General features: G+C 40.6%; 9 protein-coding genes across 11 annotated transcripts; 3 read left to right on the forward strand and 6 right to left on the reverse strand.

Annotated features, from left to right (window-relative positions):
• Window positions 1-1,718: 1,718 nt before the first annotated feature.
• Window positions 1,719-43,231, reverse strand: LOC141003822 (RAS guanyl-releasing protein 2). 3 transcript variants are annotated; one of them, XM_073475287.1, is made up of 17 exons: window positions 42,657-43,231; window positions 28,613-28,746; window positions 28,250-28,352; window positions 27,889-27,945; window positions 27,485-27,616; window positions 26,841-26,991; window positions 25,473-25,646; window positions 21,332-21,448; window positions 20,610-20,891; window positions 16,822-16,896; window positions 16,135-16,257; window positions 15,181-15,296; window positions 14,926-15,067; window positions 9,671-9,707; window positions 6,510-6,668; window positions 5,323-5,385; window positions 1,719-3,264 (listed from the first exon to the last, which is right to left on the reverse strand). In XM_073475287.1, exons 2-16 carry the CDS (start codon window positions 28,680-28,682, stop codon window positions 5,327-5,329), a joined length of 1,797 nt encoding a protein of 598 aa, XP_073331388.1. In that variant the 5' UTR covers window positions 28,683-28,746; window positions 42,657-43,231; the 3' UTR covers window positions 1,719-3,264; window positions 5,323-5,326. The 3 variants fall into 3 exon arrangements, with proteins under 3 accessions (XP_073331388.1, XP_073331390.1, XP_073331389.1); XM_073475289.1 differs by lacking the exon at window positions 42,657-43,231 and having other exon boundaries at window positions 3,176-3,264; window positions 16,135-16,254; window positions 28,613-28,742; XM_073475288.1 differs by lacking the exon at window positions 42,657-43,231 and having other exon boundaries at window positions 3,210-3,295; window positions 28,613-28,742.
• A 793-nt stretch (window positions 43,232-44,024) lies between these two features.
• On the forward strand, window positions 44,025-52,434 carry alpk1 (alpha-kinase 1). The gene is made up of 14 exons (XM_073475650.1): window positions 44,025-44,160; window positions 44,592-44,890; window positions 45,546-45,700; window positions 45,777-45,975; window positions 46,218-46,277; window positions 46,758-46,844; window positions 46,926-47,002; window positions 47,109-47,204; window positions 47,286-47,390; window positions 48,405-50,244; window positions 50,462-50,609; window positions 50,690-50,852; window positions 51,472-51,658; window positions 51,792-52,434. Exons 2-14 carry the CDS (start codon window positions 44,776-44,778, stop codon window positions 51,995-51,997), a joined length of 3,438 nt encoding a protein of 1,145 aa, XP_073331751.1. The 5' UTR covers window positions 44,025-44,160; window positions 44,592-44,775; the 3' UTR covers window positions 51,998-52,434.
• A 1,115-nt stretch (window positions 52,435-53,549) lies between these two features.
• Window positions 53,550-57,035, forward strand: LOC141004133 (ependymin-2-like). Its single transcript, XM_073475631.1, has 6 exons — window positions 53,550-53,659; window positions 53,812-53,846; window positions 53,972-54,106; window positions 56,220-56,406; window positions 56,488-56,575; window positions 56,717-57,035. The coding sequence occupies exons 1-6, from the start codon at window positions 53,593-53,595 to the stop codon at window positions 56,844-56,846; spliced, it is 642 nt and encodes a 213-aa protein (XP_073331732.1). The 5' UTR covers window positions 53,550-53,592; the 3' UTR covers window positions 56,847-57,035.
• A 734-nt stretch (window positions 57,036-57,769) lies between these two features.
• Window positions 57,770-60,489, forward strand: LOC141003630 (ependymin-like). Its single transcript, XM_073475025.1, has 6 exons — window positions 57,770-57,880; window positions 58,088-58,122; window positions 58,261-58,395; window positions 58,479-58,671; window positions 58,857-58,944; window positions 59,980-60,489. The coding sequence occupies exons 1-6, from the start codon at window positions 57,814-57,816 to the stop codon at window positions 60,101-60,103; spliced, it is 642 nt and encodes a 213-aa protein (XP_073331126.1). The 5' UTR covers window positions 57,770-57,813; the 3' UTR covers window positions 60,104-60,489.
• Window positions 60,490-61,394: 905 nt separating this feature from the next.
• cskmt (citrate synthase lysine methyltransferase) lies at window positions 61,395-63,675 on the reverse strand. The gene is made up of 2 exons (XM_073475154.1): window positions 63,569-63,675; window positions 61,395-62,734 (listed from the first exon to the last, which is right to left on the reverse strand). Exons 1-2 carry the CDS (start codon window positions 63,648-63,650, stop codon window positions 62,058-62,060), a joined length of 759 nt encoding a protein of 252 aa, XP_073331255.1. The 5' UTR covers window positions 63,651-63,675; the 3' UTR covers window positions 61,395-62,057.
• Window positions 63,676-65,176: 1,501 nt separating this feature from the next.
• otub1b (OTU deubiquitinase, ubiquitin aldehyde binding 1b) lies at window positions 65,177-72,020 on the reverse strand. The gene is made up of 7 exons (XM_073475408.1): window positions 71,963-72,020; window positions 70,487-70,548; window positions 69,792-69,890; window positions 69,487-69,605; window positions 69,041-69,125; window positions 68,438-68,632; window positions 65,177-65,751 (listed from the first exon to the last, which is right to left on the reverse strand). Exons 1-7 carry the CDS (start codon window positions 72,003-72,005, stop codon window positions 65,554-65,556), a joined length of 801 nt encoding a protein of 266 aa, XP_073331509.1. The 5' UTR covers window positions 72,006-72,020; the 3' UTR covers window positions 65,177-65,553.
• Window positions 72,021-75,754: 3,734 nt separating this feature from the next.
• On the reverse strand, window positions 75,755-86,784 carry nectin4a (nectin cell adhesion molecule 4a). The gene is made up of 11 exons (XM_073474668.1): window positions 86,757-86,784; window positions 86,147-86,344; window positions 85,312-85,479; window positions 84,330-84,608; window positions 83,577-83,694; window positions 79,527-79,674; window positions 79,248-79,399; window positions 78,765-78,840; window positions 78,257-78,319; window positions 76,280-76,468; window positions 75,755-76,144 (listed from the first exon to the last, which is right to left on the reverse strand). The coding sequence occupies exons 1-11, from the start codon at window positions 86,782-86,784 to the stop codon at window positions 75,755-75,757; spliced, it is 1,809 nt and encodes a 602-aa protein (XP_073330769.1).
• Window positions 86,785-91,805: 5,021 nt separating this feature from the next.
• Window positions 91,806-99,678, reverse strand: fcer1g (Fc epsilon receptor IgFc epsilon receptor Ig). Its single transcript, XM_073474936.1, has 5 exons — window positions 99,528-99,678; window positions 95,211-95,302; window positions 94,524-94,577; window positions 93,607-93,630; window positions 91,806-93,503 (listed from the first exon to the last, which is right to left on the reverse strand). The coding sequence occupies exons 1-5, from the start codon at window positions 99,589-99,591 to the stop codon at window positions 93,450-93,452; spliced, it is 288 nt and encodes a 95-aa protein (XP_073331037.1). The 5' UTR covers window positions 99,592-99,678; the 3' UTR covers window positions 91,806-93,449.
• Window positions 99,679-99,972: 294 nt separating this feature from the next.
• ndufs2 (NADH:ubiquinone oxidoreductase core subunit S2) lies at window positions 99,973-109,665 on the reverse strand. The gene is made up of 14 exons (XM_073475331.1): window positions 109,544-109,665; window positions 108,465-108,568; window positions 107,719-107,909; window positions 106,464-106,584; window positions 105,915-106,027; window positions 105,273-105,347; window positions 105,044-105,121; window positions 104,841-104,926; window positions 104,568-104,687; window positions 101,635-101,764; window positions 101,157-101,252; window positions 100,805-100,888; window positions 100,324-100,381; window positions 99,973-100,190 (listed from the first exon to the last, which is right to left on the reverse strand). Exons 1-14 carry the CDS (start codon window positions 109,648-109,650, stop codon window positions 100,153-100,155), a joined length of 1,401 nt encoding a protein of 466 aa, XP_073331432.1. The 5' UTR covers window positions 109,651-109,665; the 3' UTR covers window positions 99,973-100,152.
• Window positions 109,666-111,159: the final 1,494 nt, after the last annotated feature.

Genomic DNA, 111,159 nt, shown 5'->3' on the forward strand with positions numbered 1-111,159 from the left:
TGTTGGTCTTTTGTGTTTAATTGTCTATTTTCTGAGGCTATACAGAGGGAGGCCAATGTGTATGCCAAATCTATACAATGGAATTTGTATAGACACTTGACTTGCACTTTATTTTTTATCTATATACATTTTACACAAGTACTTTGACTGCAGTATAATGTCATTTTCGTTTTCTTTTCATCTCTTCTAAATGGGAGGTATCAGTCACTTGGCTAAAAGAGTCGTTCAGTACTAAAGCAGATGATGACCACACACACTTTAAGGTGCAATTGTACAGGCTTTGGAAGAAGAGTGGCTGTGGAGAGATGTGGGGAGTGTGATATTTCAGAGAGGACATTGTGTTAGGGTGTCAGGTTTACGGCATGGCTCCTGCTTTTTTTTTGTCTCCCCTGCATCGACCACCATTGAGTTAAAGACACAAATCTGGACATTTCAAAGTCGTTTTTGCTGCCTTTTCATTTCATCACTTGCAGGGACATTGCCTCGCATGTCACCTTAAAGAAAGAAGGTCCTTGCTGTGTGGAGTCTGCTCTTCCTTTGTGTCTCCTTCCTCTTGTGGATTTCTTTGAGAGCTTTAACATGGAAATGAGCTCAGTTAAAATGTCCACGGATGAGATATTCTTCATCTATTTATCAATGAAGGATGAGGTATTTCCTAACCGGTAAAATAGGCAGCTACACAAAAAAATGAATGAATCCCAGTTGCATAATCATGTGGTTAACGCGAAATACATCTACGTGTGTGACCAAGGTCGATAGGCCGACCTATGAACACATCACCTCTGCAGTTCATCAGCTCATTGTGAGCCAATATAGCCCCACATGAGAGCATTTAGCAGTATCATAGCGCTGGGTGAGATATGAGCCGACTCAAAGCCTGGATCAATGTCCTCCCATTGAATTGAACATACAGAGCTGGAGCCAGGCAATCAAAGGGCCCAGACTGACTTCATCTCTGAGAGTAACTAGATGTGGCATCGACTGCGAGGCTCATTCGGGGCGGGTTATTAATGTCTATAAGAGACGGTCAGAGGACAGCGGATAATGGTCACATGAAGGATGGCATAATTTTGTGGTGGCAGTTGTAGAATCGATTTCAACATCTGGACCGAGATTTTGGAGAAGGAATGTGGTTTTAGATTTTGTTGTGTTGCAACTGCTGTGAAACTGTCTTCTGTTGGAAAGGGTGGAGTACTGTAGTTGCATCAATAACTTTCAATGTGCTGCAGGCTATTCTAGTGGTATTCTAATGTCTGGGGAAACCAAACCATCTCACACCCGCTTCAGTGTTGGACCTCTCTGTCATACGTCTTGTTCAGCTCAGCTATTTTGAATTGTTCTTTCAGCCTCCAGACATGTTCGTTAAGTGAGCCTTATCTGAAAGTGTCAGAAAGTAAAATAGCTTTGATTTTATTTGTAATACAGGTTAAGTTGAATAACCTAAGATTTGCAAACCAGGAGAGTAATTTCTATGTATTAATTCTTCAAGTTAAAACGCAAAAAAGCTTGAAAATGTTCAGCTTTCACCTGAGAGTATTCACAGTAATGGGTATTTTATATGACATGAAACGGACTGTATTTTTAGATCAAAGCAGCTGCTAAAAGCTCGAAATATCTTCTGCTGCACACGCTTTTGATTCATCATGGGGGGAAAATGCAAACATGGCCACTTTTTAACTTCCCATTTCAAAAAGACAAGACAAAATGTTTTTTTTTTCAGTATCATTCTTATTAGTCACAGAAATTCTTAACCAGAACACATATTAGAGTGATGCCTGCTGGATTTAATACTGGGGAATCATGTGGGACCACAAGGATTAGCATGACATCAGTCTGAAAGATTCATTCACAGAATGACAACAAACATCCTTCGTGAGGCAGGGAGTGACACAGAAGGACCGGCAGCCATTTAGCTATTTATACAGAAAAATAAATACCAGCAACGCGAGGAGTCTCATTCAATGACGAACCAGCGGTTAACAATATGGCACTCGAAATCTGAATTCATCTCTCCACAGGCACAAAGCGACAGAAGCGTTTTCATCCATGTGGAATTTCAAGACTTCATGTTTCAATAATGAGTGATAACTTGGCGTGCTACGTTGAAAAAAATATAAAATAAAAAAATCATCAGCATCAGAGGAGAAGCATGCGGGGTAAAAACAGCAAAATACAACTTGCATCAAAACATATTCTCAGGGAAATAATATAATATTTATACGCTGCTGTCAAATGAAAAGCCTCATTACTCCAGCTTTTGGTATTTTGGTATATATTTGATTATTTTATTTTTACTGACAGTCTCAGAATCCTAAAGCTCAATCAAAAACCAACGGAGCAATCAGCGGGAAGTTAAACATTTTCCTGCTCTCTGCCGTCGACGTATTTATTGGAAATGATGAGCTCTTCATTTGACAGCAGCAATTCACTGTTTCTGCTACATTCACAGTACTGAAAGAGGATAGATCATCTTGGGTGCACTGGTACAAGACAGTACTGTATACTGAAACAACACCACAGCAATAACTAGAGGACAGTTACTGATATTCAGGTAAACATGACAAAAATATAACATTGCTCAAAGTCCATACTAATTATAACTGTCGACACAGTCGTTTCAACTGTTTCTTTTGTTGGCAAAATGGCTGCTTTTGTCATCAGGCTTCAGACGAGCACCACAAATCAACAATATTTTATCTGACATCAAAATTGGTCCTATAATTGGTCCGTTGAAATGTTTTTCAAAACAAGATGATAAACAATAACAAGCAGAGCTTCTCAGATGAAGAAGACAGTAGCTTAGTCTGGGTGGCAGGTTTACATTCTTGGCAATAACAGCACCTCTTTTATGTTTGAACGATAAACGGTGACAGGCATTTCCATTCGCAGCAGGGTGCGCTCAAATTATAAACTTCACTGACTTTAACATTCCACCGAGAAAATACAATTTTTGGATTTTTTTTGAATATATACTAAGTTTTACAGTAACACTCTTGGTCGACATGGAATCAAAATGCAGGAATTTTACGTAGAAATCATACAAATACATTCCACTGACGTTGGTGGTCACATTCATGTGAGGTGGCTGGAGTGGCGTTGCTGTTGCAGTATGTGCCCACTGTGAGGCAGCATGTAGGTATCCTGGCTTGTATTCAGTGCAATTTCTCCTCAGTGTTGTAAAACTGACATACTGTAGCACATTCTGTGTCTGGCTCCCGACTGTTCGCTGATTTGGCCTCTCGCGCAGCAACCGCAGGAGGGACTCTAAAATGGAGAGCTGGATACTGTCATTGGCCTGTTCATCAAAAACACACTTCAGTTCAAGGCGCCTGCATGGATTGCGATACAATGACCAATAAATCCAGCAGTACATGTTTAAATGCCGAAGGGCATGAAAACGCATCAGCACTGTGATAAAAGTGTTTGATGGCAGTGTCTGTAGCTCCAGGGGCCCCCGAAAGCCCCACATTCACCACGTGCCAGTTGGTTTGTGGGGATGTGACTAAGGACAAATAGTTTAGAAATATGCATCAATTAATGAGAACATCAACTGAAATAACAAAAGGCCTTAATCTAACAATTATAATCCTCTATATAAAGTTTTAAGACCTTTATTATTTCAGTTGATACAAGGGCTGGGTACTATATCAATAGTATATCACTATTGTGATATGGGACTAGTTACTGATATTGTCTTCTTTTCCTGGTTTTAAAGGCAGCATTAGAGTAAAGTCTCATTCCAACAGTCATCTCTACAATATTATTTGATCATCAATATTGAGGTATTTGGTCAAAAAAAAGAGAGAAATTGCCGCGTATAGCATTTATGAAGTGCTTTAGGGGAAATTTCAAAATATCGAGATATATATAGTGTATCACAATATAGCCTAAAAATATCATGATATTATTTTAAGGTAATATCTCTCAGCCCCAGTTGGTACTGCCCAGTCCTTGTTCATAAAAGATTTCTGTTTAATCAATTTAACACAAACTGACTGCTATTTTTTGCTCCATGGCCCAAAATGAGGTTAATCTGACTATGGGTTCTTGCATTCTAATGTTGTTCAGTTGATCATTTGCCAAGTTATGCATTGGCCTTAATAATAGATCTAATATTAAGGCAAATGCATAATTTCAGTAGTTCCAACCCCGGAGGGTGGGACCCCCCAGAGGGCGAGACCCCCTGGAGGGCGAGACCTCCCGGAGTGTGGGGGCACAAGATGACAGAGAAGATTTCTCCCTCACAAAATTATGCTATTTCTTGTTTCCTGTTTACTCCAATCACTGCTTTTTTTCTCTTGTGAAATACTGATTAGTTTAACCTCTGCAGCCTTGTAAAAATGTACTTCAATCAAACAATCCTAGAGGAGTCAATTGCTCTTTGACTAAACTGTTCACAGCTTATACTCAAAAGTTTGTAAAAAAGTACTGTAGATGATCTGACATCAAGGTGTTTCCCATGCAGCTACACTTTTTTTGGACGGTCTAATTTTATAAAATGAAATGTTCTTATTTGCTTTCTATCCAAGAGTTAGATTAGAAGACTGATACCACTCACAATTTTTGTGAGAAAATAAGAAGCAGTAAGTTATCTAAGTTTAACATAAAGACAGGAAACATGGGGATACAGCTCGCCTAGTTTTGTGCAAAGCTAACAAAATCTGCCTACTACTGTAGCAACTCTTTATGCAGGGTTAGCACTTCTTGGCTAAGCTGGTTGCATGGTATTTTCACACTGATAACGAGAAGTTACTTTGCCCAGCCAGGAAAAAGTCCAGCACATAACCCCCTGTAAAACCATAACGTGTCTTTTAATGTTTTTGTGTCTTAATGTAATTAGAGCATGTTAGAGGTTTCGTTACCAGGCAGGCTGTTTCCCACTGTTTCCTGTCTTCATGCTTAGCTAAGCTAACACACTGCATACAGACATGACAGTGTTTTCAATTTTTCTCACCACTATTGTGCGACTAGACAAAACTGCACTTCCTGGTGCTGTAATGTTTCTACTAATACCGTGTACAGTATCTAACGACAGTGGCTTTAATAGAGCATATTGCATCACAGCCACAGTCACGCAGCATTATGATGATGATATGGGAGCTAGCCATGATAAAAATTAATTGTTGCACACTTTCAACACTGTCAACATCTACAATATATAATGAACTTTGCTTAAGAGTTAAGAGGCAATTCTTCGTAGGACACCAGGAGTTGATTCAAGAGACAAGTAGGCACCGAAAATGTCAACAAAAATCATAATTGGAATGAAATGAATAGTGTTGGAATAAGTGACAGGAGGACTTTGATTTTGATCTTTCTTACCTGGTTATAGGTGCACATCAAACACTCCTTCCTCCACCGTCTCTATATCCTCTTCGGCAATTACTGGAAACAGAGAATGTCGGGGTAAAGAAATGAGGAACAGATCGGTCAATGAAATGAAAACGCTGCCTGAAGTCAGTGAAATGTGTGCCCTTTGTCTGTTCGCCATGCCACTTCATTTGCCTTACAGCACTGTGAAGCCTATTGATCAAACACATTCACACTGATATAACACACAGCCTGGCAGGGCACTGTTTCTGATAATGTCTAATGAAAACATTGCGTCTATGAGTCACTGGCCTCGCTGCGGAGGGCCAATCATATTTCCATTGCAAATTGCACCTCCATTGTTTGAGAATATCTGGCAAATGTCAGTGCTCCATATGCTCGGAGGAAAACAAAAGCACCCTTCAAAAAGTGGAGGTGTTGCAGTGGTGACATTAAGTGCTGAAAATGTGTTATAAACACTGCTCAAAGCTATACTTTACTGAGAGGATGAGTGCATTAGACTGTTTTGGAAGGAAAAAAGAAAATTGTTACTATTTTGTCTGGCAGTAAATTTTTGCACATTGTAGGACTGTGAGGGTGATTTTCCGTGAGCATGTGTGGTGTGCTACATTACGCCTTTCTTAAAATCAAGAAAGCTGATGAAACTATGTAATGCTGCGTGTACATCATATGTAAAAAACAGAAACGTCATCACTGAAAATAGTCTTAAATGTGAGATGTAAGTTCTAATTCAAAATACACCATCAAACAAAAAACACCCACATGTGGCAGGTATTACTCATTTGTGTTTTAGGAATATAAAGAATTGTATATATAAAGCAAACCTAAAACAAAGAAATTGATGATTTTTGTTCCTTTCTTCAAATCACTTTGTGATCAGAACGCTACAATGCCATGAGAGGGTCCTGCAAGTCATTGTAATGTTGTTGAACATGATGGACAAAGCTTAGAGTCACTTCAGTCACGGCAATTTCAAAAGTTCAAATACTTTAAAATTACAATTGCTTTGTGGGCAGGAGGTTACAAATTTCCATATCACAGGTGTCTAAGTTTCATTTTGCAGAAGATTCCTCTTTGCAATCAATTTATCATGGCTTCAAAGAAGACACAACCAATTTTGAAAGCATTTTGGCCAAAGACTTCCTCATGATTGATTTAACAATCAAAGCACCACTCACCTGTGTTCTGCAGGCTAGGTGGGGTGTTGGCAGGTGGAGGGAAGCTGTAGGATCTGGCCTGGAGGGCAGGCGGTGACTCGTGGCTGATGCTCTTGGTCCTCTTCCGGCACTCGACAGCCAGGCGGCTTCGGCAGGACTTGTGGCAGTTCACCCCGCAGGCTGCCGCCGGAACGTTCGTTTGGAGGGAGGAGGACGGCGGCAAGGAGAGGTTACGGGAGAGGAGGCGAGGACGGTGGGGTCGGAAGAGAGGTAGGGAGAGTCGCCGAGAGAGCAGGCGAGGGAAGGAGCGAGGGGGAGATGGTGGAGAGAGAGGGAGAGGGTCAGACAGAGGGACGGATGCAAACAGAAACATCGGGGCAAACGGCAGAGCTAGTGGTGACAGCAGAGAGCTTCTACATGCCATGCATACACATGAACACTTGCACGCACACACGGTTAGGCCAACTGTGCCTGACAACAGCTCTGTCAGCCAGCGGGAGTCTAAGAGGAGGGGAGCGATGGGTCACCGAGCAAGGCAAAACATATGAGAGTCAAAGAACCTGAGTACACACTCACACGCCTTAGAAGCTTTGTCACAGCAAACAAAGTCTCTTTTCTCCTTGACTTCACTGCACATCATTTTCCTCAACAATGAAATTTTAGAAAAGTCTGACACTCTCAACAAAGGTCTTTTGCAATCAAAGTTCCATGCCATTATCACATCTTCACAGTATAATAAGCTAGTTTATAATAAAATCATTTTTTCTCCCCCAGATAGGAAGTGTATTACCCTCGTACCCCTTAGTGGTCAAGTACCTAACTCAATTCATGATGAGACGTCTCAACTGCAGAGGGAGACGCAATTAATAACCTTTCTCTTCTTCCTACTTTTTAATTTCACTGCACTTTCTTCTCTTGGTTGGTTGCTCTGACTTTACTGTGTTATCATTATTACATTGGCAGCCAACTACTCAGCAGCCATGTAACACACGCAAAAACTGGAATAAACCCCGAAATATCCACAACAAGGGAGGAATTAAGGAATGGTTGGACAATTTGGGAAATACACTTACTTGTTTTCTTGCTGAGAGTTAGGCCATAAAATTGATAGCACTCTCATAATTGTCCATTATAAATGGAGCTTCAACAATTATACAACAACAACTTTATAATGGCAATTTTAACAGTGAAATAATTATTAACTAAAGTTTAATTAACTATTAATTTACCATTTATTAATGACGGTTATTATAAAGTGTTCCTTGGGTGATAATGCAGCTAAAGAATGTAGAGGTTGAGACTTGTTGCTGTGACTGTAGCTGTATTGTATTCATATGAAAGTGAGAATATTAGCAATACAACAACACACTTCATTCAAAGACACTGAGTTGTCTCTCAAATTTATGTCAAAATATTTCAACATCTACTGCCGTAGAACACACATCAAACCACACACTCACATTCAGAGCCCTCACCGTACTCCGCTCCGGCACTGCGGAGGGTGATTCATTTCAATTATGTCCCTGCCGCTCTCTCTACCTCCCTGAGTACGGCCTAACAATGGTAATGGGGATGAATGGCTGTGAGGCTTTCTCATTGACTTCCTGTGGTCTCATTAATGCACTGGAACAAGCCAGAACACTCACAGTCTCCCAGTCTGACTCGGAAGACATACACTCCTCCACAGAGGAGATGAGGGGGGAGAGCGGAGTGTTCGGGGATGTAAGTGGGGTGTGTGTATGTACAAAGTGCTTGTGTTTGCTCTCTTATCGCCTCCCTGCCATTTTTCACTCCTTTTGTCTCAGCAGCAGCAATCATGTGGGCTTGTTTGTCTTTTAATTATTGAGTTACCTTCCAAGCGCTGGAAAAGCTAAAATTAAAGAGATTTTTTTTTTTAAAGCAATTACTAAAAAACAAGTTAAATGATTAAAGTAGGACATGTCTTTGTGATTAAGAAATTAGACGGTGATTGAATAAGAATATTCGTTATCCCCCTGAACACAGGTGCAGGGTGCTGAGAACACTGCGAGTGAAGGACCACAGGACCTGAAAAGCCCCTAGGGGCATTCATTACTCCAGTTGCTATGCAACTCATATGTTTGACGATAACTTGCAAGCCATTCAGTGAGCCTTACTTAGGCAGACTGAGATTAACCTGAATGAATGAGGAAGCGGTAAATGCTGAGAATAAGAATGGAAGAGACAGTCTGTAATTGAAATGCTTGTTTTTCAAGGAAAGAACAATCTGAACGGGAACACATCACATCCTCTGACACACGAGGACTCTGTATACATACTGTTTCTGTAAGTCCCATTTCTCAGGCTATTCTCTACATTGACATAATACTTAACTTTTTCAAAAAAATCAGGAAACAATGTCTGTGCAAGCAAATAAATGAACAATATGGTGCAGGGGCTAGCACAGGCAATGAATGCCGTAGACGGTATTGGAAACTAATTTGTCGAACAACTCTCAAAACAATGAAATCCTTCCTGTTAAATCTGCCTACTCTCACTCCTCCCATTCATGAGGCCGAGCTGTAATCAATCACACCTTGAAAGACTCCAGCAGATGGAAACTTGCATGATTTGCATTTTGGCATCATTTCCAAAGTTTTTTCCTTGACATCTGGATGGCAACATATGTAGTGTAAGTTATTTAGTGCACTGAACGTCTGCAGATTATCACTACTTACTTTTTTAGCATCAGCACAGACCACCGGCAGGGAAAGAAGCAAGCTGAGTGTGTGTTTTTGGAGCTAATGACCACCGGGATGTGAGGAGGATGGGATGTGTTTGAGGCTGCCTGTGTGTATGTACATTTGTGAAATGAACCAGCTTCCTCAAACACCGCTCTACTGGGAGGCTTGAAAGGGCAAATAATTGTGGATTGTGTGTAGTGTGGTCTCAGCTGATGGAGCTTATCCAGCTGTTAGTGAGCCGAGCTTTGTGTGTGAACATCCATTAAAAGAGTGCGATATATTTGCTAGGGTTTCTGTGTTGATGACATTTGCTCAGCACTTCAACTCTCTGGATCTTAACTACAGAGAGCGCGTGTGTGTGTGATGCCTGGAAATCAATGGCGTCAAAAAGACTAGCTAATTCTTCTGGGCAGAACACACACACAAACACACACACACATCTGTGTAGCAGAGTTAGCTCTAAATGAATTGCTCTCTTACCTTTACACTTGTAGCCTTGCTTGTAGAAGCCCCATATCTACAGTACAAAAAAGACAAGGAGAAATAAAAGTGCGTTAATTAGGATGTGTTTTGATTTGCACCTAGGCAGGAGGAAAGTTAAAATTGTCAGGGTGATGCACAATTAGTGAGTTCTGAGCTGACAGAAGGTATAAATTATAGGTCCAGTGTTGCAGGGATCAAAATGCTCCTCTGTACTTTATGGCCAAAGTTTTTAGTGAACAAAGACTTATATTATTACATTTTTAACTGCATTTTCAGGGATCCAAATACTGCATACTTTGTTACTTGGTCATAACATATGGGAACCCACATAGAGAAGCTACAAAGAATAATAAATATTGCTTGTAACATTATCAGGAAGATAAGAATCTAGCAGATAGATATGAACTAACAAAGCTTCAGATCATATCTCTCAGTTTGGTTTCCTATTTTATGTTCTTGATATAAATGCTACCAATCAACATGCCACAACTTCCTCATCTGAAATATACTCTACATACAAAGGCTGGGCTTTCAATCCCAATATCATTTATTATCAGTAGATCAAGCAGATAAGATGCTTGTCCAGTGTTAAGGTGAGCAATCTATAGCATCTATATCTCAGCATATCCTGCAATCTACACTGCATGATATGACTATCTATGATAAAATGTTATGTTGTTATCACAAGAACATTGTTGCATGTTAGTGAGTCAGTGAAAATGTTAAATGGAAAAATTTGGTATATACTAATAATCACTAGTTATGACATTATAATATTTTTTTTTTTTCTCAAAATGACGTCATTTTTGTCACAGTGGAAGCAATACGTTGCCTTACCATAAGTTTTTTACATTGAAGATAACTGAGAGTCACTGAAAACATGTACAGCAGGTCGTTTGTGCCAGACGATTTCTAGTAGAATACTGAATGCATCTCTCTTTTTGACGTTTTTACTTCCAGCCCCTCTCTGTAATTGTAATAATTCCATCGATGTCTTTAAAATCACACTGTAATACTCTGCCAAATTAATTGTATTGTAATGGTTTTAATTTACGCTGTGTGGTAAAAACCAAAGACAATTTTCCATATCACAGCCGACAGAATCAAGTTATGACACCAGCTGAAAGGACTACAGCTGTTTCACATGGCTTAGTCTGTTAGCTACAAACGTCATAAACTTTACCTCATTGCCTGCTATTAAGCATGCCATAAAATGTCTGATTAATTTCCTACTTCTCTGACAGCCATTAGCTTATGTTCAGTTCACTACAGTGTGAAAATCAGCCTGCAAAGGCTGCATGTTTGACATCATGCTGCCTTTCTGTTGGTCAGTGTTATTTTTGTCAATGTGCATGTTCTGCATGTGCCTTTTCTCGTCAGCCACCTTCGAATGTACCGTCGAGGAGAATATTCAACATTTTAAAATAGTATCTGCTCATGTCTTTAGTATCAAACAACGTTGACACTGTTATGTGTTAGCTACCTCAGTGTCAAGCATCAAAACTGTGGTGAGCAGTGAAATGAAAGGAAAGGAAACTAAATGATGCCTAAAAGTTTGGAAATAAACTACAAACTTGTGGTTTGTAAAAGAGAAAGTCTACATAATTAGCAGTTAATGGGCTAAAACACATTAAAAAACTCAGTTTCACATCTTGGTATCCCGCATTGATGCTGAAAAACCAAGTGAAGGCTGAAAATAAAACAAATGAAGACAGAATGAAAGTGACAGAGACAGAGGGAAAGAAAGAGGAAGAGAGAGGAGGTTGGCGGGACAGAGGGGGTGGAGGGCCGAGATCAAGCGGGATGCAGGGAGCGCACAGACAGTGGGGGAACAATGACATGAAAGAGCCGAGCTGGAGATCACACGCTGCACTGGCACATCTGAGGAAGCACAAAATATCCTGACCTCTTCACACACACACACACACGCACACACAAACCTACATGTATGCATGCAAACACACACACTTGTAGATGCACACAAACAAAGACACACACACAGTTGGAAACCGAGAACGCAGCCGGAGGCTGTACAACAAAGAGAAGTCAGTTACGAGCTGAACATCTAAACACAACGATCATCACAGCTCTGCCTACACTGACCGACCTTTACTGCCTCCGTAGACTGAAAACACAATGCTCTACAAACAAGAGGTGGAAACACACTGACTTGTTACACTTCTTTGACGGTTTACTATAAGCTTTTAGAAAGCTGTACTATTAATCTAGAAATGATGGCACTTGAACTGGAATGTCTGAGTTTTATTGTGATGGAAATGTGCTACTTTTACTGGCAGCGGCTCCACATTTCATATTAAGGAAGCACTCTGTGGGAGATTGAAGTTTATATTTTTGGAATCCTTTACTGATGTCTCTTTATATGCTTACTAGCTTTTGATCAGCATATTGTGTGTGACTGAGCATGAAGCTTGAGCTGACATGTTCGATGTTAATGCATCTAAAATTAAATCTTCTGAGCATTATGTGTGTGATTACTGTTTAATTACTGGATGTAGATTCATGTGGTATTGAATGTTTGTTACTTATATTTTTTCAGTGTTTTTCTCCAGTAAAAACCTTATGTTTTGCCGTCTGCTTTTTCCTACCACACTTGTCAAAGTGACAATAATTGCATGTCAGCTCTTGCTTTCCTGGATTGTTTGATACAGCAACAGCAGAGATTACCAGACAGCGCTTTTAATGCACACTGAGGAGAGATTACACTTCCCATTCGAATTACAACATTATCATTTTTCATTCAATTACCACCCTTTTGTAAAGTGAATTAAAATGTGTGAACATGTTAGGCTTGGTAGTTTTCTCAGAACACTCTGACATATCAACCATTAGCAGTATTAACAGAAGGGAAACACAAATTGCAACCGCCTTGAAATAACACTGAACATCTGTTCAATATGAAACTACAGTTTTTGAGGACTAGGGGTCGAGGGGCAGCTAGCCGGGGTCTGTCCAAAGGTCAATTAAAGTTCCCTACCAACACCTGTACGCCTCACTAATTAACACATTGTACCTTGTTGAGTCCTGTCATCACCATTAAGTTGCTATGCAACCAGCAGAGACTCCTGCTCTTCTTTTTCATCTTTGGTTTTTGTACAATATATAATGTGGGAATTATTGGTGAGCTTTATAGGTGCAGGTCTTTCTTTGGACGGAGCTGGGTTTTGCTGTTTCCTCCTACCATCTACTATCTTAATGCTAAGCTAACTGTCTCCTGGCTTAGAATCTAATGGATAGATATGACAGTGGAATTTCCAGACACTATTCCTTTAACTTCTGTAATGTTCAAACACAGAGAAAAAAGTCGTTGCAGCCTGGAACATTTGAGGACTTCTTTACACTTGAAATCATCCTACCACACCACATGCACTGCACAAACAGAACTGATCAAGACACATCCAGAAACTAAGGACTCAGTGTGCATATTACTGAAATGCTGCTGACAGTGTCATCATCCACTGGATTTACAGCTGTTAATTTAGTCTTTTCAATGTGTCTTCAGCTGGTTTGAACATCAGAGGAAGATAATTAGTGCAAACAGAACAGAAATATTCCACTGTGCCCTGTAACTGCTGTCACAGTTACAGGGACTGGAAACAGATTTGTTTTGGCACACCCCTCTCCACTGCCAAAGTCTGCAAGCCAGCAGGATAAGGTCAGTGAAACACGTCCATGGGAGGGTTGTTTACTAGTGCTGGTTTGCAGTATGACCCTAGATGCCCCAAATACATTAAAAGAAAGTGCTTTGCAGCTTGGACCCAGTAAAACAATCAGTGGGCACGATGACCCGAAAAACGGTAAACATCCTTGATTCTGTTGCTTTATTAAAGGACAGTCTGCCTAAACAGACAGCCTGAAAAGAATTTTGCTCAGTAAGAACATTTTTAGATGCTCTGCTTTTCAGTCAAGTTGAGTCTTTTTCAGACTGTATGAACACTCCTGCAAAAGAAAACCAAACAAGCCTCTGGTTTTTTAGTCTTTTTATTCTGATTCTACGAAGGTAAACTGTGAAAGCCCAGTGAGACTCTCTGAGATCTCTCATATAAAAGTGCTCTGAGCCTCTAGCTATAAAACTCGCTGTACTCTCCTGAGATGTAAAAAAAAAAAACCATGAGATGTGTTGTCTCGCTTTGCGCACTTAGTAAAACTCATCTGTGAGCCATTAATTAGGATGTAAGGCCAAAGGTGGCTGCAGGCAAAACAGCACACGATTATGAAGATCCATGTGAGACACTGGAGGTGAGTGAACTCTGCGGTGTTTACAGGAGGCCCGGCTTGGCTTGTGCGTCGTGTTTGAGACAAGTGTTGAAAAATGGGCTGCGGGAAAATATTGTTTTAGCACAGGAGCCAAGAGGGAAAACACAAAGCAGGCAGAAGAGGAAGTGGCTAATGTATCTACCGCTGCCACACACACACACACACAAATATTGAAAGGAAGAAGTATACTGCCAGAGTCCTTATCTTTCCCTGCTCTCTACTCTGAGTTTCCCCTCATGACAGTTTGAAATGCCAGAGTTTCCCCTGGAGAATGTGTGTCCATGTGTGTGAGTGTAAATGAAATGTCATAGATTATATGAATACACGTTATCTATTGCATACTCTTTTTAGCATTCTCTCTCTGGCTTAGAATGAATGGGATGTCATCTCCGTGTCTGCAGTTCAATAAGAGGGCCCTATTCCTGTTCTCATTACAGCGGAGTGCTGACTCACTGTCGGTGTCTAAATAACAGAAGGCTTCACGGGGGACTTCGGGGAATGTTAAGGGCCACAGGACACACACACACACACACAGATGTAACACTGGCATAGAGGAGGGTTATCATCTCGCCCAATTACCTTCCTCCCATATTTCCCAGAGTGCACCTTCAGCAGTGTGGCCGTAGCTCAAAGTAATTGGCATTGCCCTGACCTGACAGGAGGAACCTCTGAGAGATGAGCCTATCATGCGCTGACGGCGACTGCCGAGACAAGTAATGAAGTGCAGATAGACTATAAGGCTACATGGGTGAGCACGACTGACCTCCGACCTTTCAAAACAAACACGTGCCATCGATTGGGTCATTGAAGAAATCAATGCATTTGAAAACGCCAAAGCCAAATGAGAGAATGATCAATATTTGTTTAAGGCTTCCATGGAGGCCTGAGGGGGTTATAAATCAAGCAGATGATTCTGTATTCACAATAATCTATAACATACACAAGCTTAAAACATGAAGTAATAGGTGTTTACTCACAAAGCCGGCGCAGTGCTCGCAGAACGTGGGTTTGACGTAAGTGGCCTCAGTGAAAGTGTGGATGAAACCCATCTTGCAGTTCAGCAGAGAGCTGGCTTTCATAAAGTAGTCTATCATCTCGTCTCTGCTGATCTTCCCGTCTCTGTGTGAAGAAGCAAAGAGAGGTAAGCTCCAGACAAGACAGGTTGGGTCAGTGTGAAAGCAGGTTCAAACTGCATCGATTATACAGCCGTGAATAAATCTGCGAGTGCTCACTGGTTCTTGTCCAGCTCTCCAAACTTGCTGAGGTAAGGGAAGTTGTTCCTGATTGCTTCAAACTCATCCCTGGAGATGTTGCCGTCACCGTCTGTGTCGAAGTTCTTGAAAACCGACTGTGAACGCGAAGGTTGTGAAGGTTAGTCTACATACATATCTGCATATTTATATTGAAATATTTCAACATGTGTTTATATTTTCTGTGTTTGTCTGTCTGGACCTTTTACATGCACAAAAACCTATATAACACACTGAAGGAAAGGAAAAAACTGAAAAAAGCATGATAGGTCTCCTTTTAGCATACGTATGAGCAATCCATGAGCAACCTAATAATTTCCAAAGATTGTTTTGAGTCAGTTACTTCACAGTTCTCATCATTGCATAACCTGACTAAGAGCAGGATGCACTAAACCACCACCAGGAAACAACGAATACTCCTTTTCCCCTTTAAACAATCATTGAAATGTTTATCCATGGCATGCTAAAACATAATATAACAAACAATGTTTGGAGAGGAATAGCACAAGTAGAGAAAATACAGTCTACTCAATAATGTCAGTTACATGGCAAGTTTAGCAATTTAGCGGTTAAAAAGAAAGAAAGAAAAGATCCTGAAAATAAATAAAACAATCCTAATCGGCAGACATGCATGATAGAAAATGATTCTCAACCCAGAAGGAACCATATACTTTTCTTTTTCCATTTCAGGGGCGACGAATCACCAACAATTACAAGGCCCCCAAGTGATCTCGCCAGCCATGGTAATTATGGTGAAAGATTAGCAGCCATTGTGCCAAGAGCCAAAAGCACTTGAGTTGCAGTTTTCATGTCAAGATGGTGGTGGAGAGGATAACAACAGATAATTCACCCTCAGCCTTCTAGTGCCATCACAATGGACCTCACAGGTTACAATTAGCACTGGAGAGAAGAATGTGTAAACACGGAGAGACTCACCTCCACCATCTTCTCTATGTGCTTCTTGATGATCGTGGGGTCGGCGTTTGGCTTCACCGACACCGCCCAGTCATCGATCATGGTGGGCTTGGGGTCAGGTGCAGGGGTGGGGCTGGAGTTCTGCTACAGTGGATGAGAAAGCAAAAAGACCTTGAGATCGATATCAACCCAGGGAGGTAGAAGCTATAATCTTACAAAGGAAAGAAAAGAAAAGAAAAGGAAGGAAAAGAAAAGGTGGCTGCAGCAGTCAAGGTTGCTGCAGTGGATCAAAATGTCATGAGAAAAGGAAAACAAAGATTTCCAATATGGATTCTGACACTTTTCTACATGGCACTCAATATGGAGCTGTAAGAACTTGTGTTATAGGATACAGCATGGGATCTGAAGGGCTGATTTGTTACTAAATATCTTTGAACTTCAAATTATGTTGAGGGTTGATTGTTTCCCACAGAGTGCAACACATTAAGTACGAAACAGTGTCTACAGCATCATGGGAAAACTTAAACTCTCTGTAATCCTGACAGTTTAGGGCTAGCATCTTCATGAAGCAGAGTGAAAGGTGCAGTAAAAATTGGGACCATCCATCAAATAAAGACAGGAGTAGAGTGGGGTACACCACTGCTAAGTATGGGCTATTTGAGAGCAGGCCAGTGCGTGACCCAAAGTGTACATCAGTATGCTGCTCACCGCTGGCTTGCGAGGTTCCCTCTGTAGAGACATCTGATATATCTCCTCCTCTGTGTGGTACTGGTCCAGGGATACCTGCACACAACAGGGAAAGGAAATTTGTCTTCAAATGAGCCAGGCATTTTTGTTGAGAGCTGGGTTTCGCCTTCACTGCTCTCCAGGATGGGTCACCAGAGTTCAACCAGTGGATTTCCAATCATCAGTATTTTACACATCTTATCAGTGATTTCACTAAAATACATTTGTCTAATGGTTATGAAGCAATATGTGTACACTGTGTGAACGTTTGCTTATGACTTATGTGGAGTGAAAAAGTGTTAGGCACACATCTGTCCTGATACACACCATGGATGTTACATTCAGAGAAGGGGCTACTGTTCTTTCCATTTAACTTTTCCTCCTTATTAATAATAAAAACTAAAGAGCTGCACTCAGTTGTATGCTGTCTTTTATGATCAGCACTAACTGATCAGTGCTATTCTGGCGCACCGTTTGATTGAAACTTTGAAACTTGCAACACTACTGGGTGTGGTGGGTGTGTGCTTTGATGAAACTGTAACAGTATGTGCATACTGAAAGTACAGCCCGTCATAACTTATTAAAAGCAGTATTTGCAGGGGGTGTTAAGTTCCTCCTAAACCCTTGAACAAGATAAAAGTTGTGGTCTTCCCCTCCATATATGACGACCATCATTTGACCAGAGTTCCACACTTCCAGTAAGCTAGCCTACTCACTGTAGGCAATACTGCAATAGTGTTGTTTATATAGTATCTACAAAGAGAGTCTTAGTCTGGAACTGTTAGACAGCCTCTCTTCAGTCCCAGCAGCATTCATCTTCACCACCAAATAAATACATTCCTGCACAGATTACAGGCCAAAGCAACATTTAGAGGCATGTGTAGTCCAACTGCAAATATCAGTGAATTAGGCACAAAGTGACCAAATAAGGCCGTTGTTGTGAACCTTCACTCAAACAGCTGGCAACTATTTATTTGTTTGCTCACTCAGCACTCAACACTGGATATCAGATGGTGTCTGAGTCAACAAGGGAGACATTTGTAAATTACAGCTTGTCCAAAATGCAGCAGCCGAACTCCTCACTAAAACCTAAAAAGGAGCACCTTAATTCGATTTTAGTGTTAAAATCACAAATTAAATTCCTATTCATGTAGATTGTATTGGCGTGGCAGCAGAACGTTCAGAGACAGACATCTCTGATACCAACAGATATTGAAAATATTCAACAGTAGTTTTTTAGAACTCTGCATCATCGCAAAGCATTGACTATGTGACTGCTATGTGATATTGGTATACATTTCAATATTGTGTCATATTAATATTTAACCCTAAAGGCTTATGGATATCATTCTAATGACACCACACATCGAAAGGAATATTTGAATCAGAATATTAAGACATGTTTGATCTTAATAGTTATTTATGGTATTCACATCTACTTTTTTGAAGGAATCTGTGTCTTTCGGCCTCCATACCTCTATATTTTCATGGTATTTAATACAAAGGCCTTATCACACACAGCCCTGTTCATTATAGATAGTAAGTAGAGCCATCTTTTACATTAACACAGCCGCTATGGCAACATGTTTTTTGCTCCAGCTAACAGAGCTAACTGCCACATGTAATCACCAGCTGCATCCATTGTTGGCCTCACATTATTTCATCAGAGCTATTTTCTTAGTATAATTGTATTTCCTGGCTTTTATTGAGTTCAAGTGGTAGGTGCGGAGGGAAAAAAAGGATTTTTCTCTCATTTGGCCTTCTAATTCAGTCGAGCTTGCAGTATTTCAGGAAAAAGGTTAACTGCAAAGGTTTCACCATAGATGAGATGATAATATAATTTCATTCATTTGAAACGCTGATGAATGGGGCCCAACATGGAGGAAGTATTTTAGTGTGGTGTGCCTATTTTAACTGGCAGGCATTCTTGTGCAGAGAGCTTCATTATTTTTGAAGGATTTATTGACTTTCTTTCCATCTGCTCACTGTGAGCCAAGCAGTGCTCAAGCTAGATCAACTGCAATAAGCACTGGCATAAAGATAATTGGGTATTGACTTTGTCCAACAAACTTCCCTGGTGCCCCTCAGCTCCAAAACCTGTCAAGTTGTTTTCTGTCATTTTCAAAGAAAAAAAGGCGAGCAAGCTGCAATCTCACACGAACACCTGCCGCCAGATTGAATGATTGATCTCTTGGGATTGTTTAAATTCAAGCTCCCCTTCTTAAATCTGGGAAAATCTTATCTGCATCTGCCAAAAAATACCAACACACACACTCAGGGGTTTAGTCTTAAGTGCTAAAACACCACCTCAGCCTTCATGCTGAAGTGCAGGCAGCAACGAAGCTTGGATTAGTCTCACTCAGTTTAAGAGCTCTCACTAAATAAATTATGAGATTCATAACATGATTCTACCACAGAATATCCTGTTTATGATTTGTTGGTGATTGAAAGGAGTGTGATGTATCAGGACACAACTCAAGATGGAAAATAGTCTTGGGAAGAAGTTGCAAAATGTATGACGATTATTTTTTTCTGTAGCATTTTTCATAACTTATTTCACAACTACAAGAGATAAGAAAACACAGAACAAGTTGGTATATCAGGTTTCCTTGCGAAAGTATTGAGATTTAAAAGATTATACTAAGATCCTCTTTCAGGTCTTTCGAGGCCAAAGCACTCTGAGAGCAAAATCCCTTCAGTCTTTAATCAGGATACAGGAGCAGACATGAGGTCTCAGTACAGGTTAACAATTTGAAGTTCAGTAAAGTTCAACGAAGAGATGCTGCACAAGGGGCCGTGACTCTTTGTCCTGGTTAAAAGCATTATTCTGAACGATGGAATGTGGATCCTAGATAACAATATTACAGTGGGCGGCCAAAGACCTAGAAGTAAATGCCCTGTTTAGTCTTCTCTGTATCACTGAATGTCCATAATTTTTTATTTATTAACTATTTTGACTTAAAGGAGAAGTCACTTGTTATTAGGAGTGCAGCATTCAGCCTGTGGAAGAAGTTGTATAATCTTTTCTGTTGCTCTAGAGGATCTTTCTTAAAAATCATCTTGATGATGTCATCAGTGATATCTTGGCTTTGGCTGGTAGATTACATTTTTTACACAAGGCTGCATTACAGACCGGAGGTGTAGGGTTTAATAGAAGCAGACTTTTGGGTGGCAAAAAGAATAAAAGATCCCAAATAGCACAGCTTTAAAATGTGTTTATAGGAGGAAATACTTCAAATTTTCTGCATAAATTAGACAATCCAGTTCATGATATTCTGTTTTTTCTTGTTGAAAAAACAATACAGTAACAAGGATGTTAATTATTTCCTCTGCTATCAATTTTCAATATAATCAATGTTTCCACATCTGCTGAACACAGTTGAAAGGCCACGAGCTTGAATGTTGATGCTTTGAATGCTTTAGTTCCATATAATCTCTGTCCTACACAGATTTGGTCCCAGCTGGCTGCTGTACAGTTTGTCTGATCGTGAGCCAATCAAATCACAGCAGAACAAATTCTGTGTATCAAACATTCTGTCTATGACACTGGCTGGACACAAAGTGTTTGTGCTTCCCAAAGTTTACCCTCCCACATCTCTGCTGTCTGGGTGGTTAATGAGCGCTTTCAAATTCTGTTGCACTTCATGATGAATAAACTCACAGCACCTGGTTCTGGACCTGATTTTACCCGGTGCAAGCTGTTTGTTGCAAGTGCATCTTTAACTCGAGCCAATCATTCATCACACATACCGTCCAGTCTTTGCACTCACCGTAAGCAGGTTGACCAGGTCTGTGTTGGCATCGATGTTAGGCGATGTGTTCTGGATCTGCGCCAGCTCTCGAAGGATGGCATACAGCTGTTGGGTCTTTGTCAGGTTGACCCGTGTTTTCTCTTTGTCAGCCCAGTCTGGCAGCGCCACATGCACGGCTATCAGGTCTTTCAGATGCACACCCAGGATAGGAAATCGAAAGCCGGAGCATTCAGAGAAGCGCTTGCGGTATTGACTGTAGTTCCCACACGATGTCACCAGTTCGATGAGGTTGTTAAAAACCTGCAGGTTGAGTGAATGAAGGGGGATTCAATTAATTAAAGGAGAAACGACGGGGATGAGATGAGAGCTGGCAAGGAAACAGAAAGCCTGTCTCAAGAGAGAGAGATTTGTTTAGAAGAGTCAAAAACATGCTGGAAAACTTTTGCTCCAGATGGACTTACATAACTGACGAGACACTGTAACTCCCCCAACTGTTGCATTAAACTTTCCAGTTATATGGCTCAAATTCATAGTTCTAAAAAGCCACTGTGTGGGAGTAATGGGCACAGATAAGGAGTTTGGCAGCTCACACTGAGGAGATGTGGATTGCTAAATTAAAATTCAATATCACTTATAAGTTAAGCGTATCCGCATGCAGTGATCAACAGAAAAGATTTTCCTTGTGTTTGGCTTTGGAGGCAGGAAATAGAAGGTTGAGAGCACGGTCGCAGCTACTGCACCTTGTTGGTCTCTGCGCTGATGTGGCTCTGCGTGTCTTTGAGACGAGAGATGGAGCTGTTGCTGAGGCCGCCCACCACCGCCATCAGCGTGTTGAAGTTCTGCAACTGCAGCAGCTTCTGTCAACGAGAGGGAGGAAATATTAAGAATGAGGGTGAGAGAGGAGACAGTGAAGGAATGTGTAGGCCAGTGCCAGAAAGGAATCATTAGGGAGACGGCAGAGAGAAGGTGGTACAGGTTAAAAGTGATTTACAGTAGAGTAGGAGTCAGAGACAAAAAGAATGTGTTAGTGTTCAGCAGCCCACATGAGCATCCACACATGAACCTAATCTGAGTATACCAAGATAGTACTGAATGTTCTGAACTGTCTGTGTCAAACTTAAGCTACCACTTTGTGAATGGCACTCTGCAGGGCTCCATGCTGCCCTTCAGCCTGTGTGGCATCTCGCTGAAAATCAATGGGTCGCAGCTGTGTGGGAGGGCTGCCAGAGGGGATCATTTGATTCAGCTCAGACACCCTTTGGAATCAATTGGCAAAGCAGTGCGGAGGGCAGCCCAGCATTCGAAGAGTACGTTTGGCTAAACTGCACGTGCATGTGGCCGTCAGCGAGGCCTGGGAAAGGTTTCATTGTCAACATGCCAGGGCTTTCCACTGGGTGTAGAATTAAGTCAGTGTGTATGATAGGCATGGGAGATGGAGCTCATCCTCCTCTCAACCAATTGTTGTCACACAGCCGATCAGTGATACGGTGTATTTATCAAAGCCAGAAGGCAAACATACAAGCACAAGGAACATATCGTGAAATGAATTGAGAATCGAGCTTGTCGATGAGCATAAAAGGGACATTTTTGCATTTTAAACTATAACGAAAGTCTGTGCAGTCAAGAAAAAAGACTAATGAGCATGAGTCATTTGCAACGCGCTCCAAACAGGAAGCTGAAATGGGACACAACCAGCGCACCCCCCTGAGGGAAGCTTTGGGAAATGTCAAGAAAATCGAGACTACCCTCTGTGCTGCCTCTGAATACATTTGAAATCAGCTTGAACATAATTTCTGTCCCTGCATGAGCTCGCACTGGGCGACACTTCTGAATAGAGAGTTTGAGGCATGTCAAATTGGCAAAGAATTAACAACAGGATTTCCAGCAGGGGTGGTCTGTCTCTGATGCATCTGTACAAATGTTCACCCAGTTTGCGTTAATGACACAGTCCACTCCAAATTGACTTTAGGACACTCCAGTGATACTGGGAAACACTGCCTATCATTACGTGGACACACTTCCCTTCAAGCAAGAGCAACAAACCCTAAAATGAACTGAAGGCAGTTAAAAAAAACAGACACAATGTTTCACTTCCCACTGTTTAAACTGCCAGTAAATGAAAAAATTTATAAAAACGAGCATGCAGGGACAGATTCTCCTCTTGCCTTTTCTTGTGGTCATTTTCAAACAATGCCTCCTTGTAACAAGATTCAGACTCTGCAGTCGAGCTAGCAGCTCTGTGAGACTGTTGTCTGGCACCAGGGTCATTCTAATACAGATACCACTATCAGAAATCTGTCCAGTACTACCTAAAGTACAGTCAGTACATGAGACTGTGCACCAATCTGATACCACATCATTTAGTTATTAGAAATGGGATGAACTGCTGTGACCTGTTAGCAGCATACACAAGTTGACAAGACTTGTAACTACACAAGTATACAGCAATAAACAGCAAGTGACATGTAATCTTAAGCACTGGATTGTTTGATCTACGCGTTCACGAGCAGACAGGACCGCCTCTTTATGGAGTTCTCTGTCCTGATTGGATAAAGTGGGCAGGGATACCAGAAAATGTTTTCCTCTTTTACTGCATGAGCGGGGGGAGGAGAGACCTGGGTTACTGATCAGACATATATAGAGAGCACTTTTTATTATTAACACTTATTTGAACAAAAATATAACACTTACAGCAGCTTTAAATGTGCCATGTCCATTTTCATTGCAGTGGCCATGTTATTTTTATAAACCCTTTTAATCTCACTTCCTCTGTCCTACCCTTGAGTTTTGAGTTTTACATTCAAGAGGAAGGACCAACTCTACTTTTTTTTTTTTTAGCATTTGCCCTGCAGCTGTGAATGTACAGTATCTATAAAAGGATTCTGGGCACCAGCAGCGGTGATATTTGGAAAGAAGGATTAAAGAAAGGAGATCAGGAGGGAAGGAAGCCAGAAGGAGGTAATTCTCAGGTGTTCTCCAGCTGAGTCACAGTCAATCATCCCTAACATCAAGGCCGGTCAGAATCAGCATCTGTCCGCGCCACTACACTGTTAAAGCTTCACAAAACATGCAAAAAGTCCAAGTAGTCAATATCAAGGAGGGTGGAACTGTTGGAAGAACTGCTGCTCGGGGCTCCTCTGACAAGAGCCCTGCTGAGGTGTTGGAGCGCTAGTGTATAAAGACAGAGGGTGGTGGTGACACCTGCTGAGACCCTGATGAATAAATGATGAGCGACGGAAGATTGTTCTGCAGATAAAGAGATAGATAGATTGAACGTAGGTATGGCACTGAAAACAATCCAGGAGTAGACTTGCAGTAAGTAATGAGGATGCATTCAGTAGCACTGCAGGCTATCAAGATGAGAATTATTTTTCTGAGCTTTCTACGGTCGATTGAAGCTCCCTTTGCACACGCAGAGACAGAAAGCAGCCCATCTGGCAGACCAAAGCAAATGATGACATCAAACTTAAATGACATCACTTATAGTGAAGCCCAGGATGCAATTAAAACGGATGTCTCTGTAGTGAAATAAAGACAGTCTCCAGAAATATGGGCTGAGAACCATATAAGGCTTACTCTGAGCTGTATTTGGCAAGGGTTTTTATTTAAATACACACGGGGGAAATCTTTGCAACAGCCAAAGATTGCCAGGCCAGTGTTCAAAAGACAACTGTCTCCTGAAGAGGAATAAGGAGGCACTCAGTCAAGAGAAGACTGGACTTGACAGTGCGGGCTGAGTTTGCAGGGAAAAGATTATTAGCCACACAAGCTGCATGGCTCCAGGGATGGGGGGGGATTGGTAGACCACTTTGGACCAGACTGAAATATCTCAACAATCATAGTATGGAATCCAATGAAATCTGGTGCAGATATCCAGGCTCCCAAGAATCCTAATGACTTTGGTGATCCCTTTTTTGACCAGCATGTTAAAACCCAAACCCAGTTTAAACTACCAGTTTGTAGTTTGTTTGTTTGCCCCCAACCTTTCATTCCTCTCTCTGCCTCATATTTTACATGCAGCTGTGAGTCATGCCTCCTGCAGACACTCCCCACTGATTCCTCTATTGTAGAACGCATCACTGAATTCTGTTCTCGCCAACAGGAAGTGCACACACTGTGTAATTAATTGATGACATACTTTTCCTTAATTTCATATTCTATCCTTGCGGCAAATAGCTGGGATTCTTTTTGGGAATTTGCCTGTGTGTTTATTCTGTTTGAAGAAGCACTCCCAACATTAAGAATAGGGGCATAGCTTCAGTGATTCTTTGACATTTAAATAACGCTGGAAGTCGAATGAACTGCTAAATGCTATTGTCTATTTGTGAAATCTGGTATCTCAAACTTAGGTTATTACCATTCCTTCAAATGAATTGAAGTTTTAATTGAAGTTTTATGCTTTTATGTTTCAGACAATGTAACAACCCCAAAGGCCCTTAAAAGCCTTTGTATAATGCAGAAAATGCGTCATCGGCCAGGTAAAACGAGACAGTCTTAATTCCTGGAGATGCAGGGTTTTCCCCTGACAGCAGTATTATCTTAAAGAGCTCTCGGTAGGCATCTTAAAATGCTAATACCTCTAAGCCTTTTTAAATTAAATTTATTTTTATTCACAATTTGTGCCACCTAATGGGAAATGACTGCGTTTTATGTGTGTGTGTGCAAGTCATCAAAGCACTGACTTTTCTCCTTCTCTCCACATCTCTTGGTTTAATCTCTAATTCCCCTTTTTACAGCTTTACCCCCTATTTCTTTGTGGCTCCAGGCTATCATCTCCTTTCAGGCTGTGCTATGTGCACAATGAACCCTACAACTCCCATTAAACCCTCCCCGTCTTAAAATCTTTGCAGGATACGGCCTGAATGTGTCCAGCAGACAGACCTGTGCCACTCTGATGAAGTGGGAGACGACGGCCGCTCTCTGCGGGGCAGTGGGCTTGCTGAGTACCATGAGCTGGATCCACTGGGAGACGCTGTTGAAAAGGGTGATAAAACGCTCCAGGATGGGGTTGTCCACGGTGCAGCCGTGCATCACAAAGCTGTGGTAGTCCTGAAACTAAAAGGAGGAAGGAGCCGTTGGCAAAGTTAGTTTCACTCATTTTAATTAAATAACAGCATACTTACATCACAGTATTTCCATGAAACTTCCGAAAATGTTAAATGTCATATCAGCAGCAAAGGTCATGAGTTTGACATTTTTTTGTGAGGAACAAAAAAATGCTGCATTCAGCTTGCAGACAGATCAGCACAGCTAGACAAGTACTTATATTCAACCTTGAATTTATTATTAAAGGGGCACTCATATGCATTGTATATGTGACATGCTGTAAATGAGGATCCTTCTTCTTCTTCTACTTGAGAATATATTTGGCTCTGCTGCTTCATTTATGAGACGGCTTTTTAAAAACATGTCTCTTGTATGGCACAGTTCGATATTTTGGGAAATAGGCTTGTTTGCTTTCCTGCCACGACATAGATGAGAAGATTAAAACCACTCTCATGTCTGCACAGTATATATGCAGCTGGAGCCAGCAGCTGGTTATCTTAGCTTAGCATAAAGATTTGAAAAAGGAGTGAACAGCCTGGCTCTGTCTAAAGGTAACAAAATCTGCCATCCAGCTCACTAATTACCATATTATATTTTGCCTGTTTTACAGGACGTTATTTACTTTATTATATCTTGGCTCAGTCTAAAGTATTTTTACCTTTGAAATAAGCGCATTTCACGAACTGCCAAACTATTCCTTTAAGGCAGAAATGTAGACATTAAAGCATCTAGCTTTTGTTTTCAAATCATCTCAATGCAGAAAAGTACCAATACTGCACATTTGGACCAGTAGATGCTCCATAATTTATTTTATTGGGGCTTACATTATAGCCATGGCTACTTCTTCTACTTTGTTTTATTTTGAGCAAGAATCTCTTTTAGAAGAGAGACAAAGACAAAGCCAAAACAAATCACTACCACTGCCCCCAGATTGCCACCAACGCCATCACACTTGAATAAATTATCTAAAATCTATCATTAAAATCAGCATAAACCCAGTGATTGCCTTCGCCTCCCAAAATAAAACTCAAAGAGCAAAATGTTTCCAGACAACAAATATAATTACTGCCAGTAAAAAATCTGAATTTAACCACGATTGCTTAGCAACTACAATGAGCCTGCAGCGTGCAAAATTAAATTCAAAGAATTCAAGAGCTGTATACATCACACTAGTTACACAGATTTGAATGCGGTCAAACTAACCAGGATCTTGCAGAAGGATTTGTACTCCAGGTAGGTCAGGTGTTCAGCCAGTTCACAGGAATCAAGGTGATCAAACAGCAGGGACATCTTCCTCTTTTTGGACACCGATGGGACACGCTGAGTCACCTGCCGCTTCCATTTATATGATGGCCTGAGATGGATAAGAAAGCACATTAAAACTGCAGAACATGTTGTGAAAAGTTTTCTTTTCTTTCTTTTGGAAAACACCACAACAGGTTCAGAAGATTAACTTTATAGCCACTTCTCAGTATAGAGCTGAACCTGTGGTGGCGTTAGATATCAAAACATGATGAAGAGGGATGAAATAAACTACAACCATCCAACTTTTTCTATAAATGCAGAATTTATTCCTGGAAGGACATTTCCTTGTTTGCAAACCAGCTGCATTAAGTCACAAATGTGCTCCACAAAGCCTCCTCCTTATGGAACCCTAAAGGGAAGTTAAGGTCACACAGAAATGGCTTTTATGGGAAATGGAGAAGTCAGTGACCCTGCATAACACAGCTCAGCGATGTCTGAGAACAGGCAATAAAAGGGCACGCTGACATAAACACCCACAGACAGAGGCATTCATTCACAGTGTCAACAACATGCACGGCTTTCAGCTCCACACTGTCACTCACACACTGTCGAGGTCAATGAGCTGACTCTGTCTCTCGTTGCCCTCCGTGGTCAAGAGGTCTTTAAAGCCTTTGATCTGGTCTTCCAGCTCCGGGTTCAGATTGAACTCTGCTGGAAACTCAGAGAGCCAATACCTGGAGGGCAGAACAAAGGGATGAAGAGAGGGAGAGCGACGATGAAAACTAGGGGAGGAAGGGCGACGCAATAATGTTGACTGTTGCGAACACTAAGCGCAAGGCCTCGGTTTATATGATGATAAAAGTGTCTTTTCAAGTCATACAATTTCTGCATGACATGTAGACACTGTCAATATTCAACTGGAACACTCATAAATCAAGTACATCAGATCAAAGTTCAGAGAGAAGTAGCACAGGATGGGGTAAAAGAACGAGCGACAGTTTCTTACTTGACAAGGTGACATATTCTTGTTCGGCGCTCGGCAGTGCAGCTCTCCTCTTGAGATCTAATCCATAAGTTGAGGTGCAACTTTGATGAAATTGTCTGCAAGATTGCAATTGTTCTCACCCCTTTTTCAGACTATGACAAGTCGCACTTGAATAATTAAGATTTAACAGATCTGAAGAAAAAGGCAAACAACAGGCTGTAAACTGTTCTTCTTCAAGGTCCCTTAATTCCTTTGATTCTCAAAGCCCTATGCAAGTTGATTCCATTGCTCTGTCAGCAGCATGTGAAGAGATATTTGTATTCAAACAGCAAGTAATACATAAAACATCTCTGAGGTAGCAGAAAAGAAAGGTGAAGGATACTTGAGTACAAGATTCTTAGTCATGTCGGTCGATGGGATGTACCAAGGCTGCATCATGAGAAACATGCGGACCAAGGAGGCATCCTTCAAAGCACCCTTCTCATCTAGAAGAAGAATATAGCATGTCACTCATCATCAGGAAGGTCACAGCACAGCCATCGCCTGCTATTACTGCTTGTCTATTCTGGTAGTCAGCGTGAGTCATTGCCTGATCACATACTACACATTGCTGCTGGTATTTTTTCGAAATTCCAAATAACTGACATGAAATACAGAAAATTAAACATATAAATTGCTTTTATGGGCTCGCTTTAGAATAAAACGTATTATCCATATAAAAATAAATCAGGTTTAAATGACCAACCGAAGGCTTGGATGCACGCTTCCAGCAGCTCGTCCACTGTGGCCGACTGCTCCGACAATATGGACTCCATCGTTCCTTTCCTCTTTGTTTTTTCCCTCGTTTCTCTTTCTCCGGTTTGACTCTCGTGGCTCTCCCTGAACACAAATGAAGATGAAAGAGAAAAGGATCAAAGGCGAGAAAGGAAGAGAGTAATTGTTTAACAAAGACAGAGAAAATTATATTCAAAGCGGACGCATGTTCAGAATAGTTGTGTGGTCAGTTGTTTTGCATCTTGCTCCACGCTGCACCGTGTGAGTGAGGTAATCAGTGACTGTTTACACTACATTTACTGGCTGGTAAAATTTAATTGGGATATGAGCCTGTCAGTGTCATTCCCTGCTGAAATGATGGTTTGATTTGACCCAATAAACCAAGCTGTCAATCTGCAAAACCTGAACCGAAACTCGTTCTACTTGAAAGAGCCCAATTTACAGTAATTGGTGCAGCTTTCAGCGGAGACACAGGCGTTGCATTTTTATTACACTTGAAATTTTTAGACAAAGGTGTCGATACAATAACGAGTAGCGACAGCAACAACACCTTTTTGTCTCCCTTACTTTCACACAAGCAGCCATATAGAATAAAGTTCTTGATTTTAATGAGGAAAAGTCATTACTTATCTGAAAATGTCTGATACAACTACAGACACATTTTTGTCAGAAAGTATTTAGGTGAAACACATGATAAGTTTATAAGATATGATCCTTTGACATGGCTTAAACTACATAATAGTATTTAAAAGTAGTTAAATTAGCTCCACCTAAAATATGTAAAGACTGCATGTACATTAAAGGTGCAATATGTAAGAATTTTAACGTAAAACACTCAAAAATGAATCAAAATTACGAACTGAATGTGAGCAAAAAACTGTTTTTAAGCTATGTTAAGTTAGCATGCTAAACAGCTAGCCGCTAGCCAGTTTGTACCCTAAGAGATGATAGCCCTATAGTAAACAACACAAACACATCCCAGTCCAGGCGAAGTCCGTTAATATGACCGCTAGCTGCATGTTAACTGAGCTTACTAGCTACAGTTAGCAGCAGTTAGCAGTTACCCTGGTGATATGCTGCCCCCTATTTGTTTGGAGTACGAATTGTTATTCTAATTCTAATTCTTCAATCTTGCACCTTTAATGCACAGTTAAAATACAAGAACATAATATGTAAGAATATTTCATTAGTAGGGTCATGCAGCTGCACAACTACTTTGACTGTTTGCAAGTACAATTTGCTAATCATGCTTACATCCTTTTACTCAACTAAGATTCTAAATGCAGGTAGTTTTGGTTTTTCACACTGTGGTTTTGCTACCTCAAAAGTAAATGCTCTAAAGACATTTTAAAAATACCATATAAAAATGCTGTCCTGGCAGTGTCGGTTCAAGTGATTTTATTATTCTATATTTGTCTTCAAACTTTCATAGTATCTGATGTCTTATTTACATTCATACATCTATATTATAATATATTCAAACAGTATATTACAGAGTGCAAGGAGAGCTGCTCAGTTGTGAAAAATGGTGTCTCCTCTGGTGCTCATCAGTTTAGGGATCTTGTCCTTTCACACGTCCCATCTTCACTGATGCATATTTGGCACACGAATGAAGTCATTTTGATGGCCGAATTTGACAGCATGTAGACTGCTCAGCTTGCTTTGACCTCGGTGTGACTTGCTAGAAAAACTGATAGAGAGCCACAAGCACAATGAAGAGGAAACCACAATTTAGTATCTGTTGTCGAAACGCTCCCAAGCAGCTTGTGGCACGCAACACAACACACTGTAGGCATGCAAGTACTGAATGCAAATATTTTGACAATCATGATGACTTTTCATTTCATCACACTTTTATCGCAGAAATTAGTTAAGAAAGAAATGTAAACCGGTATTTTTCTTGGTGATTGGGTAAGACCTCACAGCAGGAAACCATGGCAACCACAGATTACTGTCCAGTCACACACGACATATACACACACACCTCAACACACACAAATATGTTTTTTTACCTTGAGAAGTGCAGTTTAAGAGTAAGAGTAGCCTAAGGGAACCTTTTTATTTGCTGTAATCCTAGATGCGTTCAGTGTGTCTGAAGAGGTAGAACACTAATCCTATCTTCTATATAGGTTACAGCTAGATCTGGTGGTAAAACAGGGGATAAAGGAAGCCACTGCATATTTTGGTTCATTGCTGATACGTGTGAAGGTAACACTGAGGTTATGCTTGAGTGACAAAGTTAGGGCCACAGAATCCACAACAACACACCCCGCTGCTGCTGCATCCACTAATGGCTCTTCAATGTTGTGGTTCTGTCGAAGGGTGTGATGAGTATGTGTACGTATCTATTGTGCCTGACACAATGAAGCCATCCACTGCGCTGTCTCTGCTGCAACGCGGTGGGCGGACACACTCAATTACAGGCTTCACGAGCTGTCTCAGCCACACATACACATACGCACACACGTTTCTGCAGGAATGGAGTGAAAACAAGAGATAGAGGGAGAGAGGGAAGTGTAAGACTAAAGCTTCAATCATCAGTCATACCGTGAGAGTGAGCGAGATTCGGTATGATAATGAGTAGGGGAAATAGTGAAATGAGATGAGATTCAAATCTGTGGCTTTATAAAAAGATGTGGTCGGATCATGGAGAGATAAAGTGTGAAGAAGTCGCAGACTGCCGGACCGGGCTGTGCCACAGGACAACGTATATCATGTGACCACAGAAAAAACATCTGTCATTAATATTCAGCTTTATTGTTGATTGACAAATCACACTCTTTAGTGAAATATTTGTCATCATTTGGACGCTGTTTTGTATTCTTCCATAGGCATAAACTAATTGTGCATGCAGACAACACAAACAAACATAGGGAAGATGGAAGAGTGGGCTAATTTCAAACAAGAGAAGCACTCTGACCAGCCAAGACGATTGACCTATATAGGCCTGTCACGATAATCAATAAATCAATTAATCATACGATAAATTAAAATGAGCTCGATAATTTTGCCGGCCTCGATAATTTCCATTTGCATGCTTGTTTGTTTTCCTCGTGTCTCTCACTAGAACCCTCTTGTCAGTCACTAGCCCCATTCACGCAGCCGTTTGCATGCGGGGATACTGCGCCAATTCTCCGCATCCGCCTTTGTGTGAACGTTTCAGATGCGGTGAGGGGTGAAATTTCGCTGCGCCTCCGGAGGTAGTATCAGAGGCGAACCGAGCCGGCGGCGCGGAGCGAGGGCGTGTCGATCTGATGGTGTTGGTGTCTGATAACTCTACAGATCCTTCACTCAACAAAATAAAAATAAATGTCCCACAAAGCAACGTTACAGGACCAAACAACAGGAACGTAGTAACTGGTCGTGTCTTTGGCAACTTATGTGAGGAAAAAAATACCGCAGTTATTCGTGAAGAAGTGTCTGTCAGCCTGTCGGTCTGACCGACTCTTCGTCACATTTCTGCCCGAAAAACAGCGTCTGTCCCCGGCAAAAAACTTTAACTCACCAAGTGTCTGTCAGCCTGTCGGTCTGACCGACTCTTCGTCACATTTCTGCCCGAAAAACAGCGTCTGTCCCCGGCAAAAAACTTTAACTCACCAAGTGTTAGTCGCGCGACGGTCAGTTACTGTTGTCATGGTGACGGTCAGCCCTCCCGAGAGTGAAATAGTCAGACAGCGTCCAGTTTACTGATGGCGATTATGTAATTATGTAAATGATAGAAAAACGTAACTTTGTCACTTTCCAGGATGTATGGTGTGTCAGGATCTCAATCACAACACATTATAACAGCATCCATATGATTATAAACAGACAGCTGGTACATGTTTAGATTAACAGGTAAACACCGGGGAAACACCTTGAAAAAAAACACATACGTCATCATCATCACGTGTACCGTCACGCCTCCGCATCGCTACAGACAATGGTGCTAACATTGTTGCTGCAGTAAGGAACCGTTGCTGGCCATGGCTCAATTGCTTTGGCCACAGCCTCCATCTTTATTTATTTTGGATATTTAAAATGTCTTTTTCACATTCCAATGTTAAATATTCTTTAGAAATAAAGGTTTATTGATCTTTGAAAGGATGTACTTGCGTTATTATGCCATTATCATTATATTAGTTGAAAAATGGTCTCAAAGCGACAATATTATCGTTTATCGCAATAATTTCTAGGTCAATTTATCGTCCAGCAAAATTTGTTATCGTGACAGGCCTAGACCTATACAAGCCCGTGGACGATTTGTTGAAGTTTGTTTGATGCTGATGTTTTTCCTAAAAGACTCCGGTCGGATTTTCAGGGGAAATCCAAAGGATGTGATTTTATGCACGTTCTCAAGTGCCTTATCTCAGTGTCTCCATCCTCATGCTAACAGAGAGCAACAGTAGCTAACGTTAGTTTAGAAATGGAGTCCGGTAACATAAACTAATAACCAGCTTCCAGCCCAACACAAGCAGTTCCACAGAGTCCCTTTAACTCCTGGGTGGAAAACCCTGCATCACACCCTTGCCTACATACAATGTCATTAATTGTATATAACTCATTCATCTCATCTCACATTGATGTTTTAATATCTCATTTATAACAACACTTACTTACTTACTAATGTTAGTATGGAGACCTAATTCAAAAAGTGTTCCATGTTTACATTTGATATTTTATATACCAATATTTATGTTTAGCCTTTGTCTGCTGCTACAATTCAAACAGTTCTACTGTTAAAGTGTATTATATGTAGTTCATATTTTGACCATGTGCACATTTTTCTATTTTCCTTTTTATATTTCATGCATTAATATGTAGTATTTTGTGACATGCTATATTGAACATTTCCAAAGAGGTTCTTAATAAAAAGAAAAAAAATCAAATATGAGAAAGTTATTTTAATATGTTGAGTTCAGAATGTAATAATAAATAGATCATGTGCTCATTTCTATATGCATCATTACCTGGAAATGAAATGACCTATATCAGCAAGATTTTGATCATATCACACAACCCTCGTCTGGCCACAATCGAAATGACGAACTGTTGCTATAGATAGACATGAAAGTTCCTGGGAGGGATGCGAAGGTCACCACAGGACTGTAGCTGTAGAGCAGTGCTATAACTCTGAAACCTCAAAGAAAACACACCAAGGCCTGTGACATCTGGCTTACAAAAAAACAGCAGTATTTCTATTTTCACTTCTGGGTCTAGTTTCTCCGAGAACAGATACCACCGCTCACATCTCATGAATTTAACTGAAAAGGAAGTAGAGTGGCCTTGGAGTCTCTTATAGCCACACAGCAAGAGCCATTATTAATGATAAGAGTCATCTACATCTGAGCTGAATGCATTTCTCTGTGACAAAATGGGCATCTGTTTCACTTTCATGTATAGCTGAGAACAGTCTGTTCTTAAGAGGCGAAATGTTGCGGCTGCTTTTAACTGCGTCTAATCTGGCACTGTGGCACAGGCTGTGCTGGTCTTGATGATCATACCATCTTGCCATAGTTGAATACACATTCATCATCTCACCGACAGGATCTCTCTGCTGTAACCCAGAGAACAATCCTCTCTCTCAGGAGACTTCAGATTCTGATTTATCCTTAATAAGCGTCCCCTTCTGCTTTTCTTTAAGTATTTTCCCCACAGTGTGATTTCTAATAGTGTTTCATATAGCTGTGAAGCCGCAGATTGAATGTTAGGTAGCACACAGTGTGAGGGCTTTGGTGTTATCCCTGGTTGCCTGGTGACGACCATCCAGGGCCATCGATCAGGCAGATTAGGGGAGGGTCGGGGGCGCAGCTGGGATAAAGGGGAAGTTGACAGATGCCTGGTCAATCCTGGCCATGCAGAATCTGCAGAGTGCTGCTGGTTTAGTGGGCAGTGAAAATGTCACATCCTCTGGCCACACAGACACATTCTCAGTACAGTTTTTCTCATGCTCACTAACTTGCAAAGAGTAAAACTGGTTCAGTACCACTGTGCACGCCTTCTTTAACCTGAAAAGAACTCTATTTACGGCACAAAACTGCACACACACTGTATAAGCAAGAAAATGCATTGCACTGACCACAGCTTGTCTGCACTGGAAAGTTAAATATAGGGCTGCAAATAACAATTGCTTCCATAAAAATAGATCTGTTGATTATTTTTCAGATTAAAGGGGGATTTCACCATTTTTAAACAATAATGTGTTATGGGTCTTGGGGAGTACTACTGCATATGTGAAAACGTAGTTTAAAGCCTTTTGGGATTTGATAAATCTAACTCAGTTGTGTAAGTCAGTTGCCAAACTGCAATGTGGGTAATGTAGGCACAATGTTTCAAAAAGCAGTCCACTGGTTAAGTATTGCACTTCTATAACGCAGTTAAACTCATTATGGGCAGTTAACCAGAGATATTGCTTTTTCTTATTCCATGCATTATTCTTCCTTTTCAAAAGCTGGTGCCTACATTACCAACAATGCAACTTTGCCACTGAGTGACATCACTGAAGGGAATTTATCAGATAACATGCAGCATCTTCTTGAGCCACAAAGGGCTTTGTACTACTTTTGTCATATATGTAGTAGTGCTCCCTTAAACCTGTCAACACACTTAAATATTAAAAATTGGTGGAGTTACCCTTTAAATGATTGAGTGCTGCTGCTAATGATTATTTTTTTATGGTTGATTAATCTGTGGCGTAACTTATTGTGTAATTGTTTGGCGTATATATACAGTATATATCAGAAAAAAGAGAAAAAAACATTTCTAGAGCTTAAACAGCATTTTCTTTGCTTTGTCCAAATAATAGCCAGTAACAACACATAGCAAATGGTTGACATTTTAAATTCAATCAAACAATTAAACAATACTTTGATTATGAAAATTGTCAATTAATTTTGTTCCAGCAAATGAATGATGTTGATAAGCAAAAGTCACGGTGGCGAGCACATTCAACACATTCATTAGCATTTATTCACACACAGCAACACATCCAAATACAATTCATAAATATTTATATAAAGTGAGTACATCATTTTGGGTGTGCATGCCTGTTTCTTGTCTAAATCACATCAGGGTGCTATGTACGCCCCACAAAGCACACACACACTGAAGGAAACTGGCTGTATAAATCAGAACCTTTTCATGAATTAAAATTGACGCTAGTGCTGATTGATGACAAGACACTGACAAACACGCAGTTAATGATATCCATCCTGCTATTGATATTGCCATAATAGGCTCATTTCCATGCTAGTTAATACCCTGAGCTAATGCACAGTCACCATACAGCTATTGATTTAGTTTCATTCTCTCCCCACTGGCATTTAGGGAAAACAAGTTTGATTGATGTTTTCAGATGTGGATGCATTTATTCACTGTGATTAGCAGTGAGGCAGGCATTGAAATCACACACAGTCTGGTCACTGTGCCTCAGACAAACATGTTTAAAGGGTTTTATCTGCAGCACTTTTAGCTGGGGATAGTGCTCTGCAGACAGCAGTGTGACTGACACTGGTCATTAGGAAGGAAAAGTCGGGGATTAATGCAGTTCAGAGTGAAATGCCATCTATAGCTACCATCAGCTCAAAACAATTTGTACAAAACTTTGGTTTATGACTATAAACCTATTAAATTACAAAAAATCTACAAATACAAAATTATCTGTCAAACGTCAGCATGTTAGCATTTTTAACATTGGGGCTGTCGGTGGCAGCTAGTTGCTGTAATCTTTCAAATGTGTTCAAGTGCAGCTTTTTGTCCAAGACACAGGCAACATAAGACGATGCTACAGTTGCCCACTAGTTATTTGATGTCTGTTTGGTGTGTCTGGGCCCTCAGGTAACGAAAACACAGCGATTCTTAGTTTCAGGTGATTATACGCTAATGACAACGTGATTATGAATATTTGGCCCCATTTCAGCCCCTAAATCCACTTATTTCCTCCACACTGGGCTTTTACTCACTGTAAAAACATGTTGTCTTGCATACTCTACATTTAGCATGTAATGGTGTGCTGTACGTCAATGTCTGAAAAATCCATTTTACATTTCTCCACCCAATCCAACCTGGTGGCACACATTTTAAAATGTAGTTTAAAGGCTGGTAAAGGCAGGCAACTATTTAAAAAAAAATACTAATGTCTCAAATGAATATGGTAGTTTATTTTCTAAAACTCTGACCCTTATTTCTAAAGTGAGGGCCAGTTATCTGCAGCTTTATCTCCTCTTTCTGTCCTTGAGCGGCCGTGTGGATAGAATTACAAGACTGCAAAAACACATACAAACACCACTTCTTCATATTATGCGCACACCACCCTTATCTCCAGCCCAACACCCCTTAGTTTGTTTCAGGAAGTTGTAGCAAGGGTGTCGCATGATGGGACAGATATAGTTCTCCAGAGGGGCCTACCGAGCGGCTGGTGGCAGGCTCTATTTACAGACTGCAGGGTACTGAGAGCAGGAAGGGGAACATTTCCTTTTCCCTGGACACGCAGAATGCCACATCGGTGGGGGGGCACCGGCTGCAAACTGAGATTAGCAGCTATAGTTGCTCCTTGGGGAGGGAGGGGGGAGGCAGAGGGAAGAGAGGGAGAATGGGAGATAAAGAGGGGGACTGGGAGGCAGGAAGAGACCGTATGTGCTACCTCGTTTCAGCCCAGTCAAAAGTGGAAAGAGACAGTTGGCTAAAGAGGGAAAATATCAAATAGGGTGGGATAGTCATGACCAAAGGAAAACAAAAAGATCCAGCTTGAATCTCTCTATAAAGCAAATGGAAGCAGTCCTACTGATACTGTATGTGAAGGAGGCAAGCAGAACTTTTACATTTACAAGTTGGGGTGAAAACCATGCACATTTCACAATGTCTTGCTGGGAGACATAGCAGCTGGCAGAGTGTAATGTTTCATTACGTCCTACAAAATGAAAAAAGTCACGCATCCTGTTTCACATCTGGCACACTCTCCAATCTCAACCTTCTGACTTCAAATGAAAAGTGTAACATGTGAGACAGAAAGGGCACGGCTGCAGATCCCATGTGCTGTTACAAAATCTGCCCCCGAAAAATCTGCCCCCGAACGCGACAATGTATCATTGTGTCAGGCTGTTTTTACTGCTTTGTTTTCAGGCTTCCTGCTCAAACTTCTGTCCTTTTTCGCAGATGTGAAAGTTCGCTTCATAACAAATACCGGAAGGGTGTGTTGGTATGTGTGTGTGTGAAATGTGGCGAGTGTATGTGTGGGTCTGCATTTTTTTTAACCTTGTTACAATCACATGTGGCGTAGGATTCAGTTCTCTTAACAATTCAAAGTTTTTTAAGCGCAATAAATTCTCATGACATATTATTTGGTTTTCTCACATTTTCCTCTCTCCTTTTTGTCACTCTGACAGTTATCTCCCTGACACACACATAACTTCCTTCTCAAACTGTGTGATGAGTGAAAGATGAGAACACATGCTGTATTGTGCAAAAGAGCCAACGTGGCAAATCATCTTTTGCAATAGAGCGTTAGAGCTTGTCTCTCGTCGAGAACACCCGGGCCATTTCTGCCAACCGTCTGTCAATTCCAAAGCTAACGCCATCAGGATGCTTTTTCTGCTTTTTCTGCTTTTCTGTCATGCTGAAGTCAGGAGCCTCACTTCCTGTTGTTACAGTTTTTCATCTCGGGTGAACAAATGTCATCTACTTGCATCACAGTAACCTGAAACATTCATCTTTGCCAGAAGGAAAGATGTGATTTAAGGAAACATTTATGAAAAGCTGGACACGTTCCTTTCTCCAAAATTATAACAGAGCCTTATAACATTTTTTTGTATGCATTTTTGTCAAGTTAGATGAGAAGCATCACTCTCATATCTATACAGCATAGAGCCAGCAGCTGGTCACTTTAGCTTTGTATAAAGACTGGAAATAAAGGAGATCAGCCAGCCAGGCTCTGTCCAAAGATAAGGCAATCCTCCTACCAGCACCTCTAAAGCTCATCAGTGTGTGTAATCAGTATAAAGATCAAGTGTTGAAACCAATTCTTGGCTTGGGTTCAGTACCTTCCTGGATTCTACCTAGCAAACCTGTTTCCAGTGTTTATGATTAGGTAAGTTGGCCGCAGCTTCAGAGTAGTATCGATCTTCTCATCTGATGCTTTGCAAGAACTTGAATGAGCATATTTTACCAAATCTTGAATTATTCCCTTAAACTCAAGCTTCTTTTTCTGCACAGTAAGTTAAAAAAAAAAAAGAAAGAAAGAAAATCAAAGAAAGCCCAATATACACTCAGGGTCTTCATTATGGCGCTTTCCAAAGCTAGCAACCCCCAATGCAGATGTGAGTCAGTTCCAGTGCCTGGAGGCAGAAACACGGAGGTAAGGCTGCTTAGCTGCAGCAAAACATCCACCCAAAAACAGCCACTGCATCGGCTCACACACCAAGTGATGCCAAGTCCTTCATTTCACACAGATTCAGGTTTTCTAAGATATGTCTGTGGTTTGCAGAACGGGGCCCATACTGTTCATCAGGGGACCAATTTGTTTTCTACAGCGTTTATCTGCTTCATTTCCTCCTGCCTGTCAGGGTTGTGCTCACTGAGCTGTACAGTGGTTTTACACAACAGTCATTCTAGTTTTGTGTTGTGTGTGAACACTAGGAGTTTCACATGCGTCTCTTCAGTACCCCTGCAGGCTGTTTGAACAGTGTTAGTTCTTCTGGCTAGTTCCTGTTGATGTATTCCTCCCAAAAACAGCCTGCATCCCTGAGCAGACCACAAACCCCACAATTTCCTGTCATCATAATACACCATTCATTGTGCAAATGTGCACACCGAAAAAGTGGAGAAATGAATGCACTTTTCTGATTGCAGGTGCATGACACCACAGACATTTTTCGATTCCCTTACTTGAGATTGAGGCACGCCTAACATCTGCAGCCCAGAAGGATTCCCCGCCAACTGAAATCTTAAGTAATCACACCAATGTAATCACCATCACTGCTAATTCACTGCCTTTAGTAATTACTATACGAGCCAAGATGCAGCAGCCAGTGAGCTTTCGATCCGCCCTCACTGGAGGTTCATCCACTACTGTGTTTCACCCTGACTGATTTAATTCCAGCCACAGCTTGATTTATACCTCCTCAGGTCCGACACTTTCCCTCGCCAGCAACCTTCCCCTCCTGTGTCTCCTACTCCTCTGCTGCTGCCTCTCCGTTCTGCATTTCAGCCATGCCTTTAAAGGTGAGGAGAGCAGAGTGCAGTGACAGACTGAGATTTTACATGGTCTGTGCCCTTTCATGGGAGCTGAAGAGGTGACGGAGGGGCAGGAAGATACAAGGAGGGACAGAGAAGGAGCAGAGATGATATTTACGTTTAAATAAGTTTACCAAGGTTCAAGCAAAATCCTGATATACACCCTTTACCCATTACGAGATGTCACATCCAGGCACAATTAGATCTTTTATTACCTCTGCCAACGAGGTTATGCTTTTACCATTTGTCTATCTGTTTGTTTGTCGGTTGCTTAGTTGTTTGGTTGGTTGGTTTGTCAGCAAGATTACACAAAAACTACTGAACAGATTTCCATGAAACTTTGATGGAGGCTGGGTCTCAGCCCAGAATAGACCCCATTAACTTTTAGTGCGGATCTGGATAAAGGGACACATCTAGGAATTTCTTCTCACTTTATTTGTCATTGTGAGATAGAGTGTTTTTCGACCTGTTTGTTAATTTCCCAGATTAATGAACCTGATGTAAAAAATCAGGCTTATTTAGGCGACTGCTATCTGTGAGTGAATACAATTTAATGTGGCTCATAGATCTGTTGAGTGCCAGTCTAGTTGTCAGTTTAGGATCACTGTGTCAGTGTACACTGGGAGTAAAACCAAATCTGATGTTGCACGCCTTTAAATTCCCTTTTCTGCTGTTTAAATAAGCTGAAAAAACACTCCCAACACAGGTCAGAGAAAACTTCTCCAGCACTCTCCAGTTTTAATGAATGACTCCAAATATGCTTGGTGTGATTTCGATCCAGGAGATGAAGTGCGAAAGGTTGACGCAGGTAATTAGGAGTGTAGTACAGGGACTGTGGGGGAATAGATTGGAGCAGCTAATGAAAAGTGCGATAGAGGCAGAAAGTGCATCGGACCGTGCACCCCGGTGATGGCGAACATCCAGCACACATGTCTGGCTGAGCTGTCGCTCTCGTCCGCTCCCTGTAATTATAGAGTTTTGTTTCCCTCTTCCTCACTATGTCCCTCTGTGTTGCCTTCGTTTTATTCCTTCCTCTCCTCCTCCTCCTCCTCGTCCACTCAGATTTTCTTGGTCCTTTGACGTAAAGCAGCGGCAGCCCCACACAATAGATCCAATTATGGCTGGCTTTTCTGATAAGTGCAACAACACTGCTGCAGGTTGAGGTGGACGAGGTGGCTGGAAATGATGCTAAATACCAAGGGTGGCTGCTCCAGAGGGCCTGAAGTAATTGCACTGCGGCAGCGAAGGAGAGAAAGGAGAAATAGAGATGCAGAGGCTTTTTTCTTTTTATCTCTTCTACATGATTTTACCCCAATACTGGAGGCTCTTTGAATCCTTGAAAACCATGCTATATCTTTCAAGTCGAGCACCACTTCAATTGTTGTGCATGTGAGATGAGGAGGCCATGGGTTGCTTTGAGTTGACTGATGATAAAAAAAAAAATAAAGCTCTGGTCTGATAAAATGGACTTTTGTTGACAGATTTGTCTGTGTGGGCACTGCACATATCAGGGCTGATGTTGGTGGTTGCCTCATTTGCATTCTCTCAAGCAGATGCCGATCTGTATGAACAAGCGCACACAAAGCAAGCCTGTCCGACATTCAAAATAGGAACAGTTAATCAGCAACGCAGCTCCGGCCAAAGCAGCCACACTGAAAAACACTGAAGTGACTTTTCTGCCTCCCACAAGGATGTGCTGGGCTGCCACACTACAGCTGCTAAGACTTTCAGATTTCCAGAGAGGCAGCCAGTCACAGCTTACAAGTCAAATCCCACTGCTCTGACACCAAAAACATGGGTGGATAAGGCAGGGGTGAAGTCGGCTAGGATGCTGCAGCACAAGTAATCAGCAGCCCCGACACTCAAAGATGCCTCCTAATCCCTGCTGCTCTGGGGGCGGTGAGAGAAAATCACCTTGAATCACTGCAGTCAGACAGCTGCAGCCTGTCTGAGAGAGCAGGTAATGAGGGGGCTGACTGAACAGAAATAAAGCGGGGACGGTAAGTGTGACCTCTCACTTGTTTAACCCAGCAGCTAGGGCTGAGCTGGGATGTGGCCTCGACTGTTACTCTCCAGTCACTGAGGAGTCTCATCATCACAAACGCATTGATTGGTTATTAGAGGAGCTGCTTAGGGGGCCTTGACAGTCAGTGTCAGTGGTGTTTGATGAATCCCTCAGCAAGCTATCGGGCATGAAACGATGAATGAGGGTTGAAAGGAGATGTTCAGATTGAGCTTTAGCATCCCTCCTCCCCTCCTCTTGCCAGAGGGGTCAAGCCATAACTTTGCATGTCACTGGACTTTTGTTTACCATCATTCTCAAGGAAGCAGGTTAAAGACCCTGCCACTCCCTCAATCTAATTTTAGGAACAGGCGTTCCTCCATCCGCCTCTGCTATGCTCTGTGATGCTCCTCTTCCTGAAAATGACCGTGCACAGGCCCGTTGATTCTATTAGTTCAACTAGTAGATATCTGACAGCTGTAGCTGCAGCCCCTGTCTTCTACAAGTCTGAGCAGCACAGCTGGGAGCACTTTTTTTTCCCCAACACAAAGTAAAAAACGCATTCATGACACACTAATGAGTCAACATGAGATTTTGACATTGCTGTGGTTGATGGTGCAACCAGGCAAGTCCTCACCTGATTGTATCTGCTGTTGCAACACAATAGCACATTTTGACACTGATGTAACTGATCCTGGAGTGATCCAGGCACAAAACATCACTGGGTTTCCATGCGTAAAAAATATATATGAGCTCAAGTGGCCTCAGTTCTGTACTAACATTCAAGTTATGACACATGACTTACCTTTAGAGTCTGAAGGGTCCCATGCTCTGAGAGAAGAGGCTACAGTGATTTGTGGAGGGATCACTGAGATGAAAAGCGTTACATCACCAGCACCACCGAACTCAGAACGCCTGCTTGGCTTCGGAGTGGGATCACCAGGTCATGCGGAGAGAGGCGCAGATGATCGAAACCCAGAAGAAGTCATCACACTTCGGATCCTTCTTCGGAGTTGATGCTGACGGTCCTCTGGATGAGCTATGCGGGTAATTTCTCTTACGGCACATTAACCCCACAATGCGCACAAGTCCTGTCGCGGCGCACTCGGCAGCAAGTTAAGGATGTGTGTTGGTGTAGCGGGAGCAGCTGAGCTCAGTCATCTGGTCGCAGCTGGACCGCGTGCCTGCCTTCTGCTCATGTTCCAGCTGTGCAGCTCACAATCACACACTGCAGAGCCACAGTCCCGCCTATTGGTAGTATCACAGCAACACCACATGTTCACATGCTTATTGTGTACGTGCTGCTACGTACCATTACACACACATAACAATCTCTGCGTCATTAAAGCGTGTGGGCAATCATAAATCATCCCCCGACAGCCTCAGACATCAGACATGTCTACACTTCTACTATTGTGCTGCCTTCAAGTACACTTAATAAACTTCAAAAAAATGAGATTTTAAGTGAAGATTGCATTTTCAGTGAATTTTTAAGAGAGAGCTCACGTGCTGTCAAACAAGAGGTGCTGCAGTGGAAGAATGGAGACTGGATGCATTTTATTCAGGCTCATCAAAAGGCTGCCATAATTAATATATCTTATATTTTAATGTTCACTGTCATAGATTGCACATTCAGTACACATACCTGTTGCTACAACATAGGGTTCTGCCCCCTTCATAACGTCACATGCTGCGTTCGGGTGCTGCAGGATAAAGTGGGTGATAACCCCAAACATAAAATCCAGGATGGATTGCCAAGGTAATTTAAGCATGGCAGCAACCTAAATGGTAGGTTGTACGAATATTGAATGGGACAACACTTGATTATAAAAGGAAAAAAAATATGACAGGATAAACATAGTTTTTTCTCTTGGTTTGCATGAATAACGAAAGCTTGTATAATTCTAGAAAAACAATTCACCGTGTTAGATAAATATATCGCTCACAGTATCACAATAGAATATTAGATTGACTTCCCAGATTAAATTGATATTGATAAGATATAGTGATCGACTAGTAGCATAACCTGGTCAACACACTGTTCTGTAGTCTTTTTAATGCTGGCAGGTCAAGCGCACTTGAGTAGAATTTGCGATATTTCCGACAGCAATTGAAGGCAGCAACATATAGTCCTGCCCTACCAGGAAGACTAAATGGATCCTGAAGTCGCTGTAGGTGCTGTTTATTTACTGTAGGCTTCATAAAAATGAAGTTGTAAGTCGAACATGACTGTAAAAGAGAGAAAAGTTTACGAAAGCGAAAAGAACCAGTTAAATATATCGAGTTAAACGACTTCTAGTCCCGCTGAGGTATGTCTGTGGAGTAGTTCTAGTTGTCAATATTGTGAAAATAGTCATTATACTTTCATTTTGTGTCTGTCTCTATGATAACACCTTTAAACATTTTGTAGCCTATATAATAGCTATGAAAAATGAAAATCTGCTGTAAGATGTCACAATATAATGACTGAAGTAATTAAAAGTAGATATGTAACCATATAGTAACTGTCAAACCTTATAGACACAGTGGATTTTTTATAAACAGATGTTTTACCCACATGTTTAATGGGAATACAAGCACATCAGTAAAGGTGTACACTTCACAAGACTCCAAATGGATTTTTATTTTATTTTTTTTATTTGTCATCTCATTTATTAATTTATGTGAGAATTCATGTATTTTTTGACTCATATTTTGAAATGTATAAATACCTGATAGTGCAATCCTTTCTCCACACCAGTCTGGACCACCCGTGGGTTTCCCCTTGTTGACTCACTCCCCTTCCTCCTGTCCCTGTATTGGGAGTGAGTCACCCGTGGGTTTCCCCTTGTTGACTCACTCCCAATACAGGGACAGGAGGAAGGGGCCAAGAAAGGAGGAAATCCGTTCATCCCAGGCAACAGCTACAGCATCTGTTTACTAGAATGGACAGCCAAGAGGTGGGGGATTTACTGGAAGAGTGTCTCAGAGCAGTGGCAGCAGCTCCACAGTCCACCCAGCCTACAGAGCCAGAGAAGCTGAGCTACCTCAGCTGCAGAGGTCAGACACAAGATGGTGCTGTTTGTTCAGTTTTAATTTGGGGATTGGAGGAAATCAGATTGGGATTTGTTTGAAGAGATTTGGTGGTGGAATTTTACTCACAGAAGATCCACACATATGGTTTGTGTTGAGAATGAGGGACAGAGCCTTTTTTTTTTTTTTACAAACAGTCCCTGAATACAATATGATGTTGTCATGAATTTGAGGAGATTTTCTTTTGTTTAACCCAGTCCTTCTGCCTTCCCAGTGTCCACATACAAAATGTCTCAACCAAAAGAAGAAAGGACAGAAAAGTTGAACACCAAAAAGAAAAAAACAGCGCACTTTTGTTTTGATTTTGACATGAATTGTATCCTGCTATTAATCCCAAAATAAAACTGAAGCCTAAAACTAAGTCATGATGTGATTCTGCATGTGGGAAGTTAGTCTTATCCTCACTATTTGAAACCCTGTACTCAGCATTTTGTAAATTATGTTGATAAGACGAATTTGCTGGCCATTGAAAGCAACAGGTGGTTAGATAAGAGCAAAATAACAATCTGTGCAACTTTTCCTGAATGAAGGTGATATTGTAGAAAGTCTCCTTGTGAAGCCTTGACTAAAATTATTCCCTCCTGCAACAAAAGGTTTAATACGTATCTCTTGTTTTATTCAGACTCACTATGTGCAGAGCTGGCCTCCCTCCTGCAGGAGGCAATGGAAATGAAGTGGCCCTTTGTGCCGGAGAAGTGGCAGTACAAGCAGTCAGTCAGTGCCAGTGACAAGACCAACCTCAGTGTTCTCATCAGCAAGCACCTATCTCAGCTGCTGGTAATACCACACAGCTAATTCAAGGTTTCCTTGTGGCCTTACACATATTTCCTAAATATTTTTACTGTGTTGCCAGGCTGTTCTAAAAGTTTCCATCGTGGCTCAGGAGGCACGCACGTCACTGGCGGTGGTCTTCTTAGTCGATCGCTTCCTCTACTGGAAGGACGAGTCCAGCCGGCTGCTGAAGATCACCAAGCTGCTCCACAGACGCCACCCTGACACCCCTGTAGCCCCCCAGCTGGTCATACGTCAGGCCAGAGTCTACCTTAACTCTGGTACAGTGGTGGAGAAGTGGGGTTGAGTGTATGGGGCTGGTGATGATACTTCATTACTGTTATTGTCTTTGTGGGAAGCCACTGACGCTAAATAAATGTGAATGGATGAATGGATTACACTTCCTAATCATTGTTTAGGGTAATAATAATGAGTGATAGAAATGTTTTCATACAGTTATGTGATGTTTTGTTTTGTCTACAGAGTGAATTAAATGTGAACATTATAATCATCTTCTCTACAGGCAAACTACAGAAGGCAGAATACATACTGAGCAGTCTCATTAACAGTAGTGGGGCCACAGGTAGGACTCATTAATTGCCTTTAATCATGTACATTGGACAAAAATATGAATGCAACAATTTCGAGTTAAAGTAAAAGATATGAGGATTTTTTCTGTGCACACAAAGGCTTATTTCTCTCAAATTTTGAGCACAAATTAGGTGTTCTTGAGCACTTCTCCGTTGTCAGGATAATCCATCCACCTGACAGGTGTGGCAAATCAAGATGCTGATTAAACAGCATGATTAATGCATACAGATGTCACATGATTTGAGGGAGTATGCAATTGGTATGCCAACTGCACCAAAGTTCACCAAAGCATTCGCCCATGACTTTAATGTTCAAGTCACTACCAAACTGTCTACAATGTTGTTTCTGGGAAATATCAAAAGTCAAAAGTTCATGATCTTTTACTTCAAAAAGACAAGAAAACATGTCATGTTTACATTTTTGTTCAGTGTAATTCATTTTAATCTGATTAAAGCTTTGTCTCATAATACAGGTTGTTGGGTGTACCACTCTGAAAGTGACCGGGTTCTTGTACAGGCTGTTAGTGTTCAAGTGCGTGGAATGATTTTGCAAAAGCTGGGTAAGACCTTTTCCTGAATGAAATAAAATAATCTACTCCGCTGATACACAGAGATTATGGTTGATGTGTGTTCTGTTTCAGGCCTGTGGCTACAGGCTGCAGAGTTAATCTGGGCCTCTCTGGTCGGCTACTATGCACTTCCTCAGCCTGATAAAAAGGTAGCCCAGACAACCACAATACAGCCATCACAGCTGACACATCATGAGCTTGTAAACATGCAAATCCCAGTTTACACACTGCTCTACATGGCTGTATATTTTACAGGGCATTGGAACCTCTCTAGGCATACTGGCCAACATATTGGTGTCCATGAATGATGAGGACTTCCACGCTTTTAGGTCCAATCCAGATATTGATTTGGTAAGTCCAAATGATATAATGTTGTTTTGTATCTCATTGGCTATGAATGATTTTCTTTTCCTTGTCTGATTGTTGGAGCAGTCTTTACTTGGGGACAGGAGTCACCGTCTTCTTTCAGCAGCCCAGGCAGCAAAGATTGCGGTTGTATACAGCCAGTACACTTCCCTCTATGTGCTGACCAATGTGGTGAGTTGCTCATTGACAGGTATCTGCCACGGCTCACAAATTCCTGCAGTTGACATGAATCAACTCCCCATTGGATGTCGAACAGTAATTTAATGTTCCTGTGAAGTCAGTTAGTTTGCTGCGAGTTACAATCCGAGTTCTGTTCTTTTAGCCTTTACATTGAAGTAAATCGACACCATTAAAGTTCACCCAGAAATGAAAATTCAGTCATTATCTACTCACCTCCATGCTGATAGAAAGTCAGGTGAAGTTTCTGGAGTGTTGCAGCATTCTCCTAAACAACTGAAGTAGATTTGGATTTTAAAGAACAACCAAAAAAAAAAACACAAAATGACTCCATACAGCTCGTCCAGCATAACCCAAGCCCAGAGATCCCACATTAATTTCAAAAGACATTATTTACGCCCTCAACTCGTGTCCAAGCTCGTGCACCCATTTCAGACGGGCTGCACGCTAACACTATTAGCATAGCAGCTACTGTTAGGATTTCAGCTTAAGAAAGGTTGTAAATAACAATTTGGGTTCTTGGGGTTGCTGCAGACTTGGTGTATGCCGCAGGAGCTGTATGGAGCCATTTTATCTATTTTTTGGTTGTTTTTTTACATTTTAAAACAAGTCTCTATCTACTCCACTTGTTTAGGAGACTGCTGCAATGCTGTTATGCTGTGAAGCTCCAAAAAATGTTGTGGGCTACATCATTTCACCTGACTTTTCTTCCATACAAGTGTAATAATGACAGAATGGTAAATTAGCTATTAGCAGTGTGTAGAGACTGTCACTGGATTTCCTGGATTCTAACGAAAAATTGAAAATGCAATGATTTTTAAGTTCTGGAGTTACAAGGATCTTTTTTTTTATTATTTCTAATCAGATTTATAGACATTTATTCACAATGTAAATTGATAATGATCATCAAAGTGTAGGTCACAATGAATCTTGAGTATCACGTCTCCATGTGAGACGCAGAGGTCCCAGAGGCATGCATAAATAAACTCTGGCTGCTTTCTTCTCCAGGCAACTCAGGGGACCTGCTTGTTATCGTACAGTTTCTCAGCAGAGTGCCCTGCCTCTCAAAGGCAGTATTTCCTCCTGCAGGCTAGAGAGGCATTTACAATTGGCCTGCTCACCAAAGCAGAGGGCGAATCAGTCACCAGCAAGCAGGAGCTTCACACCTTCCTCAAGGCTGCCTACTCCCTCACTGTCGCTCACAAATGGCTCGGCGCTCCTCAAGAGGTCGTGGCGCAGGCAACTCAAGCTTGCCAAAAAGCGTTAGCAAATTTCTATGATTATGATGCGGACACCCATGACAAAGACAGCCTCTGCGCTGAAATCATGCGCCTGGTCACCAAAGTCAAACTTCTGTTGCAAGTGGAGCCTTTCCTTAATTCTGACAAGGGGTCTTTTATCCCTGACAGCTACAGAAACATCAAAGACACGTCGGTAAACTTCACTCTGGAAGGTTTCGCTAAGGTGATGCAGAGATTCCAAAAGTATCACGCATCACTCTGTGAGGCAACCAACACAAATTGTAAGGGCACTAAAGACGAGATAGATGGGGCAAGGCTTTGTATAACTGCATTTGGGACAACCATCGGTACACTCAACACGGAATGTAGCACTGAGGCTCGCAAAGTGTCCAAAGGTGCATCCAAAGGAGAGGAACCACAACAGAAAGGCTCTAAGTCATCTGCTGTGCACCCAGCTCAAAGGTCTGACCTGTGTACCACTCTAGAAAGCACAGACAACCTTGGCTCATCTTGGCAGAACTTCTCCTTGAGTGGTTCAGGTTCTCCTAGGCCCAGCAGTAGTGGCTACACAGGAAGTATCGCCATTGAACACGGAGCAAACAACCAGAACTGTCTGACCACTGAGGTAGATGATGATAGGTCAGACAGCATGACACAATCTGCTCATAAAAACAAGAAGTGGAACTTGCAAGGTTCTAACTCTGCTGTCAGTTCCCATACCGTCCCAAGATCTGCAATACCTGCCACTTCCTCCTCCAGTGGGAGAAGTGATTTAGAGAAGTTTGAAGTGATGCAAGCTGGAATAGAGACACTGGGAACTGAGGAGAATTGGATGACTGATGTTGTTAGTGGGCCGCTGAAACCATCAGCAGCTGAAGCAGCAGCACAATCCTTGTCCCAGCTAGCTCTCAAAACATCCTCAAGCTCCCTCAGCGACAGTTTCGGTTCCCAGTCCTCATGGGAGAAAATCTCAGCTGACCTTAACTCCCCCACAAACAGAAAACCACAGAGAAATAGCCTGTTTAAAGCAGGATCCGGCCAAAGCAGCAAGTCCACAGAGTCTGATGAAAGCTTCTTCCTCTTGGAAACACTTGATACTGAAAGCAGTGAATCAGCTCATGATCCCACGTACAAAATCCAAACACCTGGGTCTGAATTCAGAGACTTGTCAAAGCCACGACCTCTGGTGAGCCTTCGTGTTGATCCAAATATGGACACAGAACTCGACTCAGTATCTGTAAAACCTGCTACCAAGAACTCCTCAGCAGGCCGCCACACAAACACTTCCCAAATTGTCCCAGATCAGTGTGCTTCCACTGAAACCTCCACAGAGAGTTCATTTGAGATGCTGGAGGAGAATCAGAGTGGACACCAACTCAGTGAAGTCACGTCTACAGAAAAAGCGAATGTCCCTCAGAGAAAGAACCCGTTGTGCTACAGCTGCCTACAGCACAGCTTTTTAGCTGGTGTTGTCCCTGAGAAACAGTATTTGTTGTCACAGCAGGACTACCAAGCCTTACTAGCTGGAGTTTGCCATGAGTGTCTGCTGAAGAGACTGCAAAGTGATAAGACACGATTCAAACTCAAGAAGGACAACACTGCCTACAGTAAGTTTGAACTAACATTGTTGTTTAATTCAAAGTCGACGTTACCCAACGATGCAACTAAGCCACTGAGTGACATCACTTGAGGCAATATATATCATATTACATGCAAGACAAGTAAACACACTTCAGTGTGTAGAATTGGTGGAGTTACCCTTTAAGTGGTGAACAAAACATTGTTTGCAACTATCTGCTAATTTCTGAATGTCATCTCTATCAGGTGCTCTTCACTTGAAGTTCTCAAAGGTCACAGGGCTGTGGACAGCCAGGGAGACCTGCGTTTACATTGGCGAGCCAATGGGGATGCAGGGCAATCAGAGAAAGGCAATATGGGTGCAATTTTTACATCAGGAGGAAAGGTTGAGCAGGTAATGAGCTACACAGTTCAAGGCACATCCTGAACTTAATGTCCTTTAATCTCACTTTAACTGTGAATGTATGTCTTTAGCTATGTGGGGAAAGATTACCTGGAGCCAAAGGAGATCCAGTTTCACCTGAAAGATGTGGAGAGACAGATGACAGCCCAGTACTATGTGACTGAATTCAACAAGAGTCTTTACGACAAGGAAGTCATGGCTCAGATCTTCTTCATTCCATCGGAAGCACTACTGGTGAGGCCAAGTCGTAAAAACAAGAAAAGGAAACCTAAAATAATAATGGTTATAATAATTTAATTTAATACTTTGACGCAGATGCGACATTAAGATGAACATGACTTCATTCATGAATACATCTTTAATAAGACCCCATACACATACATACATAACTTCAGGAGCAGCAGAGTGGAGGATAGCCAGCAGCAGTCTGAAATAATACCACAGTACACCCTCCAGTTGTTAGTTTACGGCTAGAAATGTAATCTCATAACAGTTGCAGAGCCAATATTTTGTTGGTTATAAGTCTAGAATGTACTTTGAGCTTTAAAAAGGGGAATTGAGAAATTATGATACAGATTTTATCTTAGTGGTGATTATTCTCGATTGTCTCTGCTCTTCTCTGAATGAATTGAACCAAAATGTTGGCATTGATACCTCTGCTGAGTATTTTACTTACTATCATGTTCTAACACCACATTTAATTACACGTAGAAACATAGTCAGGTCAGGTCAGAAGAAATTTATACTACACAAATGCACATAACTGTATTTTTCAGCCATATTAATGAGTTGTGTCGAAGTGAGGCCATGTATATTTTCTTATTTCCCTCTTGTTTTCTGTACTTGCCAATAGATTTTGAATGGAAATGAGATTGTGGGCTGTGTAACAGTGGAGCCCTACATGCTTGGAGACTTTGTCAAACTGACCAACAACAAAGAAAAGAAGAACAAGAGTTTCCAGGCTACAGACTATGGCCTTGCCTTTGGACACTTCACCTACTTGTTGTCTGACCACCAAGAAGTTGTTGTTGACCTACAAGGTGTGTCTGTGTGACTGATCACTGAAATCCCTGATAGTAGTGACATGACTTTCCACAGGTTGTCTTGTCGTATTAGAAAAAGGCTCTCTGAAATAGTTACATTTTATCTTTAAAATTAAATATTTTTTCACAGGGTGGGTGACAGCCAATGGCAAAGGACTGACCTACCTCACTGACCCCCAGATTCACTCCACCAAGACTCCCAAAGGCCCCGCCAACTTTGCTGCCAAAGGCCTCACATACTTCCTTGAAGAGCAACATGGACCGGAGTGCAACGACATTTGCCAGCTGCTCAAACTACCACCAGTGGGTAGACAGACACATGCTCTGCCTACTTGAAACCTTGAGGAGATGTTTAGTTTTTGTGTTAAAAACTAAGTGAAAAATGTATAAATATTTTTTCTGCTTATGCAAGTTTCTAAAATAAACAGCTTTTAGCCTAACACTAAGTCTTTTAAGTACTTCTTATTTTAAACTCAGCAGTACAGAGTTTACAAATGGTAGCTGATGGGTTATATGAAAACTATAAAAAAAATTAAAAAATTAAATCAACAAAATTATGTATATAGTTTATAACTACATTATATCTGTGGTGCTGAATATTTAAACCATGAACTTAGATGAAATTATATTTTTTCCACAGGCCAGTCTTACAGGTGTTTATGATAAATGTCATTCACAAAGACCTGAAAAATGAACTTTGTGTGATTAACAGAATTGCAAGCTAAAACATATCAAAGTTTATTTGCCTGCTGCAATAAAAAATAAAATACTTATGTTTTGCCTCGGGAGTAAAGTCATTGTTATCTTTCACTGTCTCTTCACTATGTGGCTGGATTGCTGTCTAACTGGACAGGCAGTGCAGGAATCACCTGATACTGTGACAATTAAATGTCACGCGTAAAGCTGATCATTTTTGACAAATCTCCATCATCAGCACAGAAGTGACTTTCAAAATGTTTTGCAAATGAAGACAAACTTGTCGTCATCTTTATTCAAACATCATGTGGTTGTGACGGATTTGGTGGAAGCGAATGCAATAAAGTAGACGCTGTAAAATCTATGAATAGAAGGTCGAACGATACAATATTAACCAACCACAGCTCAGTCAGTCAGGTGACTGTTGCTTACCTTTGGGTCAGTTAACCTTTTAATGTGTAAGTGGGTTTGCCATTGACAAACATTTATTCAAAAATGTCTTATTATATCACAGTTAGATTTTGATAACAAAGTTTTGTTCTGTTCTTTTTATCATCAGACCTATCAAAGTGGTGCATGGTTCATCGAGAATAGAAAAAACGAAAGATTAATATAGCTGTAGTGTTTTACTGCCTGACGTAACAAACCTGGATACTGCTGTATACACACCTCCACCTCACATGACAGTGACCTCATCCATGGAGCTGTTGCACACCTCCTCTCCAGTCAGCCAAAATCCAGTTCTGGGTTTATACACCACCTCCTTGTGTGATCACAAACAACATTCTTCACCCCTGACCCACTGTACACAGACCTCACAGCCAACACTTACACTTTATGAAAAAAAGGGAATTTTTCTGAACATATTTCACTGACTACACTGTGTCATGTAATTTAGGTTATGTTCTTTGTTTGGTTGGAAAAGTTATAGTAGTCTTTAACAGTTGCACATCTCCTGTACAAGAAAAACATTAACCAGCCAACATTGTAAAGAAAGTAGAACAGGCATGATGTGTCACTGTTGCTGCCTCTAATGGCCCTTTATCTTGATGCTGGGCCTGATAATAAAAGGTTTTCGCTCTTGACTTTCATGTGATTGATGGGGTTAAAGATAAAACCTGGAAGCAGGAGTTTCTCCCGGAGCGTCAGGGTCTGTGTTTATAAGGAAGTGCCTCCCCTCTCGAGCACCAGAGTGTTTGTTGCTGCCTGAGAAGAGGAGCGTGGAAGCCTACAACATGAAAGTCTTAGTGGTATTAGCTTGCATTCTGGCAGGCTGCCTGGCTCAGGCACCTCACCCATGCAGTAAGTAAAATAACAGAGAGACAAAGTTGATTTTGATTGTGGTTGTATGAATAGATCTCTCAATTCTTCTTTCTTGGTTCATTTATGCTTGAGAGTAGTTGTTTTGTCAGTGTTTTGTTGAATGATAACAGTTTGATCATTTCATAATGCAGGAACTCCTCCTTTTCTGAGCGGGGCCCTCAGTGTGGTGAGTATTTACTGTGTGTTACTAGTGTGTGTTACCTGGTACCTGTGATTTGAGCACAATGACAAAATGCAATTACAATACCTGAAAGAGGGAGATGTTAACTGACTCAAATCATCTTTCTCCAGTCCACACAGAATGAGAAGCTGTGGGCTGTGGCCAAATATGAGTATGATGCATTCGGAAGGCGGGTACGACTCACCGAGATGGGCAACTACGAGAACAAGACATTCACTGTCGATTTTCTTCTGCTCTACAGAGAGGTGACCAAAGCAATGACATGAACATCCCACATATTCATTTTAGATCGCAGTTGTTCCTGATCAGATGCGAGAAGAACATGACAGTGAAGTAGAAGCAGGGATCTACCTTGAAAGAACTCCATCAGGATTATTAGGCCTGTCACGATAATCAATAAATCAATTAATCATACGATAAATTAAAATGAGCTCGATAATTTTGCCGGCCTCGATAATTTCCATTTGCATGCTTGTTTGTTTTCCTCGTGTCTCTCACTAGAACCCTCTTGTCAGTCACTAGCCCCATTCACGCAGCCGTTTGCATGCGGGGATACTGCGCCAATTCTCCGCATCCGCCTTTGTGTGAACGTTTCAGATGCGGTGAGGGGTGAAATTTCGCTGCGCCTCCGGAGGTAGTATCAGAGGCGAACCGAGCCGGCGGCGCGGAGCGAGGGCGTGTCGATCTGATGGTGTTGGTGTCTGATAACTCTACAGATCCTTCACTCAACAAAATAAAAATAAATGTCCCACAAAGCAACGTTACAGGACCAAACAACAGGAACGTAGTAACTGGTCGTGTCTTTGGCAACTTATGTGAGGAAAAAAATACCGCAGTTATTCGTGAAGAAGTGTCTGTCAGCCTGTCGGTCTGACCGACTCTTCGTCACATTTCTGCCCGAAAAACAGCGTCTGTCCCCGGCAAAAAACTTTAACTCACCAAGTGTCTGTCAGCCTGTCGGTCTGACCGACTCTTCGTCACATTTCTGCCCGAAAAACAGCGTCTGTCCCCGGCAAAAAACTTTAACTCACCAAGTGTTAGTCGCGCGACGGTCAGTTACTGTTGTCATGGTGACGGTCAGCCCTCCCGAGAGTGAAATAGTCAGACAGCGTCCAGTTTACTGATGGCGATTATGTAATTATGTAAATGATAGAAAAACGTAACTTTGTCACTTTCCAGGATGTATGGTGTGTCAGGATCTCAATCACAACACATTATAACAGCATCCATATGATTATAAACAGACAGCTGGTACATGTTTAGATTAACAGGTAAACACCGGGGAAACACCTTGAAAAAAAACACATACGTCATCATCATCACGTGTACCGTCACGCCTCCGCATCGCTACAGACAATGGTGCTAACATTGTTGCTGCAGTAAGGAACCGTTGCTGGCCATGGCTCAATTGCTTTGGCCACAGCCTCCATCTTTATTTATTTTGGATATTTAAAATGTCTTTTTCACATTCCAATGTTAAATATTCTTTAGAAATAAAGGTTTATTGATCTTTGAAAGGATGTACTTGCGTTATTATGCCATTATCATTATATTAGTTGAAAAATGGTCTCAAAGCGACAATATTATCGTTTATCGCAATAATTTCTAGGTCAATTTATCGTCCAGCAAAATTTGTTATCGTGACAGGCCTAAGGATTATCCTCAAAGTTTATACTCAATTTCTAATATTTAAACAAAAACGGAGGAGCATTATTTCAAATTCTGATTTGGAGATTTTTATTGTCCCCACTCAACAAAAAAGGGCTCTATAAAAATACAAACATCAATACAGCACATACAAAACACATACAATGGAGCAATAACTATAGCTACCATTTGTCAAGTTCCTGTGCAAAGGTGCAGCGAGTCTCGTTGCTTGTTTATTGCTGAGGAGATTTTTATTATTTGTCTCAAAATTTATTTGTAACTTGCGAATAATTTACACGAGGATTGGTCCTTTGATTATCACATCATCAAAACCATAATCCGTAATGGGAGACATTGTTTACAACACAGCATTTATCTGTCTACATTTCACAAAATATATAACATTAATCCAGGTGTAAGTGGTTAGATGAATGTACAGATCTGAATGTTAACGAGTCATGTTTCATGGCAGATTTAACCCAATCATTTTAATATTTAAAGCAGCTACAAGTACTTAAATTCTTTGTTGATTCTGGCGGCCCCTGTGGACAAAAGAAGCAGGTGCATCACCACTGAAAGACAACTCGAATAGATTAAATTGGCATTTTTTTTGTACACAGCAATTTTTATATTATGTAGAAGTGTATAAGTCAGGCATTACAGAGAAAACAAGCAATTGATCCTCCTCATTCCATAACTTTCATCCATCAGGCTACCATGTATGAGATTGACACCAAAACTCGTTCATGCAAGAAAAGTCCTCTGAAAGATGACTTCCATCCTTGGGAAATCCCCAAAAGTGCATCTCTGGTGGGCCAGGCTATTCTGGGCAGCTCCTCTGGACCTGGACAGGGACTTCTGGTCAACACTTGGATCGGAGATCTGCCACAAGGAGCAGGTCAGAGATCATGCAATGATTAGAACTCTGTTCATCCTTCTCATCTTATTAACACATTCATTTTCATTTCTGATCCTACAGGGAAGTTCATAAGCACAGTCACTGAATTCGGATGCATTCCTGTCAGCACAGTGTACCATACTGACCAGTTCGGATGGATGGTGACAAGGTGAGTTAGCATTAACATCAACACTGTAAAAAATGACTCCAAAGGGCAGAAAGGAAAGATTGATAGCGACTGAGTTTGGAAAATCAGAAATATTTGCATCCAGAAAAGTAATCATTATGTCACTGTCTTTATGTTCACTAGCCTCTTCAACAACGTCGTTGGGATCACAGACCCCAGTCAGCTCAACCCTCCAGACTTTTGCCTGGGCGTAGAGACAGGCAGTGAAGAGGAGCCAGCAAGCTTCTTCAACTTGTTCCATAAGAAACAGTGAGGGCCTCCTTTAGCTAATGCATAATTTCAAGCATCTTGGGCTGTGCATCTCAGACAAAATGTAAAGTTGCACTTATGAATGTTTTTGTATCGGCAATAGATTAAAAACATACACCCATCTTCTGTTTTCTATGGATGAAATGACCCGTTACCATGTCATTTTTATCAATAAAAATCTAAGAATACTAAACATGTTTCATCTTGTCTTGTGTTTATAATGACAACAGCAAACATCTTCACAATATTAATATGTAATATGAGGGCTAAAGGGATGCATGACAGGAATTTAAGAGTTGAATGGGAACTCCTTCAAAGTGTCAGGTGACGACAGAATAACGAATCAACATGAATATATCATTTACAAACTCAGATTAATTTATTAAAAACGTTAAAGTAGATTTTAAAAAAATAGTAAATAAGTGTGAAAAATAGATTTGGAGCAGCAAGAGCAACATCATATTTTATGGATATACTGTTCATCGCTGGTCATGTAAATGAATGCAAACGAAGAGCAAGGAGAAGAAACGGTGTAAAGGTGTTGCATGCATCATTTCCTGGAGCTCCACAATCAAAACTGTTGTGTCCAACTCTTCTTTGTCCTTTATGCACTACAAGAACATGCAACAAATCCAGAATCTGCCCTTAACTCTCTCCTTTCACATGAAGAAGAATGATTTAATGAGCAATAAGGCCTCGGGGGACTGATAATGATATTTATCACATCTTTAAAGTAACTTGGTAGAAAATTGATTAAGAGATAGTTAAAATTAAGAGAGTAGAGTAACAAGAGCTGGGGGAGAAACAGGAGATGACATGATATAAACATCTGAGAGAGAAAACACAAGGAAATCCTGGCAGTGGATGCAGAATGGGAGCGTCACCAGCTTGTTTATAAGGAAGTGAGCACTCTGAAGCGGCAGCATATTTGCATCTTTGTGCAGACGAAAGTGTATCTACCGTCAGACAGCATGAGAGCCCTCGTCCTGTTTGTGTGCCTGTCAGTGGGCTGCCTGGCTCAGAAACCACAGCGATGCAGTAAGTAAAACAACTCAGATGCTGAGTTCATTTCTATATTTATGTTTCTGCGGACTGACCCCTCTGGTCTCAGCAATTCACCTTCTATAAACACTGATCGTGCTGTTCTGTTTTTGCTTTAGAACTTATGAGGAAATGTTATGTTGCAAGCTTAACAAATGTACAAATGTACCATTTCTAATAAAAACACTCATTTCATTCTAACAGCATCCCCAACACTGCTGACTGGAAGCTTTTCTGTGGTAAGTTTGGATCTCTTCATTACAGTGTAAATCAAATGTCCTGACAATACATTAAAAGATTTATTCGGCCTACTGTTATTCAAAGTAAGTCTAATTCAGAGTAATGAAAAAAGAACATTTTTATCTTGTTTTTCAAAGTCCACTGCAAATGAGAAGCTGATGGCCTTTGCCAAGTACAGCTATGATGCACTGGGAAAGCGCATCCGCCTCAGAGAAGTTGGATCCTTTAACAATAAGACCTTTCACATTGATGTCCTTCTGCTCTACAACATGGTAATGGCAATAAAGCAATAATATCTACATTAGGAGATGTCATGTAAACACAAATGACTTTATAATACCATCCTGTCCTCCAGGGTGTCATGTATAAGATTAACTACAGGAACCGCACATGCTGCAAGAAGCCACTGTGTTCAGAGTTCCACCCGCTGGAGATCCCACAGAATGCTTCTCTGCTGGCGCAGGTTGTGTTGGGAAGCTCCTCTGGTCCACGACAGGGACTCCTGGTCAACACCTGGGCAGGAGAGGTGCAGATGAAAAAGGGAACAGGTACAGTGAGATGAAAGTAGATTAGAGAAAAACTGGACAGAAAAATTGCAAAGTCATGTGGTGGAATGTAGCACATGACTTTCTGTGATTCTTCCTCCTAATCGCTGCTTTTGTTTTTTTTTTACATACAAACCTGTTTGTCTGGTTGTGCTGCTTCAACTTGTGTTTCACTTCTGTTTTTGTAGCGAAGTACATGAGCACCGTCACTGAGTTTGGATGCATTCCTGTCAGCACTCTGTTTCATACCGACAAGAGTGGATGGGTGGTGACCAGGTCAGTGCAAGTACATGACAACTCACAAATGGGAAGTGAGAAGATTTGGGAAGATTTACTCATCTAGGGCGACTTTTAAAGAAGCTTGATTGTAAAATAAATATGAAGATAGAACTCAATAGACCTTTCTCAAAGATATTTTTACTTGTCAAAAACAAAATTGGTGATGAAGCATTTCATTTAGGTGTCCGTAGTGTGCCTTAACGCAACAGAGCCATGATCAGAGTTATTAGTCAAATCTGTGTATATCTTGTTCTGCAGTGTCAAAATATTTTGCTATGAGAAATTGCTATTGTCAAACCAATGTTAAACTAGTACCCAAAAGTCATATTTAAATAAAATATTACTTTGGTTAAAGGAAAGGTCACCCATATAAAAGATCCTAAAAGTCCCAAAGTATCTGTTATTTAGTGTCAAAAGTCATTTCCTGGCAAGAAATGCATCAAAAGTACAAGTAAAAGTAAGTTACAGATATATTTACATGTATGTATTCACTATGGGTTAACCATTAACCAGCCTGGCCCATTATTGGATCTGATATTCAGCATTTTTCTGATTTTCTGAATCCATGTTTGTTAATCTGATTGCTGATGGAAAAAAAATGTATACATAATAAAATTATATAAACTACATTAAAAAAATCATGTGAGAGAAAAAAAAACAACAAATCTGTACATTAAAATGAAATTCAATAAAAGCAAAGTGAAAACAAGGAACACATAACAACGCTAATAAGTTCAACATTTTGGGAAATTGCTTCTTTGATACGGCTCTCAAACCTGCATGTTAGATATGAAGCTAGAGCCATGTGATGATTAAGCATAATGGGGAAAAGAGCTCGCCTTGCTCTGTCCAAAGGTTAAGGAAATTTGCCCACCAGCATTTCTAAAGGTTACTTAATAATATGTGTATCTTATTTGTTTGATTTGTATGAAAAAATGGTTGTTAAAACAATAATTTGCGGTTTTAGGAAGTGTTGTCTGCTGGATTGAGCTAAGGTTTCTGAAATGTTTGCTTTCTGTTTTTCACCTTCAGCTTCTTCAACAACGTCATCGGAATAGTGGACCCTCACCACTTCATCCCTCCACCTTTCTGTAAGGATGCCAAGCTGGAGGTTGAGGATGGAGAGGATCCAGTGACCTTCTTCAGCTTGTTTTAAAACAAGCTAGTTTCAGGAATTCAGTGCACTGTGATGATGACCACTGTATACGACTCTTTGCACTATTTTGTTACTTTGTTTATAGTGGCCGTCTTGCTGTGGTAGCGTTTGTGAGTAAACTGTTTGTGTAAAATTAATGTCAATCAATTTTAATGAAAACATGTTGAGGGTTAATATTCTGATATTTGTGTCGACAAAAAATGTATGTTGTTCTCACGTCAAAAATCATTTATACATTTATACAAAGCTGGGCGAAGTAAGAAATGATATGTAGCTTAACAGAATGTCACTAGTGCTCTAACATCAGGAAAAATACATGTAAATTTCAGTTTTTGATTATTTTTTTTCTTCTTCTTTTTGCCAAATAATAAAGTCTATTGATGAGATCTTTCTGGCTTTTTTCTTTTAGATATAAAACACAAATGAATACTTCTGATGATGAATTGAGTTTGCAGCAATAGCAGATCTGAGGCACAGTGGAACTTATGACAACATTCTAACAATGCCGACAATGACAATGCATGATCTGCTGTATGAACTCGGGTTTTGATAAACTCATAAAACAGAGGAGAGTTAGTCTAAGCCAGGGCAGCCCAAAGTGGGGCCCCGTGGGCCAAAGGTGGCCAGCCACATGGTATGATTTGGGTCGCCAGATGTTTCTAGAGGGAAAGAAATTATTACAAAATAACATAAACTGCCCTTTGTGCGGTTATGTGAAGTAAAATTCACTTTCAATATGTAGAATCCCTCATTATTAATTATTTTTCATAATCTGACATGTCTACTGACATGCAGGAAGTCCGTCAATTAAGAGAGCTTGGGACCCCAGTACCATTTTGGATCTTGACAATACAATACAGTAGGTTTTTGCTTTTGGCCCATGGCCCACCTCCAAGGGGAAAAGGTTGCACCTCTGGTTTACAGTTAGCTGCCAGATATGATTTTGCTGATTTTACAACATGTGTTAACCATCAACCAACCAACCCACCCAGACACTCACTATAACAAAGACATCAAACCTTGCTGTGGTTTTAATTGGTGCTGTCATCAGTGTTTATACATTAAATATTATATTACAGTTTTTCTCAATCGTTTAAACATGTAACTGAAACTGTAGCTCAACTTCTCAAAACTCCAAACACAAAACTTCAAAAATCTCTTGCAAAATTAAAATGCTGCACTCAAAACCATCTTCTCTCTTGTCAAAACTGATTCTTTCCACAACAACAATAATAATACACACAGCTGTAAAACAAGCATCGATTCAAACACTGAAATTTGATATATTTAAAACACTACCATGAAAATACTGTGTACTTTATATGTGTTTTGGCTATTTGAGGCCATGCCATGTTACATACTCAAATCTATAAGACTGTGTAGAAATTGTCTCTCCTTCTTTATTGCAACATTTAGGATTTTTGTGTCCCAGAATAGGGACAGTAATACAGTAATACAACAGTGAATTTATCATGTAAATATGACATTGACGCGATCATTGTATCGGAGTAGGATACAATGCATATTTGTCCATCCAGTGAGTTCAAATTGGGCTTTGAGTTTTCAAAATTGTGTGCGTAGTTTCAGTTTTGTGTGTATACAATACTGAGAAAAACTGTAACAACCAATTGAATAGAATTGAACTACCTCACAAAGAAAAAGTGTGTGGCACGCTGGGTCAGGCAGTGTGCTGGCCACTAGATGGCAGTGGATAACAAGTAATGAGAGAAGAGCATCATAACTGAACTGTGTGTCTGTATATGTGTGCCCTGTGAATGGGACTCTTATACACATGTAATTGACTTAAATGTATCATACATTTAGCACACTGTATACAGATCAAAGAAAAATAATGACAACAATTAATGGAAAATAAAACATCAATTTTTATTACAATCATGTTCAATAATTTACTCATTTGATATTGTGACTGTCCAGATGTAGAAAGTTAAAGCTATACAACAGGGCGAGGAGTCACTTGGTAGCAGTAGTAACACACCCCCCTTAGCTCCCCAACCTCCTGCACCCCAACATCTGCAGCCATCAGCCCCTGCTCCTGTGCCTCAGTCTCCAGCCACAGCAGCCTGGCATCAGGGTCCTCATCGGAGAACTGGAGCAGAGATCCTGAGCTCCGCAACACCTTCAAACACTGCTTCAGCACCAGGCCGGCCTTCATTTTCCCTTCCTTAGACCTCAGCAAGGCGTCTGTGGTGCCCTTGTCAACTATAAGGTCTATACTGTTAGAACAATAGTGCTTCTGAAGCTGTGTGCAGTCAAGCTCAACAAACTCAAGCTTAGAGGAAAGATTGTGTGGTTGAATGGCTTGAGTTTGAACATGTTCCTGCATTAGTCGCACAGCTATGGGGGAAATGTCAGCACAAGTGACCTGGACCGGTACAGGAGAGTGTCTGTAAATACCAGGTCCTAAGGCAGAAGTGCCACAGCCCATATCCAGGACCTGGAACAGGGCATCAGGGTGGGACTTGGTTTGTAAAAAAGGCATAATGAAGTCTCGGACAGCATCGAAGCCAAAGAACCACTCAAAGTTTTTAAAGGTGGTTGTTCTGCCGGTGGTCTCGGTGTAGAAGCGGTCCCAGGTTGCTTTCTTATCCATGTTTTCAATCAGTTCAGCTAGGCAGAAACAGAAAGACGGGATAATAGAATAAGAGTCATAAATAAGTGAATATTAGCAGTAAATCTACTGAATTGGCATTTTGAATCTCTCGCAAGGGCCTGCTCTCTCTACAGGCCCCAGTGCAACAAGACTGCCTGGCGTGTCTATATTTACACCCCTGAAACATAGATACATCTAAACTAAGTGCCTTCATGGTTCTGTCATACTGTATATTGAGGGACTTTATGGTAAGCTTACATAATTATCTCACAACACATGATTTAAGACCTTCTCCTTTGAAGCCACTACAAAACTCCACATGAAGAAAATCTACCGTGCTGACAAATGTGATTTCAACTTTGCCAAATAATCCAAACAAATGCAATAAATCCTCCATTCACTGAACCCGTTTTAGTTGTGTTGATTCAGCTGTATGGTCTGCAGTTTAATTGTATTGCGTTACACTGACAAGCATTTCTATTATTGTGTTGTAATCCCATTTATGTCAATGACGATAAGCTAAATCACACTTCCCTGTGCACTACCTACATCCTCTAAAATACAGTTGAATTAACAGCCTCCATTAACTGAACACTTTAACCTTCATGAGGGGGATGGTTTATGGCAGGACTGCTGTATTACACTGTATTATTTTTAGCTAGGCTACGCTACGTCTTCTCAACTTGTCACACAACGTTAAAGCTAACCCGATGTAGCTGGCTAGCAAGCTAGCGTTAGTCAACACACTGACAGTGCCATGTGTCACTAGCAGTTACTTGTACCATCCATAAAGGAACATTCAGTCAACATGGCTATCTAAAAGTAGATACTACGTTTTGTTTTAAACGTACTTGTAAGAGAGGAATGATGCCGCACACATGCTGCAACTACCCTCCTGCCTGACATTGTCAGCGACTTTGAAAACAGAAACATTTTCCCTCTGCGGCTCAGCTTGTCTTCACTCACTTCCAGCCTAAGAGGAGCTCTCACTCTGACCAGTTTTCGTGGTACCAAAAGAGACTACAGGCGTCCAGTTACGATAACATCTGCTGTTGTAGACTACGATCTTTGATCACGCAGTGATGACGCGACTGCGCATGTGTGACTGCAGGTGTAAACAGTGCAGTACACACACATATAACTATGTTGGTAAACAAAAACAGCTGTTCTCTTGTACATATTTAAGTGCTAGATTGAGAATGTCTGCAGTGTGATGACTAATAAAGCTTTTTAGGAGGATGCTGTTCCCGGTAGTGTCACTCAGACTGCTACAACACTTATCACCATTAAAGTGTAACCATGTTTACAGGTTTCATGTCATTTCAACCCTTGCACCAACCATTACACAAGGAGAGCTGAACAGGGCTGTAGAAGGGCATCAACCCAGCAGCAGGACCAGTATCTGCTCCTTTGTGCGAGGAGGAACAGGAGGAGCGCTGCCAGAGGCCTACAAAATGACCTCCAGCAGGCTACTGGTGTGCATGTTTCTGACTAAACTGTCAGACACAGACTCCATGAGGGTGGCATGAGGGCCTCTAGTGGGACCTGTGCTCACAACCTGCAGGTCAATTGGCATTCCCTAGATAACACCAGAATTGGCAGGTCCAACATTCAATGCCCAGCCTCATGTGGCCAGAGTGTGTAGGCAGTTCCTCGATGATGAAGGCATTGATGCCATTGACTGGCCTTCTCATTCCCCTGACCTAAATCCAACTGAGCACCTTTGGGACGTTATGTATCGGTGCAGTCTGTCCAGGAACTCATTGACGACCCTGATCCAGGTCTGGGAGGAGATCCCCCAGGACACCATAAGCCAACTCATCAGGAGCATGCCCAGATGCTAACGTAACCTTGAACCAACCAATTATATAATGCCATCTAACCACCAATCTTCAATCACTGATTACTACAAAACTCACATTTAACTTTGTTCACTGATTTGGGTGAAACTGGATCATATTTCATGGAGATGTTTTCTGGTTTTCCCTCGAATGTCCTCTGGCTGCTCTTCCTGAACACTTATCACCATTAAAGTGTAACCATGTTTATAGGTTTCATGTTATTTCAACCCTTGCACTCAACTCTCAGGTACACTGTAGATGATTTAGGATGGTAATCCTACTGTGTTGCTGACTGTAGACTGATATTTTTTTATAGCTGGGAGTGTTCTCAAAAATGATTAATCCACTGGCAGAATTTCAAAACTGAATTATTGCTGGAGTCATTTAAACATGATAAAACAGTCACTGGTTTCAAATTGTCTGATTTCTTTTACAGCAGTGCAAATTTAGTATTTTGGGGTTTTGGACTATGGGTTGAATAAAATGAACTAATTGAAAACATCACCTTTGGCTCAGAAATTGCAATTTTCCACTCTTTCTTGATGAATCAAAGGAAAGTGATTACGTAAATGATAGTGGATGTTAATTTAACCTCTTTGAAGAAAAAATGACAAGAAATAAGATGTAAATCCCTTTAATAAAACTCAATGAAACGCAGTGTAACAAAGGAAAAGAATCCAACATAGAGCAAGTAGATAACATTTACAACCACAAAAGAAAAAAAACCTGTACAACTCTAAATGCCTGGAGTCACTTCTATTCTTCCAAAGATTTTTTAATTAACCATTTTGTGATGGCTGAGGGTAAACTTGGGGAGGGGGGGTAAGGGAGGCATGTAATGTGATTTTATCTTATTTTTATTTTTTTTCAAATACATGAGTGTAATCTCATACACAGATGTATGCTTCATTAACGTGGCTGCTGAAGTTATTTTTTTTTACCCACTGCTGTAGCATACAGCAGGAGGAGGATGAGGTGGGCTGTGGCCAGGAGTGTTATTTGTACAAGATGTCGTAATGGCCAGGTCTATAGAGGAGGAAGATGCGTGGGTCTCCGCCTTCAGGAAAGACGTGGTGATTGACTGTTCCTCCTTCTCCTCTATCCATGTACTCCACCAGGATGGATACGTCTAGGGCCTGGGCTAAGGCGATGATGTGAATGTGGTCACTTTCTTTAGACATGGGCTCTACCTCCTTGAAAGAGAAAAAGAACAAGCACATTAAGTGTGGGTTTGTTTTCAAAGTAGAATTTACATTGTTATCATACCTGACTGACAGTGTACTGTTTATAGGTAACAAAACGCTCCATATACATTCAAAAACAAGCCCCTTCTCTTTTTGTTGAGCTGTCCTCTGCAACTACTAAAGCACTTAGTAGCCATCAACTTAAAAGGAGCAGCTGCTCCAATGCATTCTGAACTAGAATGGCACTCAGTAGAGCGGATACCTCCGCCAAGGCCCAACAGGCCACTTTAATTCAATCAAGCCTAATCCAATATCAAAGCCCATAACCCTGTATCACTCTAAATTTTAATCCACCCTTAACTGCTTAACCATGATTTAAGCTCACCAGATCTGTAACAGCCAACCCCTGGGACAACAGAACAATGCAGATCATAATATCATAATCATAATCTCCATTGTGTTGTGGAAAAATAACAGGTTAATAAAAAGAGAAACGATGTTAAAGTCAAGCTGATATGGAAAATGCCTCTTTTTTTTATCATTTAAGATCACATCCATAGTCACGCATAGACACTTAATCGTCAGAGTACAACACCAAGTCAGTTATCAATCTGTCCATTTAGGAAGCACAAGTGATTGTGACTCAATTTCACTTGCTTTGGTGCAAATAAAAGAGACAACAGGTAAAATGGAGAGGCAAAAGCAAGACAGCCCCCAAAAAGGGAATGGTTTTGCATCTGGTGGCCACAGACAATTGCTCTCTCCTGATCCTTCCTGACTGATTCTTCTCTATTTTTGTGTTCTGCTAGTGTCCTGGTCACCACTGGTAGCATGCGGCCCTACCTGCAGCCCAATCAGGTTGCACAGGTAGTCCAGCTCCTCCAGGATCGCACAGCCATACGTGCGGTCGCAAGAAGGCTTGCTGTGTCAAGCACAGTTTCAACAGCATGGAGGAGATACCAGGGGACCAACCACTACACAAGGAGAGCTGAACAGGGCCGTAGAAGGGCATCAACCCAGCAGCAGGACCAGTATCTGCTCCTTTGTGCGAGGAGGAACAGGAGGAGCGCTGCCAGAGGCCTACAAAATGACCTCCAGCAGGCTACTGGTGTGCATGTTTCTGACTAAACTGTCAGACACAGACTCCATGAGGGTGGCATGAGGGCCTCTAGTGGGACCTGTGCTCACAACCTGCAGGTCAATTGGCATTCCCTAGATAACACCAGAATTGGCAGGTCCAACATTCAATGCCCAGCCTCATGTGGCCAGAGTGTGTAGGCAGTTCCTCGATGATGAAGGCATTGATGCCATTGACTGGCCTTCTCATTCCCCTGACCTAAATCCAACTGAGCACCTTTGGGACGTTATGTATCGGTGCAGTCTGTCCAGGAACTCACTGACGCCCTGATCCAGGTCTGGGAGGAGATCCCCCAGGACACCATAAGCCAACTCATCAGGAGCATGCCCAGATGCTAATGTAACCTTGAACCAACCAATTATATAATGCCATCTAACCACCAATCTTCAATCACTGATTACTACAAAACTCACATTTAACTTTGTTCACTGATTTGGGTGAAACTGGATCATATTTCATGGAGATGTTTTCTGGTTTTCCCTCGAATGTCCTCTGGCTGCTCTTCCTGAACCCTCTGTGAAACGTTGGCTTTACATGCTGCTAAAGTAACCGCTAACAGTGGCTAAATCTACCAGGCTCCAAGTGAACACACCAGTGTATCAGAATCAGAATCAGCTTTATTGGCCAAGTATGTGTATACAAACAAGGAATTTGACTCAGGTTAAAGCAGAGACCAATTAAAAACCCTGAGACCAACTGTGGCCAGTTTGACAAAAAGGAAACCAGTACTGAGGTAGTTTACGAAGTTAAGCTGCTGTGAAACAGTTAACATATCCACTTGCTCATTTAGTCATGAAGCTAATGTTAGCAGCACTATTTAGCTGACAAAGCCCTCTCGTCACCAAATCAGCTGTGTTCTCTGGAAGCTCCTGGTCACCCGGTCGGACAGAGTCGGCTACTTTGATATGTAGTTGCATACTGAGTGGGGTGTCTCTCACTTTCTGCACTAAAGCTATTGGCTACAATAAACACCAATCAATATCTTCCACATGTCCCTCCCTAACTAACTGTTTTGACAGGAAACACGTAAATATATGGAAGCAAATACATCGGTTTCCTAGAGACTTGGGAAAGTGAGAAAAAAATCCTGGATCAATCCCTTTATCCACACTAAAAGTTAATAGGGTCTGTTCGGAGCCATGACACATCCTCTACCCAGGCTTGTGTTCATCTTTCTCAGCTGAGATATAACTTTAGCCACAGTCAGCAAGGTGTAGTTCAGTAGACAGAGAATAAATCCTACATGAAACTGTTCTGAACAAGGTGCTAGGATTATCTTGAGCAACAGGTCATAATTACTGGAAAGATACATTATAATGTCTAGTACAATATAGTTCCATTACATCTGAGAGAAGGTGGCCAATATCTACAAAAGTTGGCAACTCACACCAAAACAATCTAGATGGATAAACAGCACTAAAGGTAAGAGGAATAATATGTATTTTTGTCCCTCTAAAAATGTTTTACCACCCACTGTCTTAAGCGGGAGGTGGCTATGAGACCCAGGTAAATGTTAATCAATGTGATTAAAAAAAAAAAATAGATAAAAAAACCCACCTGCTGACAGAACTCTTTGACAGAGCGTCCTCCCTCTATGAAGTGCTGAAAGAAGCCGTGCTCTCGCTGCAGGTAGCCTGAGGTGAGCAGTCGCAGGTACACGACCACATAGTCGGACACGTTCTGATCGTTGAAGGAGCCCAGCACCTCCTGCAGGCTCGGCTGTTTCTCACACAGTTCGATCAGGTCCATGAACTTGCAGAAAAAGACATTATTAACATTGTTAGATTGATATGTTTGTGTGTTGCTTGCCAACTTACTATCCAACTGGCCAAATCTAGTGAGTCCGTCTGCTCCAGCTGACCAAATACATCACGTGCTTTGGCAGATGACCATTTTTGAGTTGGCAGGGCAACGAGCAAATTACAGTTAACTTTAATAACATAATTCAAATAGACACTTAATCCAACAGGATACAAGATATACTGTGTGGGACTGAAGGAATTTTACAACTTATATTTAAGATCAAAATAAGCCATCAATGAAAGCAGCAATGGAAAACACCTTTTCATGTATACAGTTCTCATCAATAAGAAAAATAAATATTTTGTCCTCTTATAGGTTTGTCAAACCATGTAGATTTCTCTTGTGCAGGAAACTCACAGTATTATGAAAGTCTTCAATGGTAAACTCGGTGAAGCCCTCGTTAACCAGATCCAGTTTACTTTTCGAGGCAACTGCTTTGAACCTGAAGAGACAAAAAACATGTATTCAATAACTCTGTAGCAATATAAAATAATAACATATGTAATATAAAAGCTGCCACTTTAACTATAATGAAAAACAGTGCAGAGACAGGACAGACTGACAAAGAGGCTCTGTGCACACACACGGTTACTGCATGCATGATTGTGTAGCTAGGTACTGTTATTACAAGTGTCAAACTGGTATATAACTAGAAAAATATTTATATATGTATTAAATTGGCCTATAGTACAGCCACAAGACATAACTGGGCAAAACAGTCCAAGATGACAGAAGTGTGAACCTGACTCTAGATACAGACAGCTACTACAGCACAGACAGTCACCACATCACACATCACTCACTTCTGAAGCTCTTTGCTGTCATCTAGCAGGGACTCAAGATGTGCGAAGCCGAAGGCTCTGTAGAAACAGTTCCCATCTGGTCGCGTCTTACGAATATACGAGTATTTTTTGTATAGGTCCTGCAACAAAATAAAAAAAGAATTATACCAAACAGTAAATTCAAATGCAAAAACTGTTTTCTAGTATGTAAGCAACAGAAAATTTTGTTTTTGTGGCTGTGGATAAAATGATACCCTGGACTGTGGAGGAAATGCACCACGATGTGGGTGCAGTAACCTGAGAGTAGGTGGTGTGGTTTGACCGACCTTGATCTTGAGCTGATAAACTGTGTCATCATCAGCGTACTCCCTCTGCAGCACCGACAGGTCCTGTCTGTCCGACACTAAAGGGTTACTGTTGGCTATCTAGACACCCACACAGAGAAAGTTTAAATTAGTACATGCACGGCAAGGGACTGAACTGTGGGCTGCGCTTATAGTCTTGACAAGGGTTGTGATTTTGCCTGACCGAATTAGCTATGGAGTTAATATTTTGTTATACACTCCCTCCACTGCAATTTTGGAGGTGTTACCTTTGTGTCATAAAAAAGATAATTAGGTAAAAGCTGTGCAGACATGAGTCATCAGAGTTATCTTAACAGGTCGAGGTAACTGCTGCTGATTCCTAGGAAGATTTGCTTGAAGGCTGTACTTCAAATTTCTATTTTCCTTTTTTAGAAAACAAAGAGTCCCTAGGTCACGGCTAAAACACAATTGTTAACTAAATAAAGGCAAATCATTGGGGCATCACATCTGAGGTTGACAGCAGCATATGAAGGGTTCAGCTGTGTCCCCCACATCAAGTTTTCTGGATCTTTAAATTCATAAGAATTTACTCTAATCTAGGAACTTGATGATCCTGTTGCTCAGAGGCAGAATAATGGCGAGTCACATTAGTGATTTATATTAATTGAAAAAAATTGGTAATTCCCCCTTGATTCCCAATAAAAGGGATTTCTCACCTCCTGCTGAATTCGGTCCTGTTGGGCAATTATAGCTTCATCATATGCGAGGCAGTTCACTCCTGTAAGAGAAAGGAGAAAGATAAATTAGGCTTCAAGAATAAATAGTGCAAATGGAGACCATGATGACAGAGCCTGCTGAAGTGCAGTGATTGCCGACTCCATATGAATCCTTTAATTAAGTGGGGCCTGGATTTAAAGATCTGTATTAGAACAGATCAAGTGATAATGAGGCATATCGGATTGGAAAATTTGTCATGTTAAATTTTACATTCCTTTGTGGAAAAATGTACTGTTACAACTTGACAATATAGCTAATAAATATAAACATTGCTATAGTGTTGCCTTGTTAGGATGTTGGAAGGTCAAAGGTGCAGTTTTACAATACAGAAAATGCAGATATACAGACTTTTCACACTGCATAAGCTCAGCCCAGGGGTGTACTTAGGCTAGCAAGCTTTGAGTTAAACTCTCGTTTGGTCCACTTTGGAAAGTGCTAGTGTAAAAGCTCTAGCCTTGGGCTAAGAAGTTTCTCAGAATGCTTTAGCTATGGGCTACCACTGTTAAAGAGAAGAGAGCAGAATTAAGTTAGGGATTTCAGTGTATACACAAACTGCTGTGCTACTAAGGAATTGTTGCTGGAGCTACCTGCACACAAACACTGCACAGTGTGTGTATGCAGGTATTATATTCACCCCTGCAATGTAAACAATACAGCTGGATTATTTTGCGACACTGTCAAATGTTCAAAACAATCTACTATTTAACACAGATTGAAAATAATTTACTGACGTTGAATATTATCCATCAAATCCTGAATAAATCGATCTGTTTGTTTATTTATTTATTTGTCTTCTTCACATTAAAACGCTACAGTTGAGTTGTTCAGGTCGGTATAACCGACGCACCCACGTAATAAATAAAAATAAAATCAGAGCTAAATGTATTAAACATCTAATTAAATGAAAACAAGAGCGAAGCATTCAAAAACGCAGCCACATTTTCACTTCACGTCACTTCAGCCCAATGTCAGCAGTTAAAATGAACACAAGTTAATCCACAACACGAGCTAACGTCAGTCTTGGCTAGCCCGACCTGTGCGAAAACAAAACAAATTCTAGTCACGACGAATAACACCGTTTTGGCAACAAAAATAGGCTGTCCTGTCTTTAATATTAAGCATATACACTCAATGTTCCCTTAAGTGGAAAGCTCTAGGACTGTCACTTAATTCCTGCTGCCCTGTCAGTAACTAAACAAGCGTTTTTTTCTTTGTGTAGCAATGGTAGCTAGCTAACGTTAGCCAACAAGCTGTGGCCTCTGTCTCCCCCTCATCGCTGCATGTCAACCACGTTTATCACGGAGGGGGCAACGACTGAAACGCCGAGCGGACACTCGTGTGGATGCGGGCTTCGCTTGTAAGATAAATGACCGTGTTGTTTGTTGGATATTTAGCGGTGTAACTGTTTCTCTCACCCTCCATCTCTCCCTGTGATGATTCCTGCTGCTCCTCCGCCATCTTAGCTATCGAGATCTGTTCTTCTTCTTCTTCTTTGGATTAGGCAGACAACACGCTACAACGGCGTATTGCTGCCCTCTACTGGTTGTTGTCAATCTTCCTTTTGTCAGTTATGTACATTTTTATAAAGTCAAATACTGTACAGATGTTCAATTAGCTACTGCATTTTAGTCCAGTTGTCCAGGTTGAGTACAGAGCACAGTTAATAAAAAAATAAAAAAATAAAAAAATAAATAAATACATGAATAAATAAAACAGCTTTTCCAGCTGCTGTTGGCCTTTCTCGCTCTTCCCTGGAATTCCCAATGTTGATCAAGTCAGGCCATCTGTAAAGTTTTACCATGCCCTTTTATTTTCATTAAAGGTGCGACATGTGAGAATTGGCCACCTGTCAAAGGTATTATTAAATCCAAAAAAGTATATCACCACAGTACCAATGGTAGCTAGCCTACTGTTAGCTAGTTAGCTAAGTTAGCCATGCAGCTAGCAATGCAGAATGGGAGCTCGGAGTGGTATCATGCGATAGGACTGGCCGGGGCTAGCTGGTTAGCATGCTAACTCCAGTGAATGTCTCTGCAACACTATATGCCTACATAGACGTATTTGACATAGTCAACGTCAATTTTTTTGAATGTTTCAAACGAGAATATACACATGATACCTTTAAGTATGCCACTTCAAGTTCATATAGTCTAATTTCCAAGGGAGTCTCTCCGTTTTCAACAGGACAGGTAGTCAATTGGAATAATGTGAAAAGCCCCATTACTCATTCTCAGGGCTTTAGCTCTCACTTTATCCAGTTTTAATCACTTTCGCAGCTGCTAATCCATAAACCGAACATCCATAATTAATAACTGATCTTATCATTGCTCTATACTGTATGTTATCACCACTGACTCTCTGTTAGCCTCTCAGTCAGATCCTGCCACACACCAAAGAACTTTTTTTTTTTTTTTCACTAATTAAACATTCACTATGTATATTTTCCCATGTCAGGCTGTCAAATAACTTTAAATTCCAAATATGATTTATTTAATTGTCTATGGATATTATGTAGACCCTGTCGTTGGCCCACTCAATCACCTTATCCAGAGCTCTTTGAAGTAGCGTGTAAACATAGAAGAGGTTCCCTACTCACTTCCAGCTGGCCCTATTGTCCGCAAATAATGAGTGAACAACCCTAATTACTCTATTGACAAAAGTGTTTTAAAAAGGACAGGGCTAATAACACACCCATTCTTCTTCAGTATGTCATGCCCTTTTTCAGTGTCTAGAAAGACTGCCACCACTGCCTCTTTATTTGCCACAGCTTTCTTGATAGAGACATCTAGATTTTGAACAGTGGAGATATGTTTCCCCCTCATGCATGACCTCATTCATTACACACTTACGGGCAGAGTCAAATTTGTTTATGTATGTTTTTATTTATTAATGTATCTGACTTTTTTAAAAACAACAGTGGCAGACCTGTTCATGTCAAGGACCCTACAGACAAAATGTGATTGTCTTGTTTAGGCTATACTGTACATTCTCCCATTGTGATAAGTAGGTTCATGCAGCTAAAGTGGACCAACCTGGGCCCATGGCAAAACACTAATAGTGGAATTGTTGCTAGAGATATTCAACAGACTGTAATGCACCTACAGTTGAAGGAACAGGTGGGTTAATAGGACCCACAGCTCATTTTTGCCCTCAGCAGTTTAATCTGAATCTCCAGATCTTCCCTGCAAAAATTTCCACAAAAATCTCAACAGACAGTTCCCTAGCAAACCAGAATAAGTATCAGTGAAAGCACCCCATATTTAGATGGTCCGGACAATATTTTTCTGCCATAAGCTTGTCTTTTTGTGTACATTAAGTAAAACCATGCACATTTGTTTTTCACCCATCAATACAAGCTTATACCCATACAAAGCCCCCAAAATAAATGAAAATCTGGGAAGAACCTTTTTTCCAAAATCACAGAGGAATGCAGAATCTTCCATAGTATTGCAGTTTGTAGGCTCAATGAGATCTCTGCACTTTCCAGCAGTACACATCAGGGGGCGCTGTCTACAACAAATACAACCAACATTCAAACATAATACCATTCATCTGCTGCTCTTCCTTGTCAGGGTGGTGGCAGGTATGGCACGTAACATCACCTTTGCCAAAGAAGTGGCAGCAATCTTTTAAATCAACATTTGTAACTCGGATGTCTTTTGGCTTTTGAGTTGGATAACGCAATATGTACAGAAGGTAACATAAATCAAAGAACAAAATAATACTTCATATTTGCCAAAACAAGCAAAAGAGTTTTTTTTTTAATATTCCCCCGATGGCACATTGTTCCCCATATCTGGACTGTAACACAACCCAACAACAATACTCAAAACACTTATAAACAAAGAAATAAAAAACAGGTGTACACAGATAAACAATACACTCTCGGTTTTGCCTCAATATTAAGAGTCTGTAACAGCACATGTCCAATTCCTCTTGGAAAAGCAGCCTCCAGTGTAGGATGTCGGAAAAGAACAGCAGGCTCCATAGTCTCTAGTGTAAGAGTCCAGATGTGTTCACAACATTCGGCATATCAAGCAATCCAGTAACACGTGAATCCATAAAAAAAAACTGTAAAATTAAAATGTATGTAACAAACTTTTGGCAGTGTTTACCAGTTTTCATTCACTGTGTATGTGTGTGCGTACATGACAGTACACAACATATCTGCATCCCACTTTATTTAGTGTCTTTGTGCACGTCTGACATCAGCGTTTCAGCTTTCATCCTCGCAGCATAGGAGCAATGTATAGAGATCTACTATATGTGTGAAGGTGTGGAACGGATGTGAGGTTGGTGAGGAAAGGGGAATAAAATGGAGCTAGAAAATGGATATATTGCATGTGTTGCTATGCTAATTTACTGTACAATTAACAAAAATATTTTTTTAAAAGGAAATCATTTGCACGTTTGTACAAAGTTACAGACTGCCAAACCACTACATGTTAAGGATACTAGTCATGTTTTGGCAGTAAGAAGTCTTTATCTAATCCAAACTGTCTCAGCACTTAAGTCAAAGGAACGAGGGCAGTCAGACAATATGGAGGTATGCATGTTGCAGGTGTGGCTAGAGAGGAACAAGCCCATGGTTTGGATCAGATCCCAAACTGTGTTGTGTAAGGGAACAGACGCAGTTACTGATACACTGAACACCACTAAAGTAAAAATCCACCCTCTAAGAGATGTGTTGCAATCGACTTTTCTGATGAACCAGCATTCTCACAGATCTGTCTACTTCTCCTGTATTTCTTGATTTCCTACTGTACATGTTCCTGAGTGCTTTCGACAACCCCACAAAAGGGATGTCAACTGCATTCACCTGTTAGAGCAACAGATACTGTATTGCGAAAGATGAGCGAGAAGTGTTGTCTGTGATTAAACGCTGTAATAGCTGCACTGGAAATATTGCGACAATGTCTTTGCTTGTGCCAGTAATGCGGGGGAATGCACCACCGACGTCACCAAACATCTGGCAGAGATCCGGGAGTTGTCCAGCTTTGGAGCAGATTTTTCCTTTAAGACTTTGTTCTATTGCACCATGTTCCCCAACAATAAAGAAGATGCAGCACTGTAGTCAAGGTGCAGATTTTTGATAACAACCACAAACTGGTTTTCCGGGTTGTGACCCAACCTCGCCAGTGTATCTGCATTCGAACCCCTTCCAAGACCAAAGCTGGCAGTTCCACATGTTGTTTTCCAGCTGCCTGTTAAACTATATGGGCCTTGTGGATTATGGTGGCATGGGGACTGACCACATTGGTGAGGGGTTTGGGCCTGAGTGTGCCATTAGTCTGCTGATAGCGCCGTGCACTGTGAGCCTCGGACCGCTGCGAGCTGTTGGTCTCGCTGTCTTGGTCATCAGGATGCTCCTGACTGGCTGGACCGCCCAAACCTTCATCCACTTCATCCTCATCATCTGTTACTGGTGGATAGTTGCAGCTCATAGGAGGGGGCTGGTGATTCTTGGCGACACTTCCGGGCCGTGAACCCCCGTCTGTTGGGATGAGGGCACTGCCATTTCGCTGTCTTACGATCTCAGTTGCCTGTATCAGTGGGAAGGGTGACGGCGTGAGAGGAGGGTGGAAACGAGTTTCCTGCTGCAAAGACACAGTGCAGACACACTTCTTAATTGCGTCACCATGAGTTAAGTATGCAAAGCTGGGTGAGATGCATTCCACTATTTGGTGAATTCAGGCTTTGACTTGCCCAGAAGAACACTAAGACACACTTACCAAAGACATAGTGCTGTTTCTCACATATGTCTCCACTCTGAGTCGGTTCTCCTCGTCTCTATCCAGAAGCCGGTCTCTCCCCCTCCGCGAGTTATTGTGCAGGACTGGTCTTCCCAGAGAGTCAAACGCTACTCCTCCCCCCCGCCCACCTGAGATAGTAGATCGGCTGTCACGGTAGTGCGCCTGCTCCTGTCAGCGCAGGAAGAGACTCAGGTCAGTATTCACACAAACAACGATCAGGTAAATGGATTGTAATGCCTTTCACACCCCTTAATTTAAATCGAAGTGACTTCAGTGATAGGGCAGTGTTAAAGCAGGACATGTCATACTGAGATTACTTCATTTTGGTCTAATGCAAATTAAAGAATTAAAGCAATAGTTGAACATTTTGAGAGATATTCCCTAATCACTTTCCTACTAAAAGTTGGAATCAGGGGGAAACAGCTAGTCTGTCCAAAGGTTACACATCTGCCTAACAGCAGTTATATCACTTACATCTGGTTTGTTTAATCAATAAATAAAATTGAATTGTCAAAACAACATGTTGCAGTATTTGGGGCCTGCCTATTTCTTGACTGAGCACAATAACTCTCAACGAGTGTATTTCCCAAAATCCTGAACTATTGCTAATAACATTTTCTGAAACTGACAATTAACATCTTGCTACTGATGGTGAAATCTTACATTTTTTCAGTAATAAAAGATTTTAAAAAGTAGTATGACAGCTGTTGCTGGCAGGCTGAATAGTGGTAGCAACTCTGTGTGGCCCTTTATAAAACATTACAGTCTTGACTTTACCATAAATAAAACAGAGTTATATAACACTTTTATGGCTCTGACATTTCAGAACAAGTTCCTAATAATTTCCAACAGGCTTTTTTAGAAATAACGATGTGGTTTGGAAATTATCATCGCTGTGAGCAATAAAAACAGTTCCAATTAATTTATTCTAGTTCATTGGTAGCATTCCCTAAGAAATGTTTGAGTCAGTGTTGGGGGCAGGAAATATGCAAAAATGTGAACTTTGTCTACAAAGAAAGATAATAAATGAAAAAGGATTCTTTACTTGGGTTAAAATGGAAGTTATCATTTCCTATAATTAATACCAAATTACATAGTTCTCTCCAGGAAATTATTAAGAAACCATGGAGCATTGTTTAAGATTTTTTAAAATCTCCTTTCTGAGTCTTATATTTGTAGCTTCGCTCCAGGAAGAGTAATGCTAAAATACAAAAGCCACTGAAAATTGTAAGTTTTTAGCAGAGCAGCTAAATGTATGAAATGTCCAGTAATTGTGAACTGGAATGCATGATTCAGGATGAGTATTACAGGACACTGTAGAGTAAATTGCAGAGAAGGTTTGACATTTAGAGAAATACGCTTCTTCATTTTACTCTTGAAGATTATACCACATTCACCACTGTACGCTGAATATGAAACTACAACCAGCAGTCGGTTACAGGTAAGAATAAAGATGTGAAAGAGGAAACAGCTAGGTAGTTAAAGAAAGCGACTAAACATTTCTTGGTTGGACGCAGTGACATCTTGGTGTCTCGTCATTTCTATGAGACCTCATGTAAACCACAATTTTGCTTAGCTTAGCTAACTGGCAGCTGGCGTATTTAACCGACAGACCACCAGAGTGCAATAAATCACCTCATATAGTTCTCAACAAGAAAGAAAATAAAGTGCCTTTCCAAAAATGTCAAACTATTCCTTTAAGAACCATTGAGGATCGAGCAGAATAGAGATGCTTTAAGAAATTAAAACGCCATAGAAACAAAAGTCCCAGGTGAAAAAAAGCATAGAAGTAGCTCAAGGGTCTTATATGTGATTATTATTATCAATATCTGAGATGCACTACATTCAGATTTGAAATGTCGAAGCTCAGAACTTAGCCATCTGGCATCTGGACAGTAAAGCCTCAGTCCCCGGCCCCGGCCCTGCATGCAGAGATAGATAGATACGTAGACTGACCCCGAGGGAAGACAGGCTGGTCCTTATGGTTCCCTCCACCCTCAGAGGGATGCTCTCCTCCGTCTGCAATGAGAAGAAACAGAGGGCTGGATTAGATGTGGGACTGAGAATTAGCACAAACTCAAACTTTGCCAAAACCTTAAAGTAAGTCTGTATGTCTAACATCATTTTAGAACTTCCAAACCCCCTCACTTGTTTCCGTGGGAAGACAAATAAAGTAGGTCAAGCAATGACTGATGACAGACAACTTTGGCATTTGACTGCCACTGCTACACTCGTGGTTATAGAGCACAGTATTAGGTATTCATTATAGTAACATTTCTGAATAACAGGCCTTGAAAAAAGGGGAAACATAGGGGACCAGCAGTCTACTGATTTTGATCAACGGTGTCAGAAAGTCTGACAGCCCGAATCAGGTCATGCAGACGTAGCAGAAAACATTAAAAGATGATGCTGCAGTAGGACAGTATATGCATTCAGTGTGAAAGGAATAGCTGAGCAATAGTACCGCTCCTCTGGGATCTGTACTGATAGAGTTCATCCTCCTGAAAGAAGCTTGCCTGGAGAGAGTGCTTATTTCCTCCCTGAGAAACAAGAGGCAGAGAGAAAAAAGATATTTAAATGATGAAAACATTGACAGACTTCCACTGGGAATTATGTGTATTTTTTGAGCATTTTAAGTTTGAATGTAGTTCACACTGCACATTTCTCATTTTTCATCTAGTTTTCATAAATATCTATCTTAGTGTCCTCGTCTCAGCTGCTATTTTGCACACTCCGCAGTCATTTATTAACTGAATTTCACACTTTGCGCTACTCCAATTCAACTGAACACGCTCTACTGTTGTAACTGTCGGTTTTAACATGCTTAATAGCCTGAATTTGTTCCGTTCTTAGTTATTCTTATTGGCGCGGTCTTCCCTGAGGAGATCATTACACTTTCATCTCATCTTATCTCATCTTAATTAAACATGATGCTATCTCGACATACTTCCTCTCAGTCAGCTCCCTCTGCAGTTTCTTGTTCTTCCGTTTGTGGTGGCAGGTGACGGTGATGATGACGATGAGCATCAAGATCAGCAGCCCGCCGGCCACAGCACCCACGATGATCATCAACATGTTTTCCATTATTGGGCTTCTTTCCTCAGGTTCTGTGAAGGAGGGAGTTCGTAGGGAAGCAGGATTAGATGTGTCTATACATTTAGCATCACAGTATATGTTATTATGACAAGTCTTAGTGATGTTGACAGTGCTGTCGTCTACCTGTCACTTTAATCTCCACCTCCGCCTTTCCTTCTCCCACGTCATTCTTCGCCACGCACTGGTAGATGCCTTCGTCTGACAAGCTTAGGGGTCGTCCAAAAACTAGTGTTCCATTAGGGTGGGGGATCACACCTTCTGGCAACTCTCCACCCATTCTGTAAACAGTACATACAGTGCATTAGATTAACACTTGGATTTCTTATTTTGTGATCAGGTTACATGGTAATCTTCTCATTTCTCGTTTGTGTAAATGTTGTCAACATCATCCAATTTTTGGACTATATTTCAAAGAGTATCTCAAACTGCTTGGGACTGTACGAATGTATGTTGGTTTGTGATGGGTTAGGGTGAACATTATAGTTCAGTTTAATTCAAAAGGCTTTACTGGCATGATATTTTATGTGTCGGCAAAGAAAATCTCAATCATGAAAAAATAAGGAAGGAAATGAGAAAAAAAGGGTGAATAATAGTTACTGGAATAAAATCAACAGTCATAATGAAATAGATACATTTAAAAAAATAACACACACATATATACTTAAACAAAGTGTATATACACACATACAATAAGTAAGAAGACCAGTATTTTGTTTCTACTGTTTTATTTCTCTTATTTCTTGTTGTGGCAGGAAGTGACATGCAAAATAAAAGTGACATACGCAATATCAATATAATATCATTCCAATAAGTAATAAGTCGTAATGTTCTTTCTCTCTGGTTATAATCTGGTCAGGTGTAATCTTCTGAGCGATAGTGTGTCTGATCTGACGCTGACCGAGGTTTGTGATGTCAGAAGGTTTAATCCAATCCATTGCATGTTAATGGGATAATAATCACTCAGCTTTGATCACACAATAGAGCAAAATGATGCTCGCTGTCTCCCTCCGGCTTCTGTTACTGCTTTTCAAAAGCATACTTTAATCGATAATACTGCTCAACCTGTTTCCTCAGCGTGCCGCCTGTTACAAGAACAAGTCGTAGCAGATCTCACGGCTCACATCATATAGCGTTCTACTCACAGGAACACACTATGTTTTCAGTACAGATGTGTTAATGCTGTTGTGTGTAAATCTATAGTTGTTCTGGAGGCACACATTATTCACACTTCTTACTGTGGTAACAAGGTTCGCCTTTGGGGGGAAATAAAATCAATCTACAGTATATATCTATAATCTGTCTTTCCTGTTTACTGAATATTATTGACTTTACTTTGCTGAACACAGAGAATTCACTTTAGATGACACATTTCACTTGAATGCACTTCTGATTTCTGGTGAGATGCAGAATAAAGTGCAGAAGGTCGTGACAAATGACGTGCTATCTGGAGAGACTCAATCTCTAAATGCCCTCCCCCGCACTCTCGCATCAAGAGAAAATATATAACCCACTTCTCGTTTAAACTCCTCTCCCACGTTTAAAACTCGCGCACAGTCCCTGGAGAAGTTGACATTGCTGTAGGTGGTGTATTTCTTCACTCATTTTCCGCTTAATTTATCAAGCTTACTAGGAAACATCAAGCATCACCGTCTGCGTGTTAACAAAACATTTTGAAACCTTCCCTTAACGTTTGGTGGTTTTGTTTGTTACACAACATTTATCAGTGTGAGAGACTGGCAAAAGCTGCCTTTATTTCTGTTACAATGTCTGTTTTTAATATATTCTTTTTTTTTACAGTTTATCCATTAATTGTTTGGAGCCACCTCACAGTTCCTGGCAGTATGACTCAGGGAAAATGTTTTCGATGAGCAACACTGTCCAGGGTGTTGCCTCAGTGTTGTTGTTTTGAGCGTATACGATTTAATCCGACTTGACAGACTTGACCTTAATGTCTGCCTGTTGTTGTGAACATTATCAACCCATATTGACCCTGACATACAGGGTGTATTTATTATTATAGGCGCATAGTACACACTGAAACAAACCCGAGTTTCTGTTCACAGAGGCCACGCTAGCCCTCATACATTGCAGTGTGCACAGTTGTGCTTATTTCAGCACTAACAGGAAAGAGGAACCGTCTGTTTTGCATACGCAATAGCAACACCTTCATGATAACATCTCACATAATCCACACATTCTGCTTCCTTTTCCTCCTCTCGCTACCCCTCGCCTCACCCCAACACCTATGCCAACCTGCTCCCACTACTTCACCTCTCTCTTGAGAGGAGCTGCTCATCCCTTTCCCTTTCTTTCTCATCCCCCTCTTCCTCCCTCCTTCGTGTGAAACTGTCTCATCTGTCTGCTCGCTGCACAAGCCGCAACATGACACTGTGACACCAGCTATTACTTCACCTGCCGCCTTTTATTGACAAAGCCAACAGGTTCGCCCGCTGCTGCAGCTGCCACGCATTTGTGTGTGTGTGTGTTCATGTGAAACGCGTGCATGAGTGAGAAGAGGCTGATTGTAACTAGAGATTTTTAATGGTTGCTTGGCTTTGCGTGTGTGTGTGTGTGTGTGTGTGTGTGTGTGCTCATGAGGGTGTATGCTACATGCATGGCGTGTGTCTGATAAGCCTTACTCACAAAAACTCATTTCCCAAGGTGTGTTCCTGTGACTAACACCAACTAATATGTAGATCATCATCTGGCAAAAACAACTGAAACCTGAAGAAACCTCACCAAACATTTTACTCACATTTCCTTATATTTTAAAAGTACCTTCACTCTATCTGTGTGTAAGGAATTTCTCCCTTGGGGCCTAACTGTCACTTCTCATAATTTCATGGGAGCCATTCCTCTTTCAGTCACTTTTCACGGCTGACATTTTTTTTACTTTTCTTCTAGCCAAACATGTCGCCGCACCCCGACTCAAGCAGAAGAAGTCAGGCATTAAAGTCAAACCCCCACCTGGGATTAAAGCCGGGCAGCAATGTGCCGCATTTTAAAATGACACACGCAATTTTTTAATACGTTTCCATTCAGCAGCAGCATCAGAGGGTGACAATGTCAGGGCTTGTTTGGTTAGGACGTGTTAAAAAGGGTGGAGAGCCACCCCCACAATGCACTGTAAAAAGTTGTTTCAATTTCAACTGAGCATGTACTGTAAGTGACCAGGCTTTATACATTAAAGGTGCCCTTTGGTGTTTTCTTGTAAACAAACAAGTTATTTTTACTTTCACATTTCCTCACTGAAAAACAATGTGTGTATCCTTGAGATCCAACAAGTTCATTTAGTACATTTTCTTCTTCAGTAAACTTTTTCACTGCCTGTTTTTTGAGTATGTTTACTTGCTAGCAGTCTTCCTCACCGCCATTTGTGGGCGCATTGCTATGTTTCTTGTGCACTACCGCCGCAAAACTGTTAATCAGTGGAATACCATTGACAGATTGTGAGGAAACCATGGGCAGGACTGTGACTAAACAACTCTCACACTCATTAAGATATTGCTCCGTAGCCCTACTAGTTGCCAAACACTGTACTGTACTGTACTAGTAACTTTAACCTGACCTGGACTCAAAAATACAGTACTTTAGCAGCTGCTACTCAAATTTGCATGCTAGTCTTCTTCATGGTTTGCATGATTTAAATTTGAAACAGACCTGTGACTGATCTGAGATACAATGCAGTATTCAGTATTCATTGTGAAACTTTCTTGACAATTTCCTAGAGCCCAAAGTGACACATTCAAATAGCTTAATTTCTAAAGTCTAAAGACTCCTGAAGAAGCTTGAATGAGTGAAATGATTAATCGAGTATCAAAATAGTTCGCAATTACTTTCCTCTCTATCAGCTAATCAATAAATCCACTTTCCAGTTTTGTTCTGTTGAAAAAGCCACTTAAGTCACTGCACACAGAAGGTCAGCAGAGGAGAAAATCGTCAAAACAAACATGAGAGCTGATATGACTGCCGTAACCTAAATGTAAGTTGTAACTTAGGCCCCTGAGGATGACCTGAATGCATCTCCCCTGAACACCCCATTTGCACTCTTGACTGGTGAAATCACAGCAAAATAATTGGTATGATTATTCCCAAAGTTACGAGAAAAGTGACCAGACACATCAGACAGTTAGTCACATGAGACCAGACAGCCTGAGACAGGAGGCGGGTCTTACTCTACCTGATCCAGGTGAAACTTTGTGGTTTGGGGTTTCCTCCACTCACACACCTCAGGGCAGCATTCTCCTTACCCACGGACCAGTCTTTGTCAAAGACAGACACCTCTGCATGTGGAGGGACTGAGAGGAGGAAGAATACCAGCTTGAATAAAGAGGCAACAAATCAAATGTAGCTAATGCTGAATGTTTGGGCTTGTGTCCATGCTTTGGTTGCACGAGTGTTTTTTGGCTCCCATGCAAATGTCACATGTGAAATTTGCCTTTTTATATGTGAAAATGCAAATTTCACTTGTGGACTGAACATTTTATAAAAATAAAACTTGAAAATAAAACAATGCCACAAGTCAACTAGATATTTTCACAAGTGATTTACTTTGATCGCATAAGAATGAAATTTCTACTACATTTTCAGCTGTGAATTACATTTGTTAATATGTTACTGACATGTGGATTCAAATTCCCACATGTGGAAACAAAACATGGCACATGCAGACCCATAAAATTTGCTTCTTCACATGTGAATTCCACATTTTCACACATTTCCATATGCAATTGGCTATTTCTAAATGTGAACAAAACATTTTTCATGTGAAAATAAAAAAGCGTCACGTGTATTGGGCACTTTTACATATGAATGGGAAATTCCATGCAAGTAATCTACATTTTCACATTTGAATTACATATGGTCAAATCTGATTTTTCCAACATTTTTTATAATGTTACCCTGCCTCTGTATAATTCTGATAAATACTCACAGTGCACCACCAGCTTGTATCTGATCCTGCGGGGGCTTGAAAAAGTCGGATGCCACACCAGACAGTCCAGCTTCTTGCCATTCATGCTCCTCAGGGGGTGCAGGGAGTAGTACGAGGAGACCGCCCCATTGTCAGAGGTGCGATTGGTGGCATGGCCATTCAGGTCGGTGTCCCAGGTGAGGTGGGGAGGCGGGCGGGCAACAGAGCGACAGGAAGCAGCCTGTCTGTAAGACTGACCCTCCACCAGAGTCACGGGGTCCAGGGAGGAGATGGGATTGGCTGGAGGGGGGATCAAAGTGTGATAATGATGATAAGTAAATACACATAGCAGGTAGTGGTGTATGCACTTATAGACTTAAAGTGATCTTTAGGCCCCCGTTAACACATTTTCTCAATCAGTTCCTTACTTAAAGTGACTGATCCTACATGAGCACACAGTTTTCAGATTTCAAAGAGAATTATTTGTATTTTTGCTGTTTTCACTAGTTTAGACATTTGGAGAAAGGTGATGTTGTGTATTTCAATGCACCAATCACTGTTTGGCAACATTTGAACAAGAATGTGATGATAGTTATTGGGTTGTTTGCATTTGTTGCCTGGCTACTATTAATTAAATTGCATCAAACACCATTCACTGAATGTAGTCTAGATGAAGCAGATTCATGAGCGGTCAATTGAGTGTATCAAATGCTTAACTTAGCCTGTGAAAAACTACCGACAGATAAGGTGTTAGGTAACTATTTAGTTAACATTATGTGTCACTACATCATTAGTCACATGGGAAAAATCCTTTTTTGCCTCTAAGTAAATGTGAATCAAGCACACTATGAAACATCCTGTGACTGTCATATCACTTCCTTTTGTGACCTGATACACTTTTGCTATTACTATCAGTTTACTATCAGTTTTCATTCATCTACTATTAGCACTCTTGTTGCTGCTTTAACAAATAACTAGCAGAGCCATGAGATAGGAAACTCACTCCACACGATGAGTGACATTTTTCTGTCAAAGTTGCCCGAAGGGAAGGTGCTGATGCGGCAGATGTATTTCCCCTCATCAGTAACATCTGTGCTCATGATGACCAGAGATGAGTCCAAGGTGGGGTCGTTGCTCTTAAAGCGCACACGTCGAGCCCACGACCCGAACGCTGCAGACGGGAAGAGAGGGAGGAAAAGCAGGGAGAGAGGCAAAGGAAGGGAGAGAGATGCAGAGGGAGAGAGTTGAAGGACCGTGTTGGGGAGAATGTGACACAAAAAATTAAGTCCAGCGAGTTCATAACAGACCCCAGGGTTTCTTTTGTCACTCTCAGTTCCATACCAACGCCTGCACCCTTGAAGTTCCATTTACATTTTGAGTGTTTAGCTCACAGTCTTATGCAGCATGCCTCACACTCACAAGTGGTATAAGCTTCCTACATCACCACAAATTAAGCTAAAGAGAACCAAAAATAAACAGTACAAAGACCAGAGTCTTGGCGCCCTTGAAATATTCCTGTGATATCGCAGTTAGAAATGTCAGCATCTCTCATAGTCCATGGTTCATTTAACACTTTCAGATGATTGTTGAACACTGTAAGCCTTAAAGCTCTGTTAGGTCTATGAGCAGAGATAAGAAGCCTCCAACCAACACTTGTCAAATCAAAATGTCAGATCAACTTGTAATATGAATAAAGTTTGCTCAGTGTGAGTGACTGAAATTTCTCACAGTGAGGAAAGAGGAAGTTATTCAGTGTGGCGATATTCTTTATAAACCATTTGTAAGTGTGTGTCAGAGGATGTAAAGTGATCGTGACTTGACCCACACTGACAACTGACCTGTCTGTCCATTAGCATGGTGTGCAGTGATGATCTGATCCTTGGTGGCATCAGCTTTTTCTTTATACCAGGTGACCTGCACCACCACATTGTCTGCAGTTGGCTGGTAGCGGCAGGGCAGGACGGTCTCCTCTTCTGCCAGGGAGCGTATGGGAACGTTTGTAGGGAGGTCCAGAAAGTCTCCCTGTATCTCTGAAACTAAAAGAGGATAAGGGAAGCTAGGTAAATACAGTGTTCAAGAAATAAAAGAGATGTAGAGAGGAAGAGATACTGCGCCTGACACCAGTCCTTCCAGAGGTCACGCAAATGGCTAGCTGCTATGAATGTGCAATCCAGTGACGCTGAGCTCAACACTGCTACAATGATCTTTGACCTCTAACATGAACCTGTAGGCCGGTGACTTACAATTACCATAGCTCTAGGAGAAAGAAAAGAAAAGAGCTCTTCTTGCTAGCTTAAGAGTGGCGATACAAGGAAGAAGCTTCAAATTACAAAGCACTGTGCACTCGCCACCATCTAACCTAATTTGTCTTTGTTGACCTTTCAAGTTCAAATTGTAGCTATAGGCTACTTGTCTGTGGCTATTTTCCTATTAATGAAAACAAGTCACATCTTGATTTGAGCTTCTGCTTTGTCATTGACGCTAGCCTGTCAGCTGGCTTTGGCTTTGAAGAATCTGTGATCTGGCTACACATTTCCCAACAGATATCAACAGTGTTACAATTAACACAAACTGTCATGGTTTCTTCCTGCAAACCCTGTGGTTGATAGTTTCCAATTCATTAATAATGAAGAGTGTTATATTTGAATGACGTAGGCTAGTTGCAGACAACATGTGACCATGAAAAGCAGCTAACCTTTGGGAAGAAGCCTAATGCTTATTTTCTTTCTTTTCAGTTAGCTTAACACAAAGGGGAACAAGCCAGCCCGGCTCAGACAGAAGGTAAACACCTACCATATAATCTCCCTAATTGATATGGTAGATTAAATCTTTTATTCAACCCATAAAAAACAAACGTTGATGACGGTTCTCAGTCAGTGACGGTAAAAATACCAACTAGGCGAGTGGTTTTATGGGGGACTGTGTGCCGGACTATTAGCTTGCTGTTGCCATTTGTTTCCAGTCTTGATGCTAAGCTAACAGATTGCTGTCTGTAGCGTTAAATTAAACAGACAAATATGAGGTGAGTGGTTTTCATTGTTTCCTTAAGTGTAGTTTTTCTTAATGTTTGTGACTAGAAGTGCCAGCATGTCCTGTGGAAATATCACAACGTGTACCAATAGCCTATACAAATCCAGCCTCAGGTTTTAATTCAAGGAAGAAAAGCACAGATGGGGTTGACACAGAATGAAGACAGGAAAGAGGGAGGAGGGAGAGAACAGGTTGTCTATCACAAGAGCTAAGCACAAGTGAAGATATGTCGCTTAACTAGTTGCTCAAGATAAGCTCCCAAAGCAAACCTACAGAGCGTTACCACAGCGTCTGGACAGAACGAGACGTTCAACAAGGCCTCCGGAAACACATGGGACATAAACACAGTCAACACACACTATTCATTGTGTGTCTATCACTGTCAACCACAAACACTGACATGAACCAATCTCATATTTCCATTTTTCTCCACTTCTGTCTGTCCACAGATCAAATTTTACTGTTTGTTGTGGACAGACTACAAGGTGTCGGCTTATCTTGTGCTGTCCTCAAGCAATCACGCATACGCTTACTGAATACACAGTCACGAGATGTTGATCCCTGCAACTTGGGTTTTGTGGGTAATAAGAAATAGCAAGAGTTAAGTTTGTTTGAATCTCTCAGGGGGATATTTCTCTGCACATAGAATTGCTAAAACAAAATTTAATGAAGTTTTGTGAAATAATGCATACAAGCGTAATGTTTTCATATGCCATCTGAAAGCCTGAACAGGTGATTCATCATCACAGTGTACGATTTTATTGCCGCTCTTGGCATCGGGCTCATGTTGCTGGTGATTGATTTACTGTCAGAAGGAGTGGTTTCCTGATGCCGATGACCCTGTTGAAAGTGGAAACAGCTTGCATGGGAAATGAATTGCAGCAAATGGATTACTCCCAAACACTAATGATTTATCAATTCACAACATGGCAGACCATGTGTATCGTAGCTGAAATACAATATGGCTGGCCTTTTCACCAGTTGCCTCTAAGATGACCTAATCAGTAAAACATTACACCTTTATGGGCATAAATGACTGATTCTCATTGTTTTCTACTACAAACCATGTATTGTGCTGTAGCTCTAACTAGTTTTACTGATAACTTAAAATACACGTCTACACTTTTAGTTTCACTGTTATATGTGAAAGTTTTGACTTTTTAATATGTAGAATTTGCTGAAAGTATCTAAATAGTCCAAAATGACCATTCAGTTGCAATAGTGGGAGAATTGTAACAAGAAAACTACAGTAGCTAACGCTAGCATTCTTTTTAGTTTGAGTTTAGTTTGTTGACATTCACTTTCAGCATTACCACTTTCTAATTAGCTCTAACCACGACGCACAGCTGAGTTTGTTGGGAAAGTGATTTTACTGGTCAAACCAAAGCATTTGAGGAATTGAAACATTGATCCGATAATGGCACGAGGTAAAAAGATTAATAAAATTGAATTGAAAAAAGAAACAATCGCCAAAGTTACTACAATCTATCCTGAGGAGGACGTGAATGTATCAACTTCATGGCTCATGAGCTGTTGAGACACTTCACACAAAACCACAGTTAGGAATCTGTGATGGTATTTAGGAAAACATCAAGGGATCCCTAAAGTCATTATGATTCATCCTCTGGGGACCGTGAATGTACAAAATAAATGCCGGTTCAAAAAGTCTTGGCAAACATCTAAAAGTTGTAGTGAAATTTCAGTCCAGACTGTCCAGTATTGCCATCCATAGAGATATGCTGCTAACATGACCAGTGATTTGACAGTCAAAATAGTAAGTAAAGTAAAATAAGGCCTATTATGCTCTGTCTCCCCCCCCCCCCCCCCCTTCAGTGTGTTTCATGTGTATGTAAAAAAAAAAAAAAGGTGACAGTTGAAACAGTCGAAGGTCTGCGCCAACAGAAGCTCCTCTCTCCCACAGAAAACAATGCTCCTGAAACGCCTCGTCAGTAGTTCGCCTTGAATTCTGTGATTTTGTGTCATCCCACCAAGTCACCATGTCCCACATTTGCATAATTTATGCCTAGTTTGGCAAGTAAGAATTAAGTTTAGCAAAGCTGGCCTGTTGTTGTTAGCGGTGCTTGAAGAGACAGGAGCGAAAACAGAGCGTTTCAGACTGACGGGGAATACAGTATGAGAAAACTGATGTGTTTTTGTGTACTAAAACATGTACACCTATTCTAGTAGTAACCCAAAATAAAACTAGGAACCTGAAAGTGAGCATAAAATGTGTCTTTTAAATAGCCAGAACATGGTAAAGCAATAAAAAAGCTTCTGGCACACTCTGTTTCTGTTTCCTTTGTAGCACTGGCATAGTATTAATACAGTTTTGGCAACACTGTTATCAATAAGATCTCTTTTTCATGTTTCAACAGAACATGATGGATGTTTCTTTTGATCCACACTGATTTCTGTGGAAACGTAATATTGCAAAACATCCAACATACCAAGCAGTCACCCAAGAACATAGCTTTTTATGGGAGCACAAGTTCACAGTCTCGGGACACATGAGTATCAGTCTCACACAGGTGCTGATTCAATACCTGTTGTGGGAATCAGTTCAGATATGTCGGCGGGTAGGACGTGATTCATAAATTTACCATCAGAGGTGATGAGTGTGCTCAACAGACAGGTGTGTTTTTCCATGAATGTGTGTGCGTGTGTTGTCAGCCTGAGGTTTAAGCCTACTGTGGAATCTGCCTGCGCTGCATTACTGGCATAACACTCCACTGCCTATTCTGCCTTTCTTTTAATGCTTCACTCTTATCATTGTCTGGCCCTGTTTGATGATGCGTATTTTGCCAGATACAATCCTGAATTTACCTATCTGATCAGCACCAGACTGATACTGGTTAATAACATTGTGTTATAAGGTACAACAGCACAGTAGAAATATTTTTTTGAGGCTAGGAGGCAAAGGCGTCCTGCATTTATCACATGTGCAAACATTTACGCTTTGGCAACACACACACACACACACATACACACACACACACACACAGTAGGAGGGTCCAGTGCAGTCCCTCTGAATCAGACAGGAGGGGAACTGATCAACAGCAACCTGTTCTTCCTGAAATATCAGACAGCGCCACAAGTGTTTTCTTGAACCGCACTGCTCCAGCTTAAGTCTGTCCCAGTGAAAAGCTGGCAACATGCCCAGGGTGTACAGACCTCGACGTATGAATATGCATGAGATACTGTGGGCCAGCTATTGGCCAGCTTTGATAATCAAGAAAACTAAAGGTCACTGATGCAGAAGTCTTTTTTCTTTTGAGACCACATTTTACATACCTACACATCATGGTCTTCCAAACATTACCACATATAAAACCAGTCTGTTGAAATGGCATCAGGGAGTAGGCCTACTAGGCAGGAGCATTGTAAGAATACATATCTGAGATGAAATGGCACACAACTACAAACTCACTGTTGAATAAAAACAGTACAGCCCTGTAAGAATATCATATCTAACACCAGATAAAAATAGAGACATACTGTAAAAGAATAGCAGAGTTTTTTACACGATATCCCTTTGGACAGACACACATAAAGCCATCTTACCAAAGATCCAGAGGACACAGAGACACAGAGAGAGTGTGTTCAGCAGGGATGTCATTCTCCTCTTCAGTTACTGTTAACTGCGCACAAGTTAGGACAATTTCAGCGCTGAAATAGAGCTCATCAGTCCAGGTAATAGTATCCTAAATCATGACAGACAGTCATGCATGAAATGCTGAGACAGCTTCATGCCTCGTGCTGCCAGATCATCCTTGGTGGTGGTGGTGGTTGAGGGTTTCTTTCAGTACCAGTTCCCTTTTCAAAGTTATAGTTGTATAAACTCAGTCCTTGTGAAGAATAAAAGTCCTTTTTAGTTCGGTGAGCTGTTGCTTTGTCATGCACACGCCATCATAATTGTCCTTTCGAAAAAAGAAGGCGCAGCTTTACCTGTTTGGGATACACCTGTTTGTGCTACACCTCTCTCTCTCTCTCTCTCTCTCCCTCTCCCCCTCTCCCTCTCTCCCACACACACACGCAGATACACACACGTTTGCACCAAAAGTCACCATTCCGGTTTGGTTGAGGCAACATGACAGTTATTTTCTCGTCTTTACTTGCTCTGCTCAGAGGAGAGGCAGGTGAAAAGCAGGCACGGAGAGCCAGTTTTAACTGCCTCCAAATGACACAGGCTGTGTGTTATAATAGGCTACTACAGGCTGACGCCAAAACAAAAGATACCTCCTCCCTTATGATAAAAACAAATTGATCCTTTAATTTCAAAAAGGGATCTACACAAATACCAGCAAAGAGGACAAACACAGAGACACTATGCAGGTTTTCGTCATCTAACTCTGATAACTAAGAATGAACCAATGTCCATTTTTAATCAAGACATTTGATGGTTTATGTATAATAGAATGTCATCATGTACAGCCAGCTCATACATCAATAATAGTACATTAGACTATATGTTTTTCCCCATTATCAGATTACAATCTTTTTCTCCTTTATTGGTTACATGTCAAACAGGTTTTTAATCAGGCACAGATTTAATCTCAACAGGCTTGCATAAGCCTTTACAAGACAGGAGTCAAACCACCGTCAGAAAATGATTGTTTTCATGTCTTTTTGTGTTTATTTACCTTACGACTGGAGGCTTACCACTCCCTATATAAACGTTATATCTAGCAGACAGGTTTGTACACCAGTTTCAAAAGAGACAACATTATTTAATACGCAAGTTAAACATTTAATAGGTTTGTGTACGGCTCTATTTGTACTACAAGCAGAAGTTTACATACAAACCTTAACAGCAGTCTGTGTGTAATGTGTGTTATATGTTTGAGTATAAACAGGTAAGGTCCTCACCAAAGACACCTTCACTGCCATCCTGTGGTGTGTAGGACACACTGCTCACTGTAGAGCATGATCCTGGCCATATGGCTTTACCATAACTATATTCACCATCTACCATCTTGCACAAAACTGGAACACATTTGGAGCTATTTGCAATTTAAAAAAAGTGATAGTGTCGGGGCTGTCTTCACATTTTAAGTCGCCTGAATTTACGAAGACAGGTTGAGGAAATTCTGTAATGATTCAAAACAAAGCTTGATATTAATTCAGCCGTACTTAAATTATTAAGTTTACGTACCTTATAACAATTTAGTTCCTATACAATTATTCAATTATTCCAGCATTTGTACAAAGATGAAATCACCAGCAATACTGTTAATGTGAAAGTGTGACTTCACTACTAGCCTTTATAATGGTTTGCAATGTTTTCATTATTGTAAAAGCAAACAATATTGACTTATCTCAATATGTATTAAAGACACACAACAAGTTTCTATCCTATGTTTTATTCAAACTATGAAAAAGAATGGTCTCAGAAGAGTTTTAACTCTTGAACAATGTATGCTTGGAAGTCTGCTGATATAGTGATCATGTTTCTTTCGAAACAGATTTTAATGAATTGATTAAAATTTGTACAGTACACTCATCCAACTGATCATTTCAATTCAAAACATGTCAAGTTAGAAGAACTTGTAGCTTATATATATTCTGAAGTGGTACTACAAAAAACTGGAAATTTTAGGTTTAATCAACTTGAAATAAATGAGTAAATGAGAAAAGATAAGTTGATTCCATATGACTTTTTACAGTCTTCCTATATAAAAAGATTAACATCATTCAAAGGGCCTGAAAGCGGAAGAGAGTGGACAGACTGTTGCAGGGGGTCAGTGCCTGTTAGCAGCCAGGCACAGAATTCAGCTATACACAAGAAATGTAATACCTATTTCATCTTTTATTTAAAGCCTATGTATAACAATATAAAATGTCTGTGAAGCAACACAGGTATCAAAATATGTCTGCATAACAATTAAATATGTGCAACAGAGCAACTAGAATACCTTATACCAACAAGGGTGAGCATTTTTGAGACTTCCCTGTTTCTGTCTTGTCCTTCTTAACTTCCCATAAATTATACAAAGGGGAAATGAACACTGGCGCACACAGTCTCGAAATCTCGAAATAAAAGCAGTGAAAGACATGCAATATTTAAATACAAAAAAAAAGGAAAACATCTGTCTTGTACTTTCGCTCGTCACGTTACTTCTTCATGCCAATAGTTTCGTATGTGTCCTGGGCGTGAGGAGTCAGACCCTGAGAGGAAAACAGAGACGCAAAAAGAAAAAAAATCAGACTACACTACTGTAATTTATCATTTAAGCAATATTCTGACATCATTCACAGCATCAATACTCACAGTATAGATGCCCTCTTCCGCACTCTGTCGGAGGTAGAAAAGAACATTAGAAATGGTACAACTGAATGAAAACACACATTGTGACTTAAATCTAACAAAAGTGTCTATTCTTCCTTGGTAAATGGCTGCAACAGGGTTCATATATGAAAGAGGAAGGAAAGGAGAAGCTGTGTGAGAAGTGCTGCAAGCCAGCAAGCCACCAGGTCTGTACAGTTGAGAGTGTGAGATTATGTGTTCCACAGTGGGTTGAGCTGTGCGCAGTTTGCGGCCGCTAATAGGAAATAATAGACTAAAAAAGGCAAAGCAGTAAATCAGCAGGCTGAGGGCTCTTGTAACGAAAGGTAAAACTCTATCTCTGCATGCTTAGCAAGTTGGTTTCAAATCTTGGAACATGCATACCATGCTCATGACTGGACAAACAAGAAAGATGTTGTCAAAGCTGCTATGTTCATTCAATCAAGTCATTTAAAATGAGCAATTAAAGGGGCTTGTGAGCAATTTGGTGGCAGGCAGCTACCAATGAAAGCATCAGGGGCTTTTCATTGGTCTGTGATGTGACAGCTGGTTGGTGTGATGGCATCGTGGTGGTTTCAAGAAATCGAAACTTTTCAGAGCAGAGCCGTCAAAATAGTTTAACCCGCCACAGACAGCTGCCACTACTGGGCAGCTGATAAAAAAAACATTGGGTCTGTGCTTTTACTATCGTGTTTGTCCATTGAGGTCTGAGCTGACTTATGAGAATATTTTAGCCACAAGATGAGCTCTATCTTGATTGGTTTGTTCACTGAAACTCCGGTTTGTGCTGTGGTCAAGTGTTTGCAATTGTTTGTGTCTCTGCTAACCCCTTCACATGCATTTTAGACTACATGTCACGTAACTATTTCAGTCATAGGCGTGCTGTGTATGTTTAATCTTACCTGCTTGGCCTTTACCTTCCCAGCCTCAACCTGAGCCTCCTTAGCATTGTAGACCTGTAAAAGACACAAGACTTACTGTAGTTTTAATCTGACCTTGTATTTTAGTTAACTTTCCAGCTCAGGTTACTGGCCATAAGAATATGCTGGTACATCAGTGAAGATTGAACTTCATGCTCTTGGAACATCAATTGTCACATGTAAAAAGCAAACAAGCTGATTGTCATTTAAGTTTGATTTTTGGGGCAAATGTTAAATATTCCATTATGGTGAATGCCTTCCACTACACACACTTTTTTCAAATATGCAGTACATGGAGCAGAGGAACATCACCAAGTCGAATCTAAAGTACATCAGTAGATTATATAAATGGAGTCTAGTAAAATTTTAGATGTCTAACTCTTTTCTCTGTTCCTGAATGTGCAGCATGCTTTATTTTGCAGACGACACCATAGTATTCACCCGGAGATCAATAATGTACCAGATTACATTTTATGATACTACATCTTGTCTTTCATCAGACAATGCAAAATAAAAGGTTCAGTTCCAATTAAAAAGTATTTATTTTCTGCATATAGTGCAATATACTGTATACATAATGTGTGATACATCTTTGATATACATTTATTTATTTATGTTCAGTTCTTGACCATGTATGTTTCTGGTAAAGCAAATATGTAGCATGCAAACCTTAATTCTACAGTAGAGAGCTGTCAGTATGATGCCGTACAGGAACAGGATACCATCCAGCACATAACAGATCTCTGGCTCTGCAAAAGCAGCTGAGGAAACACAAGAGAACACTTTGTTAGGAGCAAAAACATAATAACAGCACACAAAGTTACAACTCATTTTAAGGGCTCACAATAAAAAGACTCATCAATTGTTTGTCTCCCTTAAGTTGCTTCATTATTTCATAAATTTAACCTGCAATTTATCTGGTGCTTCTCATTGCTGTTAGGGCAAAACAGAAAGGGACAACCATTTTGTTGCCCATTTCACAAGTCTAATGTGACGATCATTGCTCTTAGTGATGATGGGGCTGTTTCAGTGTAATTTGAGAAACTAACAGTGTCAACACTTTAGATTGAGAAATGATCAGCAACAACAGCCATTACATCAGGAAGCAAAAGTGCAGAGCAAACTATGTATTATCTTAAATAGTGATTATTCAGTTTATGGAGAAATATTTCTGGGGTGTTACCCTTTATGCCATTTCAAACATTACTTTGATATAAAGATACATGGGAAAATTAAAAATGAATCGGTAAAATTACATAGAATTATTACGGTGGGGGACACGACGAACACTCTCATATCACATATCTCACTTCCGGACTCTCACTGAGACATTACTCATTGACTAATCTTACACATGCACATAGAGGAGCCTGACTTGCGGGGGATAAAGAGACAGCTGGGGGTGAAGCTGGGGCTTTAAATAAGTACATGCAGGGCTCTCATATGTGGTGCATGAGAGAATAAGATATTATTTCATTAAAATAACTATTTGGGGCATATAATTGTCGTAGTATGATCACATGGAGATTGACAAGCTTTTACAGATGATTGCTATTCCTATTTCTATTCCTGTTGTTTAATTTTTTTTATCAACTTAATTGTTCATGCAACCATATTCTTTCAACAGTTATAAGAGTTTAGTTTTGTTGAAGAACCAGAAAAGGCAGTCATTGTAAGGACAAATATCATGTAGATATCACAATGATATGACTGTCTCTCCAAGTCTACCGTATCCAGTCTAGGTTAATCAGATCTTTATAACATGATACAGAACATTAAAGGTAAAAAATTGTAACCTCTCTCCAGTAAAGCTAAAACTGACTTCACCTGTGAACCCCCTCCACCAGGCCTAACCAGTGGATCTACTGGATCGCAGCAAGAGGAATTGGTGGTACGCAACATGCGCGTCATACACCATACATGTTGTAATATTTAAAACCTTAATAAAGATAAATCAACAACAAAAAATATTTCAGGTTTACACATCGGAGGAATTACAATTCAGCATTTTTGGAATATATTGGCTGTAGGTCAGCCGCTATAGTGAATGGTTGTTTGAGAATGTTACTTTGGGATTTGTACGGTATAATGTAAAAATATTTTATTTTTGCTGCTGTAAAGATAACTACTTTGGACTTTAGATTTATATACGTCGTTGATTTCCTTTTCCACCCTTCCTTTTAATTGACTCATTATAATTTGCGAAGCAGTTGATGCATAAAATGATCGCAATTACAAGTAATTAATGTAATGTGAATGTAAATCTGAATAAAATGTTTCAATCCTCAGACCATCAGGTAAAAATGGTCTGAGGACCACTAATCAAAGCTGTAAAATGATCATCCAATTATTCTTTTTTTTTCCCCCAGTGGGCTTCTACATGTTACTTTGTTATTCATTTTGCTAATGTGTCTTCCATCTAACAATTTCTTTTTCTTCTGCTTTATTAACGACTTCTTTAAAGTTACTTCTCTTTAATTTGGAAATAAACAGCCACTGTGCCATGCAGAAAATATTTGAGGGCAATCCAACACAGAGAGAAGTATGACGCTCTGATACGATGGAAAGAGAAGCACTACCTCACACTACCCGACAGTAATGCTGGCCAATTAGAGTTCTTAAGTGTCGGACTTCCTTAACTGACCTTCAATTTGAATTACATTTTTTTTTTTAAAAATTAAAATTTAATTTAATAAAAAGAAGAACAATTAAGTAGATATACTAACTTAACGTCTTTCAAAAGCACAACTTGACTTAATTCCGCAATACATTTATGGAGAGTAATTTTTCTCCAAATGTTTTCTCCAATAAAATGTATCAATAAAGTACATGTACATTTACTTGACACATTTTTAATGCATCATTTATTGACTCATTGTAAATAACCATTAAAAATCATTTAGACTAAGATTTGGTGTGTTAATGTCTGTGTAATTGTTTGTTTAATTTTCAGCCTACAAAATTTGACAGTGTTCAGTACTGTAAATCAAATTAGATTTGTATAGAAGATAAATGTGATTTGGTCAGCTGAGCCATTCAACTTGACCCAGAGATTTTTGAGCACCACCTATTAATTGGGAAGAAAAAGCAGTTCATACAGGAACTATACATGAACTAATGTATAAAACTCTAAAGTTTTTCTTCTTACATTGGATACAAGAACTTCTCTATGATGAAATCCACAGACAGCAGATGTAACACCACAAATTCAAGGAAATTTCTGAAATCTGTGACCACATGATTGCTTCCCTTATAAAGAATCACTTCCAAATAATGTCTCCTTTACAGAGTAACAGTCATTTACAATGACTACAATTTGGAAAACCCCTAGCCTATGTGCTTTATGTTACACTTGATATAGAAATTATATTGTTGAACATGTTTGTCTTATGGGTTATGGATGGATAATTATCCTGTAGAGTCAAGTGAAGCCATGTTAAATACAGTTTTGAAATCCTCTTCTCAGCTGTACATGTTACTACTGCCTGAGCGCCAGAGAGATGTGGTCTGTTATCTGCATTTATATCTCCTCTGGTTTCCGCAACTCACATGTAGCTTGGTTTTTAAAGGAAACTGCAAAGACTCCTACCCCATCTAAAATAACTGATAGCGTGATCTTTAAGTGTGACTAATAGGCCAGAATTTGTCCCAACCCATTAATTAGTTTGAGCTGCAGTCATATGTATAACTAATGGAGGCTCACAAGTGGATGTCCATGCACTTTCAAATAAGTGCATGTTTGTTTTTAATGATATCTGCAATAGACTATGATTTGGTGATTAAAATACCGATTTTAGAAAGTCGGATGTGTCTGTGTGCAGTTCTATGTATTGCATTAAAAGGTATATTATATTAAATTTCAAGGCTAAAATATAATATGCCTCTGAGACGAGGGCCAGCAGACAAGATGTGGAGTGCGTCACCAACACCATCTTGTCAAGGTGTTTTCGCTTTTAAAATTGTACACACTATTTGGCTGTAACTTTGCCTTGTGCTGGAGACAACAGATTCTAAAAGTAGGCTGTATTGGATGTGGTTTGCATTTAAAACAGAAAATTCTAAGGTGTAACATCTCTTACACACAGAGTGATCCAGTTTGAGTTTCATAGTGGCGCTCTTTATGGCTGCAACATTTCCGTTATAATACGATTGTTTCTTAATAGATTAAGAATTTTGTTTAGAAAACTTCAGAAAAAAGTGGAAAATGCCAATGACATTTTCCTGGACCGCAACAAGATGTCGTTGAAATGTCAGGAGTCATTAGTCCAAAACCTAAATTATTTAGTTAGTATATTATTATATACATTTGAGATGCAGAAACCTTTAAACCTTTTGATAACTGAATTTGAAGGCTGAATATATGTCTATAGTTTACATTAAAATGAATTGAAATTTGTAAATTTGTTTACTTTATCCTGTATATATACTAATAAATACAGTAAAAACAAACTCTGGTGGCAGCTGATATTATCAGGAACCTGACACTAATCGAATAAACTGAACTTTTTGTTTGAAGCAGGGTGTGAGAGAACTGGTTTAACAAGAGCGGTAGTTAAAGAAGTGGCAATGCACGGCAGCCACAGCGTCTTTTGCCACAAGCAACAAGAGCTGACGGGGTCAGCTTCTCTTTTCACAGGAACTCCTATGTGGTGACTACATTTCGGCTGCCTACACTGACAGCAATGAGGCCAAGAGTCAGAAAACGACAACACGCTGAATAAACCTGTAACCCTCTGCCAAGATCAAGAAGTAGTATTTTCAACAATTAATTTGGTCTGGGTGAGTTCTACAGAGAAGAAGTGTTTAATCTAATCAAAAAAACTTCACTCTGATGAACTTTTTTAACTCAACAGCACAGTTTCCGTTCAGTCCTACTGTATCTCATTTAGGTTGTTTATTTTTCTTATCCTAAATTTAAAAGCACCAGAACAAAACCTAGAGAAAATAAACAAATTTAAGTTTGCCCAATTTAATGTTACAACTCACCAGCACTCCCAAAATTCACCCACAGATTCGCCATCAGTAACAGGCTCCTGCCACACAAGACCATGGTAAAACAGGCTCAACACTTAACTGGGCTCCTTAAGCGACCAGCAAACAGCAAACACGACGAATTGTGGGTGTTTTTTTTCCCTCTGTGCTCTGATAAAACACTCGATGCTGCTTACCTCACAGCCAAGAGGGGAAGTTGTGGTCTGAGCTCTAAGTCCATTTTTCTCAGATCTCATCAGACCACTCCCCTTCTAACACCAAACCAGAGGAAGGACATACAATCGAAGCTCTGGTCTCTGCTGCCAGCATTAAAACTTGATTTGCGCTCATGTTTTCAGACAAGTCAAGGAAATGATGCATTTGAAAAAGAAAAGAGTTTCTGGTCTTATAAATCACCCTACACCAATGTGACAGTGAAAAACAACATGCTACTGCTCTGTTCAGTCTTAAAATATTTAATAGGTTTATTTGGACATTGTACATCATTGATTATAAGCACAGTCATCTGTCAAAGCCTCACTACAGCGAATGGTGAACAGGAAGAGAACCTGACTAACAGATGTGGGGAGGAAAGAATGAATTCTCCTCTTTGGGGAACGTTCGCATAAGTAGCATCACGTTAGCGGTCAACCTCGCCAAACACTATGTCCTGTGTACCTGAAGAAGAAGAAAAAGAAGAGGTTCAGTAAACTTCATACAAAAGCTTATATTTGCATTTTTACAAGATTCACTGAGGAGATATTTTTCTTTTTTCTGAAGCTTGATTCTTGAAAAATAATCGCTTTCTTACCAATAATGGCCACAACATCAGCGAGCATGTGTCCTTTGGCCATTTTATCCAGACCAGCCTAGAAAGAGGAAAACATTTATCAACACAACACATAAATGAAGACCAGCAACTACTATTCAGGGCAGATGAGCTCTTATAAAAGTGAATATTCATAATTCATGAGATTATAGCCTGAAGTTAATGTACTAACTACTCTAATAGTTTGTTTATGCAACTTTAAAAGACATTTTTAGCCTAGAAGACCGAATTCAACTGACTACGTTAAACAGCACTTCATGTACCCATGAGCTAAGAGATGAGCAGGAAGTAGAGAGAGAGGGGGGAGGGTTCTGTACGCTTTTAAAAATGGTTCTATAGTACTTTATAAAACGTCCTTAATAAAGTAAAAGCAGCCTTGAGGACAAGCCGTTAACTGTGCTGAATAATTGATACCGGCTGTGTTTAATATTTCACAGTGTCTTGTGAAGTTTTAAGTGCGCACCAAGTGAGCGAATCCAGGAGCTTTGATCTTGCAGCGATAGGGTCTGCTGGAGCCATCTGATACCAAATAAACACCAAACTCTCCCTGCAAGCGACACACAGACACACAAATACACCCAAGTAAGCATATTACATCACAAGTCCCTAGAGGCCTACAAAAGCTTACCAGTTAATTAGGAATAAACAAAAACCTACTGTATACTAAAGAACTACAGAGTCGTACAAAGTGAGACTTTTGTTTGTTAGGTTAACATGATAAACTATGAGGGCATCTACAGATTATTTACTTTATGGGGCTAGTCAGAATTATACAGAATTTTCCCAAAAATTATGCACATTATGAGTGGTCTCACCTTGGGTGCCTCCACAGCTGTGTATGTGGCCCCTGGGGGGACCTGGTAGCCCTCTGTGTACAGTTTAAAGTGGTGGATCAGAGACTCCATGGACGTCTAGGATGAGAAGCACAAAAACATGATATGTCTCGGGCACCGTTTTGATAACGATGCACACAAGAGTTAGAGGGAGTTGAATGTGCGTAGCTTGACTGAAATGTGAAACTGTGACAGAAAGGTGAACCAGAGGTGATCTCAAGCCCTGAGGGGGCCAAATTAAAGTGCATTTTACAGCGGAACTGGCCTCATTATATAAAGAATGTAGTGCGAAGACAAATTAGTGACACCACTAAAATTTAATTAAAACACAGAAGTGATAAAGTGCAGGGGAAAACCCAGACAGGAAATATGAAATTTTTAAAGATTTAATATCCTGCAGGCTTTCGAACGCCATCTGACAGACTGAGAGGAAAAGACGAAGGCTCTCCACTCGGCTCACCTTCATCTCAGACCTTTTGGGTGGGGCAACCTTGGCATCATCCACCTTAATCTCTCCTTCTGGCATCTTGTTGAGCGCCTGGTGCATGATCCTCAGGGACTGCCTCATCTCCTCCACTCTGCACAGATATCTGGACCACACGTATAGATAATAGCAGTAAGCTACAGATACTGCTAACACTGTATCAGAAAACCACAGGGTTACCACATCTTCTTAAACATCATATTCAAGGACTTTTTCAAAGGACTTTCGAGGCCCAATTCCTTCAAATTCAAGGACCCAATATGGCACAGCATGAGACTCGGATCAAGGTTAATTATTGTTAGAACACTGAGATATTTATAATGAGAACAAGCAGGCTTGTGAAAAGCTCATAGAATTAAAAAGAGAGAGAGGCTTGAATGTGTGGACACTTTTCAGTTGTGCTGTGGTGGGGGAGATAACGGGATAAGTTTCTCGAGATCTCGAGATAACGAGATAACGAAACTTTGTTTTCCTGAGATAACGAGTTAATTTCATTTGTTTTCTCGAGATCTCGAGTTATTATCTCGAAATAACAAGTGCCGTTTTCCCGAGATAATGGGATAAGTTTCTCAAGATCTCGAGATCTCGAGATAACGAAACTTTGTTTTCCCAAGATAACGAGTTAATTTCATTTGTTTTCTCGAGATCTCGAGTTATTATCTCGAAATAACGAAACTTTGTTTTCCCGAGATAACGAGTTAATTTCATTTGTTTTCTCGAGATCTCGAGTTATTATCTCGAAATAACAACTGCCGTTTTCCCGAGATAACGGGATAAGTTTCTCGAGATCTCGAGATAACGAAACTTTGTTTTCCTGAGATAACGAGTTAATTTCATGTTTTCTCGAGATATCGAGTTATTATCTTGAAATAACAACTGCCGTTTTCCCGAGATAATGGGATAATTTTCCCGAGATAACGATATAATTAATTCGAGATCTTGAGAAAAAAAAACGATAGTGTAGTATATTAAATCATTGCAGGAAACATCATTCAGTGTAGCAATGTCAGAGGAGCAGGAGCATATCGATCACCGCGTCACAAATCTTTTCAATCAAGGCCTGACACAGGCTGAAATAGCATTATGCCTTGCTATTACAGATAATATACACATTAGTGTGTGTAATCTAAAAAGACGGTTAGCAAGGCTTCAGCTATATTGGCGGCGCAATCTAAGTGAGCCTGATGTCGTAACCCATTAACTCACACCAAGTAAAAAAAAAAAAAATCAAAGGAACCTTAACTTGTATTCTTGCAGAAATTAAACACATCAGCACTTTCATTGACCCCTATCTATTCATGTCTAGTTTCAAGGCCTTGATAGTTTCCTCAATCCACAAACTTTCAAAATGCCTGTCCAAACCCTGAAATCAGCCATGAGCCAAGACATTCTGTAAAGATCGTTGGCGACATATATCACACATGCAGAATACAAGCTATGTGTCCGTCCTTTGAAACGGAGACAGACATTTTTCCACTCTGACCAAAGATCTTTTGATTATTGGACTGAATTCAGCACTGACAGCTCAATCTGATTTATTTCTCAGACTGTATGATGAAGACAAAGTGAACTGTGCTGGACAGAAGACACTGCCAATTCTGCTTCAATAAAAATCTCAAACCAGCAGCATAAACTCACACTACCAGCTGAGTCTCCATATAAACTATGATTTATTTACATATGGTTGTCATGTAATGCCATAAAAGCCTTTCTAGACATAGTGCCACATTCAATGTTCAGTGTTTAAATGATTTGGGATACTCGCTGTGGAATTGTATGTTAGTTCGATGCAGCTTTTATAAAACAGCAGTGGCTAACCACTGCAAATCAAATATTGTATTTTTCACAAGAGTGTTCAATGTCTAAATAATGTGTTTAATATGTAATAAATTAGCAGTGGTAAGATGATGACTTGAAGTGCCACATTAATTTATAATTGTATTTTGCTTCAATCAGCCAAGCACCACAACGATCCATTTTCTAATATAATGATAAACTCTTGTTGTTGTATTTGATTTTAGAAAACCAATTACCTCAGTATGATGCACATTAAGGGTACCCAACCTCACACTTGCAATCAACAATCAAAATATCTTTGTCAGTCGCTGAAAACTACGTAGGGTTGCAACCAATGATTATTTGTAGATATATATAATTAGTTAGATATAGATGAGTTGTTTGGTCTCTAAAATGTCAGAAAACGGTGAAAAGGGTAGATCAGTGTTTCCTCAAGCCCAAGCCCACCTTACACATCTATGTCCACAATGCAAAGATATTTGGTTTATTGTAAAGCAGGAGTAAAGAAAGCAGAACATATTCACATACAAGAAACTGGAATCAGAGAATTTTGACTTCTTTTCCTTAAAAAAGAACTCGAGCAGATTACCAGATAATCAAAATAGTTGCCGATTAATTATCAAGTACTAGTTAACGACTAATAAAAGGAGTTGTTGCAGCTCTCTCTTTCCTCCTTGTTTTTGCGTTCTTGTTTTAATTTCTCCTAGTTTGGCTTGAATGTGAAGCATTTATCCTGTTACATTATCTTCCAGAGTGTCCTGCTTTTGCTCCGTCAGAGCACTTTGTAAACTCTGTTTTTAACGGTGCTCTATAAATAAAGTTGTTATTGTTGTTATATTTGGGCCAGTATAGCAAATGATCTCACTCACATCTCACTCAAGTCTTTCAGTCTTTCTCACACGCCTGTGCATGGTTTGCACGTATTGGTCTTTCCTTCCAATAGTTACACATGTCAAAGGAGGAAATTATCTCATTTCACAAGTCGCAGCTTGCATGTTCTAAATTTGGTGAAATGGGCCCCTGACTTGAGGTAGAAAAAGGAGAGGCACAGAAACAAAATGGAACTAAAGGCATCTTTAAATAATAACTACACCCATTTGCTAGTCTTGTACCTGTCATAGCAGTCTCCCCTGATTCCAATAGGGACGTCAAACTCCACTTCGTCGTACTTGTCGTATGGCTGAGACTTTCTCAGGTCCCACTTGATGCCCGACCCTCGCAGCATCACTCCACTGGAAGAGAGAAGTGATAGATATCACAGTTTGTACACACGTCTGCCACATGTTTAATATTACTAGCTGAAGACTCTCCATAATTGTGGTGGCGCTAAATTATTTATGAATGTCATAAAAATAGGGGTCCTTTCACTTTCACTAGCAGGTTACCTGAAGCCGTAGTTGAGGGCTTCCTCAGAAGTGACCACCCCGATGTCAACAGTACGATTCTTCCAGATGCGATTGTTGGTCAACATCTGCATAGAGGAGAAACACCAGAATTGAACATTCAGATAGTATCAACACATCCTTATTCTGTTTTATCTTGCTAAGAGCTTTAAACTTTAAAACAACTATAGTTTTTAGTCATTCACCTCTTCTACTTCATCGATTCTAATGGAGAAATTCTTGCACCATTCATAGATGTCGTCCATCAGGCCAAGGGGCATATCCTGCAACACATATAAGATCATTAACACACTATCTATCATGCTCATTTTTATCATAAACTGACTGATGAGTGATCTACATGTCAAAGGCTTGATACATCTTTCTTGCTGCTCTTCGGACACAAGAAGAGCATTGTTTATTGAAGTCTCTCACCTGATGAACACCACCAGGTCTGACATATGCAGCGTGCATTCGGGCCCCAGACACTCGTTCATAAAACTCAAACATCTGAGAGGAAACAAGGATCCCACCGTTAGCAGACTTCAGCAGTGAACATCTAAATGATAAATGACTCGAGGGTTGGGCTCTGTGTCTTGTTTTCGGGACTGAATAATTATTCCAAGTGTCTCTGTCCTTTTCTCGCTTTACAGGGTGTTTGAGTATGCCTTTAATCTGATGGCAAACTGATTCTGGAAGTTGTTTTCATCACTGGGAGTCAAAGTAGTTGTGTCAGCAAAAAGCTAGCTCAGAGAAAACCTACAACAACTTTTCCACTGAATATTTCAGTATAAATGTTTCACACGGTCTTCTAATGCACGTCAGTTCCTGTTCAGTACCCTGAAGATTAGTGACACAACTTTAACCGGTGCCAGTTTATTAGCTACGACTAATGCAGCCTAATACAACAGCCATGAAATAAATGCGACCTTCTCAAAGGTTGGAATGTTCTGGACAGGATTCAACACCTCTGTAAACTGTTTGAACTGTATTATACCGAGAGGTTTCTATTATTTACTCTGGGCTAGTCTCCATCATTAGGGACTTGACATGATATCATGCAGTGGCATTCCTGACCTTCTCTCTCTCCTCAAACATCCAGAAGAAGGGGGTCATGGCGCCAATGTCAAGTGCGTGCGTGGTGATGGCCATGATGTGGTTAAGGATGCGAGTCAGCTCCCCGTACAGAACTGCAAACACAACATACAACCATTTAAAGCTGTGATGAAAAAAACAATATGTAACAAATATTCCATTGGTTCCAGCTGCTCAAATGTGATGATTCACATTTTTACTTTGTGGTAAACTGGGATATTTAAATAGGCATCTTTAACTACTTTCTGATATTCTACAGACCATTATTAGATGCAGCCAACAGTAACTGACACCTGCAACACAGCTGATATGCTGAGTAGTTGGCACACTGTCTCACCCTAAAAAACTATTTAAATTCAGTATCATAGAACAGCTATGTAATTCCATATGTACAGTACATCAAAATGACATGTTACAGGGAGGCCTGCCATCACTGGCGAATCATTAACATCTCTAAACAAATATATATATTAAAAAAATCAGAAGGCCTTTAAAGAATTTGAAGACACCCTGACAATTTCTGATGTGTACCTCTGATCCACTCTGCACGGGGTGGAGCTTTGATGTTGAGCAGCTTCTCCACAGCCAAAGAGTAGGCCTGTTCGTTACACATCATGGAAACATAGTCCAGACGGTCAAAGTAGGGCAGAGCCTGTTGTATAAAGAGAAGAGGAACTGAAGCTTACTGGGCAAGGGATTTCCATGAATGATGCAATGCCAGATAAAGGTCCCTTTACATTACAACAGTTTAATTTAGTCATTTTCAATTGAGGGGGTGAGGCATTCACTTCAACCATCTAGTTTTTACACATTAAATCCAGCTCATTTAGTGTTCATTCTCCACGGTATGTTCTTGTGTCAAACACAATAAACAAGTATTCTGTAAGATGTTGTGTTGTAATTTACTGCTCTGTCCTTTGACTACACCACAACAGCTCCGTTTCTTAACCTGGTCAAAACAGAGAAGAGCACCACTGATTCTACACTTCCTGATTTTACAACCTCTATGCAGTAGAGAGCTATTCATTCATCAGACAACAGTCTACAATATAAAAGCTGCATGTTTTCAATACCAGTATTTGTGTGACCCACCTCAGTACATAAACATCACAGAAACAAAAATCTTGAAAAGAAAAAAAATCTGTACATCTCCAAAAACATTTTCAGATAGCATCACTGAGACAGGGCACACTCTGAATGTGGCAAACATCACAGACGTGACCCTGCTGCAAGACCTCTCTCTCAGAGTTGAACAGTACAGTTGACAGTGCTTCCCCAAACCTTGGCTGATAAACTAGGCTGGCAGTAATAGTTAATCTTTATGGCTGCAGATGTTAGCTTCAGTTGAAAACAGCTAACGTGGTAAGTGATTGTTGGGGTCAGAAGTTACACACAGTGCGTGTCTCGTCCAGTTCGTGTTTCCCAGCAAGTTCCAAAAGTCCGACACATGCCCAGATATCCACATTTAAAATCCTGGGGTGCGTTTTTTTTTAAATCACTCGCTGCTGACATCTGCCTCCATTTAATATAGCGTTAGCCCAATGTCTGCCCACAATTCAAAGCATGAGAGCAAAGTGACAACGTAACTTTACAACTTCATCAACAATCAACTTAAGCTGCAAACTCTTGGTTATGCTCTCTCTCGGTCTATGGAAAATCTTCCACTTCCGCACTGCGATGCATCTTACAATCGAGAAATTTCCACATCTCTACATGTCACTACTTAATAAATATGAATTAAAGAATAAAGAAACATTATTTACAAATATTATAAGCGGTTCAGTACCTGCAGGTAGGTCTTGTATTCAATGAGTTTCTCTGTGCCGCGGTGAAGCAGGCCAATATGAGGGTCACATTTCTTGACGGACTCTCCGCTGAGCTCCAGAACTAGACGCAGCACACCATGAGCGGCAGGATGCTGGGGACCAAAGTTGATGGTCAGGTTGGACACATCCTTCTCTGCAGGAGGATCTTTGTCTGCAGGAGGACAATACAGGAGAGGGTCAGGTAATTTAAACCGTTTAGAGTAAAAGCTGAGTAAGGCTTCAGGATGTGATTTTCCAAAAAATAAAATTGCAAGATTTTCCAGATGTGATTTTCCAAAAAATGAAATTGCAAGAGTGGCTGCTGTTGACATTTCTAATTAATAATTGAAAGTGAAAGATTATCCACTGCCGAGTGAACGAATGTGACTCATTCTGGCACCACAGACCAGATCCAATCAAATAGGTCTGACTTGGAACAATGTTTATGTTTAATGCATCTCTTATTATGACCTGTAACTATAAACCCATAGAATGACCTGCCAAATGCATAAGCAAACACCCAGATATTAAGTCCAGTGTGCTGTGTAAATTATCTGTCAGTGTTTGGTCACATCTTATGGCAGACCCTCAAGCACTTTATTTTTCTAGCCCTGACAAAGTTGGATATGTTGTATTCATAAATATATTAGAATTTTGTCAACCTTACACTGACTTGGCATTTAAAAATTTCCTAATAAAAGTATGGCTGTGTGTGTGAGAATGGTACCATTCCAGGGGGGTGGAACCCATTTCTCATTCATGGCAGTGGGATACATCACTGCCCCGGCAAACTGCTCTGTCCACTCCACATCTGGCTGCCATTGTTTCTGCCTGCAACAAAGACAACAAAAATATTCTTCACATGAGGTAAAGCTGTGTTAGCAGGCCTTCAGATTCTAGCCAACGCAGACCATTGAGTAGCTGCAACAATACGATTAGGTTGGTGCCACCTCTCAGGCTCCTTGCATGTTGCCTGAGAGGCTTTAATCTCATTTTGTTTAGGCTGACATTTGGAGAGGATGATGATCTGGCCTACATAAAGCTTGCCAACCTGACAAGCGATAATCAGATGTGTCTGATGAGGTAAACATGCAGAGGATAGATATAGGTCCTACTGGGATAAGAAACTATGGTTAATAATGCTAAATACTGCAACATCGCAAAGCATGGCAATATTAAGAAAGATCAACTCAAGTAACTGTGGATCTCCTGCGGTAAAACACGTCAATAACAAACCTAAGTCTCCTTGACTTGACATGAAGGGACAAAGACAATTTCAAAGACCTATAAGTTTTTTTTATTGACTGTAAGTAGTTATTAATAGATATGCTTTCTTTTAATTGTAACATACCAAATTTAGCTAGAATAGCTCCAAAGAGACACTGTTTACGCCTGGCTGTGGGTTAATTTCCAGCCGTTTAACCAGACACTGCTCAGTTTTGTTTATAACTATTCACTCAGAGCATAAAAGATGAATAAACCCAGTATGGTAAACACTGACACACGCTGGCTGAAGGCTAACAGTTACAGCTTAGGTAGCTAATCTATCCTACAATGAACGACGGATTTAATGACATTGCTACATCATTAATAGTTGTATGCGCTTTGTCAAGACGTTTATCATTCAGAAACAAAATACAGATTGCTGCAGAAGACTCGAATTATATTGAAGAGACAAAGTCGGCTTTTTTAGCATTTAGCTAGCGTTAGCTGTTCAGTGTGCATGTTTATGTGGCGCTCAACCTAATACGACTGGTGATATAATGGTCACACGAAGCGTCGCGTTTTGTCTTTTTGTTAGCTTACCTGTTTTGCAGGACAGTACAGCCAGGGCTCAGCAAATTATTGCTCAATATTAATTTTGTTGAAGGACGTCCTAGTTTAGTAAGCGACCTCAACATCGTGGCCGCCATCTTGGCTGTCGGACAACCTCTAGCCAATGACGTAGAGGCGAATATTCTTCTGTTTTTTTACAGTCGTATTACGTGAACAACGTGTGCGTCTGCCCCCTATCGGTATGATGGATTACCACACTCACTGGCTTGTGTGCAGTGTTTTGTTTTTAAATGACTTTTTAGTACATTAGAAAATATATCTGTAAACGTATAAGATGAATATAGGAATTATTCGTAATATGGATCACAATCTTCAAAGCAGGTGAACAACATGGTGAAGCAAACTATTGAAAACAGAAAAAATCATTATTTTGATGTATTTTTTTTATTGAAAATTGAATCCCTACTTTTATCTTGAAAAGACCCTGTTCGCACACAGTATACCTCTCACCAGTTTGTATTGCTTTCTATCTAGAGCCCACGCTGCACTTTGTCATGAAGAAACATGGGTAAAATCAAACTACGTATGATATTAAATATATTTCATATAAGTCTCCAAATGTCAAAACAATGAACATGTCCACTTTAACCTATCTACCCAAAGAAAACACAGTCTGCTTTATATAAAAAACAGTGCTTTTATTTATGTAATACTGTGGAAAAATAATTACATACCATTTTTAAAAAATATTGAAGATAATGAAATTAAAAAATGAGAGTTTGATAATGTTCGTTGTACATCTTTTGAACAGTTTTCTCTGCTACGAAGAACAGTACAATAAGATAAACATTGGATTTTTCTAAATTCAAAGACACAATAATACAGGATACAGTCCTACCAGAGGTATAAAAGTACTGTAACAGGATTGTGAGAGAAATGATATGGACATATACTGAAACACACACACTCGCACACTTAGACACAGACATGCACGCACGCACTCACTCACACACTCACCCACTGACATGCATACAATAGCCGCGCGCACACTCGAGCCGGGCGCTGCGTGTTTACAGTATGCTTCCCATACACACGCAGTCATTCACACGTCTATACAAACACACTGTACAAATCGATGTGCGCGCAAACGCCCACACACTCCCTCTTGAACTCTCTCTCACACACACACTCGCACGCCCACGCACTCGCAGTCATACACTACTACATGTCAATATTGTGGACAAGCCTTCATTGAACCTCTCCATACACATTCTCCTCTGGCCGTTTTTGGCAGACAGACGATGAGGAATGATTCAAAATGGAAATGTACGACATGTTCCCCTATAAGGCCACTCAGTTCTAAACCCAACATCTGTGTTTTTCTCTCTGTCTGCACCAGGCTTGTAGTTAAGAGCTCAGAGAAAAAGTCTCCAGCCTACGAAAATGTCTGGGAATGACTCAAGGCCCCGAGCCTGGTTTATAAAGCAACAGTCACCAATAGAAGGAGCTTCTACTGCATATACATGGTCTAAGGTGAAGAACAACATGAACACTTGGCACTAGGTTTCTTTTATACACTGATAAACCCTTCTTGTGTGAAATACGTCCTGAATTCAGGCTCCTGCTGTTGGCACAACTCTTCACTC

The sequence above is a fragment of the Pagrus major genome, chromosome 10 (genome assembly GCF_040436345.1).
Source record: "Pagrus major chromosome 10, Pma_NU_1.0".
NCBI classification, from domain to species: Eukaryota; Metazoa; Chordata; class Actinopteri; order Spariformes; family Sparidae; genus Pagrus; species Pagrus major.

Coding starts and splice junctions, on each gene's coding strand:
- LOC141003822 (XM_073475287.1), bottom strand. CDS start 28,682: ATGGAGTCCATATTGTCGGAGCAGTCGGCCACAGTGGACGAGCTGCTG. Junction 20,892..21,331: donor TCAGCGCAGAGACCAACAAG/GTGCAGTAGCTG, acceptor CTCAACCTGCAG/GTTTTTAACAACCTCATCGA. Junction 6,669..9,670: donor GCAAGGCTACAAGTGTAAAG/GTAAGAGAGCAA, acceptor TTCCGGCGGCAG/CCTGCGGGGTGAACTGCCAC.
- otub1b (XM_073475408.1), bottom strand. CDS start 72,005: ATGGCGGAGGAGCAGCAGGAATCATCACAGGGAGAGATGGAGG. Junction 69,606..69,791: donor TTTATCAGCTCAAGATCAAG/GTCGGTCAAACC, acceptor ATTTTGTTGCAG/GACCTATACAAAAAATACTC. Junction 69,126..69,486: donor GACAGCAAAGAGCTTCAGAA/GTGAGTGATGTG, acceptor TTGTCTCTTCAG/GTTCAAAGCAGTTGCCTCGA.
- nectin4a (XM_073474668.1), bottom strand. CDS start 86,784: ATGACAAAGCAGAAGCTCAAATCAAGAT. Junction 86,345..86,756: donor GCAGAAGCTCAAATCAAGAT/GTGACTTGTTTT, acceptor ATCCTCTTTTAG/TTTCAGAGATACAGGGAGAC. Junction 76,469..78,256: donor CCAGCCTGTCTTCCCTCGGG/GTCAGTCTACGT, acceptor CTGCGCTGACAG/GAGCAGGCGCACTACCGTGA.
- fcer1g (XM_073474936.1), bottom strand. CDS start 99,591: ATGGTCTTGTGTGGCAGGAGCCTGTTACTGATGGCGAATCTGTGGGTG. Junction 95,303..99,527: donor GGTGAATTTTGGGAGTGCTG/GTGAGTTGTAAC, acceptor GTGTTTCCTCAG/CTGCTTTTGCAGAGCCAGAG. Junction 93,504..93,606: donor CGGAAGAGGGCATCTATACT/GTGAGTATTGAT, acceptor TTTTCCTCTCAG/GGTCTGACTCCTCACGCCCA.
- LOC141004133 (XM_073475631.1), top strand. CDS start 53,593: ATGAAAGTCTTAGTGGTATTAGCTTGCATTCTGGCAGGCTGCCTGGCT. Junction 54,107..56,219: donor TTCTTCTGCTCTACAGAGAG/GTGACCAAAGCA, acceptor TTCATCCATCAG/GCTACCATGTATGAGATTGA. Junction 56,576..56,716: donor TTCGGATGGATGGTGACAAG/GTGAGTTAGCAT, acceptor TATGTTCACTAG/CCTCTTCAACAACGTCGTTG.
- cskmt (XM_073475154.1), bottom strand. CDS start 63,650: ATGTTTCTGTTTTCAAAGTCGCTGACAATGTCAGGCAGGAGGGTAGTT. Junction 62,735..63,568: donor GCATCATTCCTCTCTTACAA/GTACGTTTAAAA, acceptor GTTTCTGCCTAG/CTGAACTGATTGAAAACATG.
- ndufs2 (XM_073475331.1), bottom strand. CDS start 109,650: ATGGCGGCCACGATGTTGAGGTCGCTTACTAAACTAGGACGTCCTTCA. Junction 101,765..104,567: donor AGGGGAGACTGCTATGACAG/GTACAAGACTAG, acceptor CGTGTGGTCCAG/ATATCTGTGCAGAGTGGAGG. Junction 100,382..100,804: donor CTCCTGGATTCGCTCACTTG/GTGCGCACTTAA, acceptor TCCTCTTTCTAG/GCTGGTCTGGATAAAATGGC.
- alpk1 (XM_073475650.1), top strand. CDS start 44,776: ATGGACAGCCAAGAGGTGGGGGATTTACTGGAAGAGTGTCTCAGAGCA. Junction 45,701..45,776: donor AGCACCTATCTCAGCTGCTG/GTAATACCACAC, acceptor CTGTGTTGCCAG/GCTGTTCTAAAAGTTTCCAT. Junction 50,245..50,461: donor GAAGGACAACACTGCCTACA/GTAAGTTTGAAC, acceptor CATCTCTATCAG/GTGCTCTTCACTTGAAGTTC.
- LOC141003630 (XM_073475025.1), top strand. CDS start 57,814: ATGAGAGCCCTCGTCCTGTTTGTGTGCCTGTCAGTGGGCTGCCTGGCT. Junction 58,123..58,260: donor TGACTGGAAGCTTTTCTGTG/GTAAGTTTGGAT, acceptor TGTTTTTCAAAG/TCCACTGCAAATGAGAAGCT. Junction 58,945..59,979: donor AGTGGATGGGTGGTGACCAG/GTCAGTGCAAGT, acceptor TTTCACCTTCAG/CTTCTTCAACAACGTCATCG.